This window comes from Phascolarctos cinereus, unplaced genomic scaffold, assembly GCF_003287225.1.
Source record: "Phascolarctos cinereus isolate Bilbo 61053 unplaced genomic scaffold, phaCin_HiC Scaffold_4;HRSCAF=312, whole genome shotgun sequence".
In the NCBI taxonomy this organism is placed as follows: domain Eukaryota; kingdom Metazoa; phylum Chordata; class Mammalia; order Diprotodontia; family Phascolarctidae; genus Phascolarctos; species Phascolarctos cinereus.
The window spans coordinates 681,518,106-681,623,078 of record NW_027555847.1 but is presented as its reverse complement, the minus strand read 5'-3'; the positions used below and the strand labels follow the sequence as shown (position 1 = coordinate 681,623,078).

The 104,973-nt window shown below is 44.4% G+C and overlaps 4 protein-coding genes across 6 annotated transcripts in view; 3 read left to right on the top strand and 1 right to left on the bottom strand.

Moving 5' to 3' along the window:
- Positions 1–1,255: 1,255 nt before the first annotated feature.
- TIMM44 (translocase of inner mitochondrial membrane 44) lies at positions 1,256–39,832 on the top strand. 2 transcript variants are annotated; one of them, XM_020978126.2, is made up of 13 exons: positions 1,256–1,363; positions 4,870–4,974; positions 7,002–7,172; positions 8,623–8,703; positions 10,193–10,342; positions 11,047–11,186; positions 11,932–12,017; positions 19,993–20,085; positions 20,284–20,408; positions 22,098–22,148; positions 28,839–28,928; positions 31,595–31,705; positions 38,737–39,832. In XM_020978126.2, exons 1-13 carry the CDS (start codon positions 1,322–1,324, stop codon positions 38,854–38,856), a joined length of 1,365 nt encoding a protein of 454 aa, XP_020833785.1. In that variant the 5' UTR covers positions 1,256–1,321; the 3' UTR covers positions 38,857–39,832. The 2 variants fall into 2 exon arrangements, with proteins under 2 accessions (XP_020833785.1, XP_020833786.1); XM_020978127.2 differs by lacking the exons at positions 31,595–31,705; positions 38,737–39,832 and adding an exon at positions 30,325–30,489.
- A 1,581-nt stretch (positions 39,833–41,413) lies between these two features.
- On the top strand, positions 41,414–45,650 carry CTXN1 (cortexin 1). Its single transcript, XM_020978139.2, is given in 3 exon segments — positions 41,414–41,602; positions 42,876–42,994; positions 42,996–45,650. Coding segments are annotated over 2 exon segments (264 nt in total). The 5' UTR covers positions 41,414–41,602; positions 42,876–42,955; the 3' UTR covers positions 43,221–45,650.
- Positions 45,651–47,360: 1,710 nt separating this feature from the next.
- On the bottom strand, positions 47,361–62,176 carry SNAPC2 (small nuclear RNA activating complex polypeptide 2). 2 transcript variants are annotated; one of them, XM_020978140.2, is made up of 5 exons: positions 62,069–62,176; positions 50,943–51,062; positions 50,482–50,550; positions 48,868–49,183; positions 47,361–48,570 (listed from the first exon to the last, which is right to left on the bottom strand). In XM_020978140.2, the coding sequence occupies exons 1-5, from the start codon at positions 62,159–62,161 to the stop codon at positions 48,209–48,211; spliced, it is 960 nt and encodes a 319-aa protein (XP_020833799.2). In that variant the 5' UTR covers positions 62,162–62,176; the 3' UTR covers positions 47,361–48,208. The 2 variants fall into 2 exon arrangements, with proteins under 2 accessions (XP_020833799.2, XP_020833800.1); XM_020978141.2 differs by lacking the exon at positions 62,069–62,176 and adding an exon at positions 57,769–58,067.
- A 31,303-nt stretch (positions 62,177–93,479) lies between these two features.
- The window catches only part of LOC110204393 (mucin-16-like), a 148,936-nt gene continuing 137,442 nt past the window's right edge, over positions 93,480–104,973 (top strand). The window contains exon 1 of the mRNA XM_078154199.1: positions 93,480–94,435. The gene's annotated coding sequence lies outside the window, so the exon portion shown is untranslated. The remainder of the gene's footprint in view (positions 94,436–104,973) is intronic.

Here is a 104,973-nt window from a genome sequence, read left to right as displayed (position 1 = left end):
ACTATATGTTGGGTGCCATGCTGACATTTCTACCACATTGATTGACTTTGTCTCTTCTAGCCACAAGCAGTCTAACTTCCTTTTCTACTAAAAGCAGTACTTAAAAAAATAATAATAATTGGACTTAGCCTTCAGGCCAGCTATTCCAATTTGAAGCAGGCTTCATAGTTCATTTGAAAACAACACGACACTCAGTTGTGAGGGCGTCCCTAACTTTCTCAAGTATGGATTCTTCACAGCCCCAGAAAGAAGCATTAGATGTGACTTGCTGATTGTGGTCAGATTCCATCACTGCTGTTTTTCCATTGAAAGCCTGATTTACAGCTAGATCCTGGAATCCTCCCTCTCCACTGCAGAGGAACACAAAGAGTCAGGACCTCTACCAGAGGAACCTGTACTCCATGAATAAACAGACTGGCCAATCAGTTTTGAGATCAAGAAGCCTAAATGTCACAGGAATGCAAGGGTGACTCACAAATATTAATGATAAACAGGAACTTTCTCAAAAAGTGTAAAAGTCCCTCAGTTTCAAGGCATGGAGAGAAACAACATGCCTGCCCAACTCACGGCAACCTGACTGGAGCTCTTGATCAGGAGTTGATTTCTTGCCTTCTTTTTATGTCCCGAGTGGCAACCATTTGGACACGGCGAACAAAAGCTGCGCCAACTCCCGGGCCACTTGTCTTGACCGGGACTGTCAGCTTGCCTTGGCAGATCCCCAGCTGGCCATTCGTCTGCGCCGGCCCGCTTGTCTGACTCCCTGGCTGGCCTCCAGGGAGACCTGGAAATCTGGGGGGTCACTGGAGGAATCCGGTTGCCCTAGCAACACTGTGCTCGAATGCTTAGTGCCTCGATTTGCTTGCTCACAGTCCGACGTTGTCAGTTTGCTGCCTGCCCGCTTGTCTCTTTCCATTTGTGTGTACCCTTTAGTCTGTCATGCTGTTTGCATAATGCCAGTTAGTACTGTTGCATACTTCATCAGTCATTTACTCGTCTCCCTGTAGTCTTCTCCGTGGCTGCCTTCCTTTAGGTGGATCACACCTCCTGAGTAGTTAATGTCAGCTTGTGCTTGTCTGGTCAGCCCGCCTGCCATTCCATTTGTTGTCGCATCTGTCAATCTGTTCAAGTTCGTCGACTTGTTCCGCCAGCAGGGGTCGCAGACTCGGAGGCAGCGCTCGCGCACGCGCGCTGTAGCCTTCCGTCTGTGCCGAGGCTTTGGTGGCCCAGCACCCCAGGCCCCGCCCTGGACCCATCTTCTTGAGGCGACGGGTGGTGACGCGTTCCAGCCGCGCCGCGGGAAGGTCACACGGCCTTCTCCAATATGGCGGCGGCGATAAGGGGTGGATGGTGCCGCTGCTCCCGGGTGAGGTGCTGGGCGAGCGGAGGGGGGAGGAGAGGATAAGGAAGGGGCGCGGCGCGATCCCGGCGCCGGGCCGGGCCGGGCCTGGCCTAGCCTAGCCTGTGTGCGCCGGGGCTCCCAAGGGGCGGGGCCGAGCGGCGTGCTTTGGCCGGGCTTGGAGAGGGCGAGCCGGCGAGCGCTCGGGGCAAGGCCGCGGTTGTGGTGGCCTGGCCTGGACCCCGTCGACCCCGACCTTCCTCGTCACCTTGGGGCCCACGAGGCTTTCGGCCCTCCTAAGCCTAGCGATTCTGGGGCCTTGAGTGGGGGGTTGCTGCCCCGGAAGGCGGTTACCCTGGGAAGGGGGTGGAAGGGCCGCCGAGGTCTTGGGGTCTGCCGCCCAAAAGCAAGACAGCCTAGGCCCTGAGCGACCACAGCCCCCTCCTGCAAATGGGGAAACTGAGGCCCACAGAGTTGAAGGGAGTAGCCCCAAGGTCACACAGTAGTATACGTCCAAGGCTGGGTAGGAACCTAAGTCTTGCCTTTGCAGGGGAGGGGACTTGCCCCAGGGCACACAATTGGTGGTAATTGGCAGAACCCAGGTCCAGTGCTTTCCTTCCTGGGCCATGCTGCCTTATTTTATAAAGACTTGAAGAAACTGAGGGCCACTCATGCCGGTCTTTCCTTAGCTAGAGCCCAGGCCAGGGACATGGAGGAGAAAATGACAGGGAGGGTGATGTCACAATATGAAAGCCAACATTTGAGTTGAAGAACAGTAGAGTCAGGACTTCGATGGCAGTTGTGGGAGTAAAAGTTGGGGGCCGGTTTAGTGGAGACTCAGTTTAGTTCAGTATGTCATCGCTGTGTCCTGGCAGCCTAAAAGACTGTTTCAGAATCCGTTTAAGAGAGTAGTAGGGCTCAGAATGAAAGATGATGGTCTGTAGTCAGACCCTGTTGTGATCAGTTCTCAACACATATTTTAAGAATATTGTCTAGCCTAAGAGTTTTTAGAGGACGGTGAAGGACCTTGGGTCTGTGATATGAGGACCATTTGAAAACTGGAATCTTTAGCCTAGGGTAGAGAGGACTTGGAATAGATATTTAATGGCTGTCTTCCAGTGACCCTGAAGACAGATTAGATTAGACTTGTCTTGATTGGCCTTGGAGCAGAGCTAGGAGCAGTTTGGGTAGAAGTTACAGGGAGACATATTTAGCCTAGAATAAATAAAACTTCCTAAAAGTTAGAGCTAGGTTTCCCTCACTAGAGATTTGCAAACAGAGACCAAATGCTTCCTTGTTGGGTCTGTGGTAGAGGAAATTCCTGTTGAGGCTCATGTTGTATTAGATGGCCTCTGAGGGTCATTCAAAGCCAGCCTTACTTCCCTGCTTCTGACCAGGCTGCTTGAGGATTCTGCTTGTTCTCATCTGACCATATCTGAAGTGTTGTGTTCAGTTCTGGGCTTAATTTAAGAAAGAACATAGATAAGATAGAAAGTATCCATGCCATAAGAGGATCAGTTGAAGGAATCGAATTATGTTTGAGCTGGAGAAAAGAAGGATCAGAGTGGGTGAAGAGACATGATAGGAGTTTTCAAATAAACATTGTCATAATGAAAAGGAAATGAATTCTTCTTTGCCCTCAGAGGGCAAAACCAGTAAAGCATGGAAATTGAAAAGAGTTAAATTAGGACTCTAACAATTACATCTATCCATAAATGGAATGGTCTGCCTTGGAAGGTAATGAATTCTTCCATAGGAGGTCTTCATGCACAGTTAGAATGACCATTTGCCAGGAGTGTTAAATTGGAGGCTCTCAGTTTTGGATTGGACTGGGTGATTACTGTGGTTCCTTCTAGTTCTAAACTTAGGCAATTTTGTGATTCTCTTCTCCGGGAGGGGATAAAATATCACTGGGGGAGAAGGTTGTACATCTGTCTCAGAATATATGTAAAATGAAGGAACCATATTATTACCCTGTAGTGCATCTTGGAGTAGGAGCAGACTCTGTACACCTTTCACTCCCTGTCCTTGCTCAGCCCTTCAGCAGCAACATAGGATATACTAAGCATGAACCTAGCTCCTCCTAAATCTGGCACAACTCAGTTAGTCTCTCCTATAGCTGGTCATGCAACACAAAAGTTATCACAGAACTGTATCACTGAGTTTCCAGGGACTTAAAAAGCAGAAGCAGCTGAATCTAGTGGCATTAGTGGCCTGATCTAGAAGCATTAGATGAAAAACAAAAGACCAGGGTTCTGATCCTGGCTCTGTCTGTAATCAGTGAAGAAATGGGGAGATGGGAGGAAACTGGGGCCCAGAGAATGGAGGGGGACTTACCCAAGTCACACATTAGGTTATAGGTAGAACTGAGATTACCACCAGGGCCCATCCCACTGCCTCCTGTTACTTGAAGAAATAAAAACTTATGTAGCCTCAGATTCTGACAGACAGAGCATTAGAAATACAGACCTAGAAACACAATGAATTCTGTCTTTCCTGTTTGTTTCTATAAACACATAAAGTCATTGTGAACTCAAAAAGAGTAAGAAAATGAATCTGAACGGAGTAACAGAAGGAAAGGTGGAACTACTAGGAATAGCAAGGCCATAATAGAAGTATGTCAGTGGAAGCAGGAAAGATGGAAAGAGCCTTAGAGGGAGAGGAGGGAGGGCAGGCTAAAGATCTTCATCAACAGTTTTTTGTCTACTTTAGGTCTCAGCTTCATAGAATTTAGAGTGGAAAGGGGTTGGGGTGTGCTTTGGGGATTATTTCCTCCAGCTCTTTCATTTTATAGATGAAGAAAATGAGGCCTAGATAAGTAGTGGTTTTTTTTTTCAAGGTCACATACAGTCTAAATACCAGAATGAGAGATTCTAATCCAATGTGCTTGACACTAAATTGGGGTGCCTGTTCATCTCTCATAGGTCCAAATTTAAGTGGTAAGAAAGTGGATGGAATTCTGAGCTTGGAAATTAGGAGATCTGGGATTTCTCTTTCTTTGTTCTGGTGGCCATTTCTTTCTCAGTTTAGGCAAATTTTATCAATGTAGGTAAAAATAGCTTTGGGTGTGAATTGGTGGTAGTTTTTAATAGGTTTTGTAAATTTACTAGGTTTCCTCTCAGATAGGTTTTAACTCAGTTAAAATTAGCAGTAAATAATGGGAAAAGGGGCTGGAAGAAGGGTTGGAGGGAGCTGGCAAAAAAAAGAGACAAAGTGGAGGGGGAGGGACACAAAGAAGAATTAAAGAACAAGTTGATTTGAAGGTTTAAATAAATAACAAAGGAAGTGATCATCTTTTACCCAAGCTAAAGAAATTCTGCTATAGCTCCCACTCTTTCAGTGACCTAGGAGCCAGAGTATACCTTATGCAGATCCCAATTGTGGAATCTCATTTTATCCCTTTTTCCTCTTTATTAGGCATAGGACAAATTGATAAGAAGATTCTTATTCTTTCCCCTCTCTACAGTCCTTCATTCCACAAAGGTAAAATAATAATTGCTGTTCTTTTTTCATTCTTTCTCCCCTGATTTTAGAGATGCCTTGGCAGTGGGACCCAGCTTCTCTCTGGCTGGTGCCCTGTGCCAGTGTCCTATGGCCCTGTCTATCGAATATGCAGTCCAGGCTTAGAGCTGCCACTGGTAAGTGAAGCAGATTTCCTCTGCTCTCCAGGGATCCTGGAGGGCGAAGAAGGGACACTACTGAGAGAGATCAGAAAGTGATCTCTTTTGGCAGTATGGAGTGGAGGGGTTGCTGAGAAAGCTGCCAGCACAGCAGTTGAAGCTCCCAAAGGATGCTTATTAAGTGCCTAGGCAGAGTATTTACTCTTGAAGGTAGCATGCTACTCAGGTTTGTGGAACTGCCACTCATTTACCACAGTGATTGTACACAGTGCTTGTGACTTCAGAGTCAGCTTCAATTTTTTTTTCACCCCAGCTCTTTTCCCCTGAGTCCCCACCTTTCCATTTTAATTACCATCACTCATGTTAAGTTCCTTGTTAGCCTTTTGTAAAAGTCTCTCTGTCCTCTGTCTCTGGGTATTTTCCCCTCCCTACTACCTGCATCCTCAGTCTATCTCTTACTCTGCTGCCAGAATCATCTATCTCATGGACAGCTGGAATCACATCATTTCCTGGCTTATGAACGAACCTTCAGTGGTGGTCTGTCCCCTAGTGGATGAAATCAGACATTCAGGACTTTCCATAGTCTAGTACCAACCTACTACCTTTTCGACTACTGAAAAACTATTCTCATTCTCTCTCTCTCTCTCTCTCTCTCTCTCTCTCTCTCTCTCTCTCTCTCTCTCTCTCTCTCTCTTTCTTTCTCTCTCTCTCTTTCTTTCTCTTTCTTTCTCTCTCTCCCTCCCCCCCTTTCTTCCCCCCCCCTTCTCTATGCTTAGGAGCAGCTAGGTGATGCAGTGCATCAGTGCATAGAGTTCTGGGCCTGGAGTTAGGAAGACTCGTCTTCTTGAGTTCAAATCCAGCCTCAGGGACTTCCTAGCTATGTGACCCTGGGCAAGTCACTTCACCCTTTTTGCCTCAGTTTCTTCATCTATAAAATGAGCTGGAAAAGGAAATGGCAAACCACTCCAGTATCTTTGCCAAGAAAACTGCAAATGGGATCACAAAGAGTCAGACAGGACTGAAAAGTGAATGAACACAATTTATGCTTGAACAAAACAACTGTTCTTGCCCTGTGCTTTCCTGCCGCCTCCATGCTTTTATTTCTGTTTTTCCCTACACACTGGTGTACTATGCACCCTGTACACACATGCACGTAACAGATACTATTTCCACTTGTTGAAGTCCCATCTTTCTTTCAAAGTCCAGTTCAGATGTCATATTATTATGTCTTTCACTTTTTTTAATGCCTGTCTTATGCTCTTGCTGAGCCCCTGGAGGGCGGGTGCCATGTTTTAATTCTTTGTATCTCCCCAGCACTGAGCACATGGTTGGCACTCTGTAAGGGCTTGTTGAAGGAATGAAGCAGCCAAGGTAGTGCCACTTAGACTGCCGTCAGCCTTGCTCCAGTGTTATGTTATGTCCTTCTCTTTCTAGTACATTGTGCTTTGTGGATGACATGAAATTGGGAGGGATAGTTACTATGATGGAAGACTGAATCAAGAGTCCAAGAGATCACCATAGGCTAGAGCAATGGGCCGTAGCTGAGAAGATGGCATTTAAATTTGCATTTAAGGGGTAAATGTAAAATCCTGCATTTAGTCTGATTCAAAAAAGGGAATAGTATAGTGTGGGGGAGATGTGGCTAGCTACCAGTTCTTGCAAAAAGACCAAAGGTTTTTAGGTGACTACAAGTTCAACCTGAAAAGCTAGTGAAACCTAAGGCTACATCAGTAGAAATATAAAAGAATCGATAGAAATCTGGTTTCCAGAACAAAGGAAGTTAGTTTTAGGTCCCACTGTCCTCTTCTTTGATCATATACTATCAGGTGGACTGTGGTCAGTTCTGGGCGCTCTTTAGGAACTGGGATATTAGCAAACCAGAGTCCAAAGAGAAGAAAGTGACTTATCATTTTTTCTATTTTAAAAATAGAAGCTAGATTTAACTTGATAACTTGAATATTTGATTCACATTCAGTCATGTTGGGGAATTTCTATGCTTTTGGTTTTTTCCATGGGTAATGATGATTTTCTTCAAATTTTTTTAGGCAAAGTGTTATTCTTCTGGAAGCAGGAAAAGTTTCCTATCTGGCTTGTTAGAAAATATCAAACAAGAATTAGCAAAAAACAAGGAAATGAAAGAAAGTATAAAAAAATTCAGAGATGAAGCTAAGAAGTTGGAAGAGTCAGATGCACTTCAGGAAGCAAGAAGGAAATATGTAAGTCATTTAACAGAACTTTGTTATAGTTCACTTTGTGTTTTTGAGAGTGGAAGAGAATGGAGATTTGAGAATGGAGGTTCATAAAGTCACACAATGTCAGAGCTGAAAAATACATCAAGTCCCGGAAGGGTCTTTTTGTCCCAGCTGTCTGCCCCATGAAAGGATATTATTTGTTTAAGATCACATGCCTGGTTAGTAGCAGAGCAGATCTGAAACCAGGTCTCCTGGCTTCCAGCCCATTATTCTTTCTATTTCACCAGCTAATAAGGTCTGATTAAGGAAAAACTTTGCCTTTAGATGTAAGTAGAATAAACTGCTTTAGGAGACAGGGCATTTCCCCTTAACTGGAGTTTTTTGAGCAGAGCCTAGGTGGTCCCTCATCAAGAATATTACACAGGAGATTCTTGTCAGAGGACAGGTCAGACCTCTGAAGTCCTTTCAGCCTTTTTCGGTTCTTGAGATACTTACTGGTAGAATCATGTGAGGAGAGGACCTGTGTTTGATTTTCTTCTACTTTTTTCCCCTAAAGAAATCCAGTTTTAAAATTTTATACTATAAGTAGACAATTCCAGCTCAGCTCCCATTGCTATGGAACAATGAATTTCAATTTCGTTGATGGGTCTCATTGGACTTGAAATTTTTAACCATTTGTTATAGCTCATGTGTTACTCTTAGCCTGTCAAAGGCTTTGATTTAACTGAAGATGCAAGGGGGAATTATGCCCTTGGTTGCAGCATTGTGGCCAGAACTGTTTCATTTTTATTTCTTAATTTTACCTCAGTAACAGCTTGTTTATTGGGTGACATTAGAGACCATGGAATTCTCGTGGGACAGACAATTTGGATATGACCCATAACTGTTTTGTAATAGGATTTGAGCAGTATAGAACGTTAGATTTTGTCATATACAGTAGCAACAAATGGCATAGTTGGGGATGAGAGTGGGGGAAAAAATTGGAGTGTGTTGATCTGCCATGAAGTGGGCAGGGAAAGAGATACAGTTGGAGGATATAAGAAGTTATTTATCCTGGAATGGTTTTGCCACCATGTGTTTAGGCTGTGACAAGAGGAAAATTACCTTCCCCTTTGTCCAGAAAGGTGTTATGGGTAGGTCGATTACTCGGGGGCTAGAATGAGCCTCAAGAAGAAGTCCTGGGCCAGTACTAGTGCAGCTTTCGTTGACCTGGTATAGCTAAGAAGGCTGGCTAGGTGAGGCTTGCTCCCTCTCCATGCAGTGCCCTGTACCATAGCCCTGGAGTAGCCCCGAGACTCCCTTTAGTTAAAGAAGAAAGACAGGTCTATGAGCATGGAACTTATCAGGGTGGAAGGACTGACAACAGGCTGTCAGGGAAAGAATGAACTTTTCTGGTTGTTTCTAGCCCTGTTAAAAACTAAATATAGTTGGTGGCTAATTTCTCTCTTAATAAAACTGATCTTCTCTGTTATAGAAAACCATTGAGTCTGAAACAGTCAAAACATCTGAAGTAATTAAGAAAAAAATTGGAGCATTCACTGGTACAGTGAAAGAGGTAAGAGACCAGAACATGGCCTTGCGTGAGGCCTTCCTCTGATTTCCACTTCTGCTGTCTTCACTGCACACTGCCACCTCCTGGTATTAGGACCTTCTCCAGGATGGTTCCGTCCTCCCTCTAGCTTCAGTCTCACTATTCCTCCCCTTCATTCCTTCTGTTCTTCAGCTGAACTACACGAGACTGTCTCCCAGATGTGTTCTGTGTCTGCTGCTATACCTTGGCTCACACTGTTCCTTATCCTTTCCTCTGAATTTCCTGTCTGCCTTTAAAGTGCGGCTCAAGGGCCGCTGTCTCCATAAAGCCTTCTTTGATATTTGCTGTTGTGTAACCCCCTGCACCGTATACCTCACGCAGCACTTTGCCTCTCCATTGGGCATCTCTTCTTGTTATGTATTACAATTAGTTTGTTTGTATCATTTGCTTGTACCAGACTGTAAGCTCCCTGAGGGCAGGCTGCATATTTTCTCTAATTTTTGTATTTTTGCTAGCTTTAAGCACAATGTTTTATACTTACCAGGCATTTAATGAGCGTTTGATGATGAAATGAATAAATGAATACTTACAAGTCAAGAAAGCTCAAGAGAGCTTATTCAGAATGTGGGCTTTGGTTCCTAATCCTAAATTTTCCAAAAGTCAGTGTATTGGATTAAATTAGGAGGGTCCAGGTCAGTCTTTTGAGAGTCAGTCACTGTTTTATGAATTGCTTTTAGACACAAATATTCTTTTTCCTCTGTCCTCCTCCTTGTCCTTTCTTTCCCTCATTTTCTTCCTCCCCCTTCCCCTCCCCCTTTGAACTACTCAAGTATTGACTCTTTCGAAAAGGCTTTCCTGATTCCCCAAGTCACTCTGTATTTATTTTGTGTTATATACCGTGTTTGCTTATCTGTAAACATGTATCCCTCCTGTAAAATGTAGGTTCTCGCATGGGTATTTGTATCCCCAGCACCTGATACAGTGCTTGTTTGTGGTAGGCATTTAATAAATGCTTGTTGATTAATTGGTGTGTGTAAGCAAGCCGAATTGCGTTAAATGCCCAAGTGTATGTTTTGATGTGCCGGCTCTCTGGTTTGTGTGCTGGATCCCTAGGTTGCCGAGGACACTGGGTGCCAATCTGAGAAGTTAGAACTGAGCCGGGATGTCAAGAATGCTCGTTACACCTAGGCTACCTCTCATTTTGGGGGAGTCCTTGAGGGTGGGGGAGGACGAGGCCACTGCTGGGAGTTGTTCTGTATGGACTTATGGGGAAATCCCAGTTTGGCCTGGACTCCCCTAGAATCCTCTAGCCCTTCAGGACCGGACTGGGGACTGATCTGAAGCCAGCCCTATCCTCCAGATCAGCGCTGGGCCTGAGTGAATCTATTGGGAATAAAGCAGCTGGTGACAGAAGGCAGTGTGTGTTATGCTTTTCTGTAGCACGGAGCTTCTGTACTGCCAGAGGAGAATTGGCGGCATTGAGGGCCCTGACCACTTTTGTTTCTTGTGCTAGAGTTTGGATGAAGTAAGTAAAAGTGACATTGGCCGAAAAATTCTAGAAGGCATGGAAGAAGCAGCCAAAACAGCCAAGCAGTCTGCAGAATCTGTGACCAGAGGTGGGGAGAAGCTGGGCAAAACAGCTGCTTTCAAAGCCATATCTCAGGTAAGCCGATGACTGGGGGAGCTCAGAGGATGTACTTTGTTCAGATGGTATCAGGTCGTAGGTTCTGTAGCTGGAAGGAGCCTTAGAGTTCAGCTCATCCACCACCCTTACCCTACAGATGAGGAAGTAGGGGCGCAGAACAGCGAAAGGTTGAGCACATGGTAGAACTGGAGCTGGAAGGCCTTGTGTTTGCTTTTCTCTTCTTTGGGCTTTAATCATTTTTAAAAATTTGCCTGATGGAGAGCCTGAGGCAAAAAGAGTTCTGATTTTTTCAGCTAAGTATTTACAGAACATCCCTCCTCTTATACAACCCAAAGCTGATCAGGCTAGAGAAAGGTGCAAAGCCTCCTGGCTGTTCTTCAGACTGATTGGCCTTGACACCTAGTGGTCTTCTCAGAAGTGGAATGGAGTTTATTAAGTCAAATGAGCTTTGTTGTCCAAAAAATAGGCAACATAAGGATACAAGAAAATAAAGGCCCAAGTCTGATTGTACAGATACATCATAGTAATGTTTCATATTTGCATGAGTAGAGCTGCTACCTACCCGTTCTCTTTTCGTCTTGTCATTTTCAGCAAATCTCCGTAATTTGGTATAGGGTTTGGGAGGGATTCAGCCTAGCCTCCCATGGATCTAGAAACTAGTAGTGCCTTGAAAACAGATGGTAGATTTTTGTTAACACCTGGATGATTATGCTTTTCCTTAGGGAGTTGAAAGTGTGAAGAAGGAACTAGATCAAAGCGTACTAGGACAAACAGGCCCCTACCGAAGGCCCGAGAGACTTCGAAAACGGACTGAGTTATCTGGAGAGAAAATCAAAGAGGATAAAGTATTTGAACCCAATGAGTAGGTATTTGACAAACTAAATCCCTTAGGTTATTGACTACACCTGGCTTTGATTTCTTAACCATTTTATTTTGTGTAGGTAGGAAAAGAAGCTGACCCAGTAGCTTGATCCCATGTTCTAGGCCCTCATGACTGGAGTGTTGTTTTATTTTGGGGTTATTTTCAGTTGTCTGTCCCTAACTTAATTTTCTGAAATGCTCCAGAAGAGAGCCCGTGGGTCTGGTCCCTGTTTTTTCTACCAAGGATCTCATGCGCCTCTGCACTGGTTTCACAGAGCCCAGATCATGGGATCTAGAAGATGGAAGGGATCGTAGAAGTCAGCCAGTCCATCCCCTAATTGAGCTCAGGAAGAGCTGAGGTTTGACCTTGGTCCTCTGGCTTCAAATCCAGTGTTGTTTCCGCTTCACCATGGAGCATCCCTTTCGGAATCAGGAACAACAAATGAAGGGAGCTTCTTAATTGGGTACATTTAAATATCGAGTTTTACACATATACAAGCACACACACACACATTCTTCTGAATATCTCAGAGCAGTGGATTCATCCGTGACAAAGACGTGGGGTAGGATTGTTGTGATCTGAAAGAGGCAGGAAACAAGCAGTAGATAGATGCATGTGTGGGCTGGACTGGGGCATTTTGGGCATTTTGACCATTGATGGTTTTCCTGGAAGTGTCTATCATGTTCCCTTTTCAGAGCTCAGGCCAAGGTTACTGATGAAATGAATGCCTTGTGATTTTCCCCAGGGAAGCAATGGGAGTTGTGCTGCACAAGGATTCAAAATGGTATCAACAGTGGAAAGATTTCAAGGACAACAATGTCGTCTTTAATAGTAAGTGGCAAAAAACTTTCTTGACCTTGGGTCATTTGGGGTGCAGCAGCCACGGGATCCTGTCTGAAGTCAGCTTGGAGAGTGGTCTTTAGTCCTCCAGGGATAGGCCTCGGCCCTGTGCTGATAATGTTTTGTCAGGGACTTGGAGAAAAGCAAATGATAAGGATGGCTGACATGTTGGATGACAGGATACAAACAGATCTTAACAGGCTTGAATAATAGGCTAAATCCACATACAGTTGAAGTAAACATGAGTACTCTTCTTGGGTTAGCAAAATCGGCTTTATAAACTCAAGATGGAAAAGGCTTGCCCACCAGCTCATAAAAAAGATCTGGGTATTTCACTAGCCCATCAGCTCAGCATGAGTCACAGGGTAGCTCAGCAGCCAGGAAGGCTAATGGCCTCTTGGACTACATAAAGAGGCACAGTGACTGAGAATGAGGGTCATGATCATCCTGGTGTCCTCTTCTCCTTAATGGACCATATTTGAAAGGTTGTATTCAATGTGGGGTACATTTTATTTTATTTTATTTCATTTTATTTGTTTTTGGTGAGGCAATTGGGAGTAAGTGATTTGCCCAGGGTCGCACAGCTAGTGAGTGTTATGTGTCAGAAGCTGGATTTGAACTCAGGTCCTTCTGACTCCAGGGCTGGTGCTCTATCCACTGCACCACCTAGCTGCCACTGTGGGGTGCATTTTAGGAAGGACATTGGCAATGTAAGAAGAATCCAGGGAAAGAAGACCAGCATAGCATGATGAGAAGATTAGAGATTCTGCCATATTGGGGTCCATTGAAGGAACTAGGGAATTAAAAGGCTTGGTGGGATGTTATCCTTCTTCGACTTGATCCCAGAGGACAGAACAAGGAGCAGTAGGTGGGAGTTACAGATTGTCGGGTTTTGCCTCAACATAAAAATTTCCTAACAATCAAAGCAATTTGAAAACGTACTGGACTAGAGATGGTGCCTGCCCCTCCTTGGAGATTTTTGGGTACGTGCTGGATGAACACTTGTTGGTGGGTGTCGTCTAAAAGATTCTTGGTCAGGTGCTGGTAGAACTAGATGGTTTCTGAGATTCTGTCAGTCAGTTGTCAGGCATTCATTAAGTCTCTGCTTCATGCCAGGCAAAATGCTGGACTCTTGAGAATATACAAATACAAAAAATCCCAACTCTTCTTTGGCCTTAAGGTGAAAAGGAAAGAGGGAGGAGAGGGTGAAGTAGAGGAAACACAGAATTACAGAGTTGGACAGGACCTCAAGAGGCAGCACGATTAGTGGAAACAGTGCTAGCTTTGGAGTCAGGAAAACTTGGGTTCAAATCTTGATCCTGACTCGGTGACCAGGGGCCTGTCACTTAACCATCTGAGTACTGACGTTCTAAATGCTATGTAAATGTCATCGTTATTACTACGTGGAGACAGCTATTGTATCCCCATAAGTTTTCTCTTCTTTAGGCTAAGCATCACCTTAAGGAAGGGCATAGAATCTCCAGTACCTGATGTGGAGATTTTGTCCAGCTTCTTGGAGGGTAACTGCTGGAGATGAGTGAGGGAGAAAATCTTTGATCTATAAGGTAGGGAGATACCAGGGAGAGCTCTTGTCACAACAGACTCCCATGTCATGACAGCAGGCAAGGAGGTGGTTCTCCTGCGGGTGTTCCATCTTTATTGGTAGAAAGTTAACCACTGATCCTTCAGACAGCTGGTTTAATTCCCCACCACACCCACACAGCACTTTGTTACCTAGCCTGGGAGTCTTTGCATTCTCAGTGGGCTATGGAATTAGTTGGGAAAGGTCTTTTTTTTTTTTTTAATAAATGGTCCATTTTGTCATACTCTTTCGACGTATTGATCAGTTGTGCTGGTATTTTTTCACTCTTAAAGTGCTGTTTGGTATGTGGGCTGGCTCTCTGCAAGTAAATGCTTGGTATAACTATAATGATGTAAAAAAAAAGAAGATAGTAATTAAAGCAATAAACAACTGACAAAAAAACAAAACAAGAAAGAGTGGTCATCAAGCCTTTGCCTGAAGGGATGAGAAAGTATACCTTCCTCCTTTCTTTGTAAAGGATAGGAACCGTGGCTGCAGAACATTGCGTGTACACACAATTTTCACTTTATGTAAACTCACATTACACAAAATCATCTTTATGTAAAGAATTCTCAAAGGAATTCTCATTCCCCCCCAAAAAACCCATCGATTTTACTGTGCACTGCTGTAGTCTCTCTCCTCTCTTGCTCCTCTGCTTGGTGCTCCATGGCCTCCTCTCCCCATCCCACTAAATGTGAATATGAATTCCACTCATCGTTAATACACAGAATGTGTGCGTGCTTATAGACAGCACACAATCTGGGAGACTTGAGAGACAAGCAACTCCTCTTGCAAGAGAACTCAGGAGGGATCACATCCAGATAGCCCTGAGTGAAACAAGACTGTCTATTGATGGCCAGCTTACCAAAGTTGGAGCTGGATACATAGTTTTCTGGAGTGGTCACAATGATGGAGAGCACCGGGAAGCTGGCATAGGTTTCACAATCAAAACTGATCTTAAGTCAGCAGGCTTGTGTGCCTTCCAGAAGGAGTTTATGACAGGCTCATGACAATGGCATTGCCCCTTGCAAGAAAGCAGTGTGTGTGCTCCCACCAGAAGGAACCTCATAAGGGCTCCTAATTCTGGGTGACTTGAACACCAGAGTAGGCACAGACTATCAGACATGGCAGGCAGTCCATGGGAGGAATGGAGTCAGCAACAGCAACAGTTACTTACTACTGAAGACTTGTGTCTCATGATCCTCTCATCACCAACACTGTCTTACATGTACCTAAACGCAATAAAACTCTGTAGGTGCACACTGACAGCAAACATTGGCATTTAACTGTGTCGTTGTAAAGAGAAGAGATAGACAAGGTGTGAGAATGATGAAGGTGACGTGCGGCACAGAGTGCTGGACAAATCGTGGACTTGCCCTCTCCAAGCCAAGCATTTGCGTTCAACAAGAGTGGTGGCCCCAAGGCAAGACAACTGCCAGGAGACTTTGTCAACCGATTTGAGTGCATAGTTTGCTGCTAACCTAGAGGGAAAACAGCCAATGCATGATTGACAACAGCAGAAAAGCAGTAGGGAGCTTTCAGAGCTTTGGTGTCCAGCACTGCATGTACTTACCTGGGTCAGAACACTCACAAACATCGAGATTCATTTGATGAAAATGATGAGGAAATTCAGAAACTGCTGAATGAAAAATGAGAACTCCCGAGTCTTTACTAGCAGGATACTTCATCCATCTCTAAGAAGGCAGTGTTTAACTGCATCAAAAGTAAAGTGCAGGGGCAGCTAGGTGGCACAGTGGATAGAGCTCCAGCCTTGGAGTCAGGAGGACCTGAGTTCAAATCTAGCCTCAGACACTTGACACTTAACTAGGTGTGTGACCCTGGACAAATCACTTAACCCCTATTGTGTCACCAAAGAAAAAAAAAGAAAAAACAAGCAAGTAAAGTGCAAGCAAAGCTTAGAAAGATGCAGAATTCCTGACTCAGTAAGGAGACAGATAAAATTCAGTTTTACACTGACGGTAACAATCCAGGGTGCTTTTATGATGTTGTGAGGCTATTTGTGGGTCAAAGACCTGTGGGGCATCAGGTACTCAGTGCTAATGGTGCCACATTGATTAGTGATAAGGACGTGTTCCTGGAGAGATGCGCTGAATACTTCCATAGTGTTCTCAACAGACCATCATCCATCAGTTCTGAAGCCACTGGCTGTATACCTCAGGATAAAGTCAGTCACTCTCTAGCCAAAATTCCAACTGAAGAAGAGGTTTTGAATGCCATTAGGCTCCTCTCATTTGGCAAAGCTCCTGATGCTGATTCTGTTCCAAATGAGATTGATAAGGTGCGGGTCCACTGTTCATACAAATGCTGACTGAAATCTCCTAGGTTATATGGCAAGAGGAGGTTATCCCTCAGGAATTCAAGGATGTCTCCATTGGCCATCTCAGAAAGGCAAAGGAGATAGACTGTCTTGTGACGATGACGGTGTGGGTCTTATTCTTAGTCATTGCTGGCAAGATTCTTGCCAGAGTCCACGGGCTGATCTCTTCACTGGAAGATGGTCATTTACCTTAGAGCCAGTGTGGCTTCAGAAAGGGCTAAGAAACAGTCGGTATGGTGTTTGCTGCCCAACAACTTGGGGGGAAAATGCCATGAACAGAACATTTGTCAATCAGACCAAGGCCTTTGATACTGTCAGTTGTGAGGGCTTGTGGAAAATCAGTGACAAAATTTGGTTGCCCAGAGCAGTTCATCAGTATTGTGTGTCAGTTTCATGATGGCATGCTTGCCCGGGTTCTGGATAATAGAAAATGCTCTTTTGCTTTCTCAGGCAGCATTGGAGTGAAGCAGGGCTATGTGCTTGCCCCCATGCTTTTTACCATGATGTTTACAGCCATCTTGCTGTATACTTTCAACAAGGATGAAAATGACATCAGGGTCAGCTACTGCACTGATGGCAAATTATTTAACTTAAAAAGGATAAGCCAAGATGCAAGTGGAGAAAGTGTTGGGTGTGTGACTTTTTTCCCCCACAGATTATTGTGTGCTTAGTGCAGCCTCTGAGGCTGAGATGCAGCAGAGTATAGATCAGTTCTCTGCTGCTTATGCCAATTTTGGTCTATAAGAAAACAGAGGTTCTGCATCAGCCAACACCCATACATCCATACATGGAACTATCGGTTGTAACAAGTGGAGAAATTTTGGATACTGTGGGTAAGTTTGCTTATTTTATCAATATACTTTACAGCAATGTCCACATAGATGATGACATTGACACACGCATTGCCAGAGCTAGCTCAGTGTTTGGGAGACTGAAGGAAAGTGTGGGAGAGGAGATGGATTAGCCTGCCTAGTAAATAGAAGGTGTGCAGAGCAGTTGTGCTGACATTTGTTATATGCCTGTGAAATCTGGACAGTCTACCAGTGCCATGCCAGGAAACTGAATTGCTTCCATTTGAATTATCTTAGGAAGATTCTGAAGATCACCTGGCAAAGTAAGGTAATAACTAGACACTGGGTTCCTTTCTTGAGCTGAACTGTCAAGCATTCAAACTCTACTGCAGAGAGGGTAATTTCGGTGGGCTGGCCACATTGACCTAATGTTGACATAAGACTGTTTTAGGCAGCACTCATGCAAGGCAAGCACTCACATGGAGCTTAGAAGAAGTGATACAAGGCCATCCTCAAGGTCTCCCAAGAACTTTGGAATTGCTTATGAGATTTGGTAGATACTGGCACAGGACTGCCTGGCACTGGGTCCACATCAAAGAAGACACCATGCTGTATGTGCAAAGCAGAACTGCAGGAGCTCAAAAAGAATGTGAGATGCACAAACCTGGAGACATCTTTCCCCCCCAAATGTTGATATAGACTGTTTGTGCCTGATCTGTGGTAGAACCTTGTGAGCTTATTGGTCTCATCAGCCACAGTCAGACTCACTGTACCTTGACTCCAACATAGTGATGTCATTTTTGTCCTCTTGGAACACCCAGGACAACAACCAGCCAACCAACAAAAGACATAAGGCTTCGCTGACCGGCGTTTGGCTGCTGAGGCCCAGGCATGGCTTTGGTGGCTTCAGAACAGAAGCAGTTCGAGCTCACCTTTCCCTGTCTTCTCTTTTGACTTTATTCACAAACCAAAGTTTTCTTTCTTGTAACCAGATTAGAATTGATTATGTGTAACAGTCACCTGAGTGCAAGAGGACGCTGACCTGGCACGAATAGGACATTATACACTTCGATTAGAACCAAACTGGTGAAACAAATGATCAATCCTGTTACAGTGTACTCGACAGCCCTGGGCACTGAGGAGGGGTTATAGGGCTGTTGACTCTTGCTTTCTAGAAGCTCAGTCTTTGCACACACATAGCACATTACAATGGCAGGCTGTGTGACCAGTGCCAAATAAGAGAAATTAAGTCAGTCAGGAAGCGTTTAAGTGCTCAATATGTGCCAAGCACTGGGGAGGTAAAGAGAGGAACTTGAGGAACTCACAGTCTCACGACAAGCAAACAAAAATGTACATATAAGCTGTGTACATGGTAAATAGGGAATAAGAGGGAAGGCATTTAGAATTAAAATGGATTGGGAGAGGCTTCCTGTAGAAGATGGGATGTTAAACCAGGGAAATCAAAAAGTGAAGGTGAGGAAGGAGAGAATTGTAGTCATGAAAGATGGAAAGTGCCTAGAGCTGAGTGATGGATTGTCTTGTTTGTGGAACAGCAAGGAAAGCCAGTGTTACTCAATCAGAGTACCTGGGGGAGATATAAGGTATGAAAGGAATGGAAAGATTGGGGGAGGGGAATTGGTTACAAAGGGCTTTGAACACCACAGAGGATTTTGTACTTGTTAGAACATGATGAGGTCACTAAGTAATGTGTAGAAGGATAAGAAATGGCCCAGGACAGAACCCTGTGGGCCACCCATAGTGTCATCTATGAGGATCCAGCAAATGAGACAGACAGAGTGGTCAGAGAGATGGGAGGACAGCCAGAAGAGTAGTGTCCTGAAAACCTAGAGAAGAGGTGATAGTGTCAAAGGCTGTAGAAGAGTCAAGAAGGATGAGGATTGAGCAAAGGCCACTGGATTTGAAAACTAGAAGATCACTGGCAATTTTGGAGAGGGCAGTTTCAGTGAAATAGAAGGTTGGAATCTAGATTGTGGGAGGTTAAAAAGAGGGCAAAAGGAGAGGAAGTCACCTGTTGTAGATGGCCTTATCTGAGTTCATCTGTGGGAGGGATCAGGTGGAGGGCTTCAAGGAAGAAGGCTCCAGAGATAGGATAGAACATGAGGCCCTGCGCTTGGAAGTTGGGAGGGATGGATTCCATCACATTTGTGTCTGCTTGCCTGAACTTGGCAAAGTAAATGAATGGAAAAGTGCCAAATACTGTGGTAAAGTACTGAGGTACCAACAGAAACAGCGTTCTCATGGAAGAAACCAAGCAAGCAGGGGAGTGCTGACCAGGAATGGACACTTTGGTCCTAGTCAATGGAAACGTAAGGGAGGAGCTTGCCCTTTGATGCCCAGTGGCAGAGTCCACTTGGTTCTGCTTCTTGTACTGAGGATGTATGAGTATTGCTGGGGAGCAAGAAGTGAAATGTGGCATGTTTGGGACCTTCCTGAAAGAGTGGACCGAGGAGACTGTCTTCAGATATTTGAAAAGCCCTCATAGGCAGAAGTGTCTGGCACAGAGGAGGCCCTTCATAATTGTTTGTTGGTTAGGTGACCTTAAAGGGCAGGCCCAGAGGAATATAGGGAAGGTGCAGAGCAGCCGTTTTCTAACAGGAGGGGGAGAAGTCAAGGAGAGCTGAGCTTTTGAATCTAGCTGATTGGGGGAGCGCCATTGACAAAGGGGACAGTTTTAGTAGGTGGCTTGGGTTGGGAGACAGCCTAATGGAGATGTCGGACTTGAATTCAGGAGAGAGGTCATCTATCTGCATTGGTAGAAGCATAGAGTGAAGCTCCCCAGGTTGTATTTGCCCCAGAGCAGATTTAAAAGTGTTTTCCTCAAGCATTTGACTAATCTCAAGTACCCACTTGAGAGGGGTCATCCTCTTCCTTGCTGACCCCTTATCAAATCCTGCCCTCTGTATAAAGCTGTTCACAGGAAGAGACTTTGTCCTGTGATCTGATCTCTTGGTGTTTAATGGCATAATTTTTTGATTGACATTGAACAGCATAATTTGAGAAGACCCATTGAAACCTGAAAGAAGTACACAGAACAGGGCATTCAAAAGAAGTAGAATATTTGCTCAAGTTAATGTACATTTATGAACTCTTAGTTTATGGTGTCATGATCAATAATATTTTTTAAAAGTTTTTTCTCTTTAGGTGCTTGTGTTGATGGTAACTAATGGTAGAATGAGTTTTTGAAATGAAGACAAACAGTTTGTTCACAGGTCCTCCTGTCTGATTTGCTTTCAGGATTCTTTGAGATGAAGATGAAATACGATGAAAGCGATAATGCCCTCATTCGAGTATCTCGAGCAGTGACAGACAAGATTACAGATTTAGTAGGTAAGCAGACCATCCTCCCCCAGGACCCAGGAACCGAGGATGAGCACACTGCAGATACTTGTGACAGAGACTGCCATGCAGGTGGGAAGAGGAAGCTTCCAAAATCTGGGGTGCTGGGCCAGGTGTGGGGAGGTTGGTTGTACAGCCCACCACTGGGGGTGAGACCGTGAGGCTTGATTACAGAATCTCATTCATCAGGTGGCCTGTTCTCGAAGACAGAGATGTCTGAAGTTCTGACTGAAATCCTCAAAGTGGATCCAGCTTTTGACAAAGATAAATTTCTGCAGCAGTGTGAACGGGATATCATTCCCAATGTCCTAGAGGTAGGTGTTTCATGTGAAGCCCCTCAACACTTCTCCAGCATTTCTGCTTCTCAAGATTTTCAATTTCTTGTGAAGGCCTGTCAGTGAAACATTCACTGCTAACTGATCTGATTGAGGGACAGTCCTAGTCCATCAGTATCCTTTGACTCTTTAGGAGACCCATTAGGTATGTCATTGTTCTTAATTCCTCAGCTTTGGCTGATTAAAGATGAGGTTCATCCCAATCCCATCCCTGACTAGAGAGAGACTTTCAGGTTCTCAGAATACTATTCACTTTGCATTTCATGTGTGATCAGTGAAAGCCCTGGCCTGGCTTGGCCTGGGACCACCTGCCTCAGCAAGTGGGGGAGGAGGGGATGGAGCGGCAAGGAGAGTTTGTCCCACTGAGAAACTGGGGCATTACTGTGAATCCTGCTACTGTTAACGTAGCCCTCCTCTTTCAGGAAGTTTCTGCCTTTCTTGAATGGTAGTGAGGGGATCTTTTGATCATGCCATTTGATAGACTGGGAAACTGAGACATGGGCAAGCCACATTCGGGGGTAGATTCGAGATTAGAACCAGGTTTCCTGGCTCCTGATTTGACTTGCTGCTGAACTCTTACTCTGAACATTTTTGCCATTTTTCATATTCATCCATCAATTCAGCCAGTAATCTCTCGGTGTAGCTGAAGGAGATTTGTGGGTGATTAGCCCCTTTCTCTCCCTAGCACCTCCCCCTTGTTTCCCACCTTTTGGACAGTGACTTGTGATGGTTTGGGAAGATCATACAGAAGCAGACTTCAGAGGGAGACTTAAATTGTTCTCACAGTTTTGTCTTTGCTTTCTCTTACCTTTCTTGCAGGCCCTAACCTCCATAATTTCATTGGTCCATTTAGGACAAGACTCTCCCAGTTCCTCTTTGCTGACTAACTGAAATCTGGTCACTTGTGTGTTACAGAGCACATGTGCTCTGATGACCTGCTTTGTTGATTGTAGCTTTGCTGCCAGAAATAGAAACGATAAAGGAGGCATGGGGTTGTGTGTTAAGTCAGCGCGTGTGTCTTTCTGGACTTTGGTTGGGTATTCCTTCCCTTTCTGATGAATTAGGCTGCAACTCTCATGTTCAAGTGTGTGTGACATCTTTCTGTTTATCTGTTTGTCTGTCTGTCAAGGTTCTCTTGGGATAGTCCCCTGCCCAGTACCACCCGCAGAAATTAGAGACACAACCTTGTCTGCACTCTCCCACTCTCAGATGTCTGGGGATTGTAGATTCATTTGCTGAGAAGGCCAAAACTTTCCCCAGTGGCTTCACACCCTGGCAAACCTTGCCTGAGCTTTGTAAGAAAGGGGTTTGTTATTGAGGTATCTCCATACCTAGCTTTTGTAATAGCCACAACTGAGGGTAAGGGGGGTGGACTAGGTTTTGGTGACACAGGAGCTTGGGGAGAAGGGCTTTGTACATGAACGGTAGCCCCCGACACCAGTCCTCTTTCTTCCCCATCCAGCTCTTAAGTGCTTCCTGCCTAAAAGCTCTCCCTGGTAGTTTAACAGCTGCCCAAGGACTCCAGACGTTCAGCTGAGGCTCTGATAGCGGGGGGAGGCAGCACTGACAGCGCTGTTGTTAAAACTTGTGCTCAAGAAGCTGCTTCTTGCAGGCTTGCTTCCCCAAAAGTCTCCTCTTCCAGCTCATGCTTTTCATTTTCTTTTTTAGGCCATGATTACTGGAGAGCTGGATATTCTCAAAGACTGGTGCTATGAAGCAGTAAGTTTTCACATTTTTGATTTCTGGACTTTTGGAAAATTAAATAAATGTGAAGAACTAGTGGCAGGTTAGGGATTTTTTTAGAGCGAACATGATCTTAGGTTCTCTTAAAGAAGTTTAGTGTCCACTGCAAGGGAAAACGTTAACAGGATGGAGCCTGTCCAGGGGAGGGCTGCCAAGCCAGCAAGCAGACCCTGTGATGGATCAGGTGAAGAAACTTGAGGGTGTGAAGGCTTAGGGTAGATGTGAGATCTGCCTTCAGGAATTTGGAGGGCTGTAGATGAGGGCAAAGACACTAATTAACTGGCTTGGTGTGGGCCCAGAGGGTGGTGGGATTGGGAGCAGCAGTGAGAAGTACAGAAGCAGATAAACAGCTCACGGTAAGGAGGACTTCCCAATTATCTGAGCTTTCAAAAAAAGGGAGCTGCCATCTGACGCCAGATGGAGCAGACTTCCCTGTCATGGGAAATCTGCAAGCAGAGGGTAGCTGAGCACTGCTCAGGGCTGTCACTGCTGGCCACCAGAATGCCATCCAGCCGTATGATCTGTGGCCTTCAGATTTCTCAGGTTTTACAGAAGTACTAGCAAACTCCAGCATCTCATCAAATACCAGAAATCAGAGAGGCAACATGGGTCATCAAATGCCAAATAAAACCTTGACCTCCAAACTATTTGCATTTTGACAAAATTACAAATTCTAACGAAACAGTCACAATAATAACTCATTTACAGTTATTCTCTTTGAGAAACAGAACGGTCATTTCTATTTCTCCTGCAGTGCTGTCCACAAGGCTTCCACAGACCTGCAGCCTTTGGAGTGACCCACCCTTTAGCCCCACAGATTCTGTGAGCACTAAGTCTATTTATTAAGGAGATGTGTTCTGTGAAGTTTGGATTCAGTCAGAGGGCCGAACTTGAGGACCTAGAGGGCCACATGTGGCCTCGAGGCCGCAGGCTCCCCACTCCTGGAAGTGCTTGTGCTGGCCATTTGTTACCCCTTGCTTTTACTTAGTCACTGAACCACCTTTTCCAATCCTGTTTCCTTGACTGTGAAACTTCCACAAGTCAGCAGTATGCTGCATCCTCCTTGCGCCCACTTCTCGGGATCGCCTTTTACATCACCCATGGTTCTGACTCCTTGAATAATGGAGTTTTCAGGAGTGATAGCTGTATAGCATCACCAGGAAAATATTGTTGCTAAAACAACTTGATTTGGGGTCATAAACCAAATTGAGGTAATTAAAGAGACCATGCAGTTTCCCAGATGCAAGCAACTCCTCTTTCTCCCCTTCAGTTCTGGGCCCAGTGTGTTGTCCATCCGTACGGTGCCACTCCGCATTAAGTGTAGTGAAGGACTGATTCCTTGGTCCAGCCTTTCCAACTGTGTGTGTGTGTGTGTGTGTGTGTGTGTGTGTGTGTGTGTGTGTGTGTGTGTGTACCGGACAGTTGTCAGGTAGCATTCTCTTTGTTGAGTGATGGTTTAATTTACATACAATAAACATCAAGCTGCATTGGTATATAGAGCTGTGTTCCCAACACCGGTGGAGGTACAGATTTTAGGTAAAAATATAGCCCTTGCCTTCATGGAACTTAATGTGATACAACCTAGGAAGACAGACTTTGAATATTGGCATGGCAATTAGCTGTGTGCCAGAGGACCAGCCCAGTGAAAGGCAGACAGACCCATCACCATCAGCTGAGGCTGCTCAGGAGAGAACCTGCATGCCTGAAGCAGAAGAGGGGTGACTGCTCCAGGATGCATGGGGTATTAGTGTGGACGGTGACACCCTGGGGACCTTCCTTGCTCTTTTGAGCTGGCTTGTTCCTCAGACAGCAGGCATCACATGTCCCGCATGTTCAGACCTGACAGATCTTACATCCTGCTAGCACAGCCTTCTGAGCTGCTTACGTTCTATTGGTGGACGTGATGGGTACATGGATAAATAAACACAGAAGGTTTTTAAAAAGTAATGTAAAATAATTTCAAGAAGGAGAGAGCGGCGCCAGCTGAGGGGATCAGCAGATGCCTGATATGTGTTGGAGGTGTTACCTTAGCTGAGACTTGAAAGAAGCTCGGAATTCCAAGAGACAGATGGAGGTGAGGAGGACACGTATCTCACATGTGGGCAAGGTGCTTTGCCAAGGCCCAGAGGTTGAAGGTGACTGCTTATCATCTCTGTTTAGTGGGGACTCTTTTGACGGATGGATTGGATTAAGGCCCAGTGCCTTTTCAACTCTGGAATTCTGTGAGATTCAGTGTTGTGAAGGGGCAGCCTCAAGCAGGCAGGTTTGATTAGAACGGAAAGTACGTGGAGGGAGTAATAAGAGATGAGCTTTGGAAAGTAGGTGAGATCGTCAGAGCATGGAGAATTTGAAATGATTTTGTATTTTGTCCCAGAAGTGATAGGGAGTCACCAAAGAATTTTGAGTTGAAGGGGCAGCTAGGTAGTGCCGTAGATCGAGCTTCAGCCTTGGAGTCAGAAGGACCTGAGTTCAAATCTAGCCTCAGACACTTGAAACTTACTAGCTGTGTGACCCTGGGCAAGTTACTTAACCCAATTGCCTTACCAAAAACAAAACAAACAAAAAAAGAATTTTGACTTGAGAGTGACAAGGACAGATCTATATTTTTTAAATATCATGACAAATGTACAGGATGGGTTAGGGATAAAGGACCATAGAAGCAGAGACCAATTAAGAGGCTGTTTCAGTAGTCCAGCCCGGTCAGGAGGCAGTGAGGACGTTTAATTAGAGTAGAGGCTGTTTGTGTGGAGATAGCATCAGCAAGATAGGGAGAGGGGAGAATCAGAGATGATACTGAGTGACTGAAAAATGGTGGCATTCTCAACAAAAATGGGGAGGTTGGGAAGAGAGATAGATTCTGGAATGGAAAAGAGTTCTATTTTGAGCAAGTTGAATGTAAGGTACTTGGGTGATATGCAAATGGAGAGGTCTAGCAGGTAGCAATGTGGGATTGGAGGTTAGGATTAGACACGCAGATTTAGGAGTCATGGCCAGGGAAAAGCATGATAATTAAGGGAATGAAGTTAAGAAGGGCCAACAGACAAGTGGGAGGAAAACCAGGAGAGAACAGTGTCGTGGAGACCGAGGTGTTCAGCAGCATCACAGACTGCTGTGACTTAGTGGTGGAGATCATCAGTCACCTTGAAGCATGCTGTGAGGTTACGAGAGAAGAGAGAAAATGGGGGGAGCAAGTGTAGACAACTCTGGGATTTAGGTTGTGAAAGGGAGTTGAGACACAGGCTGTTAGCTTTGGGGATGACTATATCAAATGAGCATGTTTATAGACTGGGGCAAAGGAACTGGCATATGTGGTGAGGGGCAAATAAGTGTTTTTCTTTTAGCAAATTTGTACTGCATTCCAGCATTCTCGGATGTTTGGGGGCAGAGGGGTCTTTAGCATTGCATTCATCAGAGAATGCTCACAGACTCCCGGAAAAAGCAGTCTGGTCATTTCCTCTCGCTTGTCTGTTTAGCAGCTGAAACGTGCCTCTCCCAGGCTCCTGACAACCTCAGGCCTCATCCCTTTTAACCTCTCTTTAGCCATTGGCACTGTCAGCCCTCCATCCTCCTCACACTCTCTTCCCTCGGCTTCTGGGTCACTCTTTCTTGGTCCTCCCACCTCTGTGACCACTGTTCACTGTCTTCTGCTGTGTCATCGTCCTCTTTCTACCTCCTGATCCTTCGTGGACATTTCAAGTGGTGGCTCAGATTCATCAGTCCAGAGCAGAGCTTGTTTTCTTTCCCAGCTCTCCCCTCCTCTGAATTTGCTGCTTTCTCTTGAGGGCACAAGCATCTTTTCCCTTCGACTCCTCATTTTTGCTCAGCAGCTGCCCAGTCGTGTCATTTCTGCCTCCATCAGCTCTCTTTTCTGTCCCGCTTCTCACAAATGTCCCCTTATATCACCTCTCACCTATACCAGGACTGTTGTGACAGGCACCTGGGCGATCTTCCATCCTCAGCATCCCACTGTCCTCCTTGGGGCTGTCAGGGTGACTTTCCTAAAGCACAGATTTGACCGTGTCATTCAGCTAATCAGGAAGCTGCCTCCCTTGTGGAATGTGAGCCCTTGTGGGCAGGGTCTAGGCACTTCTGTCTCTGGTACTCAGTACCATGTGTGGAACAGGTGCTTTAGAAGTGTTGGTGAGGGGTGAAGAAGCAGGTGGGCTTGTGACTAGTTTTGTGAAAGCTGTTCTTCTTCCGGGCCTCACGATGCCTCACCACCGAGGTATCTTTGTTTCCTGGGCAGATGCCCCTGGCAGGAGAGAGGATCTTTACAACAGGTGAAACAAAACACGGCAAAGGAAAGAGCCCTGCTGTCACTGGGTTTCTGCAGCTTCCACGTGTCTGATCCGTGGGTGTCATCACCAGATACAACCAGCAGAGGGCCTTCCTGCACCTGCCATGTTCTGGGCCTAGGATCCAGCCGCTCTTCTTCCTCCAGTCCCCACCTTTGGGTCTTCCCTTCTTATCTTTGTGTCCACAAAGGTTACTAGGGGTTTTCAGAATACATCTTCCCCTGCCTCACTGGGGTTTGGGGTGATCCTGTGTCCTTGAAGGTCAGCAGGAGCATAAGCTCTGAGAATATTTTCTAAGGAGTCAGAAGGGCAGCAGTCATCAGCCTGGAGAGGAGTTGGGTACGTGAGGACCAGCCCAGCAGAGTGCAGACATGGTACATCCAGTCCATCCCCATCCACTGAAGCTGCTTGGGAGAGGGCCTGCATGGCTGCTTTGAGGATCCATGATGTTTGCGTGAGGGGTACACTCCCTTCGGCAGGGCACGTCGAGCCCCTGTACTCTTTGATTTTCTTTGTGAAGTTGCTGTGACTGTAAATTCATCCCCTCGTCGCCAGCCTGGCGCTGTGTACTTAGCGTGGTTGGTCCTCAGACAGCAAGCTTCATGTGTCATCAAGACCCTGGTCAGAACTTGTCCAGCTTATTAGGACTCAAATGAAGGCAAGGAAACTCAGGGAGGAGGGATATGCAGGAATAAAGAAAGGGACAGTGCCCTAAAGTACCAGACTCAAGCATGTCTGTGTCCTAATGCACAAGATCTGTGAACCTGGTCTGCCTACCCAGGCCAAAAGTCCATCCCATTAGTCTGGGCCAGTGTTCTCAGAATACTGAGAGGTTAGTTTAACAAGCTAAACTCAGTCACCTCCCTCGTTGTAGAGTGATTACATAGTTGACTCAAAATCCATAAGACTACATATAAATTGATATCAAATAATTCCCCTGGGAAAAGGGGGGGTTAATGAGGTTGTCTTCATTGCCAGATTGCAGGGACAGCATAGGAATGGGTTGGGGTGGGGGTATGCTGTAGTGGGAAGCCTAATAGCAATAATAATAATCATAATAACTTAACATTTACATAGTGTTTACTGTGTGCCAGACGGGCAAGTAGACAGCACAGTGGATGGAGTTCCAGGCCTGAAGTCAGGAAAACTCATCTTCCTGAGTTGAAATCTGGCCTCAGACAACTTACTGGCTGTGTGACCCTGGGCAAGTCACTTCACCCTGTTTGCCTCAGTTCCTCATCTGTAAAATGAGTTGGAGAAGGAAATGGCAAACCACTCCAGTATCTTTGCCCAAGAAAACCCCAGATGGGGTCACGGAGTCAGACGCCGCTAAAAGCTTTACAGTTATTATCTCATTTGATCCTCACGACAACCCTGGGAGTGAGGCACTATTAATATCAAATTTCAAATGAGGAAGGTGAGGCAGAGGTGAAGTGACTTCTCCAAGGCCTGTGCTAGAAAGTATCTGAGGCCAGATTTGAACCGAGGTTTTCTTGGCTCTAGGCCCAGTAGAGGGAAATCAGGGGACCTTTAGTTCCTACCTCTTCCCTCATCCTAAGAGTTATCATCAGTGATCTCCCTCGAGTTATTTGAGGTCTTAGAGCATGACCCATGCCCTCAACCTTCAGGCTTCCTGATGTAGCCTCACCCCTTCCGAATTTGCTCTTATCCCCTTCCCCTGTATCTCATCCTACTCGGCCTTGGTTCTCTGCTTCTTCGTATTAAGCAACTTCAAATCTCTTTTGGCTAATTTTGCTCTGTACTCATCTCATAAACAGTGGGGGAAAACAGAGGAGGAGATGTCAGACCTTTGAAGCCCTCCTCTGCATTGTGACTAATATGAGATGCTTTGTGTGAGAGGCTTGGGGTTGGCTGAGATGGCTGAATATCTTTGTTAAAATGAGAGAAGATGACTGTGCCAATGAAGCTGTTGCTAGGATGGAGGCTACTGAGAGGAAGTTTTAAAAGTAACATGTAAGATGAGCCCTTGTTTCTCATAAGACTGAATTCTAGTTAGAGAAAAATACATGTAGCACATTCATGTTCTCACTGCCAACAGCTGCCTTCAGAGCTCAGACTCCTGTCTAGACCCCAAATCAGGCTACTCTGGGGGCTGTCAGAGCAAATGAGATACCACAGGGTTGAGATGAAGATGGAGAACAAAGAAACAAGTACCATTTTTAGTCTAATTGAATTTATTTGATCTCTCCTCTCCAGGCTGTCACAGGGTTTGCATCACTGCAGTCTGTGCCTCCCTGTCCCACATGCCTCCCCCAAACCCCACTGAAAATTGGTGCTTTCCTCCCGATGTCCACTTTTTTGAAATGATGGTGACCCTGCTTTTGTCTTACCTGTGTCTCCTTTCTTGCAGACGTACAATCAAGTAGCTCATCCCATCCACCAAGCAAAATCCATGGGCCTGCAGTTCCATTCCAAGATTCTGGACATCAGCAATGTTGATGTAAGTCCCTTAGGTTTTCTCCTTGCTATACAGAAGTCAGCTAGACTCATAGGACTCTAATGGAGCTTTGAGATCATCTAGCCCAGGGGACCTTCACCTGGGGATCTGTGAATTTGTTTTAGGGTTGTTTTTTTTTTTTAATATTTTGGTAACTGTTTTAGTGTAATTGCCTTTCTTTGTGGTCCTATGTATTTAGTTTATGCATTTTAGACATCTGAGAAGGGAGTCCATAGATTTCAGCAGACTTCCTAAAGGGTCTGTGAAATAGAAAAGGTTAAGAACAGCTGATCTAGGACAGCTTGTCTTGTCTTACAGAGGAGTGGGATGAGGCCTGGAAGAAGGGCAATGACTTGCCCTCAGTCATGAAACAAGTTCCTGGCCTAGCTAGGACCCAACCTCGTGTCTCTAAAATGCAGGCAGCGAGTTGGTGTTGCACACAGACACAGTTGGGATCAATGTAAGGAAAAGTTGCCAAGAAATTAGCTGCCCAGTGTTGAATTAACTGCTTTGGGAAGTACAGAGTTCTAGACTAAATTGTAAAGGGAAGTCACAGAAGATTCTTGCTTAGGTGTGAGTTTGATTAGACGCCCTCAGAGGTCCCTTCCACCTCTACGACCCTATGGCTCCAATTCCTACCTGCTGCCTCACACTCTCCACCCCTAGCTTAGCATGGGCTTGTATATGTTAGGACTTCTGAAATGATTACAGCTTCAGCCTTTGTTCCCTAAGGAGCTCTTAAACCAGTAAACTTGATCTCAGCATTGTAAAGAGGAATAGCTTGGCTTTCAGAATAACAGCTGCTAGGAAAGGGGTGTCTGGACCCATTTCTTATAAGAGGGAAGTATCCTCTAGTGAACTTTGGTGAGGCATTATGGCTCCATTGGGGACCTGGTCCCATCTGGCAAGCCTGGCCTAGGTGGGGAGGCCCATTGAGACATTACGGTCTGTTCTTTACCCACCCAGTGTAGTTGTGACTGTCCTGCTACTGGCTTTTCCTGTGGCAGGCAGCCAGGATTTACAAACTCACGACTGACAGGTGCAGCTCAGGGTTTTGTGTCCATTCTCTCCAGCCACACACACTCAGTTGAAACGAGGGCGAGGGCAACTGCATCTGTCCCCTCTCCTTTTGGGTTTGTCATGAGCTGCTGGGAGGAGGAGAATACTTGAAACGGGGCTGGCAGTGGTGAGATCTCTTTATTGGATCAGGAACGGGGCAAGCATCGTGTCGCCCAGGTGGTGATACCTGCCACTTGGTGTAAGAGGAAACACTTCAAAATTGGTCAAGCTGAGCAGAGAGAGCCAAGCCTGCCTGCGGCCCCTCCTCACAAGATTTTGATTTTCTGCTGGATCTTGGCACCTAAGACCCTACAGAGAAACCTGTTCATTTTCTCTACAGAACTGGAGTCACTGAGTCACTGGTTACAGAACCCTAAGCTTCCTTCTGAAGCAGGGGTCCTTAATCATTTTTGGTTCCGGAACCAAAACCAGTCTAGTGAAGCCTGTGGACCCCTTCTCATAACAGTGTTTTTAAATGCCTAAAATAAAATTACAAATGAAACCAGTTCTATTTCAAATATTCTGTCCAATTCTTTTAATAGCCCTGGGCTGAGAGCACCTGTTCTGAAGGGGTTTGGGATAATGTTCTTGAACTCTTGTCTGGCAGATGAAGTTCCGCATGAGGAGCTTTGGATAACTTTTTTTTTTTAATTTCTGAAGATTGTAGCCCCTGGATATGTTTGCCCTGACCCAGGTTCAGGCCTTAGGCATCCAGGACCCAGAACCTCTAGGTGCTAGTCTAGTTCTAAGGCCACAGGGTGTTGAGTGCCTCAGGACACTGATCTCTGACTCTAACTATAGGGCGTGGAGCCTGCAGGCAGAGCGCTGAAAAATGGCCTGCCTTTAGTGACCAGACCTTCCTAGAACGTACTAGGAAATTCAGTCATTCTCATTAACCCTTAAAATGCAGGACCTTCTCCAAGGACTCCCAGAAAATACAGTTTAATGAATGGTGATTGGAAAGGCCTGGCAGTCATTGACCTTGGGGCCTGCAACAGGAGGGTGAGAGGTGGGCCTGGGGTGGAGGCATCACGTGAAACCCAGGAACATCTCTTGGGACTGGAGGGGGCGACAGAGCCAGTCACCTAGGCCTGCCCTCTTCCCAGTCTCCCCCAGTGTGTGAGCTGGGCTCAGAGCTACGTCCTCTTCCTGAACATGTCAGCCAAGGCTGAGAGCTTGTGCTGGCTGCTTCAGACATCCGACTGAGGATGGCGTTGGGGGTTGTGGATGCCAGGAGAGAATTTGCTGAGAGAGCTGTTCTGAAGCTTGAGATAAGACAGATTAACGGGGAGGGCTTTGCAGAACAGAACCTGCTGAGCCACCAAGGAGTGAGGTAGTGTTTTTGTGGGTTGTCACTGTGAAGGATGTCAAAAAGGGAGTCTGAACGAGCGTCATGGCAGCATCACAGGAAGCTTTGTGGTGATGAGGGGCATGCAGTCTGACTGTGTGCAGAGGCTGGTCAGTCTTCCCTGTAACTGAGCAGGAGACAAGAAGGACTGCCTCATTTTCCCACTGCTGTCTCTTCCTGTGGCAGCATGGGCGGACACTTCTCATCACTACCAAAGCTGTTGGTGGTGTGTTTTTTCCCCTTTGTTTTGCCTTCACTGCAGCTGGCGATGGGGAAGATGATGGAACAGGGACCGGTACTAATCATCACGTTCCAGGCACAGCTAGTGATGGTGATCGGGAACCCCGACGGGGAAGTGGTAGAAGGAGACCCGGTAAGTGAAGGCATAGGAAGAACATCAGGACTGAAGGGGGCTCGTGCTATTGTTCATATGAGGAAACTGAGGCCCACAGAGCCAGTCTATGGGCCAAACTGGCAGTAGACCCCAGATCTCCTGATTTCCCAAGTCCAAGGCGCCCCCCCCCCCAAGCTGATGAATCCATATAGGCTCTAGTGATTTCCTAGTGCCCAGGCCTGACTCCAGCATAGCTCTTTGGCTTAGTAGCCCATCTGGTTTTCAGATTGGATCAACAAATCTTCATGGTTGATTGACTGGATATGTCAGTAGTAGCCAGGGAGGACTGGCTGCTCTGTGGCCTTATTGCTCCATGGCCCCTCACTTGTTCTGGTGCAGCTAAGCCGGGTATAGGAAGAATGAGCCACGTTCTGGTGTGCCCTTTTGGGACAGGTGTCCCATTCACTCACTCAGCACCTTTCTTGAGAACCTCCTCTGTCCTCACAGCCTCCTCAAGGTTCGGTCCTGGCTTCAGCAGGGAGGCTGACCTTGAGGAGGGGGGGGCTGCCTCCAGTGTTTGACAGCTTCTCTCCATGAGCTGCCTCATGAAAAACACAAGGGGGAATCTTAACAATCTGTTAATGAGGAAGAGTTAGCTAGTCCACTCCTCAGTCTGCTGTTTGGACTATACTTCACTTTTCCACAATAAACACTGGTTATATTTTTCCACCTTCCAGAGAAGATAACATCATCACTAATGCCTGACCGTGTTTTAATGACCTGAGTTCTCCTTTAAAACCGCCTCAAACCCTACCTAATGTGGCTGGAGCTCCCCTCTTATTTCATGACTTTTGGGAATGGTTCCTTTTTACCATGTCAGAAGCATATGAAGCTTCTCTTTAGATTTTTCATCTCTGGGAAAATGATCTAATTGTTTTTCTTAGAAGGCCTCTGCCTTTGTCTAGGACCATAGGAAATATGGTTTGGGGGATAAGGGCAGCCCAGGGAAGGTGTTTTTGAGGGTTAGAGGGATGTGGTTTGGGAGCACTCCAGCTTGGGCTTCACAGAAGCCCTTATCAGTACCTTGGTTTCCATCCAACTTAGGACTTAGTGACTTGGGGATTGGATTTTCTGCTTCTGGTTTGCTTGTAGCTTCATCAGGGGCTTGGATGGGGTCCCATTCCTCTTCCTTACCTGTCCTTCCATCCCTAACCATACATCTCAGTTGCCTAATTCCCAAGATACAGAGGAATTCATATCTTGGGAATCCTGGGGAGAATGGTCCAGCTGAACAGTAGCTGTTTTGAGTTAAGGGCCACCCTCTAGTCTCATCCCGTGCTGTTCTACCCTCACAGATCAGGTCCTGGGCCTGAGCCACGGCCTTCCTTGCGCCCTGTAACAAAAAGTCATCCATATAAAACAGTACCTCATAGTGAATTAGCTCAGCACTGGCATCTGAGGATCTCTGCCCATATAGCCTGGTATCAGGCTCCATCAGTTTCCATTATCCCTTGGCCTCTTACTTCATTATGTTCACAGTGAAACTGAAATGGAATGTTTTGGTTCCCAGTAGCTGGTGGGTCAGATAAAGCTCAGAGCAGTACAGTACCCTCTTAGGCAGCAGAGATTATATTCAGGCCTTGGTACCTGGAAGAGCTCTAGGAGGACATGGGTCCTGTCCTGGGTGATGCATTCTGCTTCCATGAACTCCATGATTTTCTTTCATTTCTCAGAGTCACCTCTGCTATGGCCACCCATCCCCGCATGAGGGGGCCAGTGAGGCCATTGCTGGTTTGCACTGTGCTTGAGGCTGTGCAGCAGGTTTGCTTAGGGCATCGGCCTGGGGAGCTGAGAGCACATTCTAGGCACATTGCTCAATTCTGTAGCAGCATGTAGCCTTGGGCTAGGAGTTACATAGCAGATCCATAATCCCAGTTCAGATATTCAGTAGGAGCTCTGTGATGAAGGGGTCTTAGCTGTAGAGCAGAGGAGGAGTTCAGGGGCCATCTGGTCCAACACCCTCAATTTCCTTTTCTGCAGAATGGGGATAATATTTGGAGTATTGCCTCAAAGTGCTGTAGAAATGTAATGATTACTAACTATAGCAAACTGAAATACGTTCTCTAGAAAATATATAAATCTTAGAGCTGGAAGGGACCACCATGTCATTTTACAAGAGATGAAGCAGAGGTTGATAGAATGGTTCGAGAACTGGCCTCACCCAGGGAGTCAGTGTTAGACCTGGTACTTAAACGCAGGGTTAGTGATCCATGCCAGTGGTAGGCCTGTTGGAGAAGGGCCCAGTTCTGGTCTTGGGTCTTTCTAGTTACGGCAGCTGGAAGACAAAGAGGTAGAGGTGGGTAGAGAAGGAGCTGGAGATGAACCAAGGCAGAAGCCAAGAGTAGGGCAAAGAAGACCTAAAATTTAGGGGTACAAAATTGTTTAGAGGTCACCTAGTCCAATGAGGAAACTGAGAAAAAGTCACAAAAGTAGCAGGGTGGTTAGCTAGCCCGCTGTTCCACGAGCAGTGAAGGTCTTTGTACCGGCAGGCACCTGCGGATTGGTGGCTGTTGTCCCCTTACCCCACATTAGCTTGGAGACAGCTGGCTCCCCTTGCCCTCTCTGCTCCTGCAGTCAGTTGGCTTCTCCGGAGCTCGGTACGTTTCCCAAGGGACGTCAGAGGCGGCTTTGGCAGCTACCTAGGCTTTTTTTTTCTTATATCTGTCAGTGCATTTGGTCTCAACAGACACTTCCCAACAGTTGCTCAGCCTGTCCCTCTTCAGCCCCCTGAAAGCACACTTCCCGAAAGCAGTTTAGCAAAAGCACCCGATAGAATGATTGGTACTGACGGTCCCCTTCTGCTCTTTTAGTTCACAGAGAGGGCGGGTGTGGACGTCAGCTGTGATGCTCTAGTCATTTGTGCTGTGGTCGAGTCTGATTGACTTTTGTTTTTCTTTCTTCTGTCCTAGTCTTCGTCTCTCTTTGTCTCCCGGCTTCGCCTCCCTTTCCTGTCTTACTCTCCACACGTGTCTTCCCTCGTTTTTCTTCGTTCTTCGCATTCATTCAGTGTGGTCCACTGCCTCCATTTACCACAGTCTGCACGTCCTCCGTCTTTGTCCTCCCATAGTAGGCTCCAGTTGCTGGGCTTGTTGAACTTTGCTGCCAATGACTTCCTTGGGAAATAGACTGGATCCTGAGATCTCTGGGTCAGAGGGAACGAGGTCATGCCGTCACTTCTCTAGAGAATTCCCAGTTGTTTTCCAGAGTGCTTAAGCCAGTACATAGTTCCCTGTGCAGTGAATTCAGCATACTCATCACCCACCCTGCAGTTCCTCTAGCACTGATTATCCCTTTCTTCCCTCATTTGAAGGCTTTTCAGTCTGTATTTCAGAGTTGTTTCAGTTTGTATTTCTCTGATTATTAGTCGTATTGAAATTTTCCAAGTGATTATTGATTGTATTTCTTTGTGAAAACTTTTCACATACTTTGATCACTTGTCTGTGGCTCTTAGTCTCACAGATTTGTCAGTTCCTTAGGAATTGCGGATGGCGGGCTTTTGTCCAATATTTAATGAGAAAATTCCTGGCTGTCCCAGCCCTTGATAGTACACCTTCTCTTTGGCTTCACACAATAGCTCTGTGAGGGAGGGAGGACGGGGAAGGACTGTTCTCTCCATTTCACAGGTAAAGAAGTTCAGACTCAGAAAGGAGAAGTTGGAAGGTTTGTGAACTTGCCTACTTAGACTGTGGTTGAGTCAGGACTAGAACCCAGACATTCTGACTGCCACTTCTTCATAATAGCGATATGATAATGATAATTGGCATTTATATATCACTTTAAGACGTGCAAAGTACTATACAAATACCATTTAATCTTTACAACAACCCTGAGAGGTGGGTGCTGTTCCCATTTTTTGCAGGTGAAGAAACTGAGACAAGGAAAAGTTAAGTGACTTGTTGTTCAAGGTCAAATAGTAATGTCTGAGGCAGGATTTAGACTCGGTTTCCCTGACTCCACATCCACTGCCATATCCACTGGCCCAGCTAGCAGCCTTCTGACATTGCTGTATCTTCTGAGAGCTCGGAACGTCCAATAGTAGAGGCTGGTACTGTTCTTGGAACAGCCTCATGTGGGGAAGGCAGTGTGAGGTCATGCTAGGAGAGAGACTGTGTTAGGGGCTGGTTCCACTGTCGTCTGAGGCCTGCCGAGGGGCAGAGGGAAGAGGAGAGAACCTACCCTGTCTTCAGGGCCTCACTTGAGAGGTGCTGGGAGGATGTGAGGAAACAGAAAGTGGTGGCCTGGAAGCTAGGCCAGGTGGGAGATTGTGCAGAGCCGGAGGCCTTGAAAGGGAGCAGCTGCCTGAAGGGGGGCTTTTCTCTGGCTCTTTCTGCTGGTGTCTGCCCCCACCGTTCTGAATTCCTAGAATTCTGTCCCCAGAGATGCCGTTTGACAGAACCGTGCCATCCCCCAGGTTGATCTCCTAGACTCCAAGAACTATGGTATGTCAGATCTAGGGGACCCTTCGGGTGCCTTGCTGAACACCCTCTTTGTTATAGGAGGGTCCTGAGCACAGAGAGGCTGTGGCTGTGGGCACTTACTGAACAAAGTGAGTGTCTCCTCTATCCTCCCTCAGCCTCCTGGGAACTCAGAAGTCTTTGTTTTAGGGTGTTTTGTCTGATTTGTATGTTCAGCACCTGAGACGATGCCCCCTAAACCATAGTCCTCGAAGGACTGACCAGAAATTCAGTTCCTTTCAGCAGACTTTAATCCAGGTGCAGGGGATACAGAGACAAAAAAGGAAACGGCCTCTGCCCTCGGAGGGTCCATCATAGTAGGGATGACAACAACATGTGCATAGACAAATGAACACAGACTGTACAGAGAATGGTAAAGAGAGGGGATCAGGAGAGGCCTCGTGTGGCAGTGGGGCTTCCAAGAAGCAGGGGGCGGGGGGCAGGGCGTGGAGCATCCCCAAGAGGGGCCAGTAGGGAGGTTGTTATGGCTGGAACACCAGCTGCAGGAGACTGCAGCTGGCATCCTTTCTCCCACAAGACCAAGCGGAGCACCTGAAAGGATCGAGCCTTGTCAGGCTGGACACAGCAGGATGGACTCTCACTGCCACTCCTTGCTGTAGTAACACTGATTGAATGCCCAATTTCTCCGTTTTCCTGACATCTGTAGCCCCACAGGCTGTCTGTTTCTTCGTGAGAGTCCAGTTGCTGGCTGGCCACCTGTGTGCCCAGCGGAGTAACTGAGGAGAGCATTCTAGTACCTGGAGAGAGAGAGAACAAAGGAATGGACATGCCATTTAGCCTCCTGATCCTCAGTTTCTTCATTTGTAAAATGGCATCTGAGCTCCCTTCCAGCTCTTAGATCTGTGATTCAAGACAACAACAAACTCATTCATTTACTGGGCCTTGGCTGGGACATGAAAGTCAAATGTAAATGATAGCTCTCCATTGGAGCACATGGGTTCCATCTGGCATTGGAGGGTTGCTGTGAGTGCAGTCTTGGGGTCTAGCTCTGGTAGGAAAGCACAAGGATGGTTTGGGTAGCACTGTGGCTGTGCTCTACAATGATCCCAAACATATTTTTTCTAGTCCCTTGTGGAATTGTAGATCATGAGTTAGTCTAACCAGGGGTGGGGAACTTGTCGGGTCCTTGGCTCAGCCTTTTGACCGAGCCTGAGTTTTACTGAGGGGATTTGTTCTGTGAAGTTTGGATTCAGTCAAAGGGCTGCACCTGAGGACCAAGAAGGCCACGTGTGGCCTCGAGGCCACAGCTTCCCCAACCTTGGAACTGGTGCTCTGTCGCTGCCTGCGTGAAGCCGACAAGACAGCTTGCTTTGTTCTCCCAGATACGTAAAGCCAAAGTTAGGAGCCCTGGTTCTCCTGGTGACAAGTTGGATGTCCCCAGATGTCCTTTCGGCTTCTCACATGCCAAAATGAAGGAGTTGGACTGGGTGGCGTCCCAGACTCCTTCCAGTTCTGGTATTCTGTGGTTCGGATTCTTCCAAGTTTCAGGGAGTTAGCCTTGTGCTCCTCATGGAGTTCGTTCAGCCTGTCTGTAAACTAAATAGTGTAGAGGGGTTTTGGATTCTCCTTTCTGGGCCCCGCTTGTCCTCATGGCAGTCTCTCTGTTTCCTTTCCCTTTACTAGACCCTCCCCCTTGGTGGACAGATGAGGATTTTGTAAGCTGGGTTCCCATTGTGCTTGCTGGCCTTTGGGCTTATTGCTTATGGGACTGCAGAGCCTAGTTAGTCTGAGATCTCAGAGCCCCTAAGCATGCTTAGGATTATTTTCACTAAATGCACAACTTCATGTTTGGCCACACTGATGCTCACATGCCACCCTGGCACCCACTCACACAACCTGGCAGAACCTCCCTCCACTTTATTTTCCTCAGGAGAGAAGTTAGTATCTTCTGCATACCTGGTGATACCACTTCCATTGATCCCAGGAGGGAGGGTTTCCCTAGGCCATAGCAAGGATCAGTTGAAGGAACTGGGCCTATTTAACCCTGAGAAGCAATAAGTAAGGGAGAACAGGCACTCTTTGAGTATTTGAAAGGCTGTGCTATGAAGAGGTAGAATGAGCTTCCATCACTGGAGGTGTTTAAATGGAAACTGGAGACCATTTGTTAAGAATGATTGCACATGTATGACCAGTATCAGATTGCTTAATGTTTCAGGGAGAAGGGAAGGGAGGGGAGGAAGGAGGGAGAGAATTTGGAACTCAAAATTTAAAAAAAAAATGTTAAAAAGAATTTTACATGTAATTGAGGGAAGAGTATTTTTTAAAAAGAGACAGTGCAGTAGAGAGGATTGCTACTTAGGTTACAGGTTGGACTGTTTTAGAATTTTTTTTCAGTTTCCAAGATCTGTCCCAGTGGTCTTTCAGGTCTCATGGGGCTCAGTTTTGACAACAGTAGAATTTTCACTGGTCCACTCAAACGAACCAGTTCTTGCCACAGCACCTGCCACTTGGGTATGAAGAGCATTAGGTGCTTGGTGCAGAGCTCATCCTTCCTGGGAGAGGTTCCTGTTCTGAATGTGCTTTCTTTTCTTCCAGGATAAAGTGTTGCGTATGCTGTACGTGTGGGCACTCTGTAGAGACCAGACTGAGCTCAACCCTTACGCAGCCTGGAGGCTGCTGGATATTTCGGCCTCAAGCACAGAGCAGATTCTCTGAAGACAACTGATGGGGACCTGCTGGACTGTGCTGTGTTGTTCTCCCAGCAAGGGCCCCACTACTGTCAGAAGCTTCAGGATGCAAGACCATTTGGCTCCTGCAGGGTACTTTGTGACCCCCCTTTCCAGGATCCAGTGTGAAAGGAGGGGGGAGGGAAGACTGGGTACTGGATGAGATAAGGACATGAGAAATTTCCCCTTGGGGAATGAAGCTGGCGAGGAGGGGTGGTGTTGGGGAGCTAGTATATGAGCAGGGTAACTCATGGGGTCCCAGGTTTATGAGGTTAAGACTGTCGCAGAAGAAGCTTGAGGCCTGATGCTGTCTCCCTCCTTCCTGCATTGGGCCCAATAGGTGTATCCAGGGAGCATCTCTGTCTTGGCCTGCTGCCTAGAGACCTTCCCTTCTCCCTCTGTCCTCTCCTGTCCCCACAGGCTGGTTGGTTAGTAACTGAGAGAAGCCAAATTGGGTGCCAAAAGTCCTGCAGAGGCCCAGGAGCCGGGCATCCAAAAGCAAAAAGCGAAAGTGAGCCGAGGTCCCTGAACACAAAGCTTGCTGAAGAAGTTCGGGGAAAGGGGAATATTGGGGCTGGTGAGGGAGGAGTGAAGCACAGGGCCCTATGAGGAGGGGTAGGGGAGCAGCTGTGCCCCACTTGGTCCTGTGCACGGGGAGGAAGAGGATTAGAAAGGAGAGACTTCACCCCACCACTTGCACACATACAACTTCCCTTAGACTTGGCAGCCTGTCTTGTCTTGGAGGGGCCTTGGGGGACAGAGCCTGGTGCTGGCTCCTCCCCTCTCTGGCCTCAGTTGTCCCTCCTTTGGTGAAGGGGTGTACTTCCTGCCAGGTGCCTCCATCTGGCATCAGATCAGCCAAGTCATTCTAGAGCCTTTTTAAAAATAACAAAACCTGAATGTCTTTATTTCTGTACATACTGCCTGAAGATTTGAAAATAATAAAATACCAAAATGAATAATAAGTATGTCTCCTGATTTTTACTTAGGCTGTCAGGGGGTAGGTGAGTCAGCCACAACCTAGGGGCTAGCTAAGGGGGAAGGGAGGGAGGGGTAGAGTGTATTGAACAAGCAATTTGCTGCTCAGACTTCTCCAGGACTTGAAGGCAGTTGGAGAGACAGCAGCTGGAGGCTTGGGACTCATTGTCTAGTTCCCTACGACAGAGCCAGCTTCTTGCTGAGAAAGGAATGGGGTCAGTGGGCCAGGCCATAGTGAGACTGCCAGGCCTGCCCTGCTGGGCTGGCTCAGCCAGCCTTAAGGAGGAAGATCTAGTCCCTGAATGGGATGGCTCCAAGGGTAGAGAGCCAGATTAGACCCAGGTTGGACAGGAAGCCACTGGCCTGTACCCAGGGGCAGAAGGGGCTTTGCTTCCTCTGCTGTCCCAGGGAGTATGGTTCTGGATATGAAGAAGTTCAGGATTCAGTGTGAATGTCCTTGGATCCAGAGGGGAAGGCCAGAGAAGATCACCCTCCCCAGAGAAAAGTTTTCGTACATATAAACGTACATGCCAAGCCAGCATGCTTCCTTCTCCAGGGAAGATAATTTCAATTACTGGACACAGGGTTCCAAATGTCAGTTTTGAAGTGTGGGCACACACTAATGAGAGAAAACATCGCTCTGGACCTGGCTGAACAGATACTCTCCCCTCCCTAGTTCTTGAGTAAAGGGAAGGGACGGTGGGACCCCAACTGTGTCCCTTTGGGGCCCCTGCCTGGTCTATGCTAGGGAGTGAGGAGTGAGTGTGGGGTTGAAAGGGATGAGGTTAAGGTGAGATCTCTGGATTCCCAGTCTGCTCACCTCCAGTATCTGAAATTTGAGGCCTGGGATGAGTCGGGGCATTGGGGCTGGGCAGAATTGAGATGGGGTCTGAAGGACGGGAGAGGGAGTGAATGTTAGAGCCAAAGATGTGTTTAGGAGCTCCCTGGTGCCCAGATCAAGTGAGAGAATGCACTTCATTATGTAAAGGGAGAAGGGGAGGGAAAGGAATAAGCGTTTATGTAACTCCTACTACGTGCCAGGCACTGTTAAATGCTTTAAAAAAAAAAAAGTCCAAATATTTGAACCTCTCAACAACCCTGGGAGGGAGGTGCTAATATTTTGCAGTTGAAGAAACTGAGGCAGGCAAGGAGTGACGTGACTTACCCAGGGTCACACAGCTAGGTAGGTTCTGTGGTCGGATTTTTGAACTCGGGTCTTTCTGATTTCAATGCCTAGCGCTCTCTTCACTGCGCCATCAGTCTAGGCTAGGGTCTGTGTGGCTTGCCTGGAGGCGGATGGGGTGGTGGGTCGGTCAGAGACGGCCGGAACGGTAGAAGCGGGGGAGGGGGCCCGGTCGGGGAGTAGCTGGGATTTACAGCATTAGGGTGGGGGAAGCAGGACCGTTCCGGGAAACCGGAGCAGGTATCGGAGGGGGAGTGCCCGAGGAGAGGAGCTAAGTTACGGGTAGGGCTACCCGGCCTGCAAAGAGTTAAGGGGCTGTGCGGTGGGGAGCCCTCCCTCCCTTGCCTCCCGCCCCCTCCCCCGCTCCTCTGGGCTCTTGGCGGCGGCCCCGCCCCCGTCGCCATGGGAACAGCCGCGGCGGCTCGGGCTGCGCCTCCTCCGTCTACTTCGGCAGGGCAGGCAGGGCCAGCTGAGACGGGGTTGAGCGCACCGAGACGCGGGGAGAGCGAAGAGGAGGAGCGGAGAGGAGCGGGGTTGAGGGAGCGCACCAAGACGCCCTCACCCCCAGCCCTGGGTGAGGGAGGGGGCTGGGGGGGGCAGAGGTGGGGCTGTAGGAGCCACGGGCAGGAAAACAGGGCTAGGGACGAGCACGGATGGGGAGGGGGCTGCAAGGGCGGGGCGAGCACAGACGAGGAAGGGTGACTGCGGGGGTGACACGGAAGGGGCAGGGGACAGGGGGCGACCTTGGGTCGAACAGGGTTTAGGGGCTCGGGGGCACGTGGGCTGGAGGGTGAGTGGGTAGAAAGGAGGCGGCAACGGCCTCTGGGCACCCGGGTGGGTGGGCGCAGGCTGGGGTGTCTGGGGCAAGGCAAGGGAAGCAGCCCCCAGGTAGCTGAGGTTGGGCTGGGGCTGGGCTGGGGCTGGACTGAGGATGGGGATGGAGATGGTTGGGGGCTGGGGTGCGCGGGTGTAGGGTGTGGTGTGGGGCGAGATGAGGACTGGAGTGCTTAGCTCTCCAGGTTCTTCGTCTCCTCCCTCATATGCACCGAGTGAGAGGGCTGGGGTGGGGGGCAAAAGGGGCGGTAGAGAAGGGAGTACACGGGCGTGGGCAGGTAAGAGATGAGTGGGTGGGCTTAAAAAAAGGAAAATAGGCTTAGAGTGGGGTGGGATGTGATGAGGTCGCGGGATGGGTGAGGTTTTATGGGTGGGGACGTGGGTTTGAAGTGTTGTAAGGGGGTAAGGGGCTGGGGGTGGTGAGGGTGAATAGATGGGGGATGGAACCGAGATAAAATTGGGTGTACGAGGGCGGGGAGGGGAGGAGTATGGAAATGGTGTGATAGGAAAGTGTGCTGAGGTTCCAGGGACTGGGGGTGTTTGGAAGGAGGGGAGGTAAAATTGGACTTACGGGGTACACACTAGGACCGAGGTATGTGGTGTGTGCCTAGATGAGGATAACTGCGCGGGATGAAGAAGCACGGGATTAGGTGATGGGACGTGTTTGGGGGGGGGGGGTGGCGGGACTAGGGTGGGATGGGACAATTTAAGTGAGGTGGGAGATGGGATGGGGCCTGGGGGTGTACGGAGGGTAGCGAGGAAATGAGAGACAGAGGTGAGGGTGGATGATTGTGGAGCGGAGTGGGAATGAGGTGGGATTCCCAGGGGTATGGGGGCGGGGATGGGTGTGTAGGATGCGTAGCGGGATGGAGGTTTAAGGGAGCCGTGGCGTTGGGGACTAAGTGACGGTTGGGGGTGGGGAAGGTACGAGGAAGGGGGTGAAGTGAGATAGGGACGGGGTGGGGGCCGCTGGGGGCGTGGCAGCTATTTGTGGCTTCTCTCCCTCTCCGCAGGTCTCTGTGCCAGTCCGGTCCGGGTCGTGGCCCCAGAGGGGGAGGCGGGCAGACGGGCGATGTGAGCTGCCAGTGGAGCCATGAGCTCCGCCTGGACTCCAGACTACGAGGCTCTGTCCCCCGGCGGGGGCTCCAGGGACAGGGGGAAGCGGGGGGTCCGCGGGGCTGGACGCCGAGCAGCGCACGGTCTTCGCCTTTGTTCTGTTTCTGCTGCTGTTCTTGGTGCTGCTCATGGTGCGCTGCGTCCGCATCCTCCTGGACCCCTACAGCCGCATGCCTGCCTCGTCCTGGACCGACCACAAGGAGGCGCTAGAGAGGGGCCAGTTCGACTATGCGTTGGTGTGACGGCAGAGCGGAAGGGTCCCGCACCTACCCACCCTGCCCCTGCCCCTGCTCCGCCCTGAGATTCCACCCTCTGTCCTCCCTACCCTGGTATCTCTACCGCATCCCCAGACTGGCCTAGAATCCAAGGCCCAGGACCACCTCCATTCTTGCACCCCAGCTTGGTCTAGGGCTCCCCAAACTCACCCCCCCCACCACTTTACCTCATCTGGCCTAACGTCAGGCTTTTCTCCTTATCCAGATGCCCTGATTCCCACCTGGCCTGGCCTGTGACCCAAGGCTCAAAGCTATCCTATTCCCCTGACCCAAAGCCTGGTCTAGGCCTCCCTTCTCAAACCCGGATTCCACCTCCAGGCTGCCCCTAACCCTGACTCCTGCTCCTAAGCTCTCACATCCACTCTGTCCTTCCACCCGAGGGCACAAGATGAGTAGGCCTAAGGTCTGGCAGTTGATGCTTTTCCAAGCGGAGTGGGCCATTCTCCCCACCCACTTCCATCAGGGAGGGACTAGAGTGAGCAAGCTCTGGGAGGCAGGCCCCCCATTCCTGTGCTTCAGGGAGTTCCTCTGGCCGGGGTGGTGGCTGCTCCCATGCCTCCTGACCCGCACCTGCCCTGCCTGCTACCTGGTGATGGATGATCAAAGCTCTGGATGCTGCATCCTCCTCCTTTTCCTCTGTCCATTTGACCTGCTGGCCTCCCCTCTCTCATGACAGCTGGCTGGCCACTCTCCTGGAGCACTCAGGACTGATGCCCTTCCCCGAGACTGGGACTGCAGAACCTAGTTACTGAAAGAGAAATTCAGCAAGACCCTCCCCCTTCCCCACTCCCAGCACTTTAGCCCCTCCCTCAATTCAACAAACATTTAGTAAGCGCCTATTATGTGCAAGGTACTGTGCCACCAGCCCAGCCCAGCCCCCTCTCCCTAACCTCAGAAGCCTCTAACCTTTTCCAATGGTTGACTTCCTGGTCAAGGAGATCCTGAGCAGAGGGGCTTCGTGAGGGCAGTGGGGGGAGTATGGCTGTGCAAGGCACTACAATTGAACCTATCTTAACACTTCTTAAATGCCTACTGTGTGAAGGGCAGCAGATGATCGAAGATGGCTCAAACTAGACTTGGTGGTAGGTTTCTTTGACAAGGCTATACCTAGCTGCAGGTCAGCCCCAAACCCTTATTAGCTAACACCCCCCCCATTCCCCCAGGGTGGAGGTAATGTCTGCTGAAAGCTGATACGAGTGTGGCCATCCTGCCCCCTCTGCCCCCACTGCCCTCTCCTCATGTGACTGTAGTAACCTCTAAGCCTGTCTCCCAACCCCCAATCAGGGGCCTTCTGCTCTCCCAGACCCCACAGGCTGACTTGTTATCCACCTCTGTGCCTTCGTTCCTACCATTTCCCTGCCTAGAATGGCGTCCCCAACTTCCTGGCCACCTGATCTTTTTCCAAACCCATATGATATCCTTGACACATTCCTCTTGTTGCTTTTTTTGTCTGTCCACGCCCAAAGCATAGAAGCTTATGGGGGGGGGCTCTCCCCCCGGATTACTGTAGGGTTTTTTTTTTCCACCCAGGGCTGGTGCCTGGCTAGCTACCCCAAACACCCCTGCCCCGCCATGCAGCATTTATAAACGAGTTCCCACAAGTGCTGAGCCCCTACCCCACCTGGCTGGGCTCTAAGACCAAAGCAGCTCACCCAGACCACCCCTGAGCTAAAACTAGTGGATGTACCCAGGACAAGCCAAACACAGGAGAGGGGAAGGGGAGGAAAGCTGGACAGCGGACAGAGACAACACCCGCAGCCGCCTTAGCTCAGGCCCAAATAATAAATAACAAATCATCCTGTCCTGAGTGTGAGTGGTTTTTGTGATGAGGTGGAAAAAAAGAGCTTCAAGGTGAATGAGAGACAGAACAGGGTAGTGGGGAAGCATCCTGGACTGGCAGGGAGGAGATCTGGATTCAAATCTCAGCTCTGCCTCTAGCTGTGTGTCCTTGGGTATAAACCTCCCACTCCCCGGGTCTACTCCCGCACTATAAAATGGGGAGGGAGAAGGGGCTGGGCTGGATGCCTAGGGCACTGTCCCACTTCTGACATTCTGTCCCTCTGATTCTGGCTGTGCTGATCAACTATTTCACATGCTGCTCTCGCCACCACCAGACTCCCTCCCCCGCTCCCCTTCCCTGTGCCCTTCCAAAACCAGGACTGGGTCATTCAGTCCTATTCCTCTGGCCTAGCCCCTGTTGTGCATGCTGTTGCAGAGTCAGAGGGTCTCAGAACCTAGCAGCCCTGGCCTATTCGTGCCACTGTCCTACCGCCCTCTTACCCACATCGGCTCACTCCTGACAGCACCGCTGTTCCATGACATTTTCTCAAATTCCCCTTAAACTCCCGGTCCCATCTGCTTCCCATCCCCCTTACAATAAACACCTTTGTACCCTTATTTCCATGAGATGCAGTGTGTTAAGGGCCTGCTAAACCTGAAGTGGGGTGGGGGTGGGGTGGAACAAAACCATTCCCTGTGCCACTTTCATCTCTGACCCCCTGTTCTTCGCCATCCTTTGGAAGGCCACATCTCCTCTACCTCAGCTGCTGCTTCTTCCCCAATGCCTTGTCCCAACATCTTTAGGCTGGAAGAAATAGCTAAGTATGGTTGAAGTTCAAGGCACAATGACATTCTGAAGTGCCTCGGGGGGTGCCTGAGGGGCCCTGCCCTACCTACAGCAGCTAAGAGTTAGGGGGATGGTGAAGCCATAGTAGACGGCTCTGATGTCCAGTAAACAACAGAAGACAAGGAGAGAGTACAGGTTGGGGCTAGTGACCGCTCTCTACTGAGAACTTTGCACCCAGAGTGGAGTTTCAGCTGTTGGTATGATTGGAATGGTGGAGGAAAGAGGGGTTGAGACCAGATGCAAGGACCATAAGCCACCCCTTGGCCTCAGCTCTAGGATCCAAGTCTTATAGAACAAATCCTTTCATTAAGGGGATCTGTTCTGTGAAGTTTGGATTTGGCAAAAGGACCACACTCAGTCTCCAAGCCGAAGGTTCCCCACCACTGTTCTAAGGCATCCCAGGAAGGAAGAAGAGCAAACTCATTGGTCTGAATGGGCCAATTCATTGCAAGGTAGGATTGGAAGACTGGCTTAGTGGAAAGAATGCTGGACTTGAGGGCCCAATAGGCCTCCATTTGAATCCCACGTCTGACGCGATCTTGATCATCACCCCTCATCATCGAGGAGGGACCCGTACAGCTCTCAGGAGTGGGGCTCTCTTCCTAGGGCGTGACTGACTGAGGTGCTAACTCAGCTGGAAAGTGGGGTATTAACATGCACACTACCCCCCTCACTGGGTAACTCTAAAGCTTGTTCCGTAGTAATAGGAGAAAAGGCATGGGCTGAGACAGGCACCCCCATTGAGCTAAGGACAAGTGGCCATGGGGTCCAAGTGAAGTCTGAGAAAAGAATCAGAGAAAACGCAGTCCCTGGGTCTGTCTCCTTTGGGTGGACAGCCACAAGGTGGGGGGGGGGGGGGGAAGCAGGCCCCAGAAGTTAGCTGATACTTCCCTGATGTGGAGTGGTGCTGGGAGGACAACCAGAACCTCAGGAAAAAAGAAGAAAACAGCGAGGTAAGCTGTGGTTGGGACAGGGCATGTGTCAAGAAATGTTCATTTTGAACCTGTTTGAAAATGAATTAACATTTTGGAGACTGTTTATTGCATCACATATTTAGGTGAAAGAGAATATATGCACGGCCCAGTTTTCAATCACGATACTATTGAATATTCTGTTTGATGAAATGAGGATGGGAAAGAATGGAAAAAAACAACCCAGAATTGTGAAAGAAGTTTGTGCTTCTTTGAAGAAGCTGGCTGATTTTAAGTTAAAAACCTTGAAATTGCTTATTTAATTGGGGTATTAACAAAGCAAAATTAATTTGGTGTTAACATAGTGAGCACAGTTAACACTGGATGACTGTCAGAGGAGCAAAGGTGGGTGCTTGAGTAAACCAGGACTGAAACTAATTTTTGAGAAAGCACATCTTTGCATTAATTAGACAAAGTAAATAGTTTCATCTTAAAATTAAATGACAAAATATGAATGACTTAACAGTTTTACAACCACTTGTAAATTATGCTGAGGAATTTCTCAGTTACTTGTAATTTAATTTTGTTTTTATTAGTTTTTGCAATTACATTTTGAAAATAAAAACCAGCATCCAGAGTCCTGCCTTACATTCCTTCTGAACCTAAGTTACATATTTTTGAGACGGATAAACGTTTTAACTGTGCCCACCATCAACTGGACCAGAGGGCTCGGCAGAAAGCCAACCTTCATTACAATACCGAACTGAAAACTAAGGTATCAAAGGAATGGCAGTGTTGAGGGTGGCAAGCACCGGGGTGTTCTGATGCTGAGCTTTCTCACCCACACCGGGCAGGGTGGAGAAGCGGAGAGGAAGACATCCGTGCACATTAGAGATACTCAATAAGTATCTGCTGAAGAAGCAGGTGCATCATTTTTTAAAATCACCCTTAAATCAAACTTTAAGGTTTAAAAAGTGCTTTTCCCAGAACAACCCTGACTGCCCCAGAACGCCCAGGACTCGTTTGCCCAAAATCTCTTTCAAACACATATGCCACACATGCAACTCCTCACATCCAGAGAGGGAATGGGGTTCAACAGAACAGACACGATTCCGAGCCCCAGGAACTTTGAAATTTCTTTAAATTCCTGATCGGATATTGAGAATAGGGAATCATATAAACCCAGAGTCACAGAATTGCCTAGAAACCTAGGACAAAATAGCAAAGGAATTTCAGAAATAATAAACATAGCTTTATTTCCTAGGAGCTCACCTTTTTTCCCTCCTCCTTTCACCCTGACCACCCCCCCCCACACATACACACTCACACCCTCACGACCCCACACACAGCCCTTGCCTGGGGATGCAGTGTAGGGCCCCGCCCTCAGGAGGGTCCCCTGGCAAAGGGCTTGCCAGCGCTCACGGCCCAGGAGTTGGGGCCTGAGACAGAAGCTCCAAGGGAACCAGGAATGGGTTCAGAGGACAGAACTCCAGATCCTGCCACAGCTGGTGCTGAGCAGGGGGCAGACTTGGCCCAGAAGCAGCAGGACTCTCAGGAGTGGGGCTCTCCACGCTTCCTGGGGCACTGCTGGGGGAGGTGCTAACTTCACTGTCTTCCATGGAGTGGCCTTTGCCAGGGTCCTCAGGGCTTGGGCCTGAGTCCGATTGAGGGCGTACCAGTTTTCTGTAGGAACCAGCCATGTGGGCCTGTAGCCTTTCACAGGGCAGGCGACTGAGCTCCTCAGGGAGGGACATGAGCAGATCGAGGAGGACGGCAGCCTCTAGGAATCAAGAAGAAGGGGGAGTGAGTGTGGCCGGGGATGACGGTAAGGACCACTAGCACTGACAGAGCCCTCAAGGGTCTGCCAAGCACGTTACAAGGATGACCTCATTTAATCCTCACACCAGCCTTGGGAGGAGAGGTTCAGTGACTCGCCCAGGGTCATGCGGTAGTGAGTACCTGAAGCCCAGGCTAGCACTCTCTCCCTCCCCATCCGTGCCCCACTTCTCAGCCCACTGCTCTACTTCTTGCTCCCCTCCCCAGCATGGAGCTCCCCTCTCCTCACATCCCCACTCACCTCCAGGGGAGAGCTCAAGGCCCTTGCCACTCCGGGATACGCTTGACAGATATTTATATATCTTCTCAAAGTCAATGACAAAGTCTCCGCTTGTGGGTGAGGCAGGGCTAGATTTGGAGGAGTTCATCTCGACTTGGGCGTCTGAGGTGCCAGACGCTCCCCCACTGGTCTCTCGGGTGGGCTCTGGGGCCTGAGGCGGGAGTTCTCCCTGGGAACAAGAGTCTTTGGAGAGAAGCTGTCTCTCACTGGCTTGGGTTGGCTTCTCTGGAATGGAGTGGAGCAGACTCCCGGGTTCTGTCGCAGCAATGGTCAGGATCTGGGAGGGGCAGAGAGAAAACAGCATAAAGGGCCCGCAGCCGAGGGCCTGACACCTGCAGGAGATGGGACAGCCCCGAGCAGCCCCTCACCCTGAATTTGTTCTTCCTCTGGGTCAGGGGCTCTTCGGTTTCCCACCTCCTTTATTTTCAGAAGCTATTTCTTTTTACAGGCCTTTCTCACTCTTCCCAGTGGAAGAAAAACAAAGCTGCTGTCATTATCATGCACAGTTTAGCAGAACAAAAACCTTCGTTGGCCAGGCCAAAAAATGAATGTCTCTCTTTGCATCTGAAGTTCACCCATCTCTTGCAGGAGGTGTGGGACAAGGGGATCTCCTCAACCTTTCTTGCGTTGGGGACCTCTTTGGCAATTTGGTGACATCTACAGATCCCTTCTCAGAATCACATTTTTAAATCATTAAAGGAAATTAGAAGTTAGTGAAAATAAAGTTAGTCAGTAATTTAAGCATTTATTAAGCTTGGACCATGTGCCAGGGACCCTGCTTAACCCTAGGGAGACAAAGGGCCCCTCTCTCAAAGAGCTCACAGTCTAACGAGGGACACAGCACACCCACAACTGGGTAGCAAACAACCTGCAGACAATCAGCAGAGGGAAGGGCACCAGCATTCAGGGGGACGAGGGAAGGCCTCCTGCAGGAAGCCAGAGAAACCAGGACGTGTGGAGAGTGCCTGGCGTGGCGGGCAGCCAATGGACAAGGGAGGGAGGGACAAGAAGGCCAAGAAGCTCAGGTCCTGAAGGGCTCTGAGAGCCAAACAGGACTTTAGATTTGATCCCAGGGGTAAGAGGGAGCCACTAGAGTTTCAAGAGGAGGGGGTATAATTTTTTTCTCATTAAAGTTCAAAGACTCCTGAAAATTACTCATGGAACCCTTAGGGGTGGGGGGGAACCTATCAAGCCTAGTTTAAGATCCCCTGCTCTAGCTTTTCCCCAAAAGACAGACGCGTGGGTAGTGACTTCTTAGAAAGACCAATTGTGACGTCCTTTTCTGATGGCTCATTGTGGCTAAGGAGAGGCCCTGGGCTCTTGAACGCTGCTCTGCTACGTCTACCAGAATGGAGAGCCTTCGAGTCTGCTCTGGTGGCAATATTCAAGGCTTCTCAGAACCAGCTCAGGAAAGCCTTATTCCCAGACAGCCAGCCATGAGGAGATGAAGTTTTCTGACTGTAGGAGCTCAATAAGGTGGTCAACTATGATACAGACAAGGCAGTGCCTACCCTGATGAAATCACAGATATCTGGAAAAAAGAACTGAGTTCAAGAACTCCGGGGCCCCTGGTACCTGGGAAAAGGCAGTGGTCATTGCTTCTTCCAAATGGTCGGTCACCTTTGTAGCCAGATCTGTCCAAACCTAGAATTGAACCCAGTATTACAATCTGATCACCCAGGGCCACTGCTTATCTTTTCTTGGCAAGATGTCAACTGCCTCTCTTCTTCCTCACCCAGATCCATCTCACGTCCCTCAAAGACTCCTCTCACACCCCAGCCAAGTGGCACAGCATCACAGGGACCTTGAGGACCACTAGATTCTAGTCTAATCCCCTCATTTTACAGATTAGGAACCTGAGGCACAGAGGCTAAAAGACTGGCTCTGGGTCACAGGAGCAAATACAATGCTCCTGCCATCCTTCCATGTGCCACACCAGTTAAACTTGGGGTCTTTTCTCTCAGACCCTACCCCTTGCTTATGGGCCTCCTGTCCCCCACATTCTGACTTATCTGGTATTCTCACCCCAGCTTCACCTCAATGGGGGCTGGAACTTCAGCCCTGTGAAGCCTCGGTTCCTTCCGGCAGCAGCGATGCTCCTGCTGAATCACCTCCCGGGCCACACGACGCTTCAACAACTGCAGGAAATCCTGGATCTGGAAAGAAATGGCAGGAGGGGGTAGAGAAGGAATCAGAGAGGACGCTAACGTTCTGAGTCTGTCCAAAGCTTCACTCAGGACAGGGCAGAGGGCTGCCCAAATTCCCCATGTCCCCCAAGCACCCAATAAGCCCAAATCCAAGTCAATGAACAGCATTAATCACATAATAATCATGATTGCCAGTATTTATATAGTGCTTTAAGTGGCAAAGCACCTTACAAATGTCAACTCATTTAATTATGTACTAAACGCTGTGTTAAGCACTGGGGATACAAAGGAAGGCAAAAACAGCTCCTGACCCAAAGGAGCTCATGACATAATCTGAATCAAACCTATCTCCTACAGGAAGCCTTCCTTGGTTTCCCCTGGTAAGTTAAGTCCTGCCCCTTAAACACAGAGAGACCTTTGTACCTTCTACTATACCTGTCAATAGTAGTGTGTGGTATGTTTTGGTCTTAACCCCCATGAGACTTTGAGTTCCAAGACTGGCATTCTATATCAAGAAGGGGTATTAATAGTCACATGCAGAAATCCATCTGTTTTCAAAAATCATTTGATGATGTGTTACATATTAGTCTTATGGAAGAGACAGACAGATGTGGGCTAGATGAGTGGTGTAAAGTTGAAAGACAAGAATCCCTGCTGGCTGCGTGCGGACTTAGAAAACCACACATTCACATCATCTATCTTTTGTTTTATTTTTGTTTATTTTGATACATATTTCCCAACCGCTGTTTGACACTTCTAGGCTAGAAGAGGGTACAATTACACAGATGGAGAGCTAGCTGGATGGCTGGACATGAATGACTTGGTATCAAATTGGAAGGAAGTTTGCAGTGCAATGCATCAAGATCGATACTGGGTCATGTGCTGGTTAATATTTTTATCTAGACCTTGCACAAAGGCATAACTAGCATGCTTCTCAGTTTTGGAAAGGACAGCCAATAAAGACACTGCACACGGGAACACTGGAGCAAAAATTCAGTGGGGACTAGATGGTGTGGTGCGGGGGGAAAGCACGCTGGGTTCTGGCCTTGGTTCTACCATATGCTGCCTGTGCCACCTTGGAGAAGGCATTGCCTTTTCTGGCCTCTTATTTCTTATCTAGAAAATAAAGGAAGGAGTTAGACACAATGACCTGGGAGTCCTCTCCAAGTAGAAATCTATGAAATAGGAAAATACAAATTCTTAGATGTGGGTTTAAGAAAATCAGCTTCACAAGGTGGGGCACGCATCAGGATTGTCTCCCCTAATTAGAATGTGAGTTCCATGAAACATTTTATTTGTATCCCCAACAATCAGCACAGTGCTTGGCTCACAGGAAACAATTAATGAGTGCTTTTCCATTAGGAAGGAAATGTTGTTCCATTCCAAAGCACGGTAAGACAGCAGTTTGTCTGAAAAGTATCTGCGGTTTGGGTGACTCACGGAGCCAATGGAGAAAGCAGCTAAAACAAAGCTTGAACTGCATTAAGAGAGGCACTGCTTCCAAGAATAAAGAGGTAATGGTCCCACTGGACTCTGCCCTAGTCAGACCACTTCAGGAGTGCTGTATGAAGCCTGGCCACATTGGGGAAGGACACTGATAAGCTGAACAGCATCCAAAGCAGGGCCACCAGGCTGGAGAAAGGCCTTGAGTCCATGAAGGAATTAGGGATGTTTACCATGGAGAAGAGAAGACTTAGTAGAAACAGGAGAGACCTTCAAATACTTGGGAAACAGCTGTCAAGTGGAAGAAGGGTTCAACTCGTTCTGTTTGGGTCCAGACAGCAGAACCAGGAGTGAAGGATACATGGAGGCAAACAGAGGCTCAAGATAAGGAAAGACTTGGCAGCAGTGGGAGCTCTCTCAAAGGGGAAGAGGTTGCCTTGGGAGGTCAGAAAGTCTCTCTCTGGCAAGGTTTCTGAAGCTGGACCTCCAGTTTCTGGGACACTGAAGGCCTTCTTCTTTAGGTTGGATGTGGATTACTCGGCTACTGAGGACCCTCCCTTCCAGAAGAATGTTTAAAGTCTCTCCTCAAGGGTGGGGCCTACTTTCATTTTTTAGATCCCCAGCTCCTCCTAAGTGCCTGGCACACAGTGGGTATTTAATAAATGCTTTTCTAATTGAATTTCAATGCCAAAATGCTGTGATTCTTTGATGTAATATATTAATTTCCTCAGGACCTTGCACTCAGAAAGTACTTCATAACTGTGCTGAATTTCTTGAACTGAATATAGAAATCCCAATTATCCTTTTTTCCTTGGACCACTGTAGAGGGCCGGCTTTGGGGAGTTGGAGGGCTTAGGCCAGCCCGGGTCTTACCTGTAGATTGTACTAAGCCTGACAGCTGTGAAACTCAGGATGTCGGCTCACCCCCCCCCCCCCAGTTCTGTCTCTTGAGAACAGGATGCAGGAAGGGAGGAAACGGATGGGGTACGGGACAGGACGCAGGATACAATGTAACAGACAAGGTACAAGGAAGTAAGGAAATCACCTAATTAGATTTGTACTTTTCATGAAGAATAACATTACTATAGCTTGATCCAGTACTATATAAGCCTGAGCCCTCAGATCAATAAACAGAGTTTGTTCTTCACTGCTCCCACCTGGCCCAGTGATTCTTTCTCTCTTCACACTCTGCCAGCATTAGACCACAGCCGGGGACGCAGGTGCTCCCGGCAGACCACCCACCTTATCTTGCCTGAGGAAGGGGAAGAGATCACCTCTCCTTCCTGATAGAAAGGATCTTCTCCTTTGTGCTGGACCCATTTTTCTCCCAAAGCTGACGTCAATTACTTTCTGGATGCCACTGGCTTCAAGACAGTAGCCTAACCTTGGTTCTCTCTCTTTCTGCCTCTTTGGGCACTCCCAGGACTCTTCCATCCAGCACACAGTAGGCACTGAACAGATAACCCAATTCATGCTTTTTAAACACCAGTTGTCTTTGCCTCTCACAGATCTTTACTCTCCCCCAACAGTCTGAGTAAGACATAAGCTTGTCCCCAACTCTGCTCTGTACATCCTGAGGGCCCAGACCACAAGACTGCGATCCCTGGAGGACTTAGGGAGACCATGACGTCAAATGTGCTCCTTTTCTACATGGAAAAATGGAAGCAAAGAAGAGGGAACTGGCTTGCCCAAGGTTACAAAGTCAGGGTGTCAGGACTCACACAAAGTGCTCGGGACACTGAAGGAGCATGAGCTTCCTCAGTATCCCCTGAGCCTCACTTCCATCCTGGGGATCCCCCTCATGGCTCCCCTAAATCCCCCAGACCTTTATCACTTTAGCCTCAAGCCATCTCAACCTCAGCCCTCCTCCAACCAGGTTCACCTGAGTCTCACCTTTCACAGCACAGATTAATAATGATGATGATGATGATGATGATAACAATGACAGCAGAATTTATACAGGCCTTAAGCTCTGCAAGGTGCTTCTCATGTTATCTTATTTGGTCCTCACCACAACCCTGGGTGATAGGTTGTTATTCTCCCAATACAAGTGGAGAAACAGGCTGAGAGCATTGATGGAAGTAACTTGCCCAAGGTCACAGAGCTAGCTACTGCATGAAGCAGAATTCAAATTCAGGTAGGTCTTCCTGATTCCAGGTCCAGCACTCCATCCACTGTGCCATCCAGCTGGCCTAAATCCAGCCCCAGTCCCTCATCTAAAACTCACCCAAACTTGGCCCTGGCCCCATCCCTTACCTAAGACTCCAGGCTCTAGCTAAGCCCCTTACCTCACCCTCTCACTGGCCCCAGGAGCCCTGCTCCCTCTACCTGGGAGCCCCTCCCCTGCTCAGTTAAGATCCCCTCAGATTCCCCTCCTCCCCGTGTGAACCTGACTCTCAGCCATCTAAATTCTCCCACCCTCTTCACCTCAACCTAGCTTTTGCCACGAAAGCCCTCAGCCTCCCTCCAGCCTCACCCCTTATCCCAGCCCTGACTCACCTGAGCCTCAAACTTTGCCCCTTTTGCCCAACCTTCCTCCTCTCCTGCCCCCACAAACTCCAATTCCTTGACTTCTCAATTGTCTCCCAGGCCATCTCCCCTGCACTGGCCACCCTCTCCTCTTTTTTTCCACCCTGACCCTTGTTAAACCAATTCAATTCTACACTGTGGCCCTCTCCTGAATCCTTAGCTCTTTATCATTTCCTCCATTATGCCCTGCCAAAACTCAGCCTGGATCACTCCCACCATTTGCCCCTTTCCATACTACACACATGCTACAAAATGAAGATGGAGAAAATCACACAATCATTCTGACTAGGTCCACTATAAATGTGATACCCAACCTCAACTGGGCCCTCACCACAGCTAGGTAAATCTTGTATATCTCCCTCATCAACTCCCTCTCCCACTCTTCACAGCAGCTCTTCCAAACCTCCTCATCCCTCCTCAAACCTCCCCTGACTCTCCCTCCCCCCAGTCTCTCAGCTGAGAACCTCACCTCCTATTTTACAGAAAAAAATGAGGCCATTCACCATAAGCTCCCTCTTTCTCATCTCCTGTTCCTGAGGTGCTTTCTGTCCCTCTGTCCTCCTCCACCCCTGTCTTGTGATGAGGTAGCCTTACTCCTTACCAAGGCTAACCCTTCTACCTGCTCAATGGGAACCTATTCCATCTCATCTCCAGTAATAGATTATCCCCCTCTGTCATCTGACTCTATCTCTTATTTTCAATCTCTCAGGTCACTGCTTCATTTCCTGCTGCCTACAAATACGTCCAAGTCTCCACCATCCTGGAAAAACCCTCACTTGATCCTTCCATCCTTGCTAACTACCATCCTGTTTCTTTTCTGTCCTTTGTGGCTAAACTCCATGAGAAGGCCATCTACAAAGGTGCTTCCACTATCCCCTCACTCTCTTCTTAACTCCTTAAGTTCTGCTCGTGACCTCCCTATTCTACCAAAACTGTACTCTCCAAGTTGTCAATGATCTCTTGGCTGTCAAACCCAATGGCCCTTTCTCAATCCTCATTCTCCTTCACCTCTCTGCAGCCTTTGACACCCAGGATCATTCTCTCTTCCTTGATCTGCTCTTCTCTCTGGGTTTTCGAGGTTCTTCTCCTACCTCTCTGACTGCTCCTTGTCAGGCTCCTTTACTGGACCCTTCTCCAGATCATGCCCTCTAATCATAGGTATCCCTCTGGGTTCTGTGCTGGGCCCTCTTCTCTTCTCCCTCTGTACTACTCCACTTGATGATCTCATCAGCTCCAGTGAATTTAATTACCATCTCTAAAACGATAATTCTCAAATCTACTTTTCTTCTATCTCCAACTGCGTTTCAATCACCTCAAACTGGATGTCCAGTAGACATCTGAAACTCAATATGCCTAAAACTGAACTCATTATAAATCTTTCCCCCTAAACCTGCCCCACCTCCTATCTCAACTGTAGAAAGCAATGCCACACTCCCAATCCCTCAGGCCCCCAATCTAGGGGTCATTCTAGGCTCCTCAGTATCTTTTATCCCCATATTCAAGCTGTTGCCAAGGCCTGTGAATTTCTTTTCCTTTTTTTTGGGGGGGATGAGGCAACTGGGGTTAAAAGACTTGCCCAGAGTCACACAGCTAGTGAGTGTTATGCCCTGAGCTTCAATTTCAACTCAGGTCCTCCTGACTCCAGGGCAGTGCTCTATCCACTGCAAACCCTGTCAATTTCACCTTTGCAACATCTCTCCCACATGTCCTTTCTCCCCTCTGACACTATCACAACCTTGGTGCAGACTGTCATCAACTCACACCCAGTCATATAACAATAGCCTGCTGGGTGGGGGGGGGTAGCACTGTGTTCCTACCTTCCTCACACCTCTCACCACAAATCTACCCTGCATTCAGCCACTAAAGTGATTTTCCTTAAGCCCAAGTCTGATCATGTCACCAAGAGTCCCTACTCAATAAACTCTAGTGACTTCCTACTGCCCCCCCCATCAAATACAAAATGCCCTACTTGGCATTGAAAGCCCTTCATGACCTGGCCCCCTCCTCCCTTTCCAGTTTTCTTACACCTTACTCCCCACCAACTATTCTTCCATGATCCTGCCTCTTCCACAAACAAGACCCTCCATCTCTCAGCTCTGGGCATTCTCTCTGGCTGTCCCCCATGCCTGGAACGCTCTTCCTCCTCCACTGACCACTGACCTCCCTGGCTTCCTTCAAGTCCCAGACAAAATCCCACCTCCTATAGGAAGCCTTCCCCAGTCCCACTTAATTCCAGTGCCTTCCCTCTGTCAACTGTCTTCTGCTCATCTTGTACTCAGCTTCCTTTCTAGGTACTTATTTGCATATCGTCTCCCTCATTAGATTCATTCACTCAGTAAACATTTATTAAGTATATCCTATGGGCAGGGCACCTTGCTATGCACTGTGAGCCCCTTGAAGGCATGGATTGTCTTTTGCCTCTGTTTGTACCCCCAGCGCTTAGCACACTGTCTAGCACACACCCGGCACTTTATAAAAGAGGACTGGTGGACTGATGGACGTTCCCCTCAGCCTCACGCCCAGCACGTGCCCCCACAACTCAACCCCGCCCCTTTCCCTTCATCCCCGCCCCTACAGCCTCGCTCTGGTCTTTGCTCCGCCCCCTCCTTCAGCCTCCCTAGGCTACTATCCCTCACTTCTCCTTTTCCTCCAGCCCCGCCCCCACAGCAGTCTCGCACTGCCTCTTTCCTCGTTCTGGCCGGGGCCATGCTCCGCCTCCTTCCCCTCGGCCCCGCCCCCGAACCTCAGCCTCGCTCCGGTGGGGCAGCCCCTGCCTCAGCTCCGCAGCCTCGGGTTCTCTCTCCCCGTCTCGTGCCTGCAGTAAACGGAGGAGTTGCTGCTTTTCCCGTGGGGTCCAGAGTGTGGCCCTGCGGACCCCGGCCGGGGCCAACCCTCGGTACCGCGACGGAGCTGCGCGCCGCCTTACAGGGGGCTTCATGATAGCCTGAGCCGGGAGCTGACGCCTGCAGTCTGGAAGTACACCAAACGGTCATTTCCGGATACGTCCTGATACGGTGGCTGTGAAGAGCCAAAAGGGGCCAACGAGGCGGCTGTGGCAGCTTCGCTTTTTCTCTGTGTGTTTATATACGCTTCTACCCCAGGGGAGGAGAAGAGGAAATAAGCTACGCCCCAGCTGAAAAACCAATTCTTTACTGAAAGGCATGAAATTTAATGCTGCATCTGGACTGTAACTTCTGCAAGATCTGAGCTCAGTTGTAATGAACAATTGTGACAGGCAAATGTCTGTTTGTAAGGAAGCAGCCTCTTCAAACACTTGAAAATCTTTTCTTTCCAAGGCTTCGGGCTGCCCATTGCCTGATAGCTTGTTTGTAAGTAGTTGTTAGTGTGATATGTTCCCCATTAGATTGTAAGCTCCCTGAGGGCAGGGACTGCCTGATAGCTGGTTTGTAAGTAGTGTGATTGTAAGCTCCCTGAGGCAGGGACTGTCTTTCTTTGTATCCCTACCACTTACCCCACTGCCTGACCATAGGTCTGCCTGTCACCAAACATTCGTTAAGCTCCTCCCACGTGCTAGTCACTGCCGAAAGCTCTGGGGATACGGGGGCAAAAGACAGCCCCTGCCTTCAAGGAGCTTACAATCTAATGGAGACAACAAGCAAATGAATATGTACTAAGAAGCTCTGTGCAGGATAAGCAGGACATAATTAACAGAGGGAAGGCACTAAAGTTAAGAGACTGGGAAAGGCTTCCTGTAAAAGGTGAGATTTTGGTTGGCACTTAAAAGGAAGCCAGGGAGGCTAGTAAGGTGGAGTGGAGGAAGGACATCCTTTGCAGGGATGGGCACAGCCAGAGAAAATGCCTGTAATTGGGAGGTGGAGGGTCTGGTGGGTGGACCAGCCAGGAGACTGGTGGTGTCACTAGGTTGAAGAATATGACTTGAGAAATAAGGTGTAAGAATACCAGCAAGGTAGGTGGGTGCTGGGTCCTGAAGGGCTTTGAATGTCAAGCAGAGCATTTTGTATTTGATCCTGCTGGCAACAGGGAGCCACTGGAGTTTTTTGAGTAGGGGGGGTGACAAGGTTGGACCTTTGTTGTAGGAAAATCATTTTAATGGCTGAATGGACGATAGATTGGAGTGGAGAGAGACTTGAGCAGACTTGAGAGGCTGCAGACCTACCTGCAGGCTATTGGAATAATCCAGGTGTGAGGTGATGTGGGCTTTCACCAGGGTGGTGGCAGTGTCACAGGAGAGAAGAGGAGTGGGAGAGATATTGCAAAGGTGAAATTATCATGCTTTGGCAAAGAATTGAATATGGGGAGTGAGAGATTGTGAGGAGTCTAGGATGGCTTGTAGATTGTGGTAGTAGTAGGGAAAGTAGGAGTGGGAAATGGTTTAAAGGGAAAGACAGTGAGTTCAGTTTTGGACGTGTTTAGTTACAGGTATCTATTTGAGATATCTGAAAGGCAGTTGGAAATACAAGGCTGGAGATCAGCAGAAGGTTGGGGCAGGCAAGGTAGATTTGGGAATCATCATCATAGAGATGATAATTAAACCTATGGGAGCTGATGAGATCACCAAGTGAAGTAGTGTAGAGGGAGAAGAGAAGAAGGTCCAGGACAGAACCCAGAGAAACATCTATGGTTAGAAGGAATGATCTGGAGGAGGATTCAGTAAAGGAGCCTGAAAAGGAACAGTCGGAGGAAGACCTTGAAAACCTAGAGAGGAGAGGGTATGAAGGAAGAGAAAATGATCCTGAGTGTCAAAGGCTGCAGAGAGGTCAAGGAGAATGAGGATTGAGAAAAGGCTATTGGGTTTGGCAACTAGGAGATCACTGATAACTGGAGAGAGCAGTTTTGGTAGAATAGGGAGGTCATGAGCAGGATTGTAAGGGGTTAAGAATTGTAAGAGAACAGTGAAAGTGGAGGCTCCTATTCTAGATGGCCTTTTCAAGAGGTTTGGCCATAAAGGCAAAGGAGATATAAGATGATAGTTATAAGGGACTGAAGGATCAATAGAGGGTTTTTTGGTTTTGTTTTTGATTTTAGGAAGGGAAAGACAAGGGCATGTTTGTAGGTGGTAGGGAAGGAGTCAGTAGGGAGCGGTTGAAAATAAGTGAAAGAGTGGGGACAACAGAGCTGCTCTTTGGATTTGTTCTGTGAAGTTTGGATTCGGTCAAAGGGCCACACTTGAGGATCTAGAGTGTTATATGTGGCTTCAAGGCCGTAGGTTCCAACCTCTGCATCTAAACATTAGTGGAAAGAATGATTACTTGATTCTTCATATCTGTGAGGGGCAAAGTTGGTAAGGGCTTGGGAGAGGAGAAATTCTTGTCTTCTATTCCAGCCTTCAGAGAAGATTCATCAGGATTCTAGGCCCTTTTCATTCAGAGTGCTTTGGAGGGAAAGAAAGATTTTGGGAAGAAGCAGAAACATAGAGCAGCCAGCTCCATGACATATCACTGATTTTCAGCTTGCTGCAGTAAAGACTTTGGTGAATGTCTCCTTGGGTGAGACAGGGACTCCCAGTTGAGTTCAGATGGATTGCATCCAGTGGTACGACCCAGTCATTCTGTGTATTGCGTGGTATATTCTAATCTGTAGAACTTCTCTGATTTCTGTTTGCTATTAATCTGGATAAATGGGCTTATTCCCTAGATTCACTCTGTGATGGGCATTGTAAAACTGGCATTTGGTGGGTAGGAAGTAAAGCCTCTAGATATAGCTTGAGGCAGTCCTTCCCTATTCAGAGATAGTGACCAGGAAAGCAGCTTGAATTTATAAATCATTTTCCCTAGACTAACACTGTTTGTGTTATTTGCAGAGAGATAGAATTCTAGTCTAGTATTCCTCTTTGAGGGTAACTAGATGGCACAGTGAATAAAGTGGCAGTCCTGGAGTCAGGAAGCTTCATCCTTCTGAGTTCAAATCTGTCTTCAGACACTTGCTAGCTGTGTGACTCTGGGCAAGTCACTTAACTCACTTTGCCTCAGTTTTCTCATCTGTAAAAGGAGCTGGAGAAGGCAATGGCAAACGAAGAGTCAGACACGACTGAAATGACTGGATAGCATCAATGTGCCAAGTACTGTCCTTCACATTGACATTGACTACCATGGACCTTTGCAATTGACCTGAGTTTTGTTGCCTCCCCATTTCAACTTTATTTACACTGTTACAGTTATTGTGGGTATGGTTCTTTTGGCTCCACTTTCTTCCCTCTGTGTCATTTTCCATATTTCTCTGAATTAATTCTTCATGTTTGTTATTCCTTGTGGGTCAGTAACATTCTATTTCTTTCTTAGCAGATGGTGGCAGCGCAGTGGATAGAACCCTGGGCCCGGAGTGAGGAAGATCTAAAGTCAAACCTGGCCTCAGATACAGCCTGCTGTGTGACCCTAGGCAAGTAACTTCACCTCTGTCTGCCTCAGTTTCCTTAAGTGTAAAACGGGGATAATAATAGCACCTACCTCCCAGGGTTGCTGTGAGGATAAAATGTGATAATAATTGTAAAACACTTAGCACAGTGCCTGGCACATACTAGGTATTTCATAAATGCTTGTGTCCTTCCTCTTACATGAAAGGTCACCAGAAAAGATACTCCAGGTTCTAGGTAATCTTGGGATCTGCAGCCATTCAAAACATAAATCATAAGCCCCCACCAATGTCTTTACTCTTTCTTAGTTTTATTTTCTTAATTATATTGATGTTTTGTTTTTATAGTACATTTGGGATTACCCCCACTCTGTGATGGGTCTCTTGTAACAAAGTAAACAATGAAGTAAAACTTAATACAGTGACTACATGAAGAGTGTGCACAACATTGTACATCTGTAATATCCTTCTTCTTTATTAAAAAAAATAGAAACCGATTTTCTCTTCCTCCCATCTCTCAACCCATTGAAAAAATAGAAACAAACAATGAATTCCTTGTAACAAATATGCTTAGTTAAACAAAACAAATTCCCTCATTGCAGGGAATCATGAATGGTCTAAACCTTCCTCTGACCTCCCGGCTTTCTGTCCCCTGAGGGAAGGTGACAAGGGCAAGCCATGTTCTATCTGTGCCAGCACAAGGCGACTCCTACCTTCTGCTGCCAGCCTGATCTCCCAGCTGGAATGTTGAGAACCTCTAGTGCAAAAAGATCAACTTTTCTTTTGACCCTCATCAGGCCTTCCATCTCTTGCTGTGCCTGTCCCTGGAGGAAAGAGGAAGAGGAAAGTTGGTGGGACTTTCTTCTGCTGCTTCACCCTGTTGTGCCTCATCTCCAAAGGAGAGAAGTAGTGCACAGGGCCTTCTATCTGACCATGTACCTTCCATTTCATGCTGCCCTTGTCTTTCGCCCGATCCGCATCATCCTTAGGGAAGAAGAGAAGCACCTTCCACTCAGTGAGGAACATTCTCACACCTCATCATACCTTACACATCCTAGTAATTCTGAATCCTTGTGGGTCATCGTCCAAACCTCATTCCCACCCCACCACCCAGTTCCTTCTTCCCATCCTTCTTGACCCTCCCACTCCAAAGTTCCAACCAAATACCATCCTCCAGGGGCAGCTAGGTGGCACAGTGGATAGAGTACTGCTCCTAGATTTAGGAGGACCTGAGTTCAAATGCGGCCTCAGACACATAACATTTACTAGCTGTGTGACCTAGGCAAGTCACTTGACCTCATGGCCTAGACAAAAAAAACAAAAAAAAAACCCCATCCTCCACTTCCAGAATACCTGTTCCATAAGCAAGAAACTTCCTTCTTCCTAATTGCTTTTCTTTTCCACTCCTTCCATCTTCTGTCTATTATAGAAACCTGACTTCTCAATGGTGACATAGCCTCCCTGCCCACCCTTTCCAGTATTGGCTGTATCTTCATTCATTCCCCTTGGCTCCCTGGTCAAGTTGGGGGTGCTAGAATACTTCTTGTTCCCTATTGCCCCTTCTAGGTTCCCTCCCTACCTCCATCACTCAGTAACCTCTCCTCTTTTGGAGTTCATACTGTTCATCTCTGCCACCCAATCAAAATCCTGGTAGCTCTTATCTACAGACATCCCCTTCTTTCTGAAATAGGTTTGGTACGTGGCTCATAATTTTTCTCTCTTCCACAACTTCTGCCCTCATATTAGGGGACTTCAACATACATATTGACACTCCCTTCGATACTCTAACCACTTAGTTCCTCAACCTACTCACTTCCCATGAGCTACTCCACCCTACATCAACCACACACAAAAAATAATCTTACCCTTGATGTTGCCATCACCCAAAAACGCACCACCACTGTGTTTGAGAATCTCCTAGTCTGATCATGATCTATTCATTTTCCACCTCTTCCTCTGTCTTCTTTTATTAAATCCTGTTCTTTGTCCACACTGTGACCTCCAATCTCTTGATTGTACCCTAGATCATCTTCCCTGTACAGGCCACTCTCTCTTCCTTTCCTCATCTTCACCTCTTGGTGAACCAATTCAACTCCGCACTGTCCTCATCTCTTCAGTCCTTAGCCCCCTTAGCATTTCAACAACTGTGAAAAGCCCAACCTTGGATCATTCTCATCATCCACCAATTTTCACCTTTACTTCTACACACGTGTTGCTTAATGAAGGTGGAGAAAATCATCACAACCATTCTGACTGGGTCCAGGACACATTTATGTTACATAACCTTGATTGGGCTCTCACTGGTTTTAGGCAATCCTACTGTACCTTCCTTATCAACTCACTATCCCACTCTCCACAACAACTCTTCCAAACCTTTTCATCCTCCTTCCCCCTTCTTAGCTGAGAACCTTGTCTCATATTTTATAGAAAAAATTGAGGCCATTCACTGAGAGCTCCTTCTTCTTCTCTCTTCCTTATTTTCCATCACTCAGGTGCCTTGAAGTCACGTTCTTCTCCTTCACCCTTGTCCTGCATGATGAAGTGGCCTTGCTCCTTACCAAAGCTAACCCCTCTACTTGTTCAAGAGATCTCATTCCATCCTGTCTCCAACAGATTGCTACCTCTGTCAATTCCCACTCATTCATTTATTTTCTCATTCCCTACTGCTAGCAAACATGTCCAGGTCTCTCCCATTTTGAAAAAAAAAAAACCCCTCACTGGATCCTTCCATTCCTGCTAATTAACATCCTGTTTCTCTTCTGCCCTTTGTGTCTAAACTCCTTGAGAAGGCCATGTACAAGAGGAGCGTCCAGTTTCTCTCCTTTTACTTTCCTTTTAACCCCTTACAATCCTGCTTATGACCTCATCATCCTATCAGAGCTGCTTTCTCCAGAGTTACTGATGGTCTTTTAATTGCCAAGCTCAATGGCCTTTTCTCAGTCCTTATTCTCCTTGACCTCTCTGCAGCCTTTGACACTGTTAAACGTTCTCTCTTTCCTAATATTCTCTTTTCTTTAGGTTTTTGGGATGCCACTCTCTCTTGATTCTCTTCCTAAATAACTGACTTTTTCAGTCCCTTTCATTGGATCCCCACGAATCCACACCCTCTAAACTGACCTCCAATCTTGAATCTCCAGTTGCCTGTCAGACAGTTCAAACTAGATGTCCAATAGATATATTGAACATGTCTAGAACAGAATTCATTATTCCACCCCCTAACCTTCCCCCTCCCACAACCTTCCCTATTATTGTAGAACAGTTGGGTCAAATTCAAACTGGGCCATAATGGTACATAAAGATCCTTGAATGTTGCCTATTGACCTAGAAAACCAAATATTAATAGTTATCATGTTTTGTTGTTTTTAAACTTTACTTTGTTAAATTTTTCTGGTTATATTTGGATCTGGTTCAGGCCAAACCCAAGAGTGTTGTGGGCTGCAGCTACTCCAGCGTGTTTGACACCCCTGCTGTAGAGGGCATCACCATCCTCCCAACCTCTCAAGCTTCTAACCTAAGAGTCATCCTGGACCCCTCACTATCTCTCACCTCCGTATCCAAGCTGTTGGCAAGGCATGTCGATTTTACTTTTGCAACATCTCTTAATATGGCCCATTCTCTCCTTAGCACCTTAGCTTTCTTAATTATTTTCTCTTTATCCTCTGTGTAGCTTATTTATACATATTTGTTTGCTTGTTGTCTCCCCCGTTAGACTGTAAGCTCCTTGAAAGCAGGGACTGTCCAGTGGCTTCTTTTTGTATCTCTAGCACTTAGCACAGTGCCTGGCACTTAGAAGGTACTTAATGAATATTTATTGACTGACTAGTACTAGTGATCATAGTTCTTTCTTATCAATCATAGCTTTCAAAGTTGTTTGTCTTTACAGTGTTGTTACTATTCTATAAAATGTTTTCCTGCTTCTGCTCACTTCATTTTTCATCAGTTTATAAAAGTCTGTGAAATTGATGCTTTTATATATTGATGTTATAATATCAATTGTTCCTCTGGTTCTGCTCACTTCATTCTGTGTCAGTTCATAGAAATCTTTCCATGGCTCTTTGAAATCATCTGTTTTCTCATTTATGACAGTCCAGGAGTATTCCAGTACATTTATGTATCATAACTCATTAAGCTATCCCTCAGTAATAGAAAGAATTTGGTAGGGTCCTTTCTTTTGCTATTTTTGCAAATAGTGTACGTCATATTAGAATTAATTGTCCTTTGAATGTTTGATAGAATTCTCTTGTGAATCCATCTAGTCCTGGAATTTTTTTTCTTTGAAAGCTCATCTATGACCTGTTCAATTTCTTCCTCTGAAATTAGGTTGTTTAAAGTTTCTACTTCTTGTTCTTTCAATTTGGGTATTTTATATTTTTGTAAGTATTAATTTATTTTATTTAAGTTGCCAGTTTTATTGGTATATAATTGGGTAAAATATTTCTAAGAACATTCTTTATTTCTTTCTTATTTGTGAGAAATACTCCTTTTTCATTTTTGGTACTGGTAATTTGATTTTCCTCTTCTTTTTAATCAAATTAGCAAATGATTTATCCATTTTTACATAGCTCTTAGTTTTATTTATTAATTCAATTTTTTGCTTTCAATTTTGTTCATCTCTTATTTGATTTTTTCAGGATTTCTATTTTGGTTTTTAATTGTGTTCATTTTAAATTTTGTTGGTTTTCTAGAATTTTAGTTGCATTCCAAATTCATCAATTTTGTGTTTGTTTCTGTCTCTCTGTCTGTCTCTCTGTTTTTTTTTTAAATAAAAGTGTTTAGAATTATACCTTTTCCTCTCTAAGACCTGTTTTGGCTGCATCTCAAAAATGTTTGTATGTAGTCTCATTGCTGACATTACCTTTAATGAAATTATCTGTCATTTTTATGATTTATTCTTTGACCTACCAATCCTTTAGGATTGAGTTATTTAGTCTCCAGTTCATCTTTAATACTTTTTAAGAGCCCTTTAATATAATTTTTATTGTAATATGGTCAGTAATAATCAGGGTGTTATTTTTGTTTTTCCGCACTTGTGGGGTTTTTATGTTTGGAGACATGATCAATTTTTGTAAAGGTGCTATGCACAGTTTAGAAATATTTATGCTCCTCTTTCTCTTCAAGAAAAACCAGAGATCTATCATATTTAATTTAAAAAAATTCTTTTTGGTTCTTAACTTCTTTCTTGTTTACTTTTTGATTAGGTTTATCTTGGGTTTATAGGGAGAAATAGAGGTCCCCCACTCTTATAGTTTTATTGTATATTTCTTCTTGTAAGTCAATTAGTTTTTTCTTTCAAGTATCTAGAAGCTATGCCCTTTGGTGCATATATGTTAAATATTGGAACTGATTCATTGTCTGTTTCTTTTCAGCAAAATGTAGTTTTCCTCTTTCTCTATTTTAATTTAGTCTGTTTTTGCTATTGCCTTGTCCAAAAGCACAATTACCACCCCTGCTTTTTTTGTTTTCAGTTAAGGCATAATAGCTTTTGCTCCAACTCTTTTCTTTATGTTTCAAGTGTGTTACTTGTAAACAGTATATTATTAGATTTTGCTTTTCAATCCATTCTGCTAACACATTCTCTTTTATGGGTGAGTTCATTCTAATCACATTCACAGTTATGATAATTATTTCCTTTCATCCTATTCTCTAGTACTTTTCCTTCTCTATACTCCTCACCCCCCATTTAGTTCTATTTTCTTTTTTCTTTTAACCTTTTCTTCACTATCGCTTTTTTGCATTTAAGGTTTGTTCAGCTTATGACTAATCCTTCCCTGAATCTACCCTCTTCCTGTTGCTATCTGCGTCCTTATTGAATTGAACACATTCCTACACCAAACTTTGTGGGTGCATTTGTCTGTGTGTGTGTGTTCTGCCTTCTTTTGATCAGTTTAGATGAAAGTTGAGGTTCAAATCATACTACCTCCCTCACAGTGTCCATGTTGGAATACAGTTTTACTTCTGCACAACCAGATTAGGCATGTTAATAAATTCCCTATTTTTCCTCCCATTTCCGCCTAATGTATCCTTTCTCCTTCTTCCACCTCCTTTTTTCCTGTGGCATCTCCAAGATGTAACAAAACTACTTATGGATCTTCTGTCTCAATTGACTACTATGACTTCTTGTGACATTAGGATCCTGAAAGAGTAAGCACTTTTAATATCCTCCCCTCCATTATAATATACACAGTTCATCTTTATAAAATCTTTTTTAAGCTTATTTGTAATATCTCTGTGCTCTAATATGTGACCAATTTTGGTACAAGTTTTGTGTGTTGCCAAGATATACATACGTTTATACATATATGCATATAATGTATATGTATATAAAATTTTATATATGTATATATACTTTTGCAGTCTCATTTGAAAGATTCTATCAGTCTCTTAGCTCCAGTTTCTCTAGCAGTTTGTTCAATTCTATATTTTCCCTTTTGTTTATATTTCCTTTAGATTTATTTAAAACCGAGTGAGGGACATTAAAGTCTCCTACTGTAATTATTTTAATTTCTGTGTCTTCTTGTAATTGAGGTATTTTTTATTTTATTAATTTGATGCTAAGGTATTCAGAGCATATGTTTAATATTGATATTAATTTGTTTTTTATATTCCATTTAAATATAATGTCATTTCCTTGTTTATATTGTGAGGATTTTTTGCCTGATAGCATGATCATAACTTCTGGGTTTTTTTAATCCACCTAATGCATAGTAAATTTTGTTTCAACTCATTTTTTATTCTATAATAAAACATAGTGGGGTTTTATATTCTTATCTGTCACTGTCGTGTTTTATTGGATTGTTTAAATCATTCACATTTAAAGTTATAAGAGTTCGGTCTATTTTTAAATATTTGTCTTTAACATTGCATTGTATGAATTAAGATTTTTTCTTTTTATCTTTACAGATATTACTTTATCTACAGTTATTTTTATTTAGTCTATTTAAATCAGCCCTATTTTTACAGCCTCTTTTCCCTTCACCTTCATCCTCGCCTTCTTTTCACCTCTTTCTCTAGTTTTGGGTGTTTTATTTAACTTTTTAATCCCCCTTTTTATTCTTTCATTTATCTAATTATGTAATTGTTTCCTTCATTTTTCTTCTCAATTAAGTAGTTAGTTAAAATCTCCTTTCTTATCTTCCCCTGGTGCCAGTTGTCAGGATCTCTGATTCCCCTTCTCCTGAGGCAAGAAAGCAAAACACTCTCTGCAAGGTAATGCCCTCTCTGAGCACCAAATCCTTGTATATTATACCCATATTTTAAGGTCTTCTGTATCTCATTACAGAATATATTTCTCCTTCCACACCCAAGGGAGTTCCCTTCAGTGGGTCCCCTTCCTATCACTGAATTGAGATTTCCCTTTTTCTTTTTTTCATACATGGTCTCTCCCTTTGCCACTCTATCCATTCTTCCATATCCCATCTTCTTCCTGAGACACCACAGGAGTTATTTTCCCTTCATTGTTTACCCTTGACTTGATTAGAGTAAATTGCATGTTCCTTAATATCTTCTAGCTCTTCTCCCCATTCTTAGTTGTGTTCCAACTCTCCAACCTAGACCCTCAGCGAATACTGTTCAATGTGTATAGGAGGGTTGTGTGATTTGGTCCATGGTGTTTCAGATCCATTTCTCTACCATCATTTCTGTTTAAGTTCCATTTTCATTTTCATCTTTTTATGTGCTTTTATAAAGAAATCTTTTAAGGGTTCTCCTGCTTTTATTTGTTGATATTTTACCCCACAGGTGTTTCTATATCTAGGTTTGTCTTTTTTCCCCCTTTTGATAGTCTCTTGAATTGGGCTTATTTATTATTTGTGCCTCCTGTGCAGCTGTATTTATTTACCTTTCTTATGTTTCTTGCTCTCTGTCTCTCTCTCTCTTTTTTTTTTTTTGCAATTGGGGTCAAAGGATATGAATGGACAGTATTCAGAAGAAACAAAAGCTATCTATAGCCAGATGAAAAAAAATGCTCTAAATCACTATTGCTTAGAGAAATGCAAATTAAAATAACTCTGAAGTACCACCTCACACCTATCAGATGAGCTAATATGACAGAAAAGAAAAATGACAAGTGTTGGAGAGGATGTGGGAAAATTGAGATACTAAGGGGCAGCTAGGTGCGCAGTGGATAGAGCACCGGCCCTGAAGTCAGGAGGACCTGAGTTCAAATCTGCCCTCAGACCAAAACACTTAACTGACCTGGAAAATAGATCGAGGAGAGAGAATTTAAACAATATTGAACTACCTGAAATCTGTGACTTTAAAAAAAAAGAGCCTAGACATCATATTTCCAGAAATTATTGAGTAAAACTGCCTTAATGTCTTAGAATAAGAGGGTAAAAGAGTCGTTAGGGGTCATGTGGTCCAACCTACTCATTTTTGAGTAAGGGTAATGAGGTCAAGAAGAGGGCAAGGACATGGCCAAGGTGACACCTCTGAATGTCCCTTCCTCCCTCCCTACCCACCCTCATTGAAAAGGCAAGCAACTCAATATAGGTTATGCATATGCAGTTATGCAAAACACTTCCGTAGTACACATGTTGTGAAAAACTAACTCTATTTCCCTTAATCCTATCCTGCCCCCCCATTTATTCTGTTCTTTCTTTTGACCCTGTCCCTCCTCAGAAGTTTTTGCTTCTGGTTACCTCCTTTCCCAATCTGCCCGCCTCTCTATCATCCCCCTGCTCTCTCGTCCCCTTCTCCCTCTGTTTTCCTGTAGGGTAAGACAGATTTCCATACCCAATTGAATGTGTATGTTATTCCCTCCTTAAGCCAAATCCTATGAGAATAAGATTCACTCATTCCCTTTCACCTTCCTTCGTTTCCCCTCCACTGTAAGAGCCTTTTCTTTTCTTTTTTTTTGTGAGGTTTTTACCCCATTCTACCTCTCCCTTTCTTCTTATCCTAGTATAATCCTCTGTCATCCCTTAATTTTATTCTGCAGATATCACCTCTTCATCTTCAACTCGCCCTGTGCCATCTATCTGTCTGTCTATCTATCTATCTATCTATCTATCTATCTATCTATCTATCTATCTATCTATCATCTATCTGTCTGTACATACATATAATTTTTTTCCTCCAACTACCCTAATACTGACAAAGGTCTCATGAGTATAAATATCATCTTTTCATGCAGGAGTGTAAACAGTTCAACTTTGATAAGTCTCTTATTACTTCTCTTTCCTGTTTACCTCTTCACGTTCCACTTGAGTCCTGTATTTGAAAGTCAAATTTTCTATTCACCTCTGGTGTTTTCCTCAAGAATGCTTGAAAGTCCTCTGTTTCACTGAATGACCATTTTTTCCCCTAAAGGATTATACTCAGTTTTGCTGGGTAGGTGATTCTTGTTGTAGTCCTATGCCCTCCGGAATATTATATTCTGTTCCCTGCAGTCCTTTAATGTAGAAGCTGCTAAATCTTGTGTTATCCTGATTGTGTTTCCACAATGATCCCATTTGAGTTTTCTTGGCAAAGACAAGAGAGTAGTTTGCAATTTCCTTCTCCAGCTCATTTTACAGATGAGGAAACTGAGGTAAACCAGGTTGAGTGACTTGCCCAGGGTCACCCAGCTAGTATGAAAGACTGAATTTCAACTCAGATCTTTCTGACTCCAGGCCTGATGCATCACCACTATCTACTGTACCACCTAGCTGCCCCATAAATCTTAAAAGTGCTATATAAATACTAGTTCTTATCACCAATTTATCCTCTATATAACTTGTTTGCATAGAGCCTTTCCTTCCCATTCCCCACCCCCAGCTCCCTCTTGTTTCCCCAGCACTTAGCACAGTGCCAGACAAAGAGAAGGTGCTTAATAAATACTTGTTGACTGTGACTATGACCTCTGCCAGCTAACAAAAACCAGGCAGAGTGCGCCCAAGCTAAAATAAATGCTTTCCTTTTTTATCCCTGTGTCTCCATGGAGATCAAAGGTTTCTGTTACAGATAATTATCTGATCGAGGGCTATATACTCTCAGCTACTCCCAAGCTTCCCTCAGGTTTAGCTGCTAATAAATCTGAGGCTGGAGAAGAGGTGAACTAGGCAGGCAAGCTCACTGCTCTTCCCCCACTCAGGAAAAACCCCCTTCTTTATTGTGTGCAACAGTGAGAGCCAAAGCCAGGCGGCTTCTGTGCTAGTGGAGAAACCCCCGGCTCCCTGGAGGTAATTGGGCACAATTTGTCCTCTGCTTCCCTATCTTTGCCTTTCTTTGTGTCCCCAGCACTTAGCACAATGCCTGGCACACAGTAGGTGCTTACTTCAGTACCTGTTGGTGATACTGATATCGACCACATACTTTGTTCCTAGCTTTGTAGTCAATAAAAATTTATTGAGCACCTGCTATGTGCTGGGCACAGTGCATACAGCCATACTACACTAGTGTCTCAGATAATGGTATAAACATTTTTGAACATATGGGACCTTTTTTTCCCGTTAAGAATTTTTCACTGTTGGGAAGTTCTTTCTTCTCTTAAAATATGATCTATTACATTCCTCTGTCCACACCCACTAGCCCCCCGCTCTGCTGTTTGGGGCCCAGCAGAATAAGCGTGAACCATCTTTCCCATCATAGCCCTTTGAACATCTAATAGAAGATGGTCACATAGGTCATTTGATCTAAGTTGGGTGGAAGCTCCAGAACAGCAGATTTAGTCTCTGTGAAAGGAACAACCACCTGCCAGTCAGGGGTGTACACAAGAGGAGTATGTGGCCTTGGGTGTAGTGGATTTCCCTTCTGAAGCTGGTCAGGTGAGGATGAGGTAGTTACTAGGCAGGCTGAATGAAGGGACCCCAGTGGGCAGCTAGTCCAAATCCATATCGGATCGAGAATTCCTTCCTTTCTATAACATACCTGACAGCTGGTCTTCTATACTTTGACTTGACAGGACTCCCTAAATCTTTTCTCAAACCTAATCACTTGCACATTTTGATAATCAATCAATTATATTTTTTATTTTGTATATATTTATAGATAATACATTTATATAATTTAAATTATGTATTTGTGATCAGTCCATTGCTTTTATTAAGTGTCCCTAGTGCAGCTTTGTGAAAATTAATCCATGCTGTCAGGGAAGAGGGAACATGCGGGTAGAGCAAAGTATAGGCTCAACACACTTGAACTACCCAGCCAAGCATTGGAGTGCCCCTTGTGGCCTTTCTTTGTGGCTGCATTGTACTCAGGCAGTGAGGAAATGATGTCAAAAGCCTGAGCCTTTAGTCCTATGAAGCAATCAAGTGTCAAAAATAACTGAACACCTTTCCAGGAAAAACTAGCCTGACTTGCCTGAGGGGAGACGTTGGACCTCATTTTCTTGTGCTTCACAGATATCGCGTATTTAAAAATCGAAGGTTTGTGTCAGCTTTGCATCAAGGAAGCCATTTTTCCAGTATCATCTGCTCACATGATGCCTCTGTGTCACATTTTAGTAATTCTCACAATATTTCAGACTTCTTCAATATTATCATAGCTGTCATGGTGATCTGGAATCAATGATCTTTGATGTTACTACTGCAATTGTTTGGGGCAACACGACCCGTGCCCATATAAGATGGTGAACTTAATCAATAAATGTTGTGTGTGTTCTGATGGCTCCACCAACAGGCCATCTCTCTCTCTTCCTTGGGTCCTCCTATTCCCTGACACACAACAATATTCAAATTAGGCCACTTAATAACCCTACAGTGACCTTTGAGTGTTCAGGTGAAAGAGTCAATTTGATGGGACAAACTTCATTGTTGTCTAATTTTAAGAAATTACCACAGTCACTCCAGCCTTTACCAACCAACACCCTGCTCAGCCAGCCCCCATCAACATTGAGGCAGACCCACAACCAGTAAAAAGATTACAACTCTCTGAAGGCTCGTTTGATGGTTAGCATTTTGTTAGCAATAAAGTATTTTTTAAATTAAGGCATGTACATTGTTTTTTAGGCATAATACTGTTGCATACTTAATAGACTACAGTATAATATAAACATAACCTTTAAATGCACTGGGAAACCAAAAAATTAATGTGACACACTTAATTTCAATATTCTCTTAATCGCAGTGGTCTGGAACGGAACCCACAATATCTCCAAGGCATGCCTATATTGCTCCTACCACCCTCCACTCCTGGGTGGAAAGGTCCTTGTTAAGGTCTTCCAGATGACCTTCCACCATTAAGATGACTTTAGGGCTGTTAACTGGTTAACCCTAACCACCATAATTCAAGAAAGCAGCACTAAATCAGAAAGGGGGAAAACTCAGACACAAATATAACAATATGAAACAAATGATATAACCATTCCCTGCAGGAGTGACTGAATCTGGGAGAATCTCAGGAAGGACCAGTCCTGGGTCTAAATGATCATGTGATGAATGATAGCACATCTTTCCAGTTCAGTGGGTCCTGGTATATAAAAAGGTAGCCATAAGCAGGAGCAGGACTAGCAACATCAGAGATGTAGCAAAGATGACAACGCTTGTCGTGTAGTCACTGATCCTCAGCACAAGGCAGGGAGAATTGCCCTCATCCATTTAGTGTTCGCTGGCCCACCAGCCAGGACCTCCGCCTCCCTGGGAGCCCTATGGCATATGGCCAACGGGTGTAGTGTGGTGGCATACAGAATCTTTGCCTTATGAGAGGCCTCTGAGGGACTCATCCTCTTCTTCTGTAGGGGCTGGTTAGACATTTTGAACCTTTTCTTGTTACCATTTCAAAGCAAGCTTCCTCCTATTGATCCACTAAGTCCTCCCTCTGGAAGAATTATACAATGATTGCTAGGTGTTGTTTTGGCAGGAAGAAGGAGAGTCACGTGAGATTTACATTATAGTAAGCAATGAGCTGTGGAGGTAGGGGAGGCTTGCCCTTTGCCACCAAATATGCCACTGAACTCTTTGGACAGTGGGCTGCCACTGCTGCCGGAGCTGATCCACTATTTGCTGCCACTGGGCCCCATGTCTCTGGCCGCTGCTATCTGTGCTGTTGGGGCCCACATCTCTGCCTGCTGCTGTCTGCTGCTGCTGTGGTGGCCAGCTGGACCTGCTGTCCCCTGGCCAGCACCACTGAGGCCCTTGTCTGGGCCTGCTTCCCACCCCCCCCCACACCCATAGTAGGCCTGCATCTCTGCTTGTTGCCCCAGACTACTGCTGCTGGGCTTTATGTCTTGGCCTGCTGCCTTCTCTACCAGGGTTACCTGCTACCCCCTGGGCTAGCCCAGACAGGTGACAACTAGGTCTTAAGCTCTTCTTCCTTCCTCTCCAATGAAGTGTTTGTGTAGGCCTAAACACTGTTTCACTAACACTATTGGAACCTGACTCTGCCTACCCCCCCCACACCCATCCCATACACAGGGTTGCCTTGTGACTTGCTCAGAGCCCTGAAATGGGTGTAAGAGGTGGGTCTTTAGCCCAGGTCCTCCTGACTACAAAGCCAGCTCTCCAGTCATTACTCCATCCTGCTTCTTTCTCTTTTTTTTTTTAATAAACATTTATCAAGTACCAATAATTTGCCAGGCACCGTGCTAAGCACTTTTCAAGTATTGGGTATTTGAACTAGGTTTGCATTTTTAATTTAAAAAAACAAACTCAGTTACTTTCATATTCTAGAAAAATGGTGAGACAGATAAACAACAGCCTCCAAAAGCCAAGAGCCTGGTGTTTCAGGTTGGCACTTGATTTCTGTCTGAGATAAGATAATAATAAAGGCACAATATGCTTTTCAAAAACGGAACTGGAAGCAGAAGAGAAACTGATCTGGGGTCAAATAAAGAATTTGGACTGTTTTCTAGCTCTTCCAGTCACGTGAGCTTCCAAGAAGTCAGAAGGGGAAGGGAAGGGAACAAGCATTTATTAAACACCTACCATGTGCTGGGAACTGTGCTAAGTACTTCATAAATACATCATTAGAAACACCAAGTGACACTGGTCTCCTTGCTGTTCCTTGCACAAGACTCTTCCTTGCCTAAGTCTTAGCATTTTTACTGACTCTGTCCTATGCCTAGAAGGCTCTGCTTCCTAACTTTCTCCTTCTGGCCTCCTGGGTTTCCTCCAAGTCTCAGCTCAAATCTCACCATCTGTAAGAAGCCTTTCCTAGTTCTCCTTAATGCCAGTGCCTTTTCTGTGAGACTGCCTCCAATTTATCCTGTATATGTCTTCTTTGTACATAGTTTGTGGGGGTTTTTGTGCATATTGTCTCTCCTATTAGACTGATAGCTCCTTGAGAGCAGGGAGTGTTTGGGAATTTTTGGCCTCTATTTGTGTCCCCAGTACAGTGCCTAAAGCATAGTAGGTGCTTAATAAATACTTGGGCGCCAAGATGGTGGAGTACAAGCAACAACTCAGCTGAACTCTGTCAACATTCCTCTCCAAACAAATTCAAAATAATGCCTCAGATCAAGTTCTGGAGTAGCAGAGCCAATAAGAGGTCAGAGTGAGACATTTTTCCAGCCCAAGAAAACTTAGGAGGTCAGTAGGAGAGGTCTTTGACACCCTGTAGGGGTCAGCCCCAGCACACACCAAGGTAATACCAGCAGTAGGCCTTGGAGAGGACTGCAATAGCAGCAGTAGCAGCTTCAGGAGTTTTCAGTTCAGAGACAGTAAGGGGCTTGGACAAGTGGTCAGAAAATGATCACAGGGGACCTTTTGCTGGCCCTGGGTGCAGGACCCTGCTGCATTGCCTATACTAATTCCAGGTCATAGTTCCCAGGCCAAGAAGAATGAAGAATGATAGCACTTATGGCTGCAGGGAAGCAGGGGTGCTGGTCACAGGTCTAGGGTGAAGAAGAGTGCTTGTGGTCATTCACAAGGGAGCAGACTCTCAGTTCCAAGACTTCTGTGGCTGCAGGAGAGTAAGGGACTTGGTCATACTTCCCGGGCCAAGAGGAGAACAAGCACTTGTGGATGCAGGGGAGCAAGGGCCTTTCCTGGGTAAAGACCAAGAGCAGGCCAGGAGAGCAGTGACCACCTTTCTCCTTAGATCATATGACCTTGGAAGCATCAAAAACTTACAGATCCCCCAGAATTAGTTCTGAAAACAGCAGCATGAAAAACTTAAAGCTTGGGACAGTGCCCCCTCCACCTCAGAAGCAGAACCCAACTTTAACATAACGTTAAAAGTGAAGAAATCGGCTGGGGAAATGAGCAAACAACAAAAAAGAAACTAATCCAAAAAAGCTGCTAGGGTGAAAGAGAAGATCAAGGTACAAACTCAGAAGGAGACATTGATACCAAAATAGCTACAAGCAAAGCCTCAAAAATAAAAAGTAATTACTGAAAACCCAACAAGAATTCCTGCAAGAGCTTAAGAAGGATTTTAAAACTCAAATAAGTGAGGTTGAGGAAAAATGGGGAAAAGAAAGGAGAGTGACTTAAGAAAATTAAGAAAAGGCAGTCAACAGCTTGGTAAGGGAGACACAAAAAAATAGTAAAGGAAATAACACCTTTAAAATAGAATTGATGAAATGATAAAAGAGGCACAAAAATTCACTGAAGAGAAGAAATCTTTAAAAAGGAAAATTGGCCAAATAGAAAAAGAAGTACAAAAGCTCACTGAAAAAAATGATTCCTTAAAAATTAGAATTAGGCTAGTGGAAGATAATTACTCTATGGCACATCAACAAACAAAACAAAGTTTAAAAAAATGAAAAATAAATAAAGTATTGAGTATCTCAACAAAAAAACAACTGGCTTGAAAATGTATTGAGGAAACAGAATGTAAAAATTACTGGACTACTTGAAAGCCATGATTAAAGTAAAAGAGCCTAGACGTCATATTTTATTAAATTATCAAGGAAAACTCCTCTGATATTTTAGATCCAGAGGGCAAAATAAAAATTGAACAAATCCACTGATCACCACCTGAAACCGATCCCAAAATGAAAACTCCCAAGAATATTGTAGCCAAATTCCAAGTCAAGGATAGCTCCTAGATCAAGCAGAAAATATTGCAAGCAGCCAGAAAGAAACCATTCAAATATCATGGAGCCAAAGTCATAATCACACATGATTAAGCAGCTTCTACATTAAAGGAATGGAAGACTTGGCATATGATATTACAGAAGACAAAGGAACTAGGATAACAACCAAGAATCATCTATCCAGCAAAACTGAGTATAATCCTTCAGGGGGAACATGAATATTCAATGAAATGGAGGGTTTTCAAGCATTCCTGATGAAAAGACCAGAGCAAAACAGAAAATTTAATGGTCAAATACAGAACTTAGAGAAGCATGAAAGGGTAAACATGAAAAAGAAATCATTAGGGGATCAATAAGTTTAAACTGTTTACATTTTTGTATGGAAAGATGATATATGTTTTAAGAATGTTGTCATGATTAAAGCAATTAGAAGGAGTATTCCTAGACAGAAGGCACAGGTGTGAGTTGACTTTGATGGAATGATCACAAAAAAAACTTAAGGAGTGAGAAAGAAGGGTGTTCTGGGAGAAAGGGGAAGGAAGAGGAAGAGCAGGGGGGTGAAATATCTTACATAAAATAGGCATGCAACGATGAGTTTTTGCCACCCCTGGCAGGCAACATTTGAACCTCACTCTCATCAGAATTGGTTCAAAGAGGAAATAATATACGCACTCAGTTGGGTATAGAAATCTATCTTACCCAACAGGGCAGTTGGGGTGGGGGTGGGGGAAGAGAAGGTAGAGGGCTGATAGAAGGGAGAGTGGATTAAGAGAGGCAGTGGTTAAAAGGAAAATAGACTTTTGAGGACGGATGGGGGGGAGAGAGAGAGAGAGAGAGAGAGAGAGAGAGAGAGAGAGAGAGAGAGAGAGAGAGAGAGAGAGAGAGAGAAGGATAACCAGGGGGAAAATAGAATGCAGGGAAAAGCACAGTATTCATAACTGTGAATGTGAATGGGATGAACTCATGAATAAAATGGAAACAGCAGAATGGATTAGAAACCAGAATCCAACAATATGTTGTTTACAAGAAACACATTTGAAACAGAGAAACACACAGAGAAGAATAAGTGGCTAGAGGAGAACCTATGATGCTTCAGCTATGGTAAAAAAGGTAGAGATGGCAATGATGTTTAGACACAGCAAAAGCAAAAATAAACTTAATTAAAAGTAATAAACAAGGAGACTATATTTGCTAAAAGGTACCATAGACAATGAAATAAGATGAGTGCTAAACATATACAGCATACACCATATGACGTATCATCCAAATTCCTAAAGGAAAAGTTAAATGAGTTACAGGAAGAAATAGACAATAAAATTATGCTAGTAGGGAACCTCAGCTTTCCCCTCTCAGAACTAGATATATCTTACCATAAAATAAATAAGAAAGAAGTTAAGGAGATGAATAGAAGTTTAGAAAAGTTAGATATGCTAGACCTCTGGAGAAAATTGAATGGAAGTAGAAAGGAGCATAATTTTTTCTCAGGCTGTTCATGGCACTTTCACAAAAAGTGACCATGCATTAGGACATAAAAACCTTATAACCCAAGTGCAGAAAAGAAGAAATATTAAATGCATCCTTTTTAAACCATAGTGCAATAAAAATTACATTCTATCAAGGGTCATGGAAGCAGATTAAAATTAATTGGAAGCCAAATAATCTAATCCTAAAGAATGAATGAGTCAAAGAACAAAGAAATAATAAACAATTTCATTAAAGAGAATGACACAATAAAACAACATTCCAAAATTTGCAGGATGCAGCCAAAGCCATGCTTAAGGAAAAATTTCCATCTCTAAACTCATACATCAATAAAATAGAGAAAGAAGAGGTCAGATAAAACAGAGAAAGAGCGATGAATTGGGCAAGCAATTTAAACAAACTAGAAAGAGAACAAATTTAAAATCTCTAATTGAATACCAAAATGGAAATCCTGGAAGTCAAAGAAGAGATAAATAAAATTGAAAGTTAAAAAATTGAACTAATAAATACAACTAGGAGCTGAATGTGAGGGGGGAAATAGATAAACCATTGTTTAATTTGATTTTTGAAAGGAAAGAAGAAAACTAGTATCAAAAATGAAAAGGTTGAATGCACCACCATGAAGATGAAACTAAAGTAATTATTAGGAGCTGTTTTGCCTAATTATATGGCAATACATCTGACAATCTAAGTGAAATGGATAAATACTTACAAAAATATAAATCATCCAGATTAACAAAAGAGGAAATAGATACTTAAATAACCCTATATTGGAAAAAGAAATTGAACAAGTCATCAATAAGCTCTCTAAGGAAAAAAATCACTAGATGGATTCACAAGTGAATTCTAACAAGCATTTAGAGAACAGTTAATACCAGTACTAAATAAACTATTTTAAAAAATAAGCAAAGAAGGAGTCCTACCAAATTGTTTTAATGACACAAATATGATACTAATACCTAAACCAGAAGAGCAAAAATAGGGAAAGAAAACTATTGACCGATTTTCCTAATGAATATTGATGCAAAAATTTTAAATAAAATGCTTGTAAGGAAATTACAGCAATATATCACAAAGGTCATACACTACAATCTGGTGAGATTTATACCAGGAATGCAGGGCAGATTCGATATTAGGAAAACTTCCATCTCAAAACAAAAAAATCAAATACTTTTATCTCAATAAATGCAGGAAAACTTTTGATAAAATAAACTCATGCCTATTAAAAAACACTAGAAAGTAGAAGAGTAACCAAGAGCAAGCCTTCCCTGTAGTGGAGATAAGCTAGATGCCTTTCCAATAAGATTAGGAGCAAGGATGCCTTTTGTCATCACTATCATTCACTGTTGTACCAGAAATACTTGCTGTAGTAATAAGACAAGAACATGATATTGAAGGAATTAGAATGAGCAGTGAAGAAACAAAAGTATCACTCTGCAGAGTATATGATGGTATACTTAGAGAATCCTAGATCACCTAAAAAACTCATTGAAACAATGTTTACAGAGTTTCTGGATATAAAATAAACTCACATAAATCATTAGCATTTCTATATGTTACCAACAAAACCCAGCAGGAAGAGGTAGAGAGTTAAATTCCCTTTTAAGAAGCTGCACACAATAGAAAATGCTTGGGAGTCCATCTGCTGATACACACCCAAGAACTATAGGAATGCAATTACAAAACATTTTTCACACAAATAAGACCAGAGCTAAACAACTGGAGAAATAATAATTGCTCATGCGTAGGCTGAGCCAGTGTAATAAAAATGACAATTCCACCTAAGTTAATTTACTTACTGAGTGCCATATCAATCAAATTACCAAAGATTATTTTATAGAGCTAGAAAAAAATAATAACAATTCATCTGGAAGAGCAAAAGGTCAAGAAGATCAATGGGAAATCAATGGGAAAAGAATGTAGAGGAAGGTGGCCTGGTAGTACCAGATCTCAAACTGCATTACAAAGTGGCAATCATTAAAACAATCTGGTACTGGCTAAGAAATAGAGTAGTGGATCAGTGAAGTAGATTAGGTAAGTAATACACACTGGTAAATGACCCTAATAATCTACTGTTTGAGAAACCCAAAGATCCAAGCTTTTAAGACAAGAACTCATTATTTGACACAGATTACAAAGAAAACTGGGAAGCATTTTGGCCGAAGCTAGGTATAGACCAGAGTCTTTGACTAAAGTCAAAATTTAGACATAAAGAATAATATTGTAAGTAAATTAAAAGAGCAAAGACAATTTCACCTGTCAGATCTATGGAGAAGGGAAGAATTTATGACCAAACAAGAGAGACTAATACGGGAGGTAAAATGGGTAATTTTGATAACATTAAATTAAAAAGGTTTTGCACAAACAAAACCAATGCAACCAAGATTAGAAAGAAAACAGGAAACTGGGGAGGGAGGGATTTTACAAGTTTCTCTGATAAAGACCTCCTTTCTAAAATATATAGAGCATTGAATAAAATTTATAAGAATAGGTGTCGTTCTCCAGTTGATCAATGGTCAAAGGATGTGAACAGATAGTTTTAAGAGAAAGAAATCAAAGTTATCTATGGTCACACTGTAAAATGTTCCAAATTACTATTGATTACAGAAATTAAAACAACTCTGAAATACTACCTCACACCTAGATTGGTTAATATGAGAGAAAAGGAAAATGACAAGTGTTAGAGGGGATGTGGGAAAATTGGGACACAATGTAGTGAACGTAGGAATTGTGAACTGATCCAACTATTCTGGAGAACAATTTGGAATTGTGCCCAAAGGGCTATAAAACTGTGCATACCCTTTGACCCAGCAATATCACTATCAGGTGTATACCCCAAAGATAAAAAAGAAAGAAAAGGACCCATATGCACAAAAATATTCATAACAGATCTTTTGTGTGTGTGTGTGGTGGCAAAGAATTGGAAACTGAAGGAAGTCCATCAATTTTGGAATGACTGAACAAATTGTGGCATATGGTTGTGATGGAATACAATTGTGCTATAAGAAATAACAAGCAAGATGGTTTCATAAAAACCTGGGAAGTCTTATATGAACTCATGCAAAGTGAAGCGAACCAGGAGAACATTGTACATAGTAACAGTAATATTTGTACATTGTACATAGTAATAGTAACAGTGATCAACTGTGAAAGAGTTAGCTACTCTGATCAATACAATGGTCTACAATAAATCCAAAAGGCTCATAATGAAAAATGCTATCCACCTCCAGAAAGAAAAGATTGCAAATTGGAGCATATTTTTTCATTTCATTTTTCTTGCCTTTTTTTTTTTTGCAAAATACCTTAACATGAAAATGTTTTGCATGATTTGACGTGTATAACTAATGTCACTTTTCTTGCCTTCTCAGTGGGTTGGGGAAGGGTGAGAAGAAGGATGAGGATTCAGAGCTCAAAATTTAAAAAAATGTACTAAAAATAAATAAGTAACAAATTAAAAACTAAACTAAAATAAAATCCCATGCAGATTCACTGTCTAGGAAATCATAAATGAATGGATGATTCAATACTTGTTGATTTGACTTGGTTTTAACCCAAATATGACACATCTTCCAAAGCCAAATAGAAAGGAGGAAGCTGAGAACAGTGGAAAGAACATAACTTTTAGAAGACCTGGGTTCAGATCCTTGCTTTAGTTACTTACCTATGTTGCCTTGGGCAATGTCACTCTCTTGGCTTGTTTCCTTCTTGGTAAAAAGAGGGAGTTGGATTAGATGACCTCAAAGGTCTTTTCTTGCCCTAAATCCTAGATTTTCTGCTTAGGTTATTTGGCATTTTCAATTATTCTCACCCCTCCTCCCCAGGGTCAGCTGGGTGGTGCAGTGGAGAGTGCACTGGGCTTACAATCAGGAAGACCTCTTCATGAGTTCAAATCTGGCCTCAGACACTTACTAGCTATGCGACCCTAGGCAAGGCTTTTTAGCCCGTTTGCCTCAGTTTCTCCTCTGTCAAATGAGCTAGAGAAGGAAATGGCAAACCACACTAGTATCTCTGCCAAAAAACCCCAAATGGGGCAACAGAGTCAGACATGACTGACATGATGAAACAACAACCTCCTCTCCCACATCACTGGGATTCATTGATAACTAACAGTTGCCTTCAAGAAGAATTTTTGAATGCCATTAGGCTTCTCTCCTGTGCAAAGCAGCTGGTGCTGATTCTATTCCAGCCAAGATTTACAAGGTAGGGCATCCACTGCTCATACAGAAGCTGACTGAAATCTTCCAGGTTATATGGCAAGAGGGAGTTATCCTTCAGGAGTTCAAGGATGCCTCCATTGTCCATCTCTATAATAGAAAAGGAAATAAGCTTTCTTGTGACAATCATAGCAGCGTCAGAGGTCTCTCTCTTTTAGTCATTGCCAACAAGATTCTTACCAAAGTCCTCCTGAAGAAACTGATCCTTCACTTAGAGGATGGGCATCTACCTGAGAGCCAGTGTGGCTTCAGAAAGGGATGAGGAACAGTCAATGTGGTGTCTGCTGCCCCACAACTCCATGATAATTGCTGGGAGCAGAACAAGGTCTCTACACAACATTAGTAGATCTAACCAAGGCCTTTGTCACAAGGGCTTGTGAAGACTCAAGTGGAGGCAGAGTTGGTGTGTGACTTTTTTTTTCTCCTGAAGATGATTGTGCACTTAATGCAGCCTCTGAGGCTGAGATGCAGCAGAGCATGGATCAATATTCTGCTACTTGTGCTCATTTGGGCCTAACAATTAATACCAATAAAATAGAGGTTCTCCACCAGCCAGCACTGCACTATTCATATGTGGAACAATCACTTACAGCAAATGGAGAAATTTTGAATGCTGTGGATACTGACCTTGGCAGTATACTTTCCAGGGTTGTCCTCATAGATGATAAGATTGACACACACATTGCCAAAGCTAGCTCAGTATTTGGGAGGCTCTGAAGGAAAGTGTGAGAGAGGAGAGGTATTAGACTGACTACCATACTGAAGGTCTACACAGTCATTGTGCTGACTTCATTGCTGTATGCTTGTGAAACCTGGACAGTCTACCGGCACCATGCCAGGAAACTGAATCACTTCCACTTGAACTGTCTTGGGAAGATTCTGAAGATCACCTGGCAGGATAAGATATCAGACACTGAGGTCCTTTCTGAAACGAAACTGCCGAGCATTCAAACTGTTGCACAGAACGCAACTGATGGGCTGGCCACATTGTTTGAATGCCAAACATACATTTCTTTAAAAGATTATTTTATGGAGAACACACACACACAGCAAATGCTCACATGGAGGCCAGAAGAGGCAATACAAGCACACTCTCAAGGTCTCTCTGAGGAACTTCAGAATTGCTTGTGAGACATGGGAAACACTGGCACAGGACCACGCAGCATAGCATGCCTGCATCAAACAAGGCGCTGTGCTCTATGGGCAAGGCAGAATTGTAGTAGCTCAAAAGAAATGTGAGATGCCCAAATTTAGACACATCTTCACTCCAAAAGTTCAAGTGGACTATTGGTGCCCAACCTGTGGTAGAAACTTCTGAGCTCATATTGTTCTGATCAGCCACAGTTGGACACACTGTACCTTGACCTCAACATCCCATCTTCAAGGTCTGGCTCAGCCAGTTTAGCCTCAAGGGTTCCCAGTCTCAGTCCCAATTAACTTTGTCTTCAGCAGAGCAAAGAAAGCTACTGAGGCAAGAGCTGTTCTTCCCTTAGGCCCAGCACAAACACAGACTTTGTTCCCTCCTCTCTCAGGGGACAGAGGTTCAGGTGCTAGCTACCTTGATTCCAGGGAGACTTCCTAAGAATATTTCAGTGCCCTTTGGATTTCTGGACCTGTGGTCTCCTGGGAGGAAGTATCTCAATTAGTAAACAGATCCTGAGGCTTGGGGCCCTGGCTTGGAGCCCAGAATTCCAACATCTTTAGATTGAGTCTGGCACCTCTAGATTCCGGGAAGGAATTGAGACTGAGTGTTAGAATTGTAATGTGCTAGAGCTGAAAAGAGACATATTTTGTGTGCAGCAGGAGGGTAAGGGCAAGGAAGCAGGAATTCTAGAAAAATAAGGCTTAAAGTGAACAGAGGGCAAGGGGAAATGGCATTCTAATTCTGGTTTTTGAACACTAAAGCAAACAGTACCTAGTGGAGGGAAGGAGGGAAGAAGTCATCCCTGACTAACTTTTAAGAACCTGTAAGGGGACTGATAGGCACATGGATGAAGGGAAACATGGAAAAATTTCACTTTGATAACTTTCCAAGTAAAAGACTGTTTTTAAAAATTAGATGCAGTTTGGTGTAGTGGGAAGCGTTAGACTTGGCATCAGATTAAACCTATGTACCTTAGACACTGTAGCTCTGTGACCATGGGCAAGACACTTAATCTCTCTGAACCCAAACACCTCATGTGGAAGATGGGGATAGTAATTGTCTGTAAGTTGCTCAAAGTATAGGAAGAGTTTTCCAAAGAAGAATTGCCAACTATAAATTACCACAGAAAAACATGCTCTAAGCCACCAGAAGTGAGAAAAATTAAAATTAAAACAACTCTGAGGTTTCAGTTTACATAATGCCAATTGAGAGAGGTTACAAAAAAAGGGGAAAGTCAATGTTGGAAAAGCTTCAGGAAGACAGACTATTGGTAAAGTTGTAAACTGGTGCATTTATCCTAGATACAAATATGGAATCATGGAGGAAAAAAGTAACAAAACTGCCCATAACTTTTGTTGGTAATATGCAGAAATGCTGATGATTTCCATGAGTTTATTTTATATCCTGCATCTTTGTTGATTGCATCGTGGTCAGTAAAAGCTGCATATAATTTTTCTGCATTTGTTTGTGAGGTTTTTATTCTTTAGCACATGGTTAATTGTTGTGATGTGCAGTGCACAACTGAGATAGATAGAGTCCTTTCAATTCTCGTTAAGTAGTCTCTAGAAAGCTGTCATATTGAACTTCTCCAGAATCCTATTCGGGCCTTTCATTTCTTTTTTGTTTGTTTGTTTGTTTCTTGGTTTGATTTATGGAGGCCTGAGAGGGGGTAAATTAAGGTCTCCCACAATTATAATTTTAATCTCTATTTCTCTCTAATATAATTTAATTTTTCCTTTAAGAATGTAGATGTTATGCCACTTGGTGCATATATACTTAGTATTGATATACATTCATAATCTATGGCATCTTTCAGGAAAATATAATTTCCCCGTTTATCCCTTTTAATTAGGTCTATTTTTGCTTTTACTTTGCTGAGATCATGATTGTTACCTAACCATTACTTCAGCAGAAGAATAATAGATTCTGCACTAGCTTCTTATTTTAACTCTGTTTGTATCTTTCCATTTCAAGTATGTTTCTTGAAACAACATATTGTTGGATTCTGGCTTTTAATCCATTCTGCTGTCCTCTTTCATTTTATTGCTGAATTCATTCACATTCACAGTTATAATTGTCAACTCTGTATATCCTGGGAGCCAAGACGGCAAATTGGAGGCAACCCACTCTAACTCTCAAAATTCCCCTCCAAATAACTTTAAAATAACACTTCAAGTAAAGTTCTGGAGCAGCAGAGCTAATAAAAGGTCAGGGTAAGACATTTTTTGTGGCATAAGCAAAAGTAGGAGGTCAGCAAGAGAAGTTTGTAACACTGGGGTGGAAACCTGTCCAGAGCCCACACGTGTAGCAGCAGCACCAGCCTATTTCTTGACTTGTAACTTTATGATAAAGTTGGGCTCTGCTCACCTGTGCTGAGCTTCAGGCATTTTTTATGCTGCTCTTTTTTCAGAACAAGTTCTGGGGGTTCTGCAAGTTGCTGGCGCTTCCGAGTTGGTGTGATCCTTGCAGAGGTATGGTCACTGCTCTCCTGGATTGCTCTCTGGTCTTTTGCCAAGAAGGGCCCCTGGTCCTTTGCAGCTGCAAATGCTAGCATTCTCTTTGCCTTGGAATTAAAACCAGGGCCTCTGCTCCCTTGTGACCAACCCTCAAGTCTTCTCTGTTCCCTAGTACTGTGACCCAGAATTACATATGGACAAGAGAGTTGGGAATCAGTGCCAGCTCTATCTAGTGCCAGCAAAGAGTCCCCCATAAGGGGGGTGGAGCCAAGATGGCAGAGTAAAAGGGGGAATCGAGTGCCTGCTCAGAGGGGGATTGCAGGGATCTCTCTGCTGGTATAGGATTCTCTTGCTTTGCCAGTGCTTGGATCTGGGTCACAGTTCTGGGTCGCGGTCCTGGGGAGAGGAGGAGCACTGGCATGGTGGAGCTGGTAGTGGAGCTTGTGGTGGCTGTGAAGACAAAATCCTCCTCATAGTTCCAAGACAGAAAAGAGTGCTTGTGGTCACTCTTAGAGCAGAGCACAGGCCAGGAAAGGATAAACACCTCGCCTTGATCATAGCACCTTGGAAGAACTGCAAATTTACAGGTCCCTGGAAGTATCTCTGGAAACAGCTGCACAAAACCCCTGAAGCTTGGGAGAGTACATTTTCCACACACTGGTAACAGACCCTACCTTAACAAAGAGTTTATAACTCAAGTAATTGGCTGGGATCATGAGCAAGCAGCACAAAAAGAGTCAGACTATATTACCTTACTTTGGTGATCAAAGATCACCAACACAACCAGAAGAAGACAACAAAGCCAAAGCTCCTACACCCAATGAAGCTCCATGAAAGAGCTCAAAAAGGATTTGAGAAGCAAGTAAGATAAGTAGAGGAAAACGGAGAGTGATGCTAAAGGAGACCCAAAAAAAATACTGATGAAAATAAACCTTAAATAGCCTAACCCAAATGGCAGGCGAGGTCCAAAACCCAATAAGGAGAAGAATGCCCTGAAAAGCAAAATTGGCCAAATGGAAAAGGAAGTCCAAAGCTTGCTGAGGAAAATACTTTCTTAAATATTAGAATGGAGCAATTGGAAGCTAGTGACAATTGAGAAATCAAGGCACTGTAACACTAATCCAAAAGAATGAAAAAAATGGAAGAGAATGTGAAATATCTCATTAGAAAATCAACTGACCTGGGAAATAGATCCAGCAGAGAGAACTTAAAAATTACTTGAGTATGTGAAAGCCATGAGAAAAAAAAGAGCCAAGACTTCATCTTTCAAGAAATTATCAAGAAAAACTGCCCTGACATTTTACAACCAGAGGGCAAAATAGAAATTGAAAGAATCCACCGATCACCTCATGAAAGAGATCCCCAATGGAAAACTCCTAGGAGTATTGTAGCCAAATTCCAGAGTTCCCAGGAGAAAATATTGCAGGCAGCCCGAAAGCAACAATTCAAGTATTGTGGAAATACAATCAGGATAATACAAGATTTAGCAGCTTCTACATTAAGGGACTGGAGGGCATGGAGTATGATATTCTGGAGGGCAAAGGAGATAGGACTACAACCAAGAATCACCTATTCAGCAAAACTGAGTAAAGTCCTTCAGGGTAAAAGTGGTCATTCAATGATATAGGGGACTTTCAAGCATTCCTGAGGAAAAGACAGAGCTGAATATAAAATTTGCCTTTCAAATACAAGACTTAAGTGAAACATGGAAGAGGTCAACAGGAAAGAGAAATCAGAAGAGACTTATTAAGGTTGAACTGTTTACATTCCTGCATAGAAAAATGATATTTATAACTCATAAATCCTTTGTCAGTATAAGGGTAGTGGGAGGGGAAAAATTATATGTGTGTATAGATAGATAGAGGGCACAGGGTGAGTTGAAGATGAAGGGGTGATATCTGGAAAAAATAATTAAGTGGTGAGAGAGCATTATACTGGTAGAAGGAGAAAGGGAGTAGAATGGGGTAAATTATCTCACATGAAACAGACTAGAAAAGGCATTTACAATGGAGGGGAAATGGGGGAAGGTGAGAGGGAATGAGTGAATCTTATTCTCATAGGATTTAGTTTAAGGAGGGAATAACATACATAATGGGGGTATGGAAATCTATCTTACCCTACAGGAAAATAAGGGGAGAAGGGGACAAGAGAGCAGGGGTTTGATAGAGGGGAGGGCAGGGAGGGGATAATCAAAAGTAAACACTTGTGAAGAGGGACAGGGTCAAAAGGAAGAATAGAACAAATGGGGGGTGGGATAGGATGAAGGGAAATATACTTAGTTTTTCAGAACATGACAACTATGGAAAGGTTTTTCATGACTACACATCTGTAACCTGTATCAAGATGCTTGCCTTTTCAATGAGGGTGGGTGGGTAGGGAGGAAGGGAGAAAATTTGTAAACTAAAGTTTTAAAAACACATGTTAAAAATAAAAAAAGAATTTAAAAAATTTAAAAAAAAACAGTCCCCTGTAATCTCTTTCTAACCCCTTTAGCATCTCTTGACTGAGAACTCCTGAAGTTGCCACTGCTTCTATCACTACCGCCTAGTCCCCCCACCACTGTTTCATCTAAATGGGCTCTGGGCCAGCTTCCACCTCTATCTCACAGATCTCTCTTTTCAACCTCCTACATTGTCTTAGACTGGAAGAATGTCTCACTCTGGCATTTTGTTGGCTCTGCCACTCTAGAGTTCAATCTGAGACATTGTTTTAAAGTTGTCTGGAAGGGAATGTTGGAAGAGCTCTGCTGAGTGCTTTCTCTACTCCACCATCTTGGAAGTCTCCAAGGATATAATCTTTAGCATCATTTGAAATATGTGCTGCCAGCTACATGTCTACTTCAGGCGTGGTGAGCCTATTTCCAGAAATGCATGATGATGAGTAATAGAAGGGTCTTGATACAGAGCACATACACAAACTCTGTGACTGTTTCCTGTTCATTTACAATATGGAGATGAAAAGCCTTCTAACTGTCTCCTGAGATGGACCTGAATGTGTGTACAAAAGTCCCAGACAGACAGTTTCTCTTCTCTTTGGCAGCATTTCAGTGAGAACAAAGAAATACTGTAAGCCTTCCGGTAGAAGAACCTCTCCCCAACCTGGTCTCCAGGAAGCCATGAACACATGCATTTTTGTCTTCTCTCTGCTGTGTTTTTTTCTGGTCTTAGATGAATGCATATCATAGTTAGAACAGGGTTATAACCTTGTGAGCTAGGGTTAGGGTGGCTACAGCAGCCAAGATAAGGTCATTCCATCTCTAATACTCATCTAGGATGAGGGAAGACTAAATACAACAGAGACAGAAACAGTGACACCACACTTTCATGGCCATGTGGTAGATGGAGTAGGAGATAATTGGTAGCAGTAGCAGGCTGCTGTAGCTCCTGCTACTGTCTTTCTCCCTGTTTGGAGGTTTAAAGCATTTCTTTTTTCTCTATCAAATGCCACCATGAAGAGAGAGAAAGGTCAAGTTCTTCTGCTGGTGGCTTTTATATAGCCTCAGATTGGCTGAGCAGCCAATTAAAAAAAACCACACACTTTTTAAAAACTATGCAACAAGCAGAGAGGAAACAGTTCCAGAACACCTGTGCATGCTCTGAATCAGGACAGGGCCTCTCTGTTACCATCAACATGCATTTTCAGAACCAGGCTCTGTCACTGACCAGTCTTCTATTATACTCAAGGGGAAATAATGCTATCACTAGTACCCACCACACATATCTGTTGTGAGGGTTGAATGAGATAAGGTGTAGAATGCCCTTTGGAAGCCTGACAGGGCCAAACAAATATCTGTTGTTATTGGGAATGTGTGATTATGGTGTTGTTATTTCTAGAAGCATCTGACAAGAGGTGAACTTTGGTAAATCCTGCCTGCTGGATTCCAGGTCTCTGAGGACATACCAACTGTTCTGTGAGAGCCTAGAGTGAAGGTTTGAGCGGCTGCTGGGAGGCGTTTTAACAAGCCCCGGAAGCTGCTGTTCTCCCTGGAGCAGCAGTTTCTTCAAATCATATTAACTATTCCTAATTGAGAAAAGTTACACTTTACTACCTCCCTTTGGGGAAAAACCTTCCTCTTTCCTGCATTCAAGGATCCTGTCAGTCCCACCTAGAAAGTTTATAAAGCCCCAAAGACCCAGCTCAGGCCTCCTTAACAGGCTGAGAAATGTAAGAAAATGTCCTGTGAGTAAACAAGATTTCCCAGGACCCTCTCTGGGAGCCCCTACCCCTACCCCAACTTCCCAAGCTCAGCCCCTGGCCTCTGTGACTGGTGCAGAGCTCAGGTCTCTGACCCTACCCTGACTGTTCAGAAATCATCATTTTAACATATACATACACATATATCTTTTAAAAATACTATAAGAATAATCTTATAGTAGAAATAGCCAAATTAAAATCTAACATGTCTCATTGCAGGTATACCTGTAATACCTGTGCATCAACACTTATGTGACCCTAGACAAGTCCCTTAACTACTGTCTGCCTCAGATTTCTCATCTGCAGAATGGGGATAATTTTAGTACCTACCTCCCAGGGTTGTTGTGAGCTTAGAAATGAGATATTTGTCGAGGACTTGTGCAAACCTTAAAGTGCTATGTAAATGTTAGCTGACATTATGATGATGATGATGTTGCCATGAAGTATATATCTGTCTGTTAATAGAGAACATCTTAAATTCAACATGTCTCAAATTGAGCTCATTATCTTTTCCCCTAAACTATCCTCCCCATCTAACTTCTCTATGATTGGAGAAGGCAACACCACCCTCCCAGGCCCTCAGGCTCCCAGCCTAGGAGTTAAGCTGTTGCCAAAACCTGTTAGTTTCTCCTTTGCAGTGTCTCTTGAATATGCCCCCTTCTCTCCTCTGACTGCCATCACTCTGGTTCTAGGACCTTTTCATCTCATGCCTGAATCCTTGCAATCTGCCTTCCCAGAGCCTCTCCTCACTCCTATCCATTCAGCCACTAAAGTGATTTTCCTAAAGTGCAGGTCTGATCATGTCACCTCCCTACTCAGTAAGCTCCAGGGCTCCCTGTGCCTTCAGGAGCAAATAGAAAATCTCTTTTTTGTCCAAAGCCCGTTGTGATCTAGGCGCCTTCTACCTTTCCAGTCTTTTTAACTTGTTCTATTCAATCCAACTATGCTGCCCTCTTGGCTGTCCATGAATAAGATGCTCCATCTCTCAGCTCCAGGTATCTCCTCTCACTACCCTCACACTTCTCCCCACTCCACTCTACCTACTGACCTCTCCTGCTTCCTTTAAGTCCCAGCTAAAATCCCACCTTCTACTGTATGCTATTCCCAACCTCTCTCAATTCTAGCGCCTTCCCTCTGAAGGAGAATCATTCTGTCTCTTTATGGACTTGGATGTTGGTGGAGGTGGGAAGATTTTCTTTTGGGTGAGGCAAGCCTGCCATATGGTCTATGTATTCTTACCCTGAGTGCTGGCACGTAGTTGAAGGATTTTCACCTTTTCTAAAAAGCTGTATTCTTATTTCCCTAGGGGATCCTGAATGGGGGAGGTGGAGAAAGTAAAATCCTGATGTGGCTTCATGTTGTGTCATGGCGGCACTGTCTCAAAGAATTCAGAGTCACATCACCTCTAATCCAAGTATAGGCATTTAGTGAGGTTTGAAGGCCCTCAGAAGAGGCCTGAGTTGCAAGAGGAGCCAGCAACTTAGTAAGACAACACAAGCAAATGTATACTGTAATGATGCTGATTACACAACAGAAATTATGAATATTGAAAAGGCAGGAGGGATTTGTGAAGGGATTAGGTAATGGGGAGGGATCCCTTCTATGATTGGGTGGTCAGATATCCTGGTTGTGCTGTCCTCTGATTGGCCAGGTGTTGTGGTCCTGTCTGGTCAAGAAGGATAGTTAAGTATTGTGGTCCTGTCTTGGGCCAAATGGACAATGTGATTGGTGCAAGCACACACCTGTTCAAATATGTGAATTGAATCTGGTGGCAGTGGCTAGCTGTGGCTGTATTGAGTGTGGAGGCCTGTGGTGTGGTGAAAGCCAGATCATGTGGTTAAATCAGGACATGCCTGAAGTTCAGTGGGGCCCATAAGGACGTTAGAATATTGGGGCTGGGGGCAGCTTTATTAGGATTCCATCACTGATGTTCTTGGGGGAAACCTTCTGGATGAGGGTGGGGGTGAGGGTGGTAATATGATATATGAGTGATATGTGAGAGACTGCCAAGATGGAATCTAGTTTGCAAGATGTAGTTATGGTCATGGCACTGTAAGTTCAGGAGAGCAGTGCCAAAAAAGTGCTAGTGTTTAAAATGTAGGAAAGGGAAGGCAATTGTGATTTGTGGACTTCTCAGTCGGGAAGGGAAGAATTTATAAAGCACCTACTATGTGCCAGGCACTGTGGTAAGCGCTTCTAAATATTATCTCGTATCCTCACAACAGCCTGGGAGGTAGGTGCCATCAATCTCCCCATTTTGCAGTTGAGGAAACTGAGGCAAACAGAAGTTAAGTGACTTGCTCAGGGTCACACTGCTAGTAAGTATCTGAGGCTGGATTTGAACTCAGGTCTTCTAGCTGCCTCTTATACTTCTCAAAGTAATGTAAAACATTGTTCTTGACCTTGAGGGCAATCTAAGTCACAGTGTCAGATATAGCCACAAAGACTCAAAGCCAGAGTCAGACAATCCCAGAGACCAGTCAGGTATTCACCTCACGGGAAACCTGGAGGGCACTTTGTACTTCTCCAAGGCCAGAGGAGAGTAATGGCCAGCTCCACTTGTCAAACTCCAACTCTGTCCTGCCTTTAGAACCAGGGATTCTTTACCTGGGGTTCATGAGTGGAATATAGGGTATCTGCAAACTCGGATGGAAAAAAATGGCATTTTTATTTTCACTAACCTCTAAAAGAAATGCAGCTTTTCCTTCAGTTACTTAAACCACGATTCTGAGAAGGTGTCCATAGGCTCCTCCAGAATGCCAAAGCAAATAGCAGCTTCAGTCTGTTAGCTTGGCCCTCTGGGGACTTGTGACTTGGGAAGAAAACTTTCTCAAGTTTTAGATTCATCATCTGTAAAACAGGTGTGAAAAAGCCTTGCCTATAAAGGGGTGGTTGGAGAATCAGATGAAACGACGTATGTAAAGTGCTTTGTAAAATGTAAAACGAATTATTATTGTCATAAGCTCCTAGATTTAGAACTGAAAATCCTCATTTTCCTCCTAATTTTTAAATTAAGGACTTAAAAATTAGGGACTCATTTCTTTTTTGCCTTTCTGTTTTCAGGATCTAGCACAGTGCCTTTTTCCACCTCCTCTTCCTCCTCCTCGTTTGCCCCATAGAAGAGATAGTACTAAATGTCCTGGAATCAGAGGGACAGAAAAATCTACTGAGCCAGAACAATAGCTTAAAGAAATGGGTGTCATGGAAAGTCTCAATGGCAGGAGGGATTCCTTCTGCTGGGGATTTTTCCATGGTCCCTTCCAGTTCTAACATTCTGTGATTTCCAAACCAAGCATTCTCCCTTCCACCTCTGTGACTATCTCTGGAATACATTCCCTCCTCTTCTCTACTTCTTAAATATTAATTTTCTTCAGGAATTAGCTTAAGCTGTGCCTCCTACAAGGAAGCCTTTCCTGACCCCTCCCCCAGTTATTATTATTTTCTCCTCCCCCCCACCAATTAATTTGTACTTATTTAACCATGTATAGGTTCTATTCCATCAGTAGACTATATAAATTTTGTTTTGATTTGTTTTGACTAGGCAATGGAGTTAAAGTGACTTTCCCAGGGTCACACAGCTAGTAAGTGTTATGTCTCTGAGGCCAGATTTGAACTCAGGTGCTCCTGAATCCAGGGCTGGTGCTGTATCCACTGCACCACCTAGCTGCCCCTGACTATATAAATTATTGAAGGTAAGGGCTATTTTGTTTTTACATCTTTCTACCCTCAAGATCTAGCATAATGCTATACATAAATGTCTATGTGTATGCGTATTCATATATGTATACATATATGTGTATATATGTGTGTATATGTATGTATGTGTATAGTGCTTAATAAATGCTTATAATTAAATTAAACTGTGATGTTGACAGGAGGGTGACATACAGTTACATACTTTGATCCACTGTGTGAAGTCTCAAGTAAATTTAGAGTGATGGGATCTTGGGTCTACATCCTTGTCCTATGTGTGTGACCTCAGATGATTCATTGCAATTCTTTGGGCTTCAGTTTCTTTTAAAATGAAGGAGTTGGATTAGATGACCTCTGAGTTCACTTTCACTTCTAAATCTCTGGCCACTTGATGTTACAAAAGAGCATTTGTACATGCACACTCTTTGACCAGCAATATCACTACTAGGTCTGTATCCCAAAAGAGGTAACAAACAACAAGGAAAAGGGCCTATGTGTACAGAAAATATTTATAGCAGCTCTTTTCTGGTGGCAAAGACTTGGAAATTGAGGGGATGCTCATCAGATGGGGAATAGCTGAACAAGTGGTATATGATTGTGATGGAATACTATTGTCCTATAAGAAATGATGAGCAGGATGCTCTCAGAAAAACCTGTAAAGACTTACATGAACTGATGCAAAGCAAAATGAGTAGAACCAGGTGAACATTGTATACAGTAACAGTAATATTGTGTGACAATCAGCTGTGAATGACTTAGCTATTCTCAGCAATACCATGATCCAAGACCACTCTGAAGGATTTATGATGAAAAATGCTATCCATCTCCAGAGAAAGAAATGATAGAGTCTGAATACAGATCAAAACATAATTTTTTTAACTTCTTCTATTTTTCTTGGGTTGTTTTGGTCTACATTTTCTTTTACAACATCACTAATATGGAAATATGTTTTGTATGACTATACATATATAATGACTATACATATATAACCTATATCAAATTGCTTGCCTTCTCAATGAGGAAGGACGGAAGAGGGGGAGAGAATTTGGAACTCAAAATTTTAAAAAGGAATTTAAAAATTGTTTTTATATGTAATTGGGAAAATAAAATACTAAATAAATCATTTTTTTTAATGGGCATTTATAACAAGGCTTTGGAAAAGGAATGGCATTTGTCCATATGGGCCATGCATCTCAGCTTGGAATTTGGGAAACATGGCCACTCTAAGCCAATAGATGAGGGGTTTTTGTGGTAAAGATGCCTTTTGCCAAATATGTGGGTAGTCAGACTCATAGTTATTTTGGGGGACATGCTTATTCCTGCCTTGCTGATAAGAAGTCTGTCTAAACTTGGCCACTGTGAGTGAAGAAGCAACTAGGTGGCACCACAGTGCAAAAGTGCTAGGCCTGGGGTCAGGAAGACTCATCTTCCTCAGTTCAAATCCAGCCTCAGAAACTTCCTAGCTGTGTGGCCCTGGGCAAGTCACTTAACCCTGTTTGCCTCAGTTTCCTCATCTGTAAAATGAGCTGGAGCCAAGGAAATGGCAAATAGGGTCATGAAAAGTCAGACACAACTGATAAAAGACTGAACAACAATAAATGAGTGAAGAAGCCTCATCCCCAACAAAAAACAGTGGTCCTAGACAGGTCCTCCAGATATTATCTGTATGGCACAATTTTGAGGGGGACTCAAAATCAAACTGAGACCCACAAATTAAATGTTCTCTACAAGTCTCAAATGTGACCTGCAGTCTGGTAGTGGTACAGAAAATGAGCTCTGGGTTTCCATGGACTGAGTTCAATTTTGAGGGCTTCTCACACAACAGCTTCTATGGGGGCAGGGGGCTTTTGCTGTTACCCAGGGCTGCTCACAGAACATTAGAATTTGGCTTGTTATGCCACCACCTAGTGGTTTTTCTTTTTTTATTTTTATCCCCAGAAACATAGGGATTTGAGTCATCATAAGCCTCCGCCCAAAAGAAAAAGGGCTTTCCACTGCAATGTAAACATTCGGGCTAAGATGATGTTGAATATAGGACAGGATTTTTTTAAATTACAAAAAAAATTGCAAGGAAATCATATTGAAGTCTATAAACACTCAAGACACCCTTCATTCTCCCTTCATTAGATTTCTCCCCTCTCTAGAAACCCATACAACCCCCCAGACTTATAAGGATACTCTGGGTGGCCACTATACCCCCATAACAAGGGGACAGGTTTCCGTTTAGCCAAAGCATCAAGTAATTTTCCCCCTGGGGACTCCTGTTACCTCTGGGTGTTCCTATGCAATTCTTCAGACTTATAATACCATCCTGGATGGGGCCCTTTCACAAAGGGGGAAGCACCCAGGGTTTCTGGAGTCACACAATCCATATTTTTGGTGGCTTCTTCTTTCACCAGGGATCTGTATACTCATTCAGACTTTTAATCTTGCTCTGCTTTGCTTCCTACACATACAGTTCACGCAGACTTATAATACCACCCTGAGGAGTAACTCTCTTCACAACCACCATGAGCAAGGCTTTAGAAAAATTGTGATCTGTAACCCATTATCTCTGCAGAAAAGTGGCTCTGAGCTTAAGCAGACCCCAATCTTGGGTGTTGCTCATACAATCTATCTGACCTGTGCAGTGATGAATCATGACTCCCTACTAATTCAGTGACTATGGTGGCCATCTGGTAACCTGACATGAACAACAGAGAGGTCTCTTGTCATCTCAAGGCATGCAACTAGGATGTGACATATAGCTTCCCAAGACTTGTCAGACCTAATGACTACTGCCTGCCTGCCTACCTTTGACAGTTCAGGTGGGAGCCAATGGTCCTACCAGGAGGAATTCATGATGGGGGAACATCTGAATGACCTTCCTTGTTGTGGGGAAAACACACTATGACCTCCAAGGCACTGTATGAATGGTTTATTGTTGTTGTCTTTGTTGTTATGATATTGAGGGGATCTTGGGAGGATCAGATGAAAAATTGTTAGCATAGCCAGAAAGTGTTGGAGGAATGTAGTAAAGTAAAAAGAATTATGGGTTTGTAGTCAGAGGACCTGAGTTCAAATTCTGGTTCTTCCATTAATGTCAACCTATGAGACTTTGAATAGATCTGTGGGCCTCTCTCTCCTCATTTGTAAAATGTGAGATGACCTCTGAAGTCCTTTCCAGCCCCTATAGTCTCTATCCATGTTTTGTTTCCATACTAAACTATATGGACAGACTGAAGACTTTGTACCTTACCAAGCACAGGTGACAGGACCCTGCTCACACTGGCACCTAATTAATATTTACCAAATGAATGGATAAAAGGATTAACAAAATGTCCACTATTGTTATAATCATTTTTACTGCTGGTTCTAGGAAGGGAGAAAGCAGGGAGATCTTGCTCTTCCTTCTGAGTTTTACAGCCATGTTCTTCCAAGTGTAAGGTGGCTTCTGAGAGAGCAAAGACAGTCTTAGCTTCCATTTCTGGGAACCACAGTCAGGATTACACAGGACTTTGCAGCCTCTACATTAAAAGACCATGGGGCATGGAACATGATATTCTGTAAGGCAGAGGAGCTTGGATCGCAGCCAAGGATCAACTACCCTGCAAAAATGAGCATGATCTTTCAGGGGAGCAGATGGATATTCAATGAAATAGGGGACTTCCAAACCTTCCCCTATCAAACTCTGAAGACCCAGAAAATATCACCCCAGAAAAAACCCTGCAACAGCTATACCAGAAGAAAGATGGGGAGCAGCAGTGCAGTAGCCTGAGTAGCTTGAGGGATTAACAGGAAAGGCCCCTCTTACCCTGGGGGAAGGGGAGCAGTACAGAAAGGGAGGCACCCTTAGCCAGCTAGCAGAAAGCCACACTTTAGCACACCAGGAAGAGATCCTGATGCCTCAGCATTCTACAGCAAATGGGTCTCCCAGTGCCTCAACAAAAATAAGGGAAGCAGCATTACAAAGGGCACCAGGTGGATAAGCACCCTGCAGCATTCATCTGAAAGCAGCTGAAGAAAGCAACCTAGAGTCGCCCTAAAGTTCCAGCCTTGCTGATTCCAGCCTAATACCAGGTAAGCTGCCAGAACCCTACAGCCTGTAATTGCCAACATAAGAGGCCCCAGCACACAAAGCAGGTACCAAGACTCGGCTCCCAACACAAGAAGCTTGGGTTAGTGCCATCTGCTCCCCAGCAGGAGAGCTCAATCTCTTTAAAGGCCAGAGAATAAAGAAACACCATGAGTAAAAAGAAACATACCATAGATTCACATTATGAGAAGAGTGAAGATCAAGACACAAATTCTGAAGAGGATAACAGTGTCAACAAACCCACATCTGTAACATCAAAAGGGAATATGAACTGGTCTGAAGCCCAAAAAGCCTTCTTAGAAGAGCTCAAGAAGGATTTTAAAAGTCTGATGAGAGAGGTAGAAGAGTCTTTAAAAAATACAATTAGCAAATTGGAAAAAAAGTACACCGAAGAAAACAAGTCCCTAAAAAACACAATTGGCCAACTGGAAAAAAAAAAGTACACTGAAGAAAACAAATCCCTTAGAAATACAATTGGCCAATTGAAGAAGAAAGTACAAAAACTAACCAAAGAAAACAATCTGTTAAGAACTAGAATTGGACAAATGGAAATTAATGACTCTATGAGAGAGTAAGAATCAGTCAAACAGGAATTAAAAAAATGAAAAAATAGATGAAAATAAAATACCTGATGGGTAAAACAACTGCCCTGGAAAATCGATCCAGGAGATACAACTTAAAAATTATTGGACTACCTTAAAATCATGATGAAAATAGAGCATGGACAGTATCTTTCAGGAAATCATAAAGGAAAACTGCCCTGAAGTCTTAGAACCAGAAGGCAAAATAACAACCGCCTGAAAGAGATCTCAAGTGGAAAACGCCAAGGAATATAATAGCCAAATTCCAAAATTACTAGATGAAAGAGAAGGTGCTGCAAGCAGCCAGAAAAAAAGCAATTTAAATATCATGGAACCACAGTCAGGATTACACAGGACTTTACAGCCTTTACATTAAAAGACCATGGGGCATGGAACATGATATTCTATAAGGCAAAGGAGCTTGGATCGCAGCCAAGGATCAACTACCCTGCAAAAATGAGCGCGATCTTTCAGGGGAGCAGATGGATATTCAATGAAATAGGAGACTTCCAAACCTTCCTGATAAAAAGACCAGAGCTCAACAAAAAATTTGATCTTCAAGTACAAGATTCAAGAAAAACATAAAAAGGTAAATGAGACAGAAAGATACAATATGTTGTTAATAAGGGCAAACTTTACATCCCTACAAGGGAAGATGACACTTACAACTCTTGAGAACTGTATTGTTATTACATCATGTTAAAGGAGCATACATAAAGGGGGTGGATATAAGTTGACTTTGATGTGATGAAAAAAAATCTAATCAAGTGGGTTAAAGGGATCTGAGTAAGTGGATTAGTCTGATCTAAGAAAATGTACTGAGAAAGGAGGCAGACAAGGGTAAACTACATTTCAGGAAAAGACACAAAATCCTATTACAGCATAGGGAAAGAAGGGAGGGGAATGAACATTGTTTGAACCTTACTCTCATCAGAGTTGGCTCAAGATGGGAATAACATAGTCAGTTAGGTGTGGAATTCTAACTTGCCCTATAGCCAATAGAAGGGAAAAGTGGAAAGAAAAGGGAGGGGGTATAGAAGGGAGGGAAGAAGCAGTAAGGGTAAAGGGGAAGAAAAGGGAAAGGGAAGGGAGGAGGAACTGAAGGAGGTGTTGGTCAAAAGCAAAACGCTACTGGGGGGGAAGGAGAAAGAAAAAAAGCATAAACAGGGGGGAAGGAGGGAGAAAAAGACAAAGATAGTAATCATAACTGTGAATGTGAATGGGATGAACTCTCCCATAAAATGGAAGTGGATAGCAGAATGGATTAAAAACCATAATCCTACAATGTTATTTACAGGAAACACATTTGAAAACAAGTGACACATACAGGGTAAAGGTAAAAGGCTGGAGCAGAATATATTATGCTTCAGCTGAAGTAAGAAAAGCAGGAGTAGCTACCCTGATCTCAGACAAAGCAAAAGCAAAAATAGATCTTATCAAAAGAGATAAGGAAGGAAACAACATCCTGCTAAAAGGCACCATGGACAATGAAGTAATATCATTACTAAACATATATGCACAAAATGGTATAGCATCCAGATTCTTAGAGGAGAAGTTTAGGGACTTACAGGAAGAAATAGACAGCAAAACTATATTAGTGGGGGACCTCAACCTCATCTTCTCTGAACTAGATAAATCTGACCACAAAAGAAACAAGAAAGAAGTTAAGGAGGTGAATAGAACATTAGAAAAGTTAGGTATGATAGGCCTCTGGAGAAAACTGAATGTGGATAGAAAAGAAGATACTTTTTTCTCAGTGGTACATGGCACATACACAAAAATTGACCATGTACTAGGGCATAAAAACCTCACAATCCAATGCAGAAAGGCAGAAATATTAAATGCATCCTTTTCAGATCATGATGCAATAAAAATTATATGTAATAAAGGGCCATGGAAAGAAAGACTAAAAAATAATTGGAAACTAAATAATCTAATCCTAAAAACTGATTGGGTCAAACAACAAATCACAGAAATAATCAATAATTTCATTCAAGAGAATGAAAATAATGAGACAACATCCCAAAATTTATGGGATGCAGCAAAAGCAGATCTTAAGGGAAGTTTTATATCTCTAAATGCTTACATAAATAAAATAGAAAAAGAGGAGATCAATGAATTGGGCATACAACTAAAAAAAACTAGAAAAAGAACAAATTAAAAATCCTCACCTAAACACTAAATTAGAAGTATTGAAAACCAAATAAAAAATTAAGAAAATTGAAATTAAGAAAACTACTGAACTAATGAATAAAACTAAGAGATGGTTTGATGAAAAAACCAATAAAATAGATAAAACCTTTGCTTAATTTAATTAAAAAAAGAAGAAAACTAAATTTCTAGTATCAAGAATGAAAAGGGTGAAGCTACCACCAAGGAAGAGTAAAGTAAAACAATAATTAGGAATTATTTTGTCCAACTATATGCCAACAAATTTGAGAATCTTAGTGAAATGGATACATATTTACAAAAATATAAATTGCCCAGATTAACAGAAGAGGAAGTAAAATACTTAAATAACCCCATCTCAGAAAAAGAAATTGAACAAGCCATTGATGAACTCCCTAAGAAAAAATGTCCCTGGCCAGATGGATTTACATGTGAATTCTATCAAACGTTTAAAGAACAATTAATTCCAATACTGTATAGACTATTTGGGAAAATAGGTGAGGAAGGAGTCTTACCAAATTCTTTTTATGATACAAATACGGTGCTGATACCTAAACCAGGAAGAGTCAAAAGAGTATAGACCAATTTCTCTAATGAATATAGATGCAAAAATTATGAACAAAATATTAGCAAATAGATTACAGTAACTTATCACAAGAATATACATTATGACCAGGTAGGCTTTATACCAGGAATGCAGGGTTGGTTCAATATTAGGAAAACTCAGCATAATTGAGCATATCAACACAAACCAACAGAACCACATGATCATCTCAATAGATGCAGAAAAAGCTTTTGACAAAATACAACATCGATTCCTATTAAAGACACTAGAAAGCACAGGTATAAATGGAGCCTTCTTTAAAATAATAAATAGCATCTATCTAAAACCTTCAGCAAGCATTATATGTAATATGGACAGGCTAGATGCATTTCCAATAACATCAGGGGTGAAACAAGGATGTCTGTTATCACCACTATTATTCGATATTGTACTGGAAACCTTAGCTTTAGCAATAAAAGAAGAAAAAGAAATTGAAGGTATTAGAATAGGCAAAGAAGAAATAAAGCTATCACTCTTTGCAGATGACATGATGATATACTTAGAGAATCAGACAATCAAGTAAAAAACTACTTGAAATAATAAACAACTTTAGCAAAGTTGCAGGCTATAAAATAAACCCACATAAATCATCAGCATTTCTATATATTACCAACAAAGCCCAACAGCAAGAGATAGAAAGAGAAATCCATTTAAACTTACTAGACATTATAAAATATTTAGGAGTCTACCTGAAACAAACCCAGGAACTCTATGAACACAATTACAAAACACTTTTCACACAAATAAAATCAGATCTAAATAATTGGAAAAACATCAGTTGCTCATGGGTAGGCCAGCTAATATAATAAAAATGACAATCCTACCTAAGCTAATTTACTTATTCAGTGCCATACCAATCAAACTACCAAAAATTATTTTATAGAGTTAGAAAAAATAATAACAAGATTCATTTGGAAAACAAAAGGTCCAGAATATCAAAGGAACTAATGAAAAGAAATGCAGGGGAAGGTGGCCTAGCAATTCCAGATCTTAAATTGTATTATAAAGCAGCAATCAAAACTGCTTGGTACTGGCTAAGAAATAGGGAGTGGATCAGTGGAATAGGTTAAATATGCAAGACACAGTAGTCAATGACTATAGTAATCTATTATTTGATAAACCCAAAGACCCCAGCTTCTGGGATAAGAACCCACTCTTTGAAAAAAACTGCTGGGAAAACTGGAAAAGAGTATGGCAGAAACTAGGCATAGACCCAAATCTCACACCATATACCAAAATAAAGTCAAAATGGGTTCATGACTTAGATATAAAGGCTGATACCATAAGTAAACTGGGAGAACAAGGAATAGTTTACCTATCAGATCTATGGAGAACAGAAGAATTCATGACCAAACAGGAGATAGAGAACATTATGAAAAGCAAAATGGATAATTTTGATTACATTAAATTGAAAAGTTTTTGCACAAAAAAGCCAATGCAACTAAGATTAGAAGGAAGGTAGAAAATTGGGAAAGAATTTTTACAACCAGTCTCTCTGATAAAGGCCTCATTTCTAAAATATATAGAGAATTAAGACAAATTTATAAGAAACAAGCCATTCCCCAATTGATAAATGGTCAAAGGATATGAACAGACAGTTCTCAGATGAAGAAATTAAAGCCATCTATAGTCATATGAAAAATGCTCTAAATCGTTATTGATTAGAGAAATGCAAATCAAAACAACTCTGAGGTACCACATCACACCTATCAGATTGGCCAACATGACAAAAAGGAAAATGATAAATGTTGGAGAAATGGGAAAATTGGAACACTAATGCATTGTTGGTAGTTGTGAAATGATCCAATTTTGGAGAACAATTTGGAACTATGCCCAAAGGGCTACAAAGATGTGCATACCCTTTCATCCAGCAATAGCCCTTCTAGGGATGTATCCCAAAGAGATCAAACAAATGGGAAAAGGACCCACATGTACAAAAATATTCATAGCAGCTCTTTCTGTGTTAGCAAAGAATTGGAAATTTAGAGGATTCCCATCAATTGGGGAATGGCTGAGCAAGTTGTGGTATATGAATGTAATGGAATACTATTGTGCTATAAAAATGATGAACAGGCTGACTTCAGAAAAACCTGGAAAGACTTATATGGTCTGATGCTGAGTGAAGTGAGCAGAACCAAGAGGACTTTGTACACAATAACAGCCACGTTATGCAATGACTAAGATTGTTAAACTGAACCTTCTCAGCATTAGGATCTAAGACATCTCCAGAGGCCTCATGATGGAAAATGCTGTACATCCAAAGAAAGAACTATGGAAGTTGAATCGCTATTTTTTTACTTCTGTTGAGTTTTGTTTCATCTTTCTGATGGTTCCTCCTATTGGTTTTAATTTTTACTTACAACTCACTAATGTGAAAAATGTTTAATAGAATGTAAATGTATAGTATATCAGATTGTGTGCCATCTTGGGGAGGGTGGGGGAGGAAGGGGGAGAAAAATTTTAAACTCAAAAGTGTATGGAAGTGATTGTTGATAAATCAAAATTAATTAATAAAATTAAGAAGAAAAAAAGACAGTCTTAGACTACACTAAGCAAATTCTAAGGCAGAGCTCAAGAGAAAGAAAATCTTTCAGCAGAGGTGATTCCTGCACTTGGAAGGAGGTCCATCTAGGCAACCCTGGGCATCCTTCCCACCCTGAGAGTCTAGGAATGAGAGCCCCATATCCCTACCCACAAGCAGAAGGGCTAGTTAGGGTCAATGTCAAGTCAGCTAGTGAGAGGTTCCATCCTTTCTTCCTAGCTTGTGTAGGAAATGGTCTCTTGAGGTTTCATAGATTTAGAGCTGGGAGGGATTTGATGGGTCATCTAGTTCAACTCCTTCATTTGATAGAAGAAGAAACTGAGGACTGGAGTAAGCAAATTGTCCAAGGTCAGTCAGGTAGAAACAGAGTCAATTTGAACCCATTTTCTCTGACTCCAAATCCTATGCTTCTTATGCTCCTGCTATAACTCCAGCTTCTCATCTCTCCTGTCTAGGTGTTTGGCAGCTTTATGGGTGCTTAGAAATGCTCTCCCTTGAGTACATCCCTATGAGAAGAAGCCTCTGTCCACCTTAGTTCCCTTATCTCTGTGCCCAGCTTCCTAGGA

What these genes read in the sequence shown, in the direction of transcription:
- TIMM44 (XM_020978126.2), top strand. Translation starts at nt 1,322, where the DNA reads ATGGCGGCGGCGATAAGGGGTGGATGGTGCCGCTGCTCCCGG. An exon ending in GATGGTGCCGCTGCTCCCGG is followed by an intron (nt 1,364 to 4,869) that starts GTGAGGTGCTGG and finishes CCCTGATTTTAG; the next exon opens with AGATGCCTTGGCAGTGGGAC. An exon ending in TCATTCCCAATGTCCTAGAG is followed by an intron (nt 20,409 to 22,097) that starts GTAGGTGTTTCA and finishes TTTCTTTTTTAG; the next exon opens with GCCATGATTACTGGAGAGCT.
- SNAPC2 (XM_020978141.2), bottom strand. Translation starts at nt 57,963, where the DNA reads ATGAAGCCCCCTGTAAGGCGGCGCGCAGCTCCGTCGCGGTACCGAGGG. An exon ending in CCCACCGGAGCGAGGCTGAG is followed by an intron (nt 51,063 to 57,768) that starts GTTCGGGGGCGG and finishes ATTTCTTTCCAG; the next exon opens with ATCCAGGATTTCCTGCAGTT. An exon ending in AAGTTCCAGCCCCCATTGAG is followed by an intron (nt 50,551 to 50,942) that starts GTGAAGCTGGGG and finishes GTTCAATTCTAG; the next exon opens with GTTTGGACAGATCTGGCTAC.